The sequence below is a fragment of the Manis pentadactyla genome, chromosome 2 (genome assembly GCF_030020395.1).
Source record: "Manis pentadactyla isolate mManPen7 chromosome 2, mManPen7.hap1, whole genome shotgun sequence".
Taxonomy (NCBI): domain Eukaryota; kingdom Metazoa; phylum Chordata; class Mammalia; order Pholidota; family Manidae; genus Manis; species Manis pentadactyla.
In genome coordinates, this window is record NC_080020.1 from 147,221,563 (window position 1) to 147,365,741 (window position 144,179).

Here is a 144,179-nt window from a genome sequence, read left to right on the forward strand (position 1 = left end):
AGGGTGGTCTTTTACCATAAAATAGTCCATAGTAAAAATTGCATGTACCACCATTGGAAGGTATAATAAAGTGGGCACCTGTGTACTCACCTCCCAGTTTAAGGTAAAGCTGGCACCCTCTGCACCCACCTGGCACAGGCCCCTCTCCCATGTCCTACCAACATCTCTGTCACCCACTGGGTTCACTGTTGCACACAAAGCCCAAACTTACTTAAAAAAATAAAAAAGCCCTTCTGTCAGTGGTTCTTCATATCCTGGGGACCAATGCCTTTGGGCATTTTTAATGAGATGACCTATGCCCAGAAAGTGACATATACATAAAACTTTGGGCAGTATGTCAAGGTTTCATGGATTTCCTAAAGCTAGAGTGACCACAGGACTTATCATTTAGACCAGGACACTTTGGAGAGTAGAAGGGGGAACTATTTAGTAGTTGTACTGAGATAACAGGTGTAAGCTGGGGCTGTCCTGGGCAAATGGGTGGTTGAGTGCCTTACTCTGCCTTCATTCCTGGACTCCCATAGCTGTCCCGTCACCTGGACCCTTCTCACAAAGCCCACTCATTGTGCTTGTGATGATCCCATCTCGATGGCCAGCTGACTCCCCTTCCTGAATGTGATGAGGGGTCTAGGATGGTTGAGGAACCTAATATAAATGCTAATTAATCAATACTTATCTGTACATTAGGATTTGCCAGAAATTCCGCCTCCTCTGTCAAGTCTTCTAACTGTACCAAAGTGTATGCAGCTGGTGGTCTGAGGCTCACTGCTGTGCTCCTGCCCTGTCCTGTTCTGTCCCCTCAGCGACTTTGTCATTCAATTTTGAGGAAACCACCTGTTTTTACCTTTACGTACCTGGTGTTCTGTAGGGTTCAGAGCACACACTGCAGATTCCAGATTTCAACCTGGCTTGGCCACTCACTAGCTGTGTCACATGAGCAAGTTACTTAACCTCCCTGGACACTAATTTTTCTCAGTATGTACCTTATAAAGTTGCTGTGAGGATTAAATAAGTTCGTATTTGTAGAGTATTTAAAGTAGTATTTGGCACCGAGTAGGAGTTATAGGAGCCTTAGCTCTTACTGTTACCTCAAGGCGGTAACCTTGCCAAATTCTTGTTTAAAGAAATAGCTCCTATAAGCCCTTCAATGCTGTACACACAGTGGGTGTTCAGAAAATACTTCCCAGTAGGTACTGCCAACAAAGGGAGTTGAACAGGGCAACCAGCAGAGGCCAGAAGCTAAGCGCCTCCTGCTCCTGCTGGCAGAGGAGCCTGACTCCAGAGTGGCACCTGCTTCCAGCCTCTGGGCGCCCAGGTCTGCCCACCGCCTAGACGATCTGCCCAAAGGGCTGTGGTCTGGCGCAGGGAGGGCTGCCTGCCAGGTGGCAAAGCCTATCCCCCAGCCTGGGGGGTTCCTGCAGCTCCCCAGCCCTGGACCACGTGGGGCCTGCAACCAAGGCCTTGGTTCCCTGACTTCATGCCCAGTGGGTGGCGTCTGAGTTGAGCCTTAAGTCTTCTTTCTGTTGTGCACTCTGGATCCCAGCCACGCAACAGCCTCCAGCTGTGCACCCTGCCTCCATGGAGGGGGTTCCCAAACACCCAGACCAGAACCCTGTTGGCCCCACAGGGATCACTCTCCCCCTCCCCAACCTCCTCCACTGTGGCGGTCCCGCTCTGCCAGGTGCCTGCTGGGTCCGGGGCCAGCACCCGCCCATCAGCTCCCCAGTCAGCCCTGTGCTGCAAAGCTCCTGAGCCTGCCCTTCATCTGCTCCCCAAGCCCCACTGCCAGCCAGTCCCTAGGGTCACAGAGGCCTCCCTGCTCCAGGCGCCCCCACTCTCCCTCCACGGTAGAGCCTGGGCCCCTGAGTGCGGGTTCCAGTTCCCTGCCTCAGCCTCCTCCAGAAGCAGTGATCCTCCTCCTGACAAATCATTAGGTCAGTCACAGTGCCTGCATCCTTCACTGCACATCACCTGGTCATGTGATCATTTATCATCTCACATCACAAGGAGCGGGAGTGAGGCTCAATAAGGTATTTTGACAGGGACAGCGAGAGGGCGAGACCTCATTCACATAACTTCTCTACTGCACATTGTTACAACTGCTCTGTGTTGTTATTGTGATCTCTTGTGCCTAATGTGCAAGTTAAACTTCATCACAGGTGTGCAGGCACACGCAGGGTTCAGTACTGTGGGTGTGGTTTCAGGCATCCACTGGGGGCCCTGGGGCACCTCCCCTGTGGACAGGGAACTGCTATACCTGTGCATCACAAAGGATGCCCACCACTGAGTTAGAGAACATATCTGGCACCTCAGTAGTTAGTACCTTTTCCCCCTTTTGGTAAGAACACAAGATCCAGTCTCTCAGCAAACTTCAGTACACAATACAGTATCAGCAACGAGAGTCACCAGGCTGTACAGGAGATCCTCAGAACTAGTCCATCTTACAACTGAAAGTTTATACCCAACGTGGAGGGCATTATGCTAAGTAAAATAAGCCAGACAGAGGACAAATACTGCCTGGTATCACTTACATGTGGAACCTGAAAAAAGTGAAACTCAGAAACAGAGAGGCTGTGGGATGGGGAACCCGGCTTACTGTTTCAATCAGCTACTTAGACCCCAGCAGCTCAGGCCTCACCAGATCCCCAAGCTCCTGACAGACACTCACCTTCATTCAGTCTTCTGAACAAACACTCTATCTCTGAATTTTGGAAATTATGTTGTAATAGCTGCCCTATGGGAAAACAACAGATTCAGGAGAAGTAAGTTCAAGCGTAGCTCCAGCTTTAAATTAGCCATGTAGCTCTGGCAGATCACTTAATCTTGGGGCTGGGCCTTCTTGTCTGCAAAGTGAGGTCACTGGACTAGATGACGCTGAATGTTCCTTCAGATCTAACATTACAAGATTCTATGAATTATGCTAAGATTATCTTCTGGAAAAGTTTAAAAAATAAAGCAGCAGAATGAAGAATGAATAAAGCAGTTTTTAAAAAATGATGTTTATAGGTAATCTTTACAGAGTAGCACTTAAAAATAAACGTCACAACGCAAACGCAGGGCAGTGGTGCCCTCACACTGGCCAGTGAACACTCCCGGCGGCCACATGCCAGGCACGCACACAGTGTGTCGTCTCTGCTGCGGAGCAGTGCCTAGCGCTTCTTCCAGGTAAACTTCCTGCGGGCTCCCTCCTGGCCCGGCTTCTTCCGCTCCCTGATGCGGGGATCCGTGGTCAGGAGTCCAGCTGCAGCATAGAAAGGGAAGCTGTTAAGAGCCATGGACAGTGTGCTGCCCAGCAGGAAAGGGGATGAACGGCATGAGTTTTAAGTCACTTTTGTCAGATAAAAAAGAAAAATTAGAGGACAGCAACCAGCCCTGTAATAATTTATCAGCTAGTATAAATCTCATGACACTAAGCAGACTGCTTTCATTCTTTTAGGGTATTTTCCCAGCTCCTGAGACAAACACCAGTACATTATTTGAGTCTGCTTTCCTTATCCTGAGAGAGCTAGGATTGCTTTTTGGTTTTTAAACTTGTTCCCTTTACGATAAGGCTGCTCGTGGCTAGACAGTCACCACTCACTGCTATGGAGTTAACTCTGCGTGTTCAATATTACAGATGTGAAAATTTTAATGGAGACGAGGAGAAAAGAAAAACTTATTGTAAGGTCACGTATGAGGAAGGATACAGACATCAAATATTAATAGCATACATGAATACACACATACAAAATCAACATATTTGAGAAAATAACTATTATTCTAATCTGTGTAAGAATAGTGTCTCTTGGTATTTGTTTCAGAATCTAAAAAATAAGCTTTACAGTTGTATTCTCAGCATAAGCAGTTTTCTGTGTAAGAATAAAGTCAGTATGAACTGGAAGCTTCCACTCTTTTAATCATCAGGAGTAACTGTGATTCAGGCAATTGCAATTAATGAGTTGCTCTCAACATATGGCCCAAATGATGTCCCCCCACAGTGGCTAAAGCCAAAATATGTTGGTAAAGACCATGGATTTCAAGAATACCAGTGATGACAAAGCTCTTTAATTGCTTATAAGTAGGTAAACAGACCATAGTTTCTCACTGTCTTTTTTACTCTCCCAATACTAGCACTTCTTCTGATTGTATATAGGTATAGGGGTTTTATTGGAGTCTTTTAAATGGGCAAAGAGCAAAAGCAAACTTCAAACACTTAACAAATCCCTAAGTTTTTACATTTACTGGTCCTTAAAGGGCATGGGATAAAACAACAATATTTTGAAAAAAATGCAGACAAGACTTGTCTAACTTCCAATTTAAATTGTGATTAATAATGCCTTATTACTTTTCAACATGCCCAGTAACTCAACTTAGCTGAAATTTTAAGGTCCTACCAAATTATTTTAATGACTAGATATGAATTCTATAAGATGGTGAATTGTCTATAAGCAAGTAGATTTTTAAGAGGTTTAAAGCCGAAGCCACAGCTGCAGGATTACCTGCAGCATATTATCAGAACCCCAGGGGCTCTCACGGCAGGACAGGCATGCGGAGGCCATCTGCTTGCTGAAGAGGAGCTGGGGCCCAGAGGTGTAGAGCACCTCTGGTGTGGAGGACCCACAGTGCTTTCTTCCCTTCACAAATAGTTCTTATTTAATATAAATGCTAAAGCAGTGTCCTAACAAAGTGACTGCATATTCTTTCTTAAACTGTGAAGAGACTCTCATATTCACAATCAGGTGAGGAAGTCACACAGAGCGAATAAGACAACAAAGAATTAGAACTAACATCACAATGGAAAAATGGAAATCTCCAATAATTTTGGAAATAAATACCTTAAGGGCTTCATAATTAAATCAAATACATATTACAAATTTCTGTGACAACACCAAAACAACCAACTCATCTGTTAGACACGATTAAGCAGCACTTGTTAAACTGGGTAAACAGTTATGCCTTAAAGCCCAGAATAAACTTCCCTGATGCTGCGAGTGCCCCCTTTTCTTTTCTAATTTAAGTTCACTTCGTAGAAAAAAATCTGGAAAGTATTGTTATGGGTCTGAAGCATGAAAAGAGAAGTTAGCAAACTGCATAATGCACCAAGTGTCTTCTGATTTCAGGTGACTGTACAAGAATCCGATAAACACTTACAGATAATATGGGGACAACCGGGCCCCTCCCACCTCAACTCATACCTTGTCTCATCCATTCGACCTCTTCTTCAGTGACAAAAGTGCACAAGGCTCTGGCCATCGCCAAGCGTATTGCTCCGGCCTGTGCCGACCGCCCGCCCCCTGAGACTGTGCAGGTCACATCGTGCTTTCCAAGCCGGTCAAGGAAGTGAAAAGGGAACATCAACTGTTCTCTAGCACATGACAAGGAAATGCAGTTAATCACTGTAAAAACACAGGACTTCATAAACTCCACATTCTGGACAGTCTCCAAAACCAGATAAGGCACGCCAGCATCCATACTTCTCAATCAGCCCGTTACGGAGAAACACTGGTATATTTCTGATACTTAGAATGCTTTGCTGAGATTGAGGTGCATTTCTCTTTTTCTTGGATACAGCAATACACTCCATCTCACTTTGGATCTCGTTTATCTCACAATAACTTTCTGATGCTTGAAAATAACCTTGTAAAGAAGCCTCAGAGTTGGAAACTCCTTTCATCAACTGAATCTAACCTCTCTGAATTCAATGGTCAGATAAAATATTAAAAGGCCTTCTCAATAACTTATCAAATGCCAGTTAAGTTCACTAAACATAGTATGATGTGTTTGTGTAATGCTCATCCTGACATGGTTAGTTGTAAAAGTTACTAAACCCACACTTGACTTTTCTTCCCTCACTGAAATGTATATTCCTGTTCATGGGTCTCTAAGTTGCAGGGTCCTGCTACCTGCTTGGTGCCAAGCGACACACTGCACAGTGCTTCCCTCACAGCCAGTGAGCAGCCACACATTACCAGGAGGGCACTACATGATTAGAGTACGGAACACAGATCATGGCCCTGGGCCTTCTCTTGCTCGATGGAACAAGTATCTGTTAAGCACAATTTACGTGCCAGGTACAATGTTTACCATCACAGGTGCCAAGTACTTGGATTTTGCTATTTTGTCTTAATATCACTGCTGAGTTTTTATTTAGAAAAGTTGATTTATGTTGTCTGACAGTGTAGCTTTCTTGACTTAAAATAAAGCTTATTGTACAGTGAAGCTGTAAGATGGTTACAGACACAACATTCAAGTGTTACTCCTCAGGCATGCAGACAGATGGACAGAAAGGGACTTCAAAGAGCATAGTTTACTAGATGGAATTTGTGAGGGTACTGTTTCAACAGGGATGTTGTTTTGACAGGCATGAAATGACTCTGATAACAAAAAACAGTGGTATGAAACAACACAAATCTACAGACTGCCCTTTTGAACAAATGTTTCAAAGCAACCAAACCAAAAATAGGAATGTTATACAAAGAGCACTATTTTAAGTCACAGCCATATCATAATAACTAAAGAAAATGTAGAGACTGATTATCTACTTCCACCATTTCACTTTTCCAGCAAGGAAAGAGAGGTAAAAGAATCTATGGGATTGCCAAGGGCACATGTCACAGGAGGTCTCTGTATGACCTACCACAATTAAGTGGGTTAGTGACATAAATACCATTACTAAGGGATGCTCTGGTCACCCACTTGTTTGGGAGCTTAAATACTTATCTGTATTAATTTCTAATGTTTTAAGCTTCCTCAATTTATATAAAATGCTTATATAAATAAAGAAGCTTAGATGACAATTCAGAAAAAAATATATTTCATAATTTACTCAAGATATATCAGAATAATTGAGCCAGAGGATCCAAGGTAAGAAAGAACCGTTAAGAAAAGTCTGGACAGTTGGAAAGCTGGTGTTCACTTAGGTACAATACTAAGTTTACAGACAGATGAAGAAATACCCAAAGGGTAACTGACAACAGAAAATGACTATATAGCTATCAATTTTAATTAACCTGGACTGAAAACTAGAACATGCAAAACAATCACATGGCATGGAAATATTTCACATTTCATCTCTCCTCTCAAGGGCCTCAGATGAAATCCTGAGTTGAAAGAATCAAATTTACTTTGTTCTTTGTGATATAATCAAAGTTGTTTTGAAAAAAATAATTTCCTCATGTCTGTCTAGGCCTATGGCACCAACTCTATAGCAAGTAACTCAGTATGTGCATAATTGCATACCCTCTTTTATTTTTCTGTAATTGCTTACATTGCTAACCTTACATGGTTAGTGCTGAGAATGTATTTCATTTGTACAGATGATCAGCTACGAGTTACTCTGTGGACATACAGAGCAAAGGCCTTTTCTGAAATATTATTAATCTTTGTATACCACAGTACTGGGCACATAGTAATAAATGTTTGTTGTATAAGCGAATGAATGAATACAAATTTCTAGTGACACTGTGGAGGCAACACAGTCAATATTCCCAATGATCTGTTTGTTACGTTTGTGTAAAAACAGCCTAAAGAAAGGCCCTGGAAAGATGAGTAAGCAGTTCACCTGACTTTCAGGCAAACATCTTAGACATTCTCATATTTAATCAACTCCTTCCTACCAATTAGGGAAGTCACCTTTAAGCATCTTGGCTAAGGTCACAGAGCTTGGAAACAGAACTAGACTCAAGATCACTTGATTCTTGGTTCAGCCGTCTTCCTATTGGTCAATGGTCACCTCCCTGGTGAATTTGTAAACTCCTGAGCAGCTCCTGCAAGGCGAAAGGCCAGTCTACGGCTTGCATGGCTGTTCTACATCCCTACAATGACTTAAAGATGACGAGACAGTTTGGGGGCCCATTCCCACCAAGACTGGCTGCAGGCTTCCCAAACAGATAGGAAATTTCTTGACAGAAATCTTATCTTGAATTGCTCTGATGGTCTCATAATGCCCAGAACAGGACGATGCACATAGACAATCCTCAGTAAATGCCTGTTCACTTCAAATTGAAAAATAAGTTCTACAGATATAATTTAATTATGAGATCAAGCTATAATTAAGATTTGTTGTTAAAGCAGTAGGAGTTACATCTGAAAACAAATTAACAGTTTCCAAATAAAATAGTTTCCAATAGTATCTGATAAAAAAGGAGCTCCAATTATTGGTCAAATGCCATTCCTCTTAGCAGCCCCCAATGCTGAAGTTATGGGTTTCTCTTCGGCTGTTGTAAGGGAAATAAGAACTTCTTCCACCCATTTCTCTGTGAGAATGATTTGTTTAATTCCTATCAGATAGAGTCAGAGGGGGCTATCTCCTGCCACACATAACATAGACACACAAATAAAATAAACATACATTATCTGGGGTAATTATTCAGTCCAGAAGCTTCTACTGCATTAGCCGGGTCCTCTTTTCCTTACATAAGCATGGGCATCTTAAGAGCTTTACCTCTTTTGACCTTAAAGACCACTACACATTCGGGAAACAGAAGGACTAGGACAGGAGGAGCTAATCATGCAGAACTTGTGTTACTTGTGGATGACAGTTACTACTGGAAACACAATAACCACATCGAGAAGAGGCCTTTACATAGTGACTCACAGAGATATCTACATGAGTATACCTAGAGGATTTGAAGTGTAATACCTATTTATTATTAATGTCTATTTCTCAATAGGATACAAAGTTCAAAAAATGCCACTGCCACATTTAGCACTGGGACTAGAAAAGCTGGACAACTCTTATTTTAACACAGAAATGCCAAGTTTATTTGCTGGCTCAATACACACATAAAATCAATTTCCTATAAACAGGAGAAAGCTCCAGGGTGATAAAGCAGACTTGTTCTAATGCTATGATGGTGAGCACCAAGGCCTTTGTTGCTGTTTAGTTCTGTGCATGCCCACCCCCAAATTAGGGAAATGGAAGGTGGAAATCTCTTTCCTCACATTTGGCATAATCTGCATTTCACAATGCTAGAAGCATCTAAGATACTCAAGTTCCAATAGTATCTGATAAGAAAGGAGCTCCAATTAATGAGAAAGCCTAGAGATGCTTTTTACAAGTCTGAAAAACTACGTAAAAACAGTGACTGCTTCCCTCTAGCTGGTTTGCAAGTTATATTGGTGAAGAGAAGTAATCATTCAGACAAAGAGAATCAGCCTTCTTAATTGATCATGATGTATTACCAAATACATTTTCTTTAATAACAAAAAGCAAAAGCAAAACCAAGAGCTGACCTGTCCTGTAGCACCGGAAAGTAGAGCAAATAATCAAGTCCGTTTATCTGTATTCTCCCACTTCCACGCTCATAGACAATGGCTGTTGCTTTGGCACTCTTCCTTTTACCTTTAAAAATGTAACATTTCTACTAGTGAACATCTTCAAGACCAATACTTTGAGGTAGGCACAAATACACTGAAATTTTCCCCCAAATAACTATAACCCTCTATACGGGAAAGTTTAACTATTACAAGTCAAACAAAAACAAACAGATAAACTACATCATAATCAATGTAATAAAGCTTATGGGGTAATTTTGTTCTTCAATTCCATTTTAGGAACACAATGATTGTAAATTAGTTTCCATAAGCAACAAAATAATTCATGTTTATTCATGTTACTTTAAAAAACAATCAATTTACATAGTGTCCTCCTTTTATAGCCAGTAAGAAGGTATCTAATCACAAAATGTTTTTAATATATTAAAAGTATGATAAAATATAACTGGTAGAAATAAAAGGAATCCTCAGGAAAGGCTCTATTTCTCTGAAAAGATTCATTGAAAAAGACAAAGGAATGATGTTAAATTTTAAGAGTTGCAAACACACTGTTTAATAAGATCAGTTCCTGAAAGTCACAGCAGGACGTCTTTGTGTATCTACAAGGAAAATGTGAGCTGAGGACCTAAAGTTTTCACCTGTTTCACAGTTTCAGCATCTGAAATGCAGGTTCACCAAGTATTTTCATTTTATATAAGAAACCTTTATTATAAATATCTTAATGTTTCTACCAGTTGAAAATGGGAAAATAAAAAGGTTCACTATAAATCTATGAAAACAGAAAGTGTTCATGTGATTATGCAGGTATGTATCCATGTTTTTTCTTGGGATATTATAAGGCTCAGGTTTTTAAAACTTCAACAGAACCTTAAAAATGAGGAAATAGCAGTAGCCAAAAGAAACTGAATACCAGAGAGCAACAGCAAATAAAAATAATTATAGTTTCTCAGTCTTCACCAAATTCATTTTCTTTCAGCACATGCCATTACCTTCACTTGTGCTGAAGGCCATTCCTTGCTCATCATACTGCAAGGGCTCAATCAGCTGCTTTTTTGACTGAATAGTCACACTCCTACGAAACCTCTGCACGAACTCTTCCTCAGCGGCCCCACACTGCCATGCCAACAGCCTCTCTAGCAGCCGAATGAACTGTGTGTACTGCAGACAATAAAAATTCATTAGAAGATGCAAGTGTAATTGCATTTGCTAAATTTTTTCTATTTTTATACATTTGATCTTTCCAATGTCACTTTTCTTGATGAATTGTGACAGGATGACACTTCTGCACCTCCGTGATGCTTCTAAAACAGCACACAGATGCAGCACACTTTCCCTGTGTATCTTTAGTGTGCCATCTTTTCTTTTGAAAAACAAAAGAGATTTATCATTCAAAGAAAAATCAATTTCTCCGTGCCGTGATTACTTGAAATTGAGATCTAAATTCATTTCCAAAAAATATTTAGATGATCTTCAAGTGTGATTTCTACTCTTTTATTAGAACTGTTATCAAGAGGAGGTTCATAAATAATTTCCAGTAAGTATAGTAAAATGGGAAGAGTTTGATTTTGAGAAAATGTACCTCTTAAATTACATTTCATAATACATTTGGCAAATATATCTTTAGCTGTTCAAGCTGTGTTACTTTAATGTTTATGATTTCCTTTAAAACTGAACAATCAAGCTATTTAAAAATTCAAGAGATACTTGACTTAAAGGGCAACCTCTTGAAATAAATTATCCTTGCTACTCTGTGCATTTTTTTAAATAGTTCTTCAACATGTGATTAGAAAGTAAACAACTTGGTATTAACCCCTTAAAATTAGAAGCCAGGATAATCACTCTAAAGTGTTTATGCAGAAGGAAACAACTAATACTTGAGATCCTTAGTTAATATGGAACGTGAAACCCAATTTTTGATAACCTTATTTATGTGTCTGCCGACCCTAGAAATGATACTCATCTTTGTCCCTGACTTTACAGTGAAAATCTGAAATGAATAATTTGAAATATATAAAAATCTGCCCAGTAAGATTAAAAGGACTGCTTTCATTACTGCTTCCTGTGATGTTATAATGAAAGAGAAGGTAATTTTCTAAGTAAGGGTGAAATACTTGGCCACCTCTGATACCTGGCCTGATAAAAGCTCCCTTCTTCCTTCATTGGCAGGCCTGCGTCCTCTGTTCTCAGCTACTCTCTTAAGCCCATCTCACACACTGTGATGTGACTGGACCAACCAGGGGTGCCTACAGCTTTGCTCATGAACCAGGATAAGGTTTAAGAAGTCACTGCCTACCCTGCTGCCTCGTCTGGATGCCGTCCCCAGGATTGGGATTTCTCCTGCTATCCAGCATTCCAAAAGGACAAAATATGATCATAAATACACATACAGATGGTTGCTTTATCCTATAGCTGCACACCTGTAATAAAGTTCTTGGGATGCTTTCCAAATGAAAAGACTAAATAGAAGGACAAAAAGCCACATAAAACACCATACACCTGTATTATAAAAATCCAATCAGCCAGAAAACAGAGGAAACAATGAAATGCTGCATTCAATGAAGAAGCAAAGAGAGATTTTTTGGTTAGATCCGAGTGCAGCAACACTGGCTGAGCAGTCAGGACAGTGGAAGTAACTCCAGATCTACCCCTCACCAAATGCCTGACATCCCAGTTAAGCACATTGCTTAGCTTTTCCAAAATCATGACTTTCTCCAGTATGTTAAATGAGAAAAAAAGCAATTGATGTACATGACTTAAAATCTATATGGTGGCACATTAACCTGACAATGTTAGCCACTGCTATGCAAGGAGAAAACCCTTCTTGGAACAATTTGTGAAATTTCTCTACACTCAAATCTTCCAGAAATAATCTAAGTTCACAATATCAAAGTATTTATTAAAACAGTGAAATTTCCTCTGATAATACTGACATACACTGTTATGAATCTAATTAAGACCCAAAGCATGGGTAACCAACTTTACAGCATGTAACACTCACCTGGGGAACATGTTAGTATGGATTCTGGGTAACACCCCTAGAATTTCTATTCTGGTTCTGAATCTTAGGGAGTGGCACTTTATCACCAGCATTCCAAGTGATTCTGATATGGGAGGTTTTGTAGATTCTTAGGTGAAAAATGCTGGCCCTACAGAGCTGCACACAGGAAAGCCAGGAGGCAGCATGCTGCATGAGGGAAACCATGTGCTTCGTTCCTTCTGTACTCAACCTGTAATGGCTTCTTACACTTAAAATCAGCTTGTAAAGTTGGCTATCACTTTCCTGAAAGAGATGAAAAATGACATCTGCCACACGCCCCTAGAACTAGCAGAGGACACAGGGTGCGTACATAAGGAGGGTTTGGAGATCAGGCATGTCCCCTTCCTGACCACAGATGAGGCCGTGACACAGGAGAAATCAACTTATACAAATATGTTTTAAAAAGGAAAATTGTCTTAGGGGCACCAGCTTCTGAGAAGTGTGACTCTTGGGAGCCTAACTACTGTAATTATCTGCCTTCTTAGGGCACAGGTGCCCTTAAATCCAAGATGAACCACTCACATCTTGATCGGACAGTCTTTCCACTAACATTTCTTCTAGTTCTTCCTTGATCAGCCATCTGCTGCCAATCGGGTTTCTGTTAAAACATCACATACATTCTCTTTTAAATTAACCATGCAATTAGAATTATATCACAAAAGATCCCATGCGAGGTAGCGATTCCTGATTGAGAAACAAATTTCCATATTATACAACAGTAAAATTTCATCCAAGTTAACTATCTTTGAGAAATATTATTTCATTTCCTCATTTTACTTTAGAGAAGACATCCAATCTGGCAAATGTTTTGTTTGAAGAGTTAAACATGTCATTGTGTAGCTCATTTAATATTAAAAGCCACCAGATTTCCTTAAAAATTAAAATTGTGCTGGCTTTTCATAATTTACTTCAAAGGGGATGTTATGGACGCAGAGTTAATGGACCTGTTAATGGACTTAAGTAGTAATAAAGTCTAAATAAAGGGCTAGAGGTAGTATTTACAACCTAAACAAGGTGTGCTCAAAGACTTACATCTTTTGCATAGGAAGAAATATGTCAATAGCTAGGTCAAAATTTAAAACCGGTTGCTCAAGTTGAAAGATCTAATTAGTCCCTGTTTGCCAAATGGAAGCACAAACCTTGAAACACCAAAAACAAAACAAAAAAGACTAAAGCACGTAAATGTTAATACACAGCTATATACAAAAACATTTGGAGGACATCATATTCACATACAGTAACTAAGTGCCATTTAATATATAAATCTGGAATAAAATAGCGTAAGACTAAACTTATATTTACTTCCTCTCAAACAAAAAAACACCTATTATTTTGATCTCTAACATTAATAATTATTGCTGAAATATGCAACAGACTTTTAAGCTTTAGGGATCCTTAAAAAATACCAATGGTAAACATTGTGTTTCTAGTTTAAATCTGTCATACATTTTAATGCAAGAAAAGAACTTACATGGTTTTAGTTTTTTCTGAAAATAGATCTTTGGCTTGCAACTTATTTCGGTGTTTTTCTACATCTAGTAGCTTTCCATATGCTTCCTGTGGCAAATAAAACATACACGCTTTAGTGAGAGATATGGTACATTATCATTTCCCCTTTATTTTTTCCCTGTGAGTACCCCTCATTCTGAAAGTGACCTCCTCAAATAATCTAGCTGTACAGCAAATAATACTGAAACTACTTTTTAAAAACACTATTACTCATTCAAACTAAAGGATGGTAGAGTAATTTCAATGAGCACTTAGCATCCTACATAGTAGCCCACTTAACTGATTTTTAAATAATTCTATAAAAAATTTACTTCATAAAAAACTCCATAAAAAATACCCAGTGAGATTGGTAAAAAAAAAAACAAAACAAAGCTACAAACCATATTTTTCTTACAGTTCCATAAATAGGACCAACATTTTCCTTTAAAAAAATCACAACTTATATAGCACTATGCACTTCAAACTTGGAAAATTAACCAGTAAAGTTACTGTATTTACTGCGGAATTTATCTAATATTTAATATTTACATAATATTTAAGTCCTTACCATATAGTTTATATCTTAAAAAAGTTTTCTATTATATTTATTTTTCATTCTTTGATTTCCTTCTACTAATTTATTTTCTAAGAAAGTCTCTGGTGAGTGTATGTCACTTGTTAAATTGTAATATAAGTGGGGGAAATTTTGCCATTTTGTATAACTTGTAAAAAGCGGTAACTGGCAATAAAGGTTACCAATGAAATATATTTTCTGCGAATGAGTTTATAACAAGTAGACTAGTGCAATTGTCTCCCAGTGTTTTTGATTGAGCAAACTGAACTACTTGAGGATTCACATCCAGTATGTGTCTACTACTCATTTGTAACTTGCACATGAACAGTCATTTTCAAAGGGTGGGCTAGATTTGATATAAAGGAGATTTTTCTCTTGCTAATCATGGCATCTTCCAACATCCTCAGCTAATGTCAGAAGACATAACTTACTACTGATGGAGATGTCCCTCTATATCTCCAATAGTCTTAATTAATATTTTCATATTTGGGGGGCAATTTCTTGTGGGCTTAGACTGCTGTATTATATCACAATACATTGCTGATAAAGAGTTTGTTCTAAGAAAAAGAAGTGTTCCTTTTCCACTGTCTTCCTATTTAGAAGGGCTTACATTGACAGTGTGCATGATTCTCCAACTGGAAGTGAAATAACCCCTCAGTCAACAGTTCTAAAGGTAGGTTCCCAGGCAGCGGCAGCCCAGCCTAGAACTGGCTGCAAATGTAAATTCTCAGCCTGCCCCAGACTTTCTGAAGAAAGCCTCTGGGGTGGGGCCCAGTGATCTGTTCTAATGATGACCCTGAGTGATGCACAGCAAATATGAATGTAAACACTAGAACTAGGGAAGGTCTAGTTCAACACAACAGCCAAGGAACATACTAAGTCAGTTCAATCCTAGTGTCCATATTAAGTACAATTTCTACAACTACATCCTGAGTACAAGTTTATCATCAGCTGCAGCACAGGAATGTATGTGACAATTTAACAGCAAACAAGCGCTTACCCTGCAGAAAGCAAGAACTAACGGGAGCCATCCCCACACGGAGCATGTTCCTGCTTTACTGTTGCCAGGAACTCATCTGACAGGTTGTGGTTGGGTACTTCCAATTTATTTTTAAAGAATGAGATGCTGGACTGTGACCCAACTGCTGTACCAGAAAAATTTCTATGACCCTCTGTTTCTAGAAAATATTCCCAAGTACTCTGGACAGGTAAAATAAGGGGAAAAATCCACAGAACGAATCCCCTGTTGCATGTATGAAGCAGACAGACACAATGCAAAGAGCACCTCCCCGTGCACCCAGTGCCAGCCTGTCAGCAGGCCGGACCACAGCAGGACCACCACATCTGGGGGCTGGGGTAAAGGCCTGGTATCTCTCATCTCAGATGGTCTGCTTCAGTCTTGAGGTTCTGACACATTGTAGCTTTCAAACCCAGCTAAAAACCAAGAGAACACCAAGCACAGTAACAAACAGCCCTCATTGACTTGTAAGTCTGGTCATTTTCTGGGATGACCAAAACAACTAAAACAAAAATGACTGACCTGCCTTCTAGGGAAGTTTCAGGCCAAACTTTGGACTGCTGTCTTCACCACCACTTTCCAATGACTTCTGGGCAATTTTTACTTTAAATTCATATTTTTCTTAAAATATTCTTCACTATGCTATTACCTTCCAGTATTATATTTAGCTCCATAATAACTTATAAATAGTCCATGTAAAATAATCAGAAAAAATAATATGAGAAAACCCATGAAAAGTACTTGTCAAATTTCAAATAAGGTAAATTCTATTCACTCACAACAAATACTTAAACAAATATAGTTTTTAGTAAGCCAACCCATATACTTCTTTAAAAAGGGCAGTATAGGTAAGGTACTTAGCCCAGTGCCTAACCTATAGTAATAGTCCAGAAATGATAGCAAGGGTGAGGTATGTTATTCAAGAGCCAAATATTCAAAACAACTTTATTGGTGCACCATTCCTGGAAAGTAGATTCTATAGTTTCAAATCCCTAACTTACATAAAAAAATTGTTGAGGGTATAAAATATGCCAGGAACTGTCAACATCACAGATTATCACCAGTAGTTTATGGTATATTGTTCAGTTTCCACTTAATTTTTAAAGGACACCAGAGAATTAGTATGACCCCCACCTACGCTAAGTTTATATACTGTATTTAACAGTAGAATTTTCAAATATGACAGGAATAACCCAGATGTGAAATGCTGAATCATTAATCACAGCTATGATTAATATTTCATAAAATCAAAGCAAGCCTATCCACCCCTTGTGTCATCAGATTTCCATAATGTATGAGTCAAATTTAGAAGATGCCTAATTTGAAAATACCAGATGCTCAGGTTGCAGAAAAGAGACGCTTAAGCTAAAACCTTCCAAGAGCATGAGCAATATGATTTTTAGTACCCTTCTAAAATCTGTTTTGATTATCATGTAGAAATTCCAATTTTAGGAAGGATAAACAAATGATTTTTCTTGTGGGAGTGTGAACAGAAAAAGTCAACTGTATTTTGATACACAAAATATACAATGATAAACTAATTATCATGTGAGATACTACTTCAGTAACAGAAAAGTAACTAACTTGAAATACGTATTCAAAAATCACAGAAAATCAAATTTCTAAATAACAATCTTCTCAATTTTTTGGCTACTGGCATATATAAAATAAGGTGAAATAAATATAAGTCATTTATCATGGTTTCTGCTACTTACCTAAATTTCCAAGTAATGTACTTGTATCACCAAGTGACTGACCCTTGCTGTGACTTTGTAAATATAATATGCTTATGTATGGTTTATATAGTATGAAATAACATTATTCAACATAAAAAGGAAATAGCCTCATGTATAGGTGTTATAGAAAAGTACTCTGGGGAAGCACATAACCAGGAGTAATTACGTGAAAGTGCTCATAACTCAGATGCCATATACTTTTACTACTCAAATTAGAGCTCCACCATCTATTATAACAATCCATTTTCTTAAAACAATTTGATCAAATCAACAGAGACAGTAAGTCAAATCTGTTTTTAAAAATGAATTTTCCTAATTATTATAATTAAAACATACAAGATATACAGTGATAATCGTTTGAGTAAAAAGTAGTAAAGATACTTCTAGAACAGCAACTTGTTACTAAATTTATCACTGAATTAACTCCTGCTGTCAACAAAAGTTTTAGAACAGCATGTAGATGTAAGTCAGCACCAGTCTGTAGCTGTTCAAAAAAAAAACAAGCATTTTACATAGTTTCAAAGTAGTTACCTCACAGTACCTCACTGTAAGAAGAGTCACTATTTTAACTCCATTTTTAAAGATAAGGGTACTATTTTAAGAGTTTTAAATATTTACCATAGGTTATAAAGGAGAGAGAAACTAAATAAGAATTCCATAGTCCTAAATCCCCAGGACTTGTGCTTACTGAGTATGGAATCTTCTTGTAATGAAGCCACACGCTTCTCCTGGGGCTGTTGTTCTCATGTTTTATGAACATGGAAGGTTACTTCAGTCATTGAAAATAAATTGAAGGATTTCTAAATAAACCAGGAGCTTGTTTCAAAAGGCAAACAAATCCTGTTTATATATATGTTATCAGGATTAGATTTACTTGGTTTTCTTTATTTTAAACACTTTTCTAATTTAACAGAATAATTTAAATATACAATGATCTACTTATTCCTTAATTTTACACATTTTTTCAGTAAAAATTTCATCATTGGCTTGTAATGATGAAATTTCATCATTGGCTTGCTTCAGTTTACAGAAATATTTTGAAAAAACTCCATTGCTTTATGTAAAACAGTCCTAAAAATGTAAATGAGGTTTCTATAAGATGGGCTATTCCCAGCGCAGTTTGTAGAGATGCACAACCGTATCTTAAACGATTATAGAGTGGGTAGAGCTTATGTAAAAATTTTGATAAATGCTTAATTGTACTTGACAACTTAAGAGTATTTTCAATGCCACTGTAGCCTTTCCCAAGCACTGGTTTCAGGAGAAATTAAAAAGTTTTCTGGGTAGAAAGGGTTCCATGATCCAATGCTTAAGCAGCAGTGGGTTAATGCAACAGATTTCTTTACTGAAGAACTTCAACACAGCTTTTATCATGCTCTTAAGTATGTCTTCATTAGTTTCCTAGTACCCAATAAGCAATATTCCCAAATGAACTTAATTTCAGAGACTCTCTCTTGAAGAATATTTTACAACCTATGTTTCTCAGAAAATACTTTGGGAAAGGCTGCATTATAGACACGCCTTGACTTAATGGATCATATTTTACAAAAGGATTCCCATTTCAGAGTGAATTACTCCATAATTATAATGAGTTTTAAGTAATTTTCAATTCACTTTCAGTGAGTGAGTTTAAAAATTTTCAGAAACATGTATTAATGACTAAACATGAATTAACATTTTCCTTAAATTAAAAGACCCATATAGACTTAACCATGAACAACACAGATTACAAATGTCTTGTGGATACAGCCCACTCCTCCCTTCACCTCCAACTTGGTGGGCCTGGACAGGGTCCAGCTGCTGCGGGCACACTGCCTTCTGGGTTTCCAACCTCACCTAAACTTATGCTCCTCACAATTCAGCTGCCCTATGGTATTTTCTTTGTTGCACCGACACATATATTCTCTTTAAATATCCTTCCCTTTTGCTCAGGTGTTTCAGGGAACTTCTCTTATTCTTTCTGTATTTCTTCATTTCTGCTCCTAAAACCCTACACTGAAACTCTAAATCATGTCTGAAAAGTATACAAATCCTGCAGGTTAAGTGGCCGCAAAAGAAGGAAAGCCATCCATTTTGGGCGAAAGACAGATTGGACGGGTGCGATCACGCACAGAGCTCCCTTTTCAGTAACCAGTGATCCTCTGAGAAACTCCTTAGGTCTCCTATTTCTTCTTAAATTCCTTCTCACTGCTTAAGAGTACTTGTTAGTACTACTTTATGCCTTTTTGGTTACGTGTACAGCATATTCACCATACTGTACAATAAGCGGGTTTTAATGGCTTTCCCAGGAACCTGGAGACGAGTATTACTGTATCCATAGGAAAATGGGAATTCTAACTAACTTCTAATGAATCTTTACAATTAATGAAGTCTGATATCCCCCAGATTAGCAAATTTTTCATCACTTTACACTTTCTTATCATGCTTCATTTCTGGGCATAAACAATAAAATTGCTTCTTTCTTCTCATCTTCATCTTCCCTCATAAACCTCCCCATTTCTCCACAAAAACTACATGAACTAACCATAGGCCAACTGGAGGTAATGTTTACGAAAGCATTATACAATCCCCTTAACTGTGAGCTACATCGGGGCTACCTTATTGGCTGCTCTAACGGAATACGTGTGCTTATTACTATGCAAACAGAGACCAAATTCTATAAAGGAGATTTGGCACTATTACAGAAGATAAAAAGGTTAATCGACATCAGCAAGGTCTCCTGGCAGCACTGCACACATGCTCTAGACCTGTGATCTGTGTCAAAAAGCATGGCTGCTGACTGCCATGCCTCATACAATGACAGCTGGTCAATGACTTGGGAAAAACTGTTTGGCTTAGTGTCTTTTACCCTGTCACATGGGAGAAATTACAAGAAAAAGAAATGATAATAACAATGGTTCCTTTCCAAGTACTGAATGCCCACCCGGTCTTTGGGTCGACCCTTGTTGCAGTGGGATGGCAGTGGGGAATCACTGTCACACAGATGGAAAGGCATTTCCTCCCCCGACAAGAGAAGACAGAACAAAGGAGAACACCAACATGTGAAGCAGTTTCAAGTTGTACTGGATATGCAGCACCTTGACTCACCACGACGCCCCTTTTGTAAACTGAACAGTGACTCTCTGGTCACACAACATCTCAAAGTACCAGCAAACATCCAGGATGAAGTTTGTTGTGCCCTCTAGCAAAGGAGACAGGAAGGACTAGAGCTGTAATTTAGATTTGCCACACCCAATGCTGAAGTAACTGGCAAACTTTTAGGAAAACACTTATCCTTTTCTCCATAAATGTATTTACTTTAAAACTGTAGAAAAAGCATTTTTGAAAATACAAGGTTTTATTAACTACTGAAGCAAACCCTTAAGGTAAACCAAAATACCTGTAATTCATTCGTGTAAATTGTTCTGATGAACATTAAGACAAATGGTAAGACCCTACTGTTTGGGGAGTCAAAACATGCCACAAAATAAACTGACCTAAGTTACTGAATTTAACTAAAACATAAAAACCTAAAGAACTCCCCTCTATGTAATAGAAACTGTATTATTCAAAAAGAAGGAATGTTTATTAATCAAATATAACTTGACATTTTAGTCAGACAGTATTCTATGCACTGAGAATGGACCCCTTTTTGAGCAATACCTTTTAAAACACAGAAACAGACTAAAAATAAAGTTAGCTCTCTTATTCAATGTGTAATTTCTTCATTATGGTGGAATGCAACAAAATATCTTGCCCTTGGGTTGCTCAGTTTCAGCCCAAACAAATGCAAATGGCTTGTCAGATGACAGCTGGTTGATAAGGCTCCTCTACAAGACCTGCATGCTTTACTTTTTCCCGTGAAACTTGGGATGAAAGGCAGAAGGCAGGAAGAGAATTAATGTAGCATACAGTCTAAAGGCAATGCTACAACCGTGATTAAGTAGAAAAGTTAAAAGGCACAGATTTTCCACAGCTTCACTGCGTGCAACCCATCCGTGTAACAAGTTGACAGGCCTAGCGCGTCAGCTCCATCATCCCCTCCGACAGCTAAAACGCAGCACTGCATCCCTTTCCAGAGAAAATTTGCGTCTGCACCATGAAGCGTTGTACATTATTTCTTAGCACTGCAGGGGGCTCAAGTCCATATGGAACCTTCACAAATATTACTACCAATCACACCAGCGGCGTTCAGAGGCAGATTTGACATACCTATTTAAATGAACAGCAGGGGTCCCCGGGCAGCCTCGGGCTGTGCGGAGAACCTCTGCGGAGAGGCGAGCCACAGCTCCATTACTCAGCAAAGACACACTCTACATTTATCATTCATTTCATCGCTGCCAGGGCAAGAAGCTCATTTGCCCAAGGTCAACAGAAAGCGAAAAGAAGGTTTTCTTTTTTTTTTCCCTGAGAAATAAATGTACCTGACAAGTGGGGATTTTGTCCTTTGGGTTTGTGGAGCACAAATAAACACCAGATAGTTCTAAAAAGCAGGGTAAATGTATGCATGGGATTCAAGCAACCTGAAATCTGACTGTGGGTGGGGGAAGCCCAGTGAATATTTCTGTAACTTTAAAAAATCATATAATGAATAAAATGAAACTAGACATCATGTTCTTAAAATAAAATGGGTTCTGTTTAAAGCTGGGCAGCAGCATCCAGCCTTTTTTAAAATTTACTCTGGGGAACTCCCCAAATTTGTATGCTAACAAACACAGCTCTGAAACAAAATAAAAACTATTCCCAGCACTCAAATATATTGGTGGAAGTCCAAGTGAAATAAAATAATCTCCTGGGTCTTTTTGGGGGGCCCAAATTTGAGGCTCTGATACTACATTGTGCTATGAAAAGCACTGTACATGAAGAATAAAAAGTGCAGATAACTACTTGACTTTTTCCCAAGGTAAACAGCCCCTGACAGCATTAGACACGCAGTCCCCTCTCCCTTGCATGCACACACATGGACCACCTTTGGGTTGAACATAACCCAACAGGACTCTCAATCGGTATGTAAAAAGCACTTTAAGGACCAACTATTCTGATATAAATTCTATTACATTTACCTTTAATAAAATGAATTAATAAAACGTAAAGACTTTCGACAGACTGTCTACCTCTGGAAGTCTTATTTTTGTCCATTATGAAACGTACTTGGTAAATTCTGAAGCTGAGCAAAATCTCTGGTATAATTAGTTACTTAGCTTACATTTCATATTACTTGTCATGAAGGTAACATACTTACATGCATTAATGAATAATATGATTGTTTGCCGGTATAAAAGAGAAAATGAAATGGACGGCCATCTTCTCCCCACTGGATTGCTAATAAAAAGCCAGGTGAAAACAAATAAACAAAAATAAAAATATGCACAGAGAGAGACCAAACAGCTGCATTTAATTGCAGTTCTAAGACATGCTTATAATTCTAATTTTTAACGTAACAAAAAGAATTGATATTTAGAATTTTAATAGTTTAGCATGTTTAACATGTAAATATTTCATATATTTAATATCTCATACCTATTAACACAAAACAATTTGTATTTGATAAAATATCCCTAAATGTTTCCAGGAGAATTTCTATTATTTGTTTTAAATAAGACACACATGAAAGAGCCAAAATCATCTTGTCAGAACAAACAATTTAGGTTTGACTCTAACACAATGCACTCCTATCTCCTTAAAAAGGAAAAAGGATAGTCAATAATTTAGTAAGTACATTTAGGAAATATGAAACAGGAGTAATATAACAAAGAAAAAAAGCAAATGGATTTTCCATGCCACATAATTTGTTTCAACTCTGCAGTGACATACCTCTGAGAGTTTAAAACATCTAAAACAGTAGGCGCCCCCAAAAGGTGTTATATATAATTCCTTTTGAAATACAAATGGTCATTCACATCCAATAAACACCCAACAGATTCAGAAATGGAGTCACTGCAGTAAATAAACCAAACACTAATGTCACATCCTTCACCCATATTTCTACCAAGTTCTTTCTGTTACTGACTTGTACAGACTCCATTAAAAATTATACTCCTCTGTCCATTACATAAGTTGTAAACTCCTGTCTCCTAATCTGTCACTTGCCTCTTAGTTTTGTTTCTAGTATCTTCATAAATAAAGTTTAAAATATATGTACACAGTAGTACATATTCCTCAATGGTAGCATTTCTTACCCTGCTAAGGAGACTTTTGGCATTTTTCCCTAATTGCCTCCCTTGCCATGAACTTTTAATACCACAGACACACTGCCTATCTGTTAATGTGTAATGTGGCACTTTGGAGGGCCACAAACACTGTTAATAGCTAAGATTTTTTTCACCTCCTTTGAAACAATTTATACCCCCTCGGGGGCAAAACATCACTTCCATTGAGAAAGCATTCCTTAAGATTTAGGGCTTTCTAAAAACTATTTTCTTGTATTTTCTTCAGGATTTTTATTAGTTTTCATGCTCAGAATTATAATCTATATGGAATTTATGTTGCTGAGACAGAAATCCAAGTATCATTTTGCCTAACAGTCATTATCCCATTAAGTTTTCTGATACTACTTTCTTTTCTGCTGTACCTTTTGTACAGTATGTAGGTTATCCTCTTCTGAGGATAACTGGCATTACACATGGGCCACTTTAATTGAATGTTAAAACGAAGACCAAAATTACATAATAAATGGTGAAAGAGTCTTGACAGGAAGTTTAGTTTGAAAAATAAAACCAGATTCTTATTTGCTTATGGATGAATCATAACTTCATTAAGTCCTGCATATTTTCCTGTATTTATAACCGTATCATGTAATCGATTTTCAGTGTAAAGTAGCCAGTTAGAAAGTGGTTGCAGGTAAGAGTCTACTTACTGTAAAGCTTGAAGGGATTTTTGAACCAGGTTTTTCCACATGTGAGAGTGTGAGTGTGTGTGTGTATGTGTGTAAGTGACTTCACTCAATCTAAGATGTCACAGATTTTAAGATGTCTTATCATATATCTCATACAAAGACAGAAAAGGCTTTTGGAACATATCATAGTTTACATTAATTGTAAAGTGTTTCCTGTTGTCAAAGATGTTATAATCTGAAAACCTGTGTCTTAGGATTCACAAAATACGGCATTAAACAAACAGATATTAACGCTGAATATGCTAATCTGGTCAGTGGCCTGTCTATTCTGCACCACGACCACCGTTTAATTAAAATCAGCTTTTTGCTGCATTTTGATATTTGGTAGAATAAGCTTCATTATTCTTATTTCTTTCAAAAAACTTCTTGCTGCTTCTTTCACATTTACTCTGTTTCTCCCAAAAGTCCTACCAAGACTAACTGAAATAATTAATAATTTTTAAAGTAGCAACTTTCCTCTATCTTTCCTTACAGGAACATTGTTATTTTTTCAAGCTATTTATATTTTCACTTATGATCTTGAAGTTTTATAATTTGCTATATAAATCTTACATATTTTTCTAAGTTTTATTGTAGTTTACTTTTTGTTGCTCTTCATATTGCCCCCTCAGTTACCAGTTCTCTGTAAAATTAACTGCACAAGTTATTAGTCTTCTATTATTTTTTAATAGACTTTATTTTTTAGAATAGTTTAGGTTCACAGCGAAATTGAGAGGAAGGTACAGAGTCCCACACACCCCTGGCCCCATACACGCACAGCTTCTGCCATTACCAACACCCCCCACCAGCTGGGACATTTGTTACAATTGAGGAACCTACCCTGATAGGTCACTGTCACCAAAAGTCTATACTGTACATCACAGTCACTCTTGGTGCTATACAGTCTATCGGTTAGGACCAATTTATAATGACATATAGCTACCATAATAGTAACATATGGTGTAGTTTCACTGCCCTATTATCTGTGCTCTACCTTTTCATTCCTCCCTCTCCCCTTGCCCCTCATGACGACCAACCTTTTTACTGTCTGCAGAGTTTTGCTTTTTCCATAATGTCATATAGTTGTAATCACCCAGTGTGCAGCCTTTCAGATTGAAGTTTCCCCCATGTCTATTTATGGCTTGATAGCATCTTTCTTTTTGGTGCTGAATGATACTCATCACTGGCTGATGTACCAATTCATTATCCATTCACCAACTAAAGGACGTCTCGGTTGTTTCCAAGTTTTGGCAATTATGAATAAATCTATTTAAACATATGTATGCAAGTTTCTGTGTAGACGTTAAGGTTTCAACTCTTCTGGGTAAACAGCAAACACCAAGTGCGACTACTGGATCATGTGGAAGGAGTATATTCAATTTGTAAGGAACCGCCCACCTACCTACCAAAGTGGCAGCGTCCTGCTGCATCCCAGTGGCGATGAATGGGTTCCTGCTGCCTCACCTCGGCAGCATTTGGTTGTGTCAGTGTTCTGGATCTGTGCTGCTCTACAAGTGTGCAGTGGTATCTAATTGTTGCTGTAATTTGTATTTCCCTGATGTGGAGTACCTTTTCATATGCTTATTTGACATTTGTGTATCTTTTCTGGTGAGGTGTCTGTTAAAGTCTTTTGCCCATTTTTAAATCAGGTTGTTTTCCTCTTGTTGAGTTTTAAGAGTTCTTTGTATCTTTATATATTCTGGATAATGGTCCTTTAACAGATGGATCTTTTTCAAACATTTTCTGCCATCAATCTGCAGCTTGTCTTTTCATTCATTTCACAGTATATTTCTCAGAGCAGAAATTTTTACCTTTAATAAAATCCAGCTTATCAATTCTTTCTTTCATGTCTCATGCCTTTGGTGCTGTATCTCAAAAAGCCATGACTGAGCCCAACGTCATTTAGGTCATTCATTATTGATTCATTTTCTTAAATATATATATATAAGCCTACTCAGTCTACTACTTCTTGTGTAAGTGTGGGAGATTGTGTCCTTCAAGAAATGGGTCCATTTCATCAAGGCCATCAAATTTGTTGGCAAGGAGTTGTTCACAGTATTCTTTGATTATCCTTTTCTGTCCATGGGATCTGTAGTAGTGTCCCCTCTCCCATTTCTGATAGTAGTAATTTATAGTCCTCTCTCCTTTTCTTCAGTTAGCCTACCTAAAGGCTTACTGATTTTATTGATCTTTTCAAAGAATTAGCTTTTGGTATTATTGATTTTCTTCACTGATTTCCTGTTTTTGGCTTCATTGATTTCTGCTTGACTTTTATCCTTTTCTTCTGGTTACCTTGGATTTAATTAGCTTTCTCCTGAGATGAAAGCTTAGATAATTGATTTTAAATCTTTATTCTATAGTAAATCTTTCTAATATATGCATTATGCTGTAAGTTTCCCTCTAAGCATTGCTTCTGTTCACTCTTCTTATAAAGATTAAATATTAGAATTCCCTTGCCAGAGGCAAGGTTAAGTGTTTATTTTTTTTACACTTTTGGTGCATTTACACATGTATACCTACTGAAATAAAGAGGGTTACTTACATGTGTCTTAAAAGTACAAATGGTATTAAGTTGTATTTATACTATACACTTGCCACAGAATGAAGATCTGTGTCTCCCGCCCCCATAATTACATGTTGAAAGCGAATCCCCAGTGAGTTGGTATTTGGATGTGGTATCTTTGGGAGGAAAACAGGATTAATGCCCTCATAAAAGGAATCTCAGGAATATATCCTTGCTCCCTTCTATCACATGAAGACACAGGGGAAGGCAGCTAGCTATGAATGAGGCAGTGGGCCCTCACCCAACATTGAATCTGCCAGTGTCTTCACCTTGGACTTCCAGCCCCCAGAACTATGAGAAACAAACTTCTGTTGTTTTAAGCCACCCAGTCTGTGGTGACTTGATCAGACTAAGACTACCACAGCATTTTTACTTGGGTTTCTCACCCAACAATGTCTCATCTGTACCTATACAACTTGAGCTACTCCCTCTTTGATTGTCTACATATAACTAACTCCACATGAGATTCTCTGACAGCTGATGTAGCTACCCTACTGATGGTCATTTAGATTGTTTCTAATTTTTTGCTGACATGTAATACTTAAAATCTCCAATCTGATGAGTGACAGTGATCTCTTGTCACTGTTTTATAGAATATTATTTTCACTCTCGTCTTTTCCTGTTTACTGGGTTCTTTTTTTTCATTTATGAATTACCTTCATTCCCCCTTGCCTTTTTTTCTGTTAGGCTATTTCTCTTATCAATTTCAACAGTAATTTCTTCCAAATACCAGACCTCTGTTACGTTTCAAATTTTCTCCATTCTGTTTTGTAAATTTACAGTATCATTTTATCCAAAGAGAAGTTCTAAATTTTGAAATAGATTAATTTATCAATCTTTGCCTTTTACTTTTTTTTTGTAGCTTAAGGACAAATATTATCTGTTATTTAAAAGATATTGATAGTTATATACTCAACTAGCCACTTTATTTAATTCTATCCTAGAGTTCCAAAATCATAATGAACTTTTAAGTCTTGATGTAACTCCTGTCATCTTCTAGATATAATCTAATTTAAAAAATTTTTATTAAGTGAATCAACAAATAGATTTCTGTCCTCAGGAATGTTTTCATATACATATTTTTAAAAGGCTGCCACAAAAATAAAATAGAAAATGAGAATCATCTAAATGCTCAGCTGATGAAAATTCATCCTTACCAAAATCAATGTCAAAACTGATTTCAGAGGAACTGAAATGCAGCACTCTAAACTCAAATACCCCACAACAAGCATTTGGGTTTATTGGAAAACACTGTGAATCAAATATTTAAAAACTGAGAACATAATGAGCAAAAACCCAAAGAAATGAAACAATTTGACTAAACTCAGAATAAAAGAAAAAGTTAAAATCATCAGACGTGCAGATTTAACTTACAGGTCACCCAAAGAAGAATATATTAAAAACGTAATAAAGGACATTGGAAAAAAGTAGGAAAACCAACACAAAAAATGAAAATGAGATAAAGGAAGAAATAAAATGAATCAGACGGTGATTGATTTGGAAGACAACCAAAGAAGAAACATTTATATAACTGGAGTCCTAGACGAAAACAGAAAGTAGAACATAATTAATATTTATAACTATAAAAAAAAACTTACTGAAAGTAAAGGATTTGAATCTACATATTAAAAGGTCTTATCAGCACCACTATAAACTAACCCTTAGTAATCAACTCAATGTCAAATTTTCTTAAGCTACTAAACAAAGATAAAGACTGCTTAGGACAACCAGGGGAAAAGATTAAAAAATGTAAAAGGAAAGATAACTACACTGGATGAGACTTCTCAAAAACAACAAACAAAGCAAGGCAACAATGGAGCAACATTTTCAAGAAACTCAAAAACGAAAACATGAACCAATGATTTCTTCCTCCAGCCAAGCTGTCCTTCAAGTATCAAGGCTATAGAAAAACAATTTAAAATACACAGGAGCTTGGGGAATTTTGTATCCACAAGCCAGTTTTGAAAAATCTATTAGAAAATGAACTCAATTCAACCAAGAGATGAAACTTCAGCAAAAGGAGTTTTGAACAGCTCTTAATAATTTAATTGTAGATACAAGACAAGAACAAAGATGAGTAAGAAATAAAAAGAATAACATGTTGAAAAAGAATAGCAGATATACACATTAACACACAAAATACATAAAGGCAGAGAAAGATCACAATTTATTTGCCACCCATGAGATCACCATGCTACTTGTTGTATCATTACACCCCATTCCACACTGATTTGTGTGGATTTGGCCACCATGTTATCATCAGCTGGTAGGACACTTATACAATCTCTGCAGTTACCACATAACCCTTCACCTATACTATGTGGTGTGTTTTATAAAAAGCATCATTAAAAAAAAATCTCAGAACAGTTTATAGTTTCAATGTTTCCAATATTCAGATAACCAAATGATATTCTACCGTAATACAAATATAGTTTTTAGTTTATGGTTTTGTATTTTCTAAGAGGGAGGACAATTATGAATTATAACTGATTTCTGGTTTTTTTGCCTTTTTTATTCACACAGGTTATTTTTTTATTTTATAAAACAATACTGAATACCAGAGGCAAGTGTAGGCATACTTATCTTACTCCTGAACTTAATGTAAAGGAATTCAATGATGTTTTTTAATTTGATGGTGTCTGTTTCCCGTGATAGTCTTATTCAAACGAAGAAAGTTTATTTTTATATATAGTTTAAAAGTTTTTATTGAAAAAATGCTTAATTTGTTAAATAACTTTTTCTCATCTATGGAAATATATTTGCCCTGACTCCATTAACACAAAGAATTACATTAATAATTATTAATGTTAAAAACACCTTTTTATTGTTGGGGGGATAAAGATCCTTTGGCATAGTCTGTTAATATGAGGCTTTAGAATAAACTGTAGGTTTATTTTTTTATGCAATTCGTGTCCAGATGTGATAACTGTGTAAGCCTTTAAAGTGAGTTTGGAAGCTTTCATTTTTCTGCTCTGCAACAGTTTACATACTATAAAAGTTACAAGCTTTTTCAAGGTATGACAGACCCCGCTGACAAAACCTGGGCCTTGTGCCTGTTTAGTTAGACCTTTGATTACGCTTGACTTTGTCTCCTGCTTTTAACCTAACTAGCATTCTCTTGACTAAGACATTTGGGGAATTACAGTTTTATTTAAATGACCTGACAGTCAGTGCAGTGTGACAGTGTTTTGAGTCATGACTCTGGGGCCAACCTATATCTTGACCCAGCCACCTGCTAGCTGTGTGTCCTTGCTAATTAATCTCAGTGTGCTTTAATTCCCACATCTGTAAAATGGGAAGAATAGTATCTACTTAATAAAACTGTTATGAGGATAATGAATTAATACATGCAAACCACTTAAAACTGTGCCTAGTCCACTCTAAGTTTCAATAAATACTAGTTTATTTTTCAAATTAACTAGAATAAAGTTACCCATAACGATACCACCCTTTAAAGATATCTTCTGAATAGTATTATTTAAAATCATTAATATCGTCCTTTTACATCTTCGTACTTTTTCCTTGACCAGACTTGTCAGGAAGTTTATCAATTTCATTGGCTTTTTCAAAAGACTAGTTGCATTTATTTATCCTATCCCTTTTTTTAAATTTCTTTACTTCACTCATCTATTTAGTTCTTTTTCTTCTTTCCTGAACTGAACACTTAGCTCATTTACTCCTAGTCTGTTTATCTCTGCTAACGCACTGTCCCTATCCCATAGGGTCTGATAGGAACTGTTCTCACTGTCCTACATTTCTATATAGCTTATAATTTTGGTTTACTGTTTAATCCAATAGTTTAATGGTTCTATTGATTTTAAGACAGAAAACGTAACCTATATAATTTCTACTTTTTGGAATTTGTTAAGTTTTTCTCTATGACTGGTTATATCATGATTTTATTAATATTCCATTGGCATCTGCATTGAAAATGTATTCTTTGTACTTGTAGATATAAAGTCATGCTGTGTTATTCAAATTCTTCAGAGCCTTTGTTAACAGAGTTTGCTATACACATTTTAATGTTAAATGCTTGGTGTAAAAAGGTTCATGGTCATCAAATCCATTTAATGATATTTTATCAATATAAATTAATATTCTTGTCTAACTGAACCACTCCCCACTTCCTTGAATTCCATTTTGTCTACTACTAGGTGTTACTTACTCCTTGCTTCTGTCATTAATCCCATATATATTTTTGTTTTTCCCAATATTTTTATTACACACTTCAAAAAGAGAAGCAATTTTATGTTAACTCAATCTGGAAGCCTCCATCTTTTTATGAGGGAAGTGATGGCATATTACATGTGGCACAATGTATTCAAATCTAAAATTCACTGCTATTTAAATCAGTTTGTCCTATATTTACAAAGTGCAGCAAGATTGGTAGGTAGGTAGGTAATAAAAAATACTTTGCTAATTCTAAAGAAATATTGTTTAAATATAGTTAGCTGCAATGTAACAAATCCTACCAATACTCACTATACTTTGAAAACAACACATGGGCATTCTTCAGGGACACAAGGGCATTTTACAGGGACAAACAGATGTTTCAGGTGTTACTTTCCAGCTGTGGTGATAAGAAACTTCTACTGAGAAGCTGGTATGATTTAAAAGAAAGAACTAATCTCAGAGGTGCAGATGTATAAGAAGAGATACAACTAGGAGAGATATACCACGCAAAGAGAGGAAGAGACATAGCGAGGAGCCTGAGAGGCAGAGGAATCACTAAAAAAGGGGGGAGAATCACTCTCAGGATGTTTATAGAAAAGCCACTAAGTGTAAGTTACTACACCTGGTGCTCACAGTTTTATTTCTGTAAAACTGAGCTGTATCTTAAAATTATTGTGTACTTTTCTTTTGTTATCATTAATCTACAATTACATGAAGAACATTATGTTTACTAGGCTCCCCCCTTCACCAATTCCCCCCCACAAACCCCATTACAGTCACTGTCCATCAGTGAAAATTACTGTGTACTTTTAATATAGCCTTCATTATTTCCCCAAAAGCTATTAATTAAATTGTTGTTATAGTTTATAATCAACCATGTCTAAGACTTGAGGAAATATGAGAGAACATATTTATAGACTCCAAATAATTATAAAAAGATTCAAAATAAAATTTATCATTTCAGAGAGAAAAGTGGAGCAGCTGAACAATGAAATGCCCAGCTCTGAACACAGGTATGATATAGAAGAAAAATCAATGCAAAACAAATTTCTTATAGAAATACTCTCTCTTACCAACCTCTAATCAACTCTACACATGCTGACTAAAGCTGCCTGAGAACTGAGCATTTGTGGCTGCCAGGCTATTGTCTAGTTTACCCACACATTTTTGCTATTTAGTTACATGCTTGCTAAGAGTCAGTTTTTATTCCCAAACCTGTTTATTACAATTGTACTTAATTCTGTAATTACATGAACTAAATATTATATAAATAGATGAAATATGAGTGAAAACAGAAAAGACAGCTCCTGCTTCCATGAAAATTACGTTGAACACTTTAGAAAGACTCAAAGGCAAGTTACTAAAAAAAAGAAAGTTTCTTTAACATCAATGAGGTTAGGGAGAAAATCTATAGAAATACAGAAACATTCTGTACTCAGATTTCATAGGAAGTTTAAGTTCTCTCCTCCACTAAGGAAATCAAAGCAAAAAACTTGGTGACGCAGCAGTGACAGGTCATGCAGAAGAAATGAGGAGGAACAAAGGAAAAAACCTCTAGGGTTAGAGCAAAACACTGATGAATAAAAATAAATTTACATTTTGAGTGTTTTTAAGGAATGATCTCTAGTTTAATACTTTCTAATTTAACTGACAAATAGTCTAAAGTGGATGAGAGGCTTTTAATATAAATTAGAAAATAGTAAATACATTGTTTTCCGGCAACCTTAATGCATTTACATTTTCCTCAAGATATATTTTATACATTTAAAACATAAAGAGAAGAATCTTAAAAGAAGCCAGAAGAAAGGTGGGGGCAGGGGAATAAAGAATGATGGCTAAGTGTTCTAGAAATAGGGCAAAGTAAAAGCCACTGGAATCATGTCCATAAAGTGATGAAAGACCAAGAAAAGGTGAAAAATGTGTCCCCTGTGAAAATGTGCCTACAAAAGAAAAATCTTAAATTTTCATATAAAAAAAGTTTAATTGTTCTCCAACAGATCTGCAGTAAACTCCTCAAAAAGCTGTGTTAGAATGCAAATAAATTAGTGTGACATTAGAAAGATGGAAGTGTGAGAGGTGATACAGAGGCTTCCTCCTAAAACCATATACAATATGAAAATATAATTAATACAACTAATCCTAAAAGAGCAACAGGAAAGAGAACTGTGCCAGACTGCATACACCTGGAGAAAAGAGCAGACCACAGCTGGAGAAAAACATACCACAGCTGTGGTCCGGCCAGACCCAAACCCCGCCCCCAAGCTCACTGGTGGGAGGAAGAGAAACGGAGCAGGGAGGAAGTAGAGGCCTGGAACTGCTGAATATCTAACTCTGGAGATCTGCTCTAGGAGCACAAACCTACATTTCATGGTGCTTGCATGGTACTCTCATGATTAGGGGGTTGGAAAGCTAAAACAGGCAGAATTCCTGGAGAGACTGAGGGTCTAGCCACTTGTGGAAAGCAGGGATCCATATCCACCTGCTCTTGGACAAAAGAAAGGTGGGCAGTCTGTGAGACTTTTTAACAAGGAAGCCCTTACCAAGAGGGCTGCTAAGGGGCAAGAACTGCACAGAGTTCACTGCTCAGGGAAAAGGACAGGTAGACAAAATTGTCTGGGTGCACTCTGCCCAGCAGGTTGGGAGCTTTCACGATCTTCAGATGCTCCAGCTCCCTGGCTGGCTACACAGCTCCAAGGACCCCCTCCGTGATACAGAGCCTACTGTGCCTTTCTCCCAACCAGCCCCACCTGGCTCACAAACCTGCAAACCCTACTCTGGCATTAGGCCAGCCAGAGGGAAGATCTGTCTACAGCAACTACAAACGCAAAGCATAAAGGCTTATACCTGTGTGCTCGGCCCACTGGTTCAGGCATAGCAGCCGGAAGCAGGAAACAGCTCTTTCCTCCCCGCAGGCACCAATACCACTGCCTGTGACCCCCGACATTGCCTCAGGGGCTAAGCAGCTCCAGAGAATAGAGATTCTAGGTACTAGAGGGCACCGTATACATATATGAAATGCCAAAGGAACCTGGTTCAAAGTAAATTATTAATACAACTCCTGAGAAAGATTTTAAATGACATCGACCTCATGAATCTTCCTGAAAGGGAGTTCAAAATAAAAATCATTAACATATTCATGGAGGTATGGAAAGATATTCAAGAACTCAGGAAAGAATTCCGGTCGGAGATCCAATCACTGAAAAAGCAAAATGGAGGGTATTAAATGCAGATTAGATACAGTGGAGGAGATGATAAATGAAATAGAAACTAGAGAAGAGGAATACAAAGAAGCTGAGGCACAGAGAGAAAAAAGGATCTCTAAGAATGAAAGAATATTGAGAGAACTGTGTGACTCATCCAAACGGAACAATATTTGCATTATAGGGGTACCAGAAGAAGAAGAGAGAAAAAGGGATAGAAAGTGTCTTTGAGGAGGTAATAGCTGAAAACTTCCCCAGTCTGGGAAGGGAGAGAGTCTCTCAGGCCATGGAGGTACACAGATCTCCCAACACAAGGGACCCAAGGAAGACAACACCAAGACATACAGTAATTAAAATGGCAAAGATCAAGGATAAGGACAGACTATTAAAAGCAGCCAGAGACAGAAATAAGACCACATACAAAGGAAAGCCCATCAGGCTATCATCAGACTTCTCAGCAGAAACCTTACAGGCCAGAAGGGAGTGGTACGATGTATTTAATGCAATGAAGCAGAAGGGCCTCGAATCACGATTACTTTATCCAGTAAGATTATCATTTAAATTTGAAGGAGGGATTAAACAATTTCCAGATAAGCAAAAGCTGAGAGAATTTACCTCCCACAAACCATCTCTACAGTCTATTTTGGAGGGACTGCTATAGATGAAGTGTTCCTAAGGTTAAATAGCTGTCAACAGAGGTAATAAAAACACAGTAAATAAGTAGAACAGCTAATTACTAAGCAAATGCAAAATTAAATTAACTATCCCCAAAGTCAATCAAGGGATAGACTAAGAGTACAGAATATGATACCTTATAAAGAATGGAGGAGGAAGAAAAAGGAGGAGAAAAAAAAAAGAACCTTTAGATTATGTTTGTAACAGCATATTAAGTGAGTTAAGTTAGACTCTTAGATAGTAAAGAAGTTAACCTTGAACCTTTGGTAACCACAAATCTAAAGCCTGCAATGGCAATGAATACATACCTATAGATAATCACCCTAAATGTAAATGGACTGAACGCACCAATCAAAAGACATAGAGTCACTGAATGGATTAAAAACAGGACCCATCTATATGCTGCCTACAAGAGACTCACTTTAAACACAAAGACATACACAGACTAAAAGTGAAGGGATGGAAAAAGATATATCATGCAACTAATAGGGAGAAAAAAGCAGGAGTTGCAGTACTTGTATCAGACAAAATAGACTTCAAAACAAAGAAAGTCACAAGAGACAAAGAAGGACATTACATAATGATAAAAGGGTCAATCCAACAAGAAGACATAACCCTTGTAAATATCTATGCGTCCAACAAAGGAGCACCTACATAGGTGAAACAAATACTAACAGAATTAAAAGGGGAAATAGAATGTAATGCATTCATTCTAGGAGACTTCAACACTCCACTAACTCTGAAGGCCAGATCAACCAGACAGAAAATAAGTAAGGACACAGAGGCACTGAACAACACATTAGAACAGATGGACCTAACAGACATCTACAGAACCCTACACTCAAAAGCAGCAGAATACACATTCTTCTCAAGTGTACATGGAAAATTTTCAAGAACAGACCATATACTAGGCCACAAAAAGAGCCTGAGTAAATTCAAAAAGATTGGAATTGTACCAACCAGTTTCTCAGACCACAAAGGTATGAAACTAGAAATAAATTATGCAAAGAAAACGGAAAATTCCACAAACACATGGAGGCTTCACAACATGCTCCTAAATAACTAATGGATCAATGCGACCAAATAAAAACAGAGATCAAGCAACATATGGAGACAAATGACAACATTAATTCAACAACACAAAATCTGTGGGATGCAGCCAAGGCCATGCTAAGAGGAAAGTATACTGCAATACAGGCCTACCTCAGGAAAGAAGAACAATCCCATATGAGTAATGAAACTAGAAAAAGAAGAACAAATGAGGCAAAAAGTCAGCAGAAGGAGGGACATAATAAAGATTAAAGCAGAAATAAATGAAGTTGAGAAGACTAAAACAATAGAAAGAATCAATGAAAACAGGAGCTGGTTCTTCGAGAAAATAAACAAAATAGATAATCCCCTAGCCAGACTCACCAAGAAAAAAAGAAGAGTCTACTTACATAAACAAAATCAGAAATGAGAAAGGAAAAATCACTACAGACATCACAGAAATACAAAGAATTATTAGAGAATACAATGAAAAATTATATGCTAACAAACTGGATAACCTAGAAGAAATGGACAACTTTCTAGAAAAATACAAACTTCCAAGGCTGACCCAGAAAGAAACAGAAAACCTGAATAGACCAATTACCAGCAACGAAATCAAACTGGTAACAAAAACCTACCTAAGAACAAAATTCCTGGACCAGATGGCTTCACTGCTGAATATTATCAAACATTTAGTGAAGACCTAATACCCATGCTCCTTAAGTTTTCCAAAGAGTAGAAGAAGAGGGAATATTTCCAAACTCATTCTATAAGCCAGAATCACTCTAATACAAAAACCAGGCAAAAACACCACATAAAAAGAAAATTACAGACCAATATCCCTGATGAACATACATGCAAAAATACTCAACAAAATATTAGCAAACCAAATTCAAAAATACATCAAAAAGATCATCCATCATGATGAAGGAGGATTTATTACAAGGTTGCAAGGATGGTACAACAATCGAAAATCCATTAATATCATCCACCACATCAACAAAAAGGACAAAAACCACATGATCATCTCCATAGATGCTGAAAAAGCATTTGACAAAATTCAACATCCATTCATGATAAAAACTCTCAACAGAATGGGTATAGAGGGCAAGTACCTCAACATAATAAAGGCTCAAAATAGATCAAAGACCTGAATGAATATATGACAAACCCACAGCCAACTTTATACTTAATAGCGAGAAGCTGAAAGCTTTTCCTTTAAGATCGGGAACAAGACAAAGATGCCCACTCTCCCCACTTCTATTCAACATAGTACTGGAGGTCCTAGCCACAGCAATCAGATAACACAAATAATAAAAGGCATCCAGATTGGCAAGGAAGAAGTTAAACTGTCCCTGTTTGCAGATGACATGATATTGTACACAGAAAACCTAAAGAATCCACTCCAAAACTAGTAGATCTAATATCTGAATTCAGCAAAGTTGCAGGATACAAAATCAATACGCAGAAATCTGTGGCATTCCTATACACAAACAATGCAATGGCAGAGAGAGAAATCAGAAAAACAATTCCATTCACAGCTGCATCAAAAAGAATAAAATACCTAGGAATAAACCTAACCAAGGAAGTGAAAGACCTATACTCTGAAAATTACAAGACACTCATGAGAGAAATTAAAGAAAATACCAATAAATGGAAACACATCCTGTGCTCATGGATAGGAAGAATTAATATTGTCAAAATGGCCATCCTGCCTAAAGCAATCGACAGATTCAATGCAATTCCTATGAAAATATCAACAGCATTCTTCAATGAACTAGAGAAAATCATTCTAAAATTCATACGGAACCACAAAAGACCCCAAACAGCCAAAGCAATCCTGAGAAGGAAGAATAAAGCTGGGGGAATTATGCTCTCCAACTTCAAGCTCTACTACAAAGCCACAGTAATCAAGACAATTTGGTACTGGCACAAGAACAGACCCATAGAGCAATGGAACAGACTAGAGAGCCCTGATATAAACCCAACCATATATGGTAAATTAATATATGATAAAGGAGCCATGGACATACAATGGGGAAATGACAGCCTCTTCAACAGCTGGTGTTGGCAAACTGGACAGCTACAGGCAAGAGAATGAAACTGGATTACTGTTTAACCCCTTACACAAAAGTAAACTCGAAATGGACCAAAGACCTGAATGTAAGTCATGAAATCATAAAACTCTTAGTAGACAACATAGGCAAAAATCTGAATATAAGCATGAGCAACTTCTTGAACGCATCTCCCTGAAGACAGGAAGCAAAAGCAAAAATGAATTCATGGGACTACATCAAAATAAGGAGTTGCTGTATGGCAAAGGACACCATCAACAGAAAAGGCATCCTACAGTAATGGAGAATATATTTGTAAATGACATATCCGACAAGTGATTAACATCCAAAATATATAAAGAACTTACACGCCTCAACACCCAAAAAGCAAATAACTCGACTAACAAATGGGCAGAGGATATGAAGAGACCATTCTCCAAAGAAGAAATTCAGATGGCCAACAGACACATGAAAAGATGCTCAGTATCACTAAACATCAGGGAAATGCAAATTAAAACCACAATGAGATATCACCTCACACTAGTAAGGATGGCCAGTATTGAAAAGACTAAGAACAACAAATGCTGGCGAGGATGTGGAGAAAGGGGAACCCTCCTACACTGCTGGTGGGAATGTAAGCTAGTTCAACCATTGTGGAAAGCAATATAGAAGTTCCTCAAAAAACTAAAAATAGCAATACCATTTGACTCAGGAATCCCACTACTTGGAATTTACCCAAAGAATACAACTTCTTAGATTCAAAAGGACATACGCACCCCTATGTTTATCACAGCACTTTTTATAATCGCCAAGATATGGAAGCAACCTAAGTGTCTATCAGTAGATGAATGGATAAAGAAGATGTGGTACATATACACAATGGAATACTACTCAGCCATAAGAAAGAAACAAATCCTACCATTTGCAACAACATGGATGGGGCTGGAGGACATTATGCTCAGTGAAATAATCCAGGTGGAGAACGACAAGTGCCAAATGATTTCCCTCATTTCTGGAGTATACCAACCAAGCAAAATTGAAGGAACAAAATAGCAGCAGACTTACAGACTCCAAGAAGGGACTAGTGGTTACCAAAGGGGAGGGGTGTGGGAAGCGAGGGAGAAGGGGATGGAGGGGTCTTATGTTTAGTACACATGGTGTGGGGGATCACGGGGAAAACAGTGTAGCACAGAGAAGCCAAATAGTGAATCTGTGGCATCTTACTACACTGATGGACAGTGACTGCAATGGGGTATGGGAGGGGACTTGATAATATGGGTAAATGTAGTAACCACATTGTTTTTTCATGTGAAACCATAAGAGTGTATATCAATAATACCTTAATAAAAAATAGTGACATTAGTAGAGGCATATCTAACCTGATCCAAGGTTAACATTCGTTAATTTAAAAAAATGTGTGAGCTCCAGTTATGCACTATTAGCTACAAAATACTTCCCAACTACTGTGGTATAGGAGTATATCTCCACAATATATGAGTAACTGCTGATACCCAACAGAATACCCTGCTAAAGAACGAACTGTTTATTTCATTCTTGAAGAAACGTACCTCTTTGTTTTGGAAAAATCTGTTCAGGATGCTGTAAAATAAATTAAAAGTGCATTAGAAAATTACTGTAACATAAATCTAAGTGAAAAATTTAAAAATATTAATTAAGATAACTACCTTCATTATTGGCCTGGCTCGTTTCTCAAACAAACCACTTGGGAAAAGGTAAGCAATAGCTCTCTGAAAATATACAGAAAGGTTAATTAACAACTGTTATAAAAATAAGTTAATGTATGACTAATAGTTATTGAGTGCTTACTATGTGTGCCAGACACTGAGCTAAGGGTTTTATACATATACATTATATCACTTCATCATCTTTTAAATGGGATAAAATTACTACATATACGTTTCCCCAAAAGAATAATAATTTTTAATGATTAAGCTTGTTATTAGCAATTTCCAAGTGTCAGCTTCAAACATGAATGCGATACCTCAAACTCTTTTTAAAGAACTAGAGGTGCTCCTGTGGTAATGTGCTTGGGGCAGTACCTCTAACTCCCACTGGGAGCGCTACTATCTGACAGAGCAATGAAAAGCGCAGGTTCTAAGCGTCACCCACTGTTCAGTTCAGGATGCTCTTTAAACTTTTCCTAGAAGTTGTAGGAGGTTTTTAAACTACATTTTTCCAAACACATTCTCTTAAATGTCTCAGTGGGGATGCTGCTGGCATTTTGAATGTGACAAAATGTAGGCAACCTTCCCTTACATATATTGCAGGTTATTCAACATCCCTGGCCCTTTCCCCAGTGACTGTGACAAATCTCACCTCCAAGGTAGCAGTACTGCCACCAACGTGAGAACCACTGCTTAAGCCATTCTGGTGTCGTCTCCAATACCTCTCCCCACAATTACAAACCAGTGTGCTTTCCTTTCTGTTCACAGTGTCACACGGAGCCTGCAGCCTTCACTGTCAGTGCCCTACCTGAGCTCTAAGGAACCTGGTGGCTCCTGTAAATACAGAGCTGCTGCTCTTTTTAGGAAGTCTTTTCTCAGGACGGCCCTTCTCTGCCCAAGCACATAGTCAAAGTGCTTGATCGGATTCTGTCCCTGAAAGTAGGGACCTGTAATTTGGGGGGGGTATAAATTCAATTATTAACATAATTGAATAGGGAGCCCAGGTTTGTCTCTGGGTCAAGCTTCATTCTCTCATTCAGGCTTCTGACAATAAAATTGACACTAAAAAAAAAAAAAAATCAGAGTGCTAATTCTGTGAATTTTGTTCCTTTTAAAACCAGGGCTTCCGCTCCTTTCCTTCTCTGAGGAGAAAAGGTAGACTTTTTAATAAATGATGTTGAGACAACTGATTGCCATTTGGAAAAGAATACACTGGAACCAAACTTCACACCGTACACCAGGATAAACGTCAAATGAATCAGGGAACTAAACACAGAAAATGAAACCAAACAAGTACTAAAAGACAAATTGGGTGAATTCCTTTATAAACTCAGTATGGGGCAGTCTTCCTTAACTATAACTCAAAATTAAGACACACACACACAGATTGAACCAATTAAAATACATTTAAAAAAGGAAAAAATATGGCTCAAATGTACTCATAAGAAAACTGCAATCAAAATTACCGAGGTAACACTTTTCATCTAACAGGACTAAACAAAAATCCCAAAGCCTGACAGTACACTGTTAGCAAGGGGACACTTCTGGTCTTGCTGGTGGCAGTGCCATATGTACAGCTTCTGCAGCTAGAAGTCTGGCACTATCTTAACAAAAACTGCATACCCTACTTCTATGAATTTACCCAAATGATACACCCCACAAATACAAAACAATATAAGCATATGTTATTCACTGATTTATAAGAACAAAATATCATTGATTATAATAACAAAATAACTAAATCCCCACACAGAAGAGGTTGGTTAAGTAAATGATGGTACATCTATGCAATCAAGTCCTCTTTCTATATATATAGCTATAAAAAAAGATTGAGAAACAAAATTAAGAAAATACATGTAGAAATAGGGAAAAATATACATAGGTTTCTTTTTATAAACACAGTAAGGAAAAAGTAGAAACTAATAAAAGTCATCTGTTAAGGGATCAGTGGGAGCAAGGGAGGGACGAAGGGATAAGAGTAACTGCATATACTTTTCTATACAGTTGAACTTTGAAGCATGTAAATGTTTTGTATATTAATGACTAAAATTTTCAAAAGAAACTCTAATTAATAGAGACAGAAAGGAATAAACCTAATTTCTAATGACAAGAAATAATCGCAAAGAAATCTTCTTTACTTGGTAAGCTTATTAGTAGTAGTAATATCAGTATCATAATCCTGAAATATTTTGTTTATATTGCAGTATGAAGCAAATAAATTAACTAAAGCAGCATAAAGCAAGTATGTATATTAGTTTTGATACTGAAAATTTTATGGAAGAGATACAAATATAAAAGAATGCAAAGTTTAGTTTGAATTAGACTAATCAATATAAACTCATGATCTTTAAAAAATATTGTTTCCTGTATTATTCCTATAATATTTTAAAAATACCATTTTTTAGTTCTATCCCCTGAAAGAGCACAGAAGCAAAAGAACTCCAGGATGCTGGGTGGCCTCTAGCATCCAAATCTTGGTTTTGCAATACAATTTCCCAGCTTAAGGAAAATAGTATCTTGGAGAAATTGCTAATTCTAGGCCTAAGGCAGGGAAAGTACAAAATGAGCCTGAAACATTTTCTTGTGCCAGAAAACAGGAAGCAGCATCAAGGGGCTCACACTGGCCAAACTTGGGACAATCTGAATATTAAAAAGAACAATGACAATGCCTTATAATCCACTCAAGATATGGGCATATACATGTTTAAAAGTGTGCGTATACACACACACACACACACACACACACACACACACATGTGCATTCTTTCTCTCTCTCTCTCTCAAGGCTGGGAAGGGACAAGGGAAAAGGGAAAACGAAAGCCTCTGAATAAAACAATACCAGCTAACAAAAGCAGAAGGAATGACAGAAGCAGAAAATCATTTTACAACCTTCAAGGTATTATACTATACAGTTTCAGGCAAGGATTGTCAATAGATGCCAAAGTCACTGGCTAAAAGGTTACTGGGGAATAGAATATTCACATGGACTCAAAATATCACTCTCTAGCTTACTTACTCATTTCCAAGGAGAAAAGTTGCTTTCTCAATAAAGAGGACTCGTGGTCACCTCAACCAAGGGATCAGAGAATCACTTGTGGGACAAAATGACTATGTACCGCCTTGTGTTAGGCAACGAGAAGGATACAGTATACTTTTAAGTTTTATCAGTTAGCCATTCTAAATCTAACCATGAGCCAGAATGTGGAACAACAGTACAAGACAACTGGTCTGGATTCTGCAAAATAACTAGCAAGCTATGAAGACATCTGGGGGAAAACTGGAGAAACTTAATGTAGACTATGTAATACATGACAATATAATTATTGTAATTGTCTGAGATACAATAGTGGTATTGAGATAATAAAGGATGTTATTTAGGGGTTAAGTAAAGGCTGATATATCTATAAGTTTAGTGTTATGATATCTGCACTTTCAAAGGTTTGCAGGAAAAAACTTTACATATACAGGGAGATAAAGGAAATATGGCAAAATGCTAATCAGCAAATCTATATGAAGGGTATATGTGTGTGTGTGTGTGTGTGTGTGTGTGTGTGTATTCACTGAACATTCAGATTTTCTGAAAACTTGAAAACTTTCAAAACAAAAAGTTGGGAAAAGATAATAAATATTTTAAATTAAGTAGGTAAGTTCTTCCCAAAGCCAACCTGTCTCAGCAGGGCCACCAAGGGCCTACAGCATCTGTGCACTGTGGGCCGGCTGGCCTTCAGGTTTGGTTCTTGCAGTCACACAGCAGCCCCAAGGCCAGTCCAGAATCTTAGAGAAGGGGCTCTGAATCCAAGGCCTCAGTGAGAATATCTGAATATTGGAGAGCATGGAAGACAGGTACTACTCTTCAGCTTGAAGTGAATTCCCATAATTACAAGGGGGACAATCCAACCTACTTTCAAATCAGTTTTAAGCCACCACTGGCATCATTTTCAAATATGGAAATTATCACTAACTGAGCTAACTATCAAAGACAGTCCTAAAGGAAAATGAAAATGTAAAGAATTCTGCCGCACAGTTGGATTCATGAAAACTAAGACTTAGAAGTGTCACAGAAAAGTTAATTGGCAGAACCTGAAAATAAAACTTGCAAAGGATGTCTGTTTTACAGGTAATTAAAAAAAATGGAAACACGCTAATAAAAACTTGCTGCAAGTATTCTGCATCAGGAAAAGTGGCTTTGTTTAAAAAAACTCAGCTCAAAGTATATTAGCATATATCTGCTAATTCATAATTCCTCTTTATTTTTAAGTTGCAATAATAATATAACCAACTATACTACACTGCACCAAATCTATTATACTACACTATACAACACACTATACTAGTAATTACTAATACAATATATGCAATATACTATACTGTGTTACACTAACTGTATTATATATTTGTACCAACCTATATTAGGTTTTGTACCAAGTACTGTGAAGCCTGTTTACAGAGCAAGCTATCATGTCAGATAAACAGCAAAATTACAAATTCAGTAAAAAAAAAAAAAAAGAAAAAGGATGGAAAGAAAAAGGAACAAAAAAGGAACAGTAAATAACACAAACCAGTTATTTTCTAACCAAATAACAAAATATATCAAATAGAAAAGATTCCCAGCATGCTCTGTCATCTGTTCAGTATGCATGGAATAGTATGAACATGACTTAACCTGTCACTTCCATTTATTTCCTACCTGCATTATAAACAGGTTTCTTACAAACTTTGAAACAAAGGACTACTTGAATTTTATGAAAAAATAATTTTGTTGTTTTTTATGTCTGCTTAACTCCCAGTTAACATACACAGTTGTTAAAACTCAAGTAGGTGAATACTCTTTTGAAAAAAATAGTAAATATTATGGGAACAAGAGAATTTTGAGTGTTAATATTAAGTTGAACAGCTATCGATGTTTTGGGCAGAGCATTACATGCTACATAACCCTTATTCTCATTGCATTTCAGAATTCAGAAGAGAGGGAGCAATAAACATGAAGACAAACATCTAAGTAACATATAATTCTTACTGTATCTTCATAACCATAACAATAGTACTCATGTACCATCATTCCCTGTGATTCTGATTTGTATGGACATCAACTTTACCTAGTTGGTGTGAGGGTTAAAGAAGGTATTTTTAAAAGCATAGCACACAGCAATAAATGTCAGCTATACAGACACGTTACGTCTGTGAGAGGCACTTCCCTACCTCATTTTGAAGGCTTTTAAATAGTACGCATTCATTAGCTCTACTTTACAGACAAAGATGGAGCAGTTCAGCAGCTACCCCAAGATCACACTGAAAATAAACAGCAAAGCTAGAACCTGAACCTTCTGAACTTTAATTTCTAAATGTGTACTTCCTTGCCTAGACCAGAGAACCAACACAGGTGTCCTGGAAAACAAATTTACTTCTTCACTAATATCAGGGATATTCAGTTATTTGGTGGTAAAATTAGGAGAAAAACCCAAATGTGCTCAAAGGAAAAGAAACTGACCATTTACTTTGATAAATTTATCCAACAAACATTATCCCACCTAAGTTTAGGCTCTCTGCTAGTGTCGAAAGATAAGGCTCCTGATTTCATTCTGCCAGTGAAGACAGATGCTCCCAAAGTCTCAGAGGGGCTGTTGCAATATTATACATGAAATAATACAGAATAAAAATATACCCAGGACATGTAATGCAGCTGTTTATAGATTATACAGAGGGTACTAAGGAGGATGGTCAATTAATGTTCTCAGTAACTGTTCCTCTAGCTTTTCTTAGCAGTCACTTCTTTTCTGTCTTTCTAAAAAGTTTCTTTATAGACTGTCTTCTCTGTCTGGAATACCCCTATTCTATCTCTCCATTTAACAAGTTCCTATTTATATTCTGAGACCTACATCAAATGCAGCCTAGTCTGTGAAGGCTTCCCTGACTGCCCCGGGGCTCAGTTATTTCTCTTCTTTGTTTACTGCCCCACTAGAGTGCTCTTCAAGCCCTTCTACTGCCCTGCCACTTCCTCACCCAGGAGACAGATCATTCAGGACTTTCAGGCCCCACACGTGCTGAAGTGCCCATTCTCCCCCACCCTGGAATGCTTTAACTTCTGCATGTGCAGCAATCACAAAGGGCTGAGGCCTGCTTCTCCTTTACAGACCGACTGCTGTCATATTTGTGAGCAACACAATGCTCATGTGAAGGAGCCATCTAAACACAACTCCTGCTGTCATCCAGGCCAAAAACCACCCCAATTCTCAGTGCCATTCCTGTCTTAGAAGTGCACACTCACTTCCTGAAATTCCCTACAGACTTCAGTCTGGCCTCATTGCAGTTCTGACACTGCAATTGCTGTCAGGCTTACCAACGTTTCTTTGCAAATCTCATGACCTATTTTCAGGCCTCTTCCCTGTGAGGGTACTGTCTGCCCTCTCTCTCCACAGCCATGTTTCCCTCTTACCTCTCAGCAAGCTCCTTCGTGGTCTCCACTAAATACATCTCTGCTCCTCCCTTAAATGCTGGCTCCCTCAGAGTGACATCTTCGGTCCTCTTCCTTTCAAAAACATTAATGTAGAGACTAAATCTATTTCTCTAGCTCCAAACAATTCCCACCTGTCAATTGTCTTTAAGATTTTTTCCACTTACGTATCCTAATAGCACATCCAAAGCTTTTCCTCAAATAACTTTCTTCATTTTTTTTACCAGTTCTGTCTCTCACGCCATTACCAAATCTTTTCATTTTCCCTTGATCACGTCTAGAGGTGTGCCCTCAAAGGCAAAAGCAGCTTAGTGTTTTAGTCCCTGAGCTCCCACTCCCATCAGCAGGTACAGCAGTACCCCCCTTATCCACAGGGGAGACAGTCCAAGACCTCGAGTGGATGCTTGAAACCACAGATAGTACCAAACCCTATATATATACTGTTTTTCCTATACATACACACCTATGATAAAGTTTATAAAAAAGTTGTTAGTAAGAGACTAACAACAATAATAAAATGAAGCAATTATAACCATATACTGTAATAAAAGTTATATCAATGTGGTCTCTCTCTCAAAACATTGTACTGTATGCACACATCTTCTTGGTGTGATGATGTGAGATGATAAAATGCCTATGTGATGAGATGACGTGAGGTGAGTGATGCAGGCATTGTGATGCCATGTGAGGCTACTACTGACCTTCTGATGATACATCAGGAGGATCATCTGCTTCCGACTGTGGCTGACCGCAAGCAACTGAAGCCATGGGTAAGGGGTGGGACTACTGTACTCAAAGGATAGATTAAGAACCAAACTGACTGCAGAGTTCTTGAGTGAATCAGCTATAAATTATGACATTTTATAGACAACTGGGAAATTTAAATACAGATTAATATGTAACATTCTCACTCCCTGCTATAGACTATATCCAAATTAATTTTGTTAGCTGTGGTAATAGGATTGTGGGTTATATAGGAAAAGAATCACAGGATGTTTGTAATTTACTTTAAAATACAATGATTAAAAAAAATAAACAGTTGAAGCAAATATGCCAAAATGTTAAAAGTTATTTAAACTAGGTGATGGTCACATGGATATGCAGTATACAACTACTTTTCTGTATAATGGAAATTTTCATAAGGAAAATGATATAAATTAATTTTTACTGCTACTGCTATTAGCTTACAATATTTTGCTCTCTCAATTCTAGTTCCTATCCCCATGTAATATACCTATGTAAGTACACACACACACAGCATATATATACACACATACGAGTCATGAATCTTTTGCTATTCTACAATTTGAAATTGTTTTAGTAAACCTCTTTTTTCATTTGGATAAAAGCAGTAATTCTCTATACTTCTAAACTTCTATTTATTCTTTCATAGTATCTTTGAGCTGTTTTCAAAACCAGTTTCTTCAGAGATTTTTTAGATACTTTAGACAATAAAGGCGAAACTGCAGAATGATTATCACTTATACTTCCAAAGTGTGCTCTTCTTTTCAACAACATAAGGCAAAAAGAATACAAATCTCATTTAGGATGGCAATCCTCTAGCCAACACTGTCCAACAGACCCTCCTCCAATGACAGGAACATTCTATCATCTGTGCTGTCCAACAGGACAGCCAGCAGCCCATGTGACTATTGTGTACTTGATATGAGAATAGTATAGCTGTGAAAGTAAATTTTATTTCATACCAACTATAAAAAATCACACATTTGTGGCAACCGTGCATTCTGGACTGTTTTAACCTGTCTTCATGCAGTTTAGACAGCACAGCACTGACGTTATTGATGTGGGTCTTGGCAAGGTTTTTAAGCTTCATTAAACTGTTACAAAGTTACAAAGTCTGTAATCCAATTTTACTGGTCTAAATTAACAAACAAATGGCCACTGTCACTAGAAAGTATTAACAAGCAGATGGTTTTTGACTAGAGTTCTATGACAAAGCTGGTCATGATGACCACTCCAAATTTTCTTTTCTGTTGGGTGAGAGGATTGACAGAGCACTTTAATACCTCAGATCTATGACCTGAGTCCTAATGGGGAACTGAGTACTACAGAAACCACACGGAAAGGCGATTTTCCTGATGTCTTCTTGGAACTACTGAGGCCCTCTGCTACTAACCAGAAAGGCTTTACCTTAGCATGTCTAAGGCCAGAGAACTTGGTTATATGCTCTGTTTAGCTTGGATTTCAGTGTTGTGGGAGGAGGGGAAACATTTATATACAGCAAGTGGCAGTAAAACATAAGTGTATGTACCCACATAATGTGCACATGGAGTGACAATGAGAATATCAGAAGACTCCAGATTTCCAATTAGTCTTCTTACAGTTTTTATTAATTCAGGAGTCCTGCTGGCACAGCTCCAGTTGCACCCTACCCTTCTGTTGTTCTTTTCTAAAATCTTAGCTTGCTACTAGAAAGAAAATCATAAAAACATCAGCTTCCGACAAATACTGAAAACTGTTTATTTTGCAACTCCTTTCTCCTAGAAACAAAGTATAAGAATAAACCACCAAACATAACAATGACAAAAGTTCCAAGTGTCTGTTGAGGTCGGGGGACAGGGCCTTGTTTACCCCTTGCATCCAGGGAGCACTGCCCTGGCTCTCCAGGGCTTTCTGTCCAGGTGCAGAGTACCCCTCCCCACCACTCTCTTAAACGCAGGAATGCTGAGGGGAGGCAGGGTGAATCACTCTCTCCAAAGTCTGCAGCTAAGTAGTGATGTGGCCACTAGGAAATTCTATATGTCTGCAAGGCAAAGAAAAGCAGGCTGCAGTTGGCTGTCCTAGCACCGACCTCAGCAATTTGACCTTGCAGAAGCTGCTGCTGTCCCTTGCTACGGGAAGCCCCACATCAGCTATGAGGGTGCCAGCCCATGTTACCTACTCTCGTAGCACAACAGCTTGCTGCTTCAGACTGTCTTCCTAACCTGCAAGCCCCAATGTGAAGATATTATCTTCCTTGACTACGATTACCAGTTCCTAATACAAGGCCAGGTTAGGAGAAATAAACTCTATGGTATGCACATTCTACACCCCTAAGTTGATCAGTTGGAAAATGGTGATTTGATGTTATTTTAATAGAAAGGCATTTGCACAAGCCCTTCTACATACAATAGATTTAACTCATATTTAACTCTCCATCTCTTCTTTTACCCCCACTCATCTGCCCTACTGGCCTCTCAGTTTCTCTCAAAAGCCACAGTCTCAAAATACTTCCCCACGCCCTCACTGCAGAGAGCAGATAACTCTACCCTCACTCCTTACACTTGACAGCTCTGCCCCTCACTGGGAAAACAATTCATGGCAGATAAAGTCTTCCATGGCTGATCTCTTGAGCCCTTGGGCTTTCCCTGAATACCCAATAACTAAAGTGCAGTTTCCTAATTCAACATAAAACTAAGAAGGGAATTTCAAATAAGATAATAAAAAATAAGTAACAAGACAATTGGAGACAGGGGGCTATTTCACATAAAAATCTGAATTAAGGTAAAGATTTGGTTGGAAAAGATTCAGAAGCACAAGAAAAATGAGAAACATGAAAGCAAAGAAAGTGTTAAAATATCTCAAATTTTTTTAGCAGTTTTCCTAATATGCTATTCAGAAATATCTATATTAGCATGATAAAAATTGCAGAATTTAAATATTATGACAGGTGAAATTAAGTCAGCCAGCAAACCAGTGGAGGAAGGTGGTGAGGAAATACCTTACCCCCTGCTGATGTTAACCTGTCAGATGTCCTGTGGTCCCTGGCGTATGTATGGCACTTACCAGGCAACAGAGAAAAAATGCCAGCAGGAAATGGACAAGGCCCACAAATACCTTAAACTCAGGAAATCGGCATTTCACATCACACCTAAGCTGTGGTTTGGCCCACTTGGACCAAGCTTATCAATCATGAAAGAATTAACAGAAATTTTATAATTATATGAAATAGGCATTTTTTATTTCTAAATCCTCTAAAAACATGAAAAAAACTATTATTTAAACTAAGAAACACCCAACCCTTCCATAAAAACAGAAAACAAAAATATGTATCAATTGGGATTCAGTAATTCAAGAAGCCTAAAGAAAAATTACTAGCCCAAGATTTGTATTTGTCTTAGGCTTAGCGTTTGTTATAGAAGGCCTTTCCTCAGCCTAAGGACTTGACTTTGGATGTGGCTACAGCTAACATGGACGCTCAACCTTATCAGCACCCGGAGCACACCAGAAACAGCACCACCACTGCCACATGCTGACGTAAGGCTGTTGGTGCCTTCACCTGCCAGCCACAAATTCACCGGGACAAAAATATGAGCTGCAGGGATGAAAAACAAAGGGCATTTTCCTATATTAAGTTCTGGAACTTGTGAAGAATTCAACTTGATAAAGTTCTTAACATGCTTTATTTAAACTAATGTCACATTTGAAAAAATTGTTACATATATGGTATAGGTTCAATGGTTGGTGTCACAAAAAGAAAAAACAAAGAAAAAGACCTTGCTTCTTTTGGCAAAAAAGAAAGTGGAGTATACACTTAATGATAACTATAGACTCCTTTAGAAATTTATTGGAAAACAGCATGGCTTACCTGAGTCTAAAACAAAAAAAAAGGGCAGACAGAAATAGAGAATATAAATTAAAAAATTAATCCAAGTAATGGAGTAAGGTAATTCTCATTTGTAAACACATTTCTTGCTTTCTTAGATTTTACTAAAACATTGGTAATTCAAGGGTTCCTAAAATGAAGACAAAATATTTAACTATACTCTTTGGTGTAAGTCAAAGTATAAAGGGATTGCAGACTCAACCCAGAAGAAGCACTGGGTCAGGAATGCAATCTCTATTAATTAGGTATCCCAGCTGGGCAGTGGGTTTGCAGCTGTTAACTTGATCAATGACTTACCTAAATGTCATCTCTACTGATTCGCTTATAAATTACCAGCAAGTGAGACTAATGTACAGGTGCTAATTTATTTAAACTGTTCTCTACAGTTCTACCTAGCTTTATAAACTGCATCTGGCACCTAATGTTAGCTGTCAGTTGTACTTAGATATGCCTGTCCTAATGACTCTGTTCATTAGAAGTGAGCACAAATTATGAAATATTGTGAAAAATGATACATCAAATAGAATGGGCACAGCAAATCAATTAGAGAAACTTCATACAGCATATTCACACTTAGAAGAATAAAACATTCTGGTTTCAGAATGAGGTCTATAATACCAATTAAAAAGTAATTGGTAGACTTCAGCAGTGTTATAAATCAATTTGCTGGCATTTTTCCTGAAATTCTATAGTAATGTAGAACTGAACTTTTAATTCCCAAATAGAGACATTAGTAAATGCAAGTGCAACTCTGTATTCATAATATTTAATATAACTGAAATGTCTCCAACTTAAAATTTATAACTGATACTGCTTCACTCAAAAAGGAAAATGCAAATACCAGTGGTCCTTTATGTGTTTACAGCATGACTTAGGGGAAAAGAGTATTTGCTGGTATATGTGAAAGGATGAAAAGACCCAACAATACCAGAGATGAGCAAACCTCAGCTCAATGTCCTCTCTGGCATGACAATGCGTTACAATGTCACCTGGCCAGCCTTCAGTCTTGGGTCACTGAGGCAAACCCTTTCTGCCCCACCTCTGTTACACACTATGGGGCTTATTTCTTTCCAGTCTCCAGACACATGGAATCTTCTTTTCACCAAACTCTACTTTACACTGAATTATGAAACCCACTCAGCTCAGTGTTCAATCTATCAGATTAATCCTCACAGTAACATATATTGCCACAGCCCAAACCCAGCATTAAATTACATTTTCAAAATATTTAGCACACATTTAGGTACTTTCAGCATGACACCATATACGCTACTGCTTTGTCAGAGGGGGCCCATTTTTCCTCCTGTTAGCTCTGCTGAAGGTTTTCAGTGGCACCATAGTGGTTCAGTGGGGAAGGATAAGAGGTGGTTTCTTTCTTTTCAACAGAACTTCAGAAATTAAGCAAGAACCAAACTATCTTGAAATAGAGAAAACTAGCTGTCCATGACTAATTTATTTTTAGTTAACTTGCTATTTCACAAACTAAAAACAACCATATTTTTCATATAAATTTAATACCAAGATTGAGCATTAAATACAGCAATTTTGAAAAAAAAAATTCTAGCAGGTATACAATGCTGTAGCTTTAATAATAAAAAACTAATAAATAACATAACTTCAAATACCAACAGGGACAAGCAGAATTATTTTTATTCATAAAATTTTATCTGTCATATTTCCTTTTATTTTACCAACCCACACCTGTCTCAATAAAGCCTTATTAAGGAAACACTACCATATAAAATTAGGTAGGTATAATTTCCACACCTAAATTGGTGTGCTACACTCACTGAGGGCAGAGGCCAGATTTCTCTTCAAGTTCAACCTTCTTGAATAAAGATGTAAACCTAGGCACCAACAAAAAGCCTGGAAGAGCTGAACCACTGACATAAATCCATGAATGTACTTAGTAGGAAGGGCACACAGGTCCCCATGCCAAGACTAGTGGCACTTAGTCTCAATTCACATGCCTAACAAGGTTAGTAATGCCAGGAGGTTGGAAGGCAGGAGAGTAGCTGGAGGCAGACACACAGACATAGACAAGCTGACAGGAAGGGAGATGGCAGGAACCAGTAACACAGCAGCCAGGCCACTCAGTACAGGGATGAATGTGCACTATGGGCACAGGCAGGGAACCACAGTTTAACAAACCCACTGAAAAAGGCAAAACCTGAGGCACTCTAAGATTAAATGATACTCACTATACTCTGCTAAATAAGGTAGGAGAGACCACAGTTTATTTTGGGAAATGTTACCAAAATAATTCATCTTTGCAAGTGTGGAAAAAACAGACTTTGGATGCACAAAAAAGCCTTGTACAGCCTCAGATTCCTTCACAAAAAAGACGTACCTTAGAATGTTTTCGTAAAGATTAACTGCGGTAATGTGTATTAGGTGCCCAGAGAGCATCTTGAACATATATAATATAGGAGATTTTTAGTAAGTGGAGGCATTTTTCATTACAAATAACAATTAAAAATCGGTTTCCTTTATTCAGAAAATTCACTTTTATGGAATATCTAATTTCCTGGTCATATAAGAGAAAAAGTACTGTACCTAGTATTAATTTATATATTAAAAGCCAAACACATTATAAAAAGCATTATAACTTCTAAATATTTAACAGCAATTACAGTATTCTTCCAAAGATTATCTGGAAGCTTAAACATTTTCCTGATTTTTGGATATCAAATTATTTTTGTCTTTACAAACAACAGCATTTTGTCAGTTTGGAACTGTTAAGTAAGGCTCATCAGCTATACTCTCTTCACATTATATACACAGCTGAATGTTTAATAAAAATAATGGTTTCAAAACCATAAATGAAAACTGGAACTATAATTAGTATATAATTTTAATGTTTTCGTAACAGTTGGTCGTTATTGTCCTCTTTTGCTTTTACATCTACTTAGATGCCTCAGAGAGTTCACTAAATTAACTGATGTAAAATGAGACTCAGTGAAGCATCAGTCACTTGCAGGAAAGGACAGCACGGCAGAACTTTGTCACCAGCACCAAGGAAAATGGCTAACACTCACTTCCATGCAGACTTAGTGTGCTGCTGAAGCAAAACACCAACCTATGCATAGTGTGCAACCTCCAGCTTACATCACTCAGTGACACTTCAGTGTGCTCCACAGCATTTCAGATAATTTCCCCCAATATTCAGGCTCAGGTGGCAAGGAAGATTTGTGTGACAAAGGCAATTAAAGAATGAGTGAATGATTCAAATTATGGTAGATTTTATTTATTATACTCAGTAGTAATGAAACAATAGGCATTGCATTAATCTCATGCTCCTTAAATAGGGAGGTAGGTAAACAGTATTATTTTAGAGATGAGAAAAAGCCAGTGACAGAGTGCTGTGACTCACTAAACATTAGTGACACTACAAAGAATCGCCTAATCTCAGGTTCTGCATCTTTCTACATCACTTCAACTATAATGCAGATTTATGCTTTTTAAGAAAAGATCCATTTAACAACAAAGTTCTACATTTCTGCATCCATACGTAATTCTTATAACACAAGAAACTCAGCTTCTCTTTAGAGGATTCTTACATATTTTAAGAAGCAATGATATTTTTTCATATTAATTCGTGATTTTGTTACTTTATTGGCTAAATCTAAGGGTATTTTTATTATACCCTATTAGCACAATGACAAAAAATAACATCAAATTATTTTCACCATATCTACACAAATGCAGTTTTACAAGTACAGAAAAGCTGTTACCTCTCACATTTACATACTGATGAAAAACATCTCTGCTTTGGAAAACAATTCTATATTTTTAGAACCAGAACTAAACATTGTTTCTTCCTGACTGAATGATGGAATATTTTTAGACTTCTCTAAATACTGTAATAAGGACATTCTAGATGGAGCCACCAAATGTTTGTTGTAAACAGCTTTAATAATTTTTTTTAGTTATTTTAATATATGAAAAAAGGCATTTTATATTGAATATTTTTGCTTAAATATATTACATAGATGGTTTCAGCTACCACTCTTTTAGCAACTGAATAAGCTGTATGAAAAAACCAATTTCCAAAATATATAAAGTAACAAATGATTTACTGTGAATTCAGTGGCACCAAATTTATCTATATGAATATTATACAGTGCGCCTAGATTTTTAACTAAGTGACCGAATTATAGGCCATCTACTTTATATAAATTAAATCCTCATGAAAATAATTTTGATGTCCTAAACTAATATTCTGATTAGATATCCAAACAATGAACTAACCACTCCAAACAACATAATTATTAATACTTATGTTGTGAAAATGTTTATACCTTCATACACAATCATAAAACTGTTCAGTGATTTTATTTCTCTCAATAAGCTAAATATGCCCCTGGTACACCCAAAAAGATAGTAAAGAGATGCTAAAATGTCTCAGTGATAAATGCAGTTGGGTAGTGGGATCCTCTTGCTCAGAACAGTTACTCAGGGATACACAGGTCACAGGGAGAGAGCAGAGGACCATTCCAAGCAAAGAGTAATAACAGACAAAAAAAACTACCAACAAACAAAGTCCAGACCCCAATGGCTTTACTGATAAATTCAACCAAACATTTAAAGAAGAATACCAATTCTTCAAACTCTCCAAAATAGAAGAGAACACTTCCCAGCTTATCCTATGAGGCCAGTATCACCTTGATATGAAAAAGATATTATAAGAAAACTACAGATCAATATCAACTAGACACAAACCCTCAACAAAATGCTAGCAACCAAATCCAGAAGCACATAATCAAGATTATTCACAATGACAAAGTGAGGATCTATTCCAGGAACACAAGGCTGGCTTAATATCCAAATCAATCCACGTAAAAACAAACAAACAAACAATCTGTATCTCTTAAAGTATTAACTAACTTTGATACAGGATAAAATCTCTGATTTTTGTGAGTCTTAACTGGCATCTAATACTTTATGTCAGCTCAAGGTAACAGTAAAGGCTTTACTATTAATAAGTAATGTTTCATTGAACAACGTTAAAAAACAAAATCTGCATTTGCTTCTATCACTCTCAGAACAAATCTCTAAATAAAATGAGACTGCCCTTTATGATTGATTTTATATCATATCTGTTTAAATTTTTTGCTTGTGTTTGTCTCTTTAGTCCTACAACAACATGCAAGTAGTTGTTACTATTTTAATTTAATAAAGATAAAGAAAACAAAAAATTAACATATACCATACCAGTAAAAGACATGACTTCATAATTTTTCAAAAAAAGGCATCTGATAATATCCAACACCTCTTTATGATAGAAACACTGAACAAACTAGGTATGAGAAGGAACTTCCTAAACCTAAAGAACATCTACAAAAACACCCATGGTTGAATCATATTTATAGATAAAGACTGAATGATTTCCCCTAAGATCAGGAACAAGATGAGGATATTCACCCTCACCATTTCTGCTGGAGGTTCCAGCCAGGGCAATGAGGCAAAAAAAGGATTAAGAGGCAGCCAGACTGAAAAGAAAGAAGTAAAACAATTTCTATTTGCAGGTGAAAATATTCTGCCCACAGAAAATCCTAAGGAAATCACTACAAAACTAAAAGAATTAATAAATGAGTTCAGCGAGACTGTAGGATTCAAGATCAAAAATACATGAAAACTAATTGTATTTTTATCATTTGCGATGAAGAATCCAAAAATTAAGAAAAGAATTCTATTTACAGAATAAAGAAAGAAACTAATGCTTAGGAATAAACTTAAATGCCAAACTTAACCTCTGAAAACTAAAAACATTACTGAAAGAAATTTTTAAAAATCTAAATAAATAAAAAGACATTTCATATTCACAGATCAGAAGACTTAACATTAAGATGGCAATATTCTCAAAACTGATCTAGAGACTCAACACAATCCCTATCAAAATCCTAGCTGATGACACAAAAATTGACAAGTTCATCCTTAAATTCATATGAAATTCAAGGGGCCCAGAACAGCCAAAGTGATCTTGAAAAAGAACCAAGTAGGAGTACCAGCACTTTCCAACTGCAAAATTCACTACAAAGCTAGAGTAATCAAGATGGGGTCATCCTGGCATAAAGATAAATATACAGACCAATGGAATATAACTGACATTTCAGAAAAAATCCTCATGTTTATAGCTTGTTGATTTCTGGTAAGGGTGACAAAACAGTTCAGTGGGGAAACAAGTCTTTTCAACAAATGGTGCTAGGACAACTGGATAAAAAATGTAAAAGAAAGAAGCTGGACCCCTATCTCACACTACATACAAAATTTACCTCAGAATGGATCAAGGATCCAAAAATGTCAAAACTAAAATTATAAAACTCTTAGAGGAAAACTTAATGGTACATCTTCACGATTTTGGATTAGCAATGGTTTCTTAGTTATATACCAAGAGAAGTAGAAACATATGACCACACAAAAACTTTTACATGTACACTCATAGCAGCTTTATTTGTATCAGCCAAGAATGGAAACAATCCAAATGCCTATAAATTGATGAATGAATCAAAAAGAAATATGATATATCCACACAATGGAAAATCATTTTACAACAAAAAGGAATGAACTACTCATATATGTTACAGTATGGATGAATCTTGCAAACAATATGCTAAATACGAGAAGCCAGTCACAAATCACCACATATGGTATGATTCTGTTTATATGAAATGTCCAGACCAGGCACATCATTATAGAGAGAAAGTAGAAAACAGTTGCCTACAGCTGGGAGGGATGGGGGAAGTGAAGAGTGACTGATAATTCAAGTTGTGTAATGGGATGAAGACAATGTTCTAAAATTAGATGATGATGGAGGCTGCATACAACTCTGTGAATAGACTAAAATCCAGTAAACTGTGCTCCTTAGATGGTATGTGAATTATGTCTCAATAAAAAAGCTACCAAAGTAGCAACCTAAGTGTCCATCAGTAGATAAATGGATAAAAAAGCTGTGGTATATATACACAATGGAATATTATTGAGCCATAAGAAAAAAACAAATCCTACCATTTGCAACAACATGCATGGAGCTAGAGGGTATTATGTTCAGTGAAATAAATCAGTCAGAGAAAGACAAATGCCAAATGATTTCCCTCATTTGTGGAGTATAACAATGAAGCAAAACTGAAGGAACAAAATAGCAGCAGACTCACAGACTCCAAGAAGGGACTGGTGGTTACTAAAGGGGGGGAGAAGTGGGGGAGGGCGGGTGGGAAAGGAGGGAGAAGGGGACTGTGGGGCAGCATGATTGGTGCACATGATGTATGTGGGTTCATGGAGAAGACAGCGTAATTCAGAGAAGGCAAACAGGGACTCTGTGGCATCTTACCACACTGATGGACAGTGACTGCAGTGGGGTATGGTGGGGGGGGACTTGATAATAAGAGTGAATGTAATAACCACATTGTTTTTCTTGTGAAAATTTCACAAAAGTGTATATCAATGATACCTTAAAAAAAAAAAAACACCTACCAAAGGAGAAAAAAAAAAAGAAACAGTAAAGTAGTCTCAAGAGAGTTAGGGGAGCAGAGATTATGTTCCTATTTGGAAAAGAAAAATCTGTATTATGACTATATGTGTCAAGATGCTCATTATTCCCCTATCTTTTATTTTATTGTTTATTTAATTTATTAAAGTATTATTGATATACACTTTTATGAGTGTTCCACGTTCCTTCACCCATATTATCAAGTCCCCCCATACCCCACTGCAGTCACTGTCCATCAGTGTAGTAAGATGCCACAGATTCGCTATTTGCCTTCTCTGTGCTACACAGTCTTCCCCGTGACCCGCTACATCATGTGTATTAAACATAACACCCCTCAATCCCTTTACCCTATCTTTTAAAAGGATACATGTTATAAGATGGAAAGGATAAGATCTTATTTTGGTTTTGGTTCCCTTCTTCACTTCTTTAAAAAATCTTAACTTTTTGAATATGTAAACACTAGTTACTTTTTGTCCTTTTCTTTAATTCTTCTTGAAAGATTATAATCTTTTTGAGTATGCAGCTATCAAGCTAAAAATTCTGTAATACATTCTGGATACTGTCAGGCATCTATTATCTATGAAATGAGGCAGATATAAAGAAAGAACACTAAGTTCAAAATGTAAAATCTCAGAGCACTTCCCTTTTGTCACACTTACATATTTAAACATGATGTTTATCCTTTCAGTGCCTCAGTCTCCTCTAAAATGAATACCTAGGCTACCTGTGATAAAAATTAGTGTTATACAAATAGAGTTTCCTCCATATTCCCAAATACTGTTCAGGTCACTGTAAGATTCAAACACAGGATGGCAGCTATGAGGTCCATAACTCCAAATCACCTACGCTTAGAAGGGCTATAAGAAATCCTTCTAGTTGACTCAAAAATGTTTGTCTAGGGCCTTAAAGAATACTGAAGTTTCATGTACAAATAACTGGGAAAGGTACACAAAAATATGGGAATTAAACTAAAATGCACAAAAATCATAAAGTGATTAAAGTAATGTATTTAAAGTCATATAAAATGTTAATCTACACAAAGATGTTATTCTTTGGTTAAATATGGGACATGGCATAGTATGAGTTACTTTTAAAAAATCAGAACAAGCTTCAAAGTTGTTAAATTAAGTTCCTTTGCTTAAAATGATTGTGAGATGGCTAATCAAAGTATTACTGATTGGTACTTTTATCAGGATTATAATAATTCAAGAGTGGAACAGGAACAGAGCTCTAATCCTAATTCTCAAATCACTTAGAACACATCCTTACTGAAAATTCAAATAGATAGTTAAGTTGATAAAAACACTGGATTTAGGTTTACTTGTGAGAGTTCCTATAAACTTGACTATATTTCTATTACCACTTGTTTTAATCATTTTGTAAGAAAGCTGAGTTTAAGACTACACAAGACAAATGGTTCCAAATTATATTTAAGCATTCATAGTAGCTCCTATGACCTTGAATCAAGGAAAGATATTATCCATTTCTAGTTAAAACCTAAAACTCACTTTATAATGCATCAAATGCAGAGTAGCATCTGTCTTTGAAATCACAGTTCCAGCTTGCAATGATATTGGCATTTTTCCCTATTCTGACAGTTTGATTAAAATTTACACAGAGTTAATGGGCTCAGGATGAAAATAATGCTTTCAATTTCCCAAACCCTACAGCAATTACTTTTCCAACAGAGTTGCTGTACTTACGTCAATATCCTCTTCAGTAAAAGTTTCTGGATCTTCTCCCATCATGTTGGCTAAATGTCTCTTTCCTATGTTGAACTCTTCAATCTGCTTTTTAATAAAATCCACTGTGTAAGTTCCACGTCTTAAGGCTGCAATATTTTTCTTTGTTGTTACACCCGTGGTGTGTCTTAGCCTTAATATCTAGCAGAAAATAGAAATGGAAAGAAAAGAGTTTAAATTAATGTTCTTGTAAGCCACTGTTTCTAAATAAACAGAATATTCAAACAGCTGTTTTTTTTTATTATGGTACTCAGTTGACAGAGTCTGGAAACCAGGTAAAAGGCCTGCTAAAGCCATTAGAAATTGTCCCCTGTCCAAAAGCTTGCTTTTAAAAGCCGTGCTTACAAAGTAAACTAATAGCATTTCAACACACTGAAAATAAAAATACCTGTACATGATATGCTACTTCCTTATCTACTACAAATATCCACATTTGATACTGATGGGTCAATGTCAGCGAGTTGTGATTTTCTGACAAACAGGGGATTAAGAGTAAAATGCCACTCCCTTAAAAAGAGGGAAATGCACCTGCAGACAGAAACTAGCAAGCAGAAGACACAGTAGTGCAGGGACATGTACCTGGGAACACTTAGGCCATAGGAACTCACCTTGTTCGAAGGCACAGAACAGCCTATCTTTACGTGCCTTAATACAGTAGTTTGGCTTAGCTTGTGACTAGTCTATGGTCCTCATTTTAAGCTGACACAGTGAAGAAAGTTCACTGAACATCGAGATACCATACTAATTTGGTTCAACATGCTAATTATACAAATAAGGGCTTTCATATCCTTTTAAACTATTAGTACTGGATGATGAATGATCCTTTCATACTGTAGGCCCAAGGCATTAATATTTCACCTGTAATGAAGGGTTCTAAAAATCAGAAAAATTCTCAAATCATCAGTCAGCTGCACCCAGTAACTGGATGTAACTATATCCGATCTTTCTGGTTCTGGCTTGTCTCAAAATCTTAAATCTAAAGCTCTCAACCTTCATCCCAGCCTAAACAATTTTAAACACTCTTAAAGCAATATTCAGACTTTAAAGCTGCGCTTCCTAGAAACTCATTCCCCTTTCCATAAACATAAAAATGTCTCACACACCCACCACCACCAGCACCATCCCTCCTTCATCCATCCCCCACCCTTTTGAGAACCAGAAAGCCAAGCAATTCAAATATGTTACTACAGTTACAAGAGAAAGTAGAACAGATACAATACAAATATTACAATATCCAATTAATAGTAAGAATTATGTTCTTAATTAAAACCTATACATGCTTATGTTACTCTACAAGAAGATAGGTCAAAGAAATAACCAATCTTCCCATGTTTTCTTCTGTCTGCTACTTCTATACCTTTTCTTCTTCCTTCCTAATTACAACCCTTTAGTAGAATTTGTGCCTCATATCGAAAATTATCGAGTATCATAATTCTTCCAAGTGGTAAAGATACCTCAAGACAAATGCTGGGCATAGAAGCCACAGGGCATAAATCTGCAAAGAAGTAAAAAGCTAACCTTTTCAAAGAATATTGCTTCTCTCTCACTTAACAACTTTACATTTCCCTGTATGGCCCTGGAAGATGACTGAATAGCCAGAGACGGGTAAGATTCCTCAAGGGAGGAACGACCTAAGACAGGCACAGTCGCAGGGGGGCCATCAGGTGAGAAACTGGGGATCAACAGAGGTGAGGTTTAGAACCTCATCCCCCGTTTTGAAAAAATCTGTGGATGTTTTGTTTCCCTTGCCTAGCTTGGATTAATACTTAGTCTACAGGTACAGATCTGATCATCTACATTTGCCCTCTTACAGCACTAAATTATGTTTTCTACCTTTATCTTGCATCTACCTACCACTTCAGCATTTTATTTAAAAAAATAATAATAATAAGGGAGAAATGTGGGATTCATCAAATGAATAATCATATCTGACTTGATTGTTTATAGTTCATGATGTGTGATCAAAACCTAAAGTTTCTGTGATATGACTGCCGCTTGCACTGTTCACCATGTAAGAACTTATTTACTATGTAAGAACTTGTTCGTTACGCTTCAGAAGATTGGAGACTGTTAAGAATTAGGCTTGGGGTTGATGAATGATTGTGCATTGAGTCCCCTATACAGAATTTTATTGTTAACAACCATTTGATCAATAAATATGAGAGATGCCCTCTCAAAAAAAAAGAATTATGTTCTTAAACTCTTAACAAATTAAAATGGTGATTGGACAGTTTCTTGTGACTCTAATAAGGAAGAAAGAGCAATTAAAAATTCCAAGAAACTCAGACACTGAGAAGGATTGGTGGTTACCATAGAAAAGGGGTGAGGGTGGATGGGTGAAAATAGGCGAAGGGGATAAAGAGGCACAAAATCTCAATCATAATATAAATCAGTCACAGGGATGAAAATAGAGCATAGAGAATATAGTCAATGGTTCTGTAACATCTTTCTAGGTTGACAACTACAATAGTTGGGGTGAGCATTTAACAATGTGGTAACCGTTGAATCACTGTTGTATACTTGAAATCAATGTAATATTGTGTACATCAACTATAATAAAATACAGTAGTAACTAAAAAGTAATAATAAAGAAAGAAAAAGAAAAAAGGTAGTGTTCTATTTTATACATACCACAGGCATTTTCACAAAGTCAAGGTGATTTAAATTGTAGTTATTACAACAAAGGCAAATAGGAACTATTATATAGAATGCATTAACTCAATTAATAACTTTAAAACACCTCCACTCCTGTAGATATTTAGGCCATTCCAAATACTGCAAAATCAGTACCTCTTAATTTCTTAAGGAACAATTTGAGAATACAGAGAAAGCTGTGAACTTTGTCCTCAGAACAATTCTTGATGAACCAAATTTTCCCATATGATTTTGGTGGGCCTACCCAGCATTCGGTAAAGTTTCAGTGGACATTACATTAAGTAACTCTCTTCTAAACATATTTGACATTAAACATTTATTGTATGACTATATGACAGGCAATGCAGGGGGGTAGGGATGTCTCCCCCACAGGAGTAAAACTTTGTTTTCAGGAGATTAAAAAATCTCATTTTACCGTACAACGAGAGATAAATGTATGTATCTTAGCTAACATACAAAACATATATGGTATTATAATTTCATAGTGGAGAGTCAATTAGATAAATAAAACAATGTGAAGTGTCTCCTTAGGGGTTGATGTAATTCCACTGGAAATGGAAGGGCTGAGAGAGAAATACTGGTCATGAGAGGTTTGACTTCAGGACTTCTAAGTAAAGTATACATTGTAACCCACCATGCTTTCAATTTAACTCTCCTTTTAAGCATCTCTGCATACATGTTATTAATCAAGCCAAAATATAAGTATACACAATTCTTGGAGGCATAACTGTGGTTGTAAGAGTTAAAAAAATAATAAAACAAAATTCCATGAAATTTTATAGTTTATTTCTCCTCAGGAGTGCAAAGAAGTTTATCTCTTTATATTCTTAAAGGACAATTACATTTCCTTAAGAGGTTTTCTAAAGATACTGCGTTTCAAGTAAGAACAGGCCCACATCTAGTCATCTTGGTTAGCCTGCCCTTTTATGGCCAGTTTGTACAGCCCGTGGCTCTCCCCGGAGCCAAGGGCCACCAGCACCAACGCCCCATCTCCGCAGTTGTACAATCTTAGGTTTATTTTCTCCAGGGTTTTGTTTTATTTTATGATTCCCTATCTTCCTTGAAGAATGGAGAATGCTTCTTTCATATTCGAAGTGAGGAGAAATGTGTTCTGCTCTAACAATAATGGCAAAGGTATGATTTGGGGGAGAAAAGTAGCATCACAAAGTAGAGTTTACTCTCCCAAATGTCCCATTGCCGAAAGAATGACGACACTGCAGGTTTCGCACATCAAATGACAAAGTGCTTGTGCCCACAGCTAAAACAACCCATTCATAGTAGAGGTGAGCCCACCACACCTCAAACCAGTCACCAGCCACAGCCTCAAGAGAAATGGGTCTTCCAGTGAAAATGGGAGACTTCCCCTCACTGAAGTAACAAATTCTAGAGAAAGAGCAAGACAAGGAAGGAAAGTGGAGTTTAACTGGGAGCATGACAAATTGAGCTGCTTAATGGGGGTCTCCAGAGAGAATGGTGTCCAGAAGCGGCTGGCTCTGGAGGTGTGTACACAGGAGTGAGCAGCATGGGACACGATGTTTACGCCTTCAGAGTAGGGGAAATGACAGGTATTTGTTAGAATGAGCAACATCTCTTCCACTATGCAAACAAAAGTTTGTGAGGTAAAGCAGACAGAAAAGTAAGGTTACTTAGGTCTAAGGCCACCACTTCTGTGTCAAAAAGGACATAACGCAGTCTACAGGGTAAGGGTTGATAGGCTGATGCACTGAATACTTCATATTTGAAGAGCAACGATACAGTGGTTGTAAAAGGCAGACAGAAAATCAAAGGAAAAAATTAGAAGACAAAAGCTTAAGTATCCATTTATACTGGATGTGAGCCAGAAGATTAATACTAAAGAATCAGGTAGGAATCTACATCTATACCATATCTGTAACATTTCCCTTGTATCTTTTCACTTCCTATATATTTCCTGTGTATGTTTCACTGGTATATGCAAAGCACTGTTAGTGCAGGAGAGTCCCATGTTAGGGCAGACTGCATGCAATATTTTCATCTTGAGTTCAATTGTTAGATTGTAATACTACAACTTTCAAACTCCTATTTGCATTTCCCTGGAATATCACTGTTCACATCTTTTATTTTAATTTTGAGTCATTTTAGGTTTTGTTTTTTCTACCCAATCTGAGTTTTTAAATTCATAAGACTATCCCATTTAAATGGATTTTGATAGATATTCAGTCTTATTTTTTATCTTATATTTTCTATGCTTTTGTTCTTGATTTTTTTCTTTTGCTATATGGTCTGCAGTTAAAACGTTTGTCTTTTGATCTGGCAGTTTGGACAATATACAGCCTGCTTTTATTTTACTAGTGATTATCTGTATATCGCTGAATAAAATGCTTAAGTGTATTTCCATCAACTTCAGATAAAACAAATAAGCAAATTCAACAAATTCTTCTTCAATCACAGTAATTATGTTATTCTGTCCTCCATGTCTATCAGTTTCTTAGTCTTATTTCATGTCCTTTCTTGCATTCTATGCGATTTTTTCCTCCCCACCCCATTTCCCTATTTTTGGGCACTGCAGTTACTTCTGTAACCACTCTGAATTTTTAGCTCCTTATATCATTAGTTTATCTTCAAAATTCTTTCCTTAACAGTTTCTTTTAATCATATCTGCTTGTTTTATCCTGTTTTATATAACTCCTTTCCTCACCTAAAGACTTTTTAAATGGTCTTGACAGTGCTAGTGACAGTAAAATACTTCTTCCACTTTGTTGAGTAAGTATGCCTTTATCTTCTTCATCTCTCTCTCCCACATTGTTCCTTTAATACTTTTGTTCCTACAACATTTTAGCAGTCTCAAAAGCAAGAATTGATTATTGGCTCAAAGACTCATTTCTTCCCTTCATTTAAAATTATCTTGTCTCATCAAGCAAAATTATCTTGTCTCTGTTTATATTCTCTGGAGTTTGTGACACGAAGTGGCAGTTTCTAAGTTGTAACACAAATGAAGCTTAAAAAATACTTGTAAAAATTCTTATTGTTCACTTAGAAATTTTAAGGGTCTCTAAGATATTTTCAAAGACATATGTATATACTGCCTAAAGCTATGACATTCTGGAAATTCATATTTAAGTTACAAAACATCACAGCATTAGTACCAAAATACCACCCGAATTGAATACATTTTTTTAAAGTTCTGAAGTATTCCAGCAATGAATTCACACAAAAATATTTACATTCAAATGAGTCCATTATTCTTTAATGCAATCCATTAAGTGAGATGAGGCCTAGTGTGAATGACCAGACCTTTAGCTAAGAACACTAAGAATTCCTGAAAAGAATGTGCTTTGCCACAGATAAATACAATTCCCCAAAAAATTTTCTACAGCTTCTATTTCCAACTAAAAAGCTATGAAAGAGAATTTTCCTCAGACATTGTTTTTATGGAATAGTGTAGATACAACTTGACAGATTTGTTTCTTTTTAAAGATAATCAGTGGGTCAGACAACTATAATTTCAATCAAGCAGGTTGCCAAAGAAGCAGACACATCCTGACAGAGAAGTGAAGTCCCAAATCTGGCCAAATGCCAGTGTTACACACTACTTCAATGGTATTACAAGGGTATTAAGGAGTCTCCTTTTTGTTCAATTGGATAAAAATGGAACAAAGAAAAATCTGCTGCTAATCTGAATAGAAAAGGCAAAAAAAAAATACTGTGAGGAATAGAAGGTAAAGACTAAAGTCAGATTAGAGAAATGTGGATAGAAAGAAACAATGTAAGAACTCCAAGACAGAGATCATAGTAACCCTTTTGAATACGTTTATATTTTTATCAACTAGAGGTCTCTGGATGCAAGCTAAAGAAACTGACTTTGCTTTACTTAAATTTCTTGGAAGGCTAACATGGCCCACAAACCTATACTTGAAACAAACAGGGTCCAAAGCATCTTTGGTAAGCTAAAAAGTAGAAACTTCAACAATACACAGCATTCAATGAAGTCAGAATATAGCCATTAAGATAAAATGGTATTCCAACAGCCTGGTCTCTCTGCTTAGATCTCCAGGGAGGGAATAATCTTAATGGACTGCCTTGGTTCAGATGTCCCAGAGTACAGTTCTTCTGGACTATAAGCAACGGGAAGAACTCATTCCTCCTAAGAAAACTAGGGTGCCATTATGAAAGGGAAATGGACACTGGGTTAAACAAACAGGAAAATTTACTATAATACATAAGCAAAATTCACCATTCATATTCATTCTACAAACTGTTGTAAATTAAGAGACTTAACATACTTGCCTAGCAAATAAGATATACAGACCTTATTTGAATACTGATTTAAACAAACCAACTATAAAAAAATCATTGTTGGGTCAATCAGGGAAATTTGGACATGAAATGGATAACAGACAGTATCAAGAACTTGTTCATTCTGTTAGATAGTTCATGGTGTCATTGAAACTACATTTAAAAATATTTTTTTTAACCTGCTAGAGATGTACATGCAACTATCTGTAAGTAAAGAACAGAAAGTCTGATACTTACTTAAAAAAAGGGGAGACATCAAACAAGTTTGGCAAAACATTAATAACTGCTGAAACCAGTTGACATATGTGGGGTTCATCATGTTATTCCATTTTTTAATATGCTTGAACGTGCTTTATTTCTCATGATAATATTCTAAAAAGTGAACTATTTTACAAGTTCATTTAACAAATATGAGCAACAACGATAGGCAAGGCTATGTACTGAAGTTTAACAGAAATAGCTGTAAAGCAGAATTCAGTGTTAAAATGAGAAGGTTGCTATACTGAAATAAGGAAGTATGAAGCACAGTAAAGACTCAGTTTTCTTATAAGTCACTAATCCTATTGGGTAAAAAAAATGTAGCAGGGAAGAGGCTTAATGATGGAGGCATGAGAGGTGAGACAGAAACCTCTTCCCAAAACCACATATAATTTGAAAATATAGCAAATACAACAGCAAACAAGGCTGCAGCAGACTGCCTACACCTGGGGAAAAGAGCAGATATCATGGAATAGGGTAACATACCAAAGCAGTGATCCGGAGGGACCCAAGCCTTCACCTACCCCAGCTCAAAGGAAGGAGGAAGAGAAAGGGAGCAGGGAGTGGGTGGAAACCTAGGACTGCTGAACACCCACCCTGGAAATTTGCTCTGGAGGCATAAACCTGTATTACATGGTGCTCTGGAGATTAGTGGGGTTGGGAGGCTAAGACAGGTTGAATACTTGGAGAGACTGAGATTCCAGTCACTTGTGGAAAACACGTGTTCACAACTGGTCGCTCTGGGACAGAAGAAATGCAGGCAGTCTGAGAGACTTCCTAACAGGGAGAGGGTTGCTAAAGGGGCAAGGATTGCACTGAGCTTGTGGCTCAGGAGAAAGGATAGGTGGACAAAATTGTCTGGGTGCACTCTGCCCAGCAGGTTGGGAACTTTCAGGAGCTTCAGGCACACCAACCCCCTGGCTGGCTATGCAGCTAGGAGGTCCCCCACCATGATATGAAGCCTGCTGAACATTCCTTCCACAGGCACCAGTTCACAAACTGGCCGCCCCCGCCACTGCACCCAGGCCAGCCCCGCCGATGGCAGCTACAAGTACAAAGCATAGAGGCTTCTCCCTGCACACTGGGCCCACTGGCCCTGGCAGTGGAGACAGGCACTGTAACCAGGAAGCAGGAAAGAGATCCTTCGTCCCAATAGGCACCAGCGCTGCTCGCCTGCAAACCGTACCACAGCACCAGGGACTGAGGAGCTCCAGAGAGTAGGGCTTCTGGGCACTACAGGGTGCCACCTACAAATACAAAATGTCAAAGGAACCTGGTTCAAACCAAATCATACAAACACCAGAAAGGGCCAAGTGAAACGGAACTCATCAATCTTCCTGAAAGAGATTTCAAAATAAAAATCATAAACATGCTCACGGCACTACAGAAAAATATTCAAGAACTCAGGGAGGAATTCAGGAATGAAATACACATGTTGAAGAATTCAGTATCTGAAATGAAACATATAATAGAGGGATATAAAAGCAGATTAGACGAGGTAGAGGAGATGGTAAATGAAATAGAAATTAGAGAACAGGAATAAAAAGAAGCTGAGGAACAGAGAGAAAAAAGGATCACTAGGAATGAAAGAAAATTATTAAGAAAATTGTGTGACCAATCCAAATGGAACAATATTTGCATTATGGGGTACCAGAAGAAGAGGAGAGAGAAAGGGATAGAAACTGTCTTTGAGGAGGTAATTGCTGAAAACTTCCCCAATCTGGGGAAGGAGATAGTCTCTCAGGCCATGGAGGTGCACAGATCGGTCAGTCCAACAAGAGCTATAATCATTACAAATATCTATGCAGCCAACATAGGAGCACATATGTGAAACAAATACTAACAGAATTAAAGGAGGAAATAGAATGCAATGCATTCATTTTAGGAGACATCAAAACACCACTCACTCCAAAGGACAGATCAACCAGACAGAAAATAAATAAGGAGACAGAGGCATTGATGGACCTAACAGACATCTACACAACACTTCACCCAAAAGCAGCAGGATACACATTCTTCTCAAGTGCACATGAACATTTACAAGAATAGATCATATGCTAGGCCACAAAGAGAGCCTCAGTAAATTAAAAAAGATTGAAATTGTACCAACCAGTTTCTCAGATCACAAAGGTATGAAACCAGAAATAAATTACAGAAAGAAAATGAAAAAGCCCACATATACATGGAGGCTTAATAACATGCTGCTAAATAATCAATGGATCAATGACCAAATAAAAACAGAGATCAAGCAATATATGGAGACAAATGACAACAATAATTCAACACCGCAAACTCTGTGGGACGCAGCAAAGGCTGTGCTAAGAGGGAAGTAAACTGCAATACAGGCTTACCTTAGGAAAGAAGAACAATCCCATATGAACAGTGTAAACTAACAATTAATGAAACTAGAAAAAGAAGAACAAATGAGGCAAAAAGTCAGCAGAAGGAGGGACATAATAAAGATTAAAGCAGAAATAAATGAAGTTGAGAAGACTAAAACAATAGAAAGAATCAATGAAAACAGGAGCTGGTTCTTCGAGAAAATAAACAAAATAGATAATCCCCTAGCCAGACTTATCAAGAAAAAAAGAGAGTCTACACACATAAACAGAATCAGAAATGAGAAAGGAAAAATCACTACGGACACCACAGAAATACAGAGAATTATGAAGGAACACTATGAAAAATTATATGGTAACAAACTGGATAACCTAGAAAAAAAGGACAACTTTCTAGAAAAATACAACCTTCCAAGGCTGACCCAGAAAGAAACAGAAAATCTGAACAGACCAATCACCAGCAACAAAATTGAACTGGTAATAAAAAAACTACCTAAGAACAAAACGTCTGGTCCAGATGGCTTCACTGCTGAATCTTATCAAACATTTAGTGAAGACCTAATATCCATCCTCCTTAGTTTTCCAAAACATAGAAGAGGGAATATTTCCAAACTCATTCTATAAGGTCAGCATCACTCTAATACCAAAACCAAAGACAACAGAAAAAAAAGAAAATTACAGACCAACATCCCTGATTAACAAAGATGCAAAAATACTCCACAAAATATTAGATAATTGAATTCAAAACTACATCAAAAAGATCACACATCATGATCAAGCAGGATTTATTCCAGGGATGCAAAGATGCTACAATATTCAAAAGTCCATCAACATCATACACCACATCAACAAAAAGGACAAAAACCACATGAACATCTCCATAGACGCTGAAAAAGCATTCAACAAAATTCAATATCCATTCATGATAAAAACTCTCAACAAAGTGGGTACAGAAGGCAAGCATCTCCACATAATAAAGGCCATATATGACAAACCCACAGCCAACATCATACTTAACAGTGAGAAGCTGAAAGCTTTTCCTTTAAGATCGGGAACAAGACAAGGATACCTGCTCTCCCCACTTTTTTCCAACATAGTTCTGGAGGTCCTAGCCATGGCAATCATGGCAATCAGACAACACAAAGAAATAAAAGGCATCCACATTGTTAAGGAAGAAGTTAAACAGTCACTATTTGCAGATGACATGATATTGTTCATAAAAAACCCTAAAGAATCCACCCCAAAACTACTAGAATTAATAAGTGAATTCAAGAAAGCTGCAGGATACAAAATCAATACACAGAAATCTGTGGCATTCCTATACACTAATGATGAACTAGCAGAAAGGGAAATCAGGAAAACAATTCCATTCACAATTGCATCAAAAAGAATAAAATACCTAGGAATAAACCTAAGCAAGGATGTGAAAGAGCTATACCCTGAGTACTATAAGACAGTCTTGAGAAAAATTAAAGACACCAATAAATGGAAACACATCCCATGCTCATGGATAGGAAGAATTAATATTGTCAAAATGGCCATTCTGCCTAAAGCAATCTACAGATTCAATGCAATCCTTATCAAAATACCAATGGCATTCTTCAATGAAGTAGAGCAAATAATTCTAAAATTCATATGGAGCCACAAAAGACTCCGAATAGCCAAAGCAATCCTGAGAAGGAAGAACAAAGCAGGGGGGAATCTCGCTCCCCAACTTCAAGCTCTACTACAAAGCCACAGTAATCAAGACAATTTGGTACTGGCACAAGAACAGACCCATAGACAGAATAGAGAGGCCAGATAGAAACCCAATCATATATGGTCAATTAATATGTGAAAAAGGAGCCATGGATGTACAATGGGGAAATGAAAACCTTTTCAACAACTGGTGTTGGCAAAACTGGACAGCTACATATAAGAGAATGAATGTGGATTATTGTCTAACTCCATACACAAAAGTAAACTTGAACTGTATCAAAGACTGGAATGTAAGTCATGAAACCATAAAACTCTTGAAAGAAAACATAGGCAAAAATCTCTTGAATATAAACATGAGCAACTTTTTTCTGAACACATCTGCTCAGGCAAGGGAAGCAAAAGCAAAAATGAACAAATAGGACTACATTCAACTAAAAAGCTTCTGTACAGCAAAAGACACCATCAGTAGAACAAAAAGGCATCTTAGAGTATGGAAGAGAAGAATATATTTATAAATGACATATCGACAAGGGGTTATCATCCAAAATATATAAAGAACTCACATGGCTCAACACCCAAAAGGCAAATAACCCTATTTAAAAATGGGCAGAGGATATGCACAGACACTTCTCCAAAGACAAAATTCAGATGGCCAACAGGCACATGAAATGATGCTCCACATCACTCATTACCAGGGAAATGCAAATTAAAGCCACAATGAGATTATCACCCCACACAAGTTAGGATGGCCAACATCAAAAAGACTAGGAACAAATGCTGGTGGGAATATAAATTAGTTCAACCATTGTGGAAAGCAATATGGAAGTTCCTCAAAAAACTAAAAATAGAAATACCATTTGACCCAGGAATTCCACTCCTCGGAATTTACCCAAAGAAAACAAGATCTCAGATTCAAAGCAATATATGCACCTCTATGTTTATTGCAGCACTACTTACAGTAGCCAAGATATGGAAGCAACTTAAGTGTCTATCAGTAGATGAATGGATAAAGAAAATGTAGTACATATACACAATGGAATATTATTCAGCCATGAGAAGAAAACAAATCCTACCAATTGCAACAACACTGATGGAGCTAGGGTATTATTCTCAGTGAAATAGGCCAGGCGGAGAAAGACAAGTACAAAATGATTTCCCCCATTTGTGGAGTATAACAATCAAGCAAAACTGAAGGAACAAAAGCAGCAGATTCACAGACTCCAAGAAGGGACTAGTGGTTACCAAAGAGGATGGGTGGGGGAGACTGGGTGGGGAGGGAGGGAGAAGGGGATTAAGGGGTATTATGATTGGTACACATGGTGTGTGTGGGGGTCACAGGGAAGACAGTGTAGTACAGAGAAGACAAGTAGTGACTCTGTGGCATCTTACTACACTGATGGACAGTGACTGCAATGGGGTATGCGGGGGGACTTGATAATATGGGTGAATGTAGTAACCACAATGTTTTTCATGTGAAACCTTCATAAGAGTATATATCAATGATACCTTAATAATAATAAAAAAGAAATGTAGGTGTTCACAAATGTAGCAGGTGTTCACACATGTACACAAATGTGTATGCACACACATGAGCCCACACAGAACTCTTCACATGTTTAATTCAATAAATAATCAGTGAGTATCTACAATGTATCTGTAGGCACTGTGCTAGGCATCAGAGTGGGGACACAAAGGTTCTGTTATTTTTCTCAAGAAGTCTGCGAACGAACTACAGAGGAAAGACATAACTACATGAGACACTTAGGTAATAAAAAAGTGTACATGGTTCTTTTACAATTGTCGGTAGCTTCCAACTTGCTTCCAGGGATTCTGCCACCTGGTATTCATGCCTGCCTTGTGCAACCCCCTCCCTCTTTGAGATCCGGCTTCTGCTACTTGCTTAACTTGGTCCTGATGAATAGAATACTGTTAAAGTAACAGAATGTCAGTTCTGAGATTAAGTTACAAAGAGTCTTGTCTTCCCTCTTTTTCAGCCTCTCTTGATCAACCTGAAGAAGTCAGATGTGGTGAGATGCCCTACATACCCAGGGGGCAAGAACTGAGGGTGCCCAACAACCAGCACAACAGTCTACAAGGATACAAATGCTGTGAACACCCACACTGGAAACAGATGTCCACCCTCTAGCCTGATATGACTGCAGCCACAGACAACACCAGGATGATGCCTAACAGGAGACCCTGAGCAGAAGACCGAGTCAAGCTGTGCCTGAAATCCTGGTCCACAAAAAATAATATGTAATGAATGTCTGTTGTTTTAAGCTGCTAAATTTTGGAGTAACTTGTTACACAGCAATAAATAAATAATCCATCATCCTAACTACAACAATGAAGCATAGTATAAGAAAGCTTATTTATCTTGTTTTTAAGGAAAAGGAGGAGAGAATGATTGTAGCATCTATTATTAAGCTCTCTTTAAATAAGAAACTTGTAAACTGCTATGTAAGGAAAACGCAAACTTTGACATCCCAGTATTTTCTATAATTAAAGCAATGGAGAATACACTAAATCTATCTCTAAAAAGACAGGATGAGATCTCAAAGGGAAAAATGTTTTCCACCAAAGAGATTTTCTTTTCCATTGCTAATAAACTGAGATTTTTTTTTAAAAACCTCAAAAATTGCCAGGTGGGGGAAACATAACTAATTTACAGAGCTACAAAAAACATTTGATACAAATGGGGGTCAATTTTTAAATCTGTTTTTTAAAGAGTTTTTTTTAGCAACTTACTAATAAAGTTTTTTAGTAAGACCATACTGGGGTACCAACTGGGTACTGTGATAAATACAGGACACTATAACCTTCAGGAGCCCAGAAGATGAGAGATGAAAAGAACAGGTACTTAAGACAAAGAAGGCAATACTTTCACAATAAAGCCAAAATATATAAGGTCTAAGCCACCAAATGCTACCCACCGTCTCTGGCAGATGGTCCATTTCAGCAAGGGCATACTCACTTAGTAAAAACTAAAATTAAGTTCTTAGTACTTTGTAGAAAACAAAATTAAGAGGACTATCATCAGTATTTTGTAGTAATATCTTTCAAAATAGAAACCAATCCTCTGCTTTTTCTTATTATAAAGTTCATAAATATTACAGAAAGCTAAATTAGCATTTCTACATTAAATTATATTGATGGAGGATTCAAGAATTCTACCTTTAAAAAGGGTAACCTTGTAGTGTATCGCAACAGTCAACTGCTTCTAATAATGCCAATGCTTTCACTTGTGACAGGTCAAAAAACTCAAATACCTCTGGACAGCAAAACAGACCATAATCTGGACTCTGCCAGACTACCCTGTCTCTCACCAACGATTATACCAATATAGCTGCTCTCACCAATCACTTGTTGTTACCAGAAAGTCCTGACTGGACACCTCCATTCCTTGTGTACCTATGACATCTTCCAGAACAAACACCTTTCTTTCCTCACATAACTCCTAATTAAAGACACCACTATCACCTCCTGAGAAGCTGCCCACCTCCTTCCCCATGACGACTCATCTGAATTAGGCATTGCCATTCTGCATTTTTCTGGATTTATCTCTGTGAAATTCGTGGTATACTGTACATAGATCCCTGATTATCATGGGCTCATCTGAGAAATCTGGCCAATCATGAGTAAGATTCCCTCCTCCACGTCAAATCTGGGATACTGAGATATCTGCAGCTGTACCGAGGAATTAATATGAAACATGTATACCACAAGGCTGGTATGCAGAAGGGCATCTGCTAGGGACAGGCCTGGGAGCAGCCTGGAATCACAGCTTAACAGAAGTTGTTGCTTTTTCCTTTCTGCTTCAGTGTTTCTCAAACTTTTTTGACTGTGATCTACAGTAACACCTATTATTTCTATCAACACCTAGTATACACTTATACATATTAAAAAAATACAAAAATATTTACCCTGTAAGAGATGCACGGATTGCTATTTTTCTATTCTTCCCAGTTCCTTCTTTGTCTGTAGCCAATGAAGAAGAAATTACATAACAAAAGGGTTATGACCCAAATTAAAAAAACAAAAAACAGGCAGAGTATTTTAGCCATTCATGGAGTGATTAAAAATGTTGTTTTATGAAACACAGCCATTAAGAGATACAGACTATTAATGTTGTAGATGGAAGTGGAGAACTATTAATCTTTCCGAAAGACAAGCTCTGTGCCATACAAAAGGCTTTATGGAATATACATGGAATCATTAAGTCTGATGAGGGTCAGTGAAGTCTTTCAGTTACACCTGAGTTGTACTGCATGTGGTGAAACATATGCTGGGGTGAGATTCAGGAGTCTGGGGATTCAGCTGTCTCAGAACCATCCCTTGAGAGTGCTAAGGGTCAATGCTGTCTGACCCTTAGGTTAATTTGTTTACTATAATTTGTTTACCGAACAGTGTCAGGCTCAAGTAAAGTGCTCACTGAACATTTGCCATATGAAAATGAAAGGTTTATTTCAAACTTGATCAGGGAGGTGAAAACTGAAGTAACAGGGAGAAATAATTTTACACCCATCTTATTGGAAAAAACAAACACGCAAACCTAATGCAGGTACAGAAAGGGGCACTCTAATGCATCAATGACAGAACGTTAATTGCTACAGCCTTTTTGGAAGCTTTGTGGAAATATTTAAGATGTACACATCCTTTGAAGCAATAATCTCATGACTGGCACTGTCTCTTACAAAAATAAAAGCATTTAAGAATTGTATGAAGGTGTTTACTGAACATTTTATTAGTGGAAAGAAAATGGAAACAAAGCTAATGCCCATCAACTGTTAAATTAATTTGATATATTCATCACACAGAATGTCATGCATCAGTTAGGTATTTAATAGGTGATTTGGAGGGATTTCTTCTAAGTATGTAAGTTAGAGAAGCAAAAAGTAGAATGGGCACCATTTTTTGTAAAGTATGCATATGCCTGCTTGTGTATAATTAAAAAGAACATAAAGAAAAAAAGGATACACAGGATCTGGAGTTTGAGGGAGGAAAGTGACTCCCCTTACCCCCAACACATACACACATTAAGTGTCACCAATAAAAACTTTCTATATGCTGTAGTCCCTTTTATAGATAACTATATGTATAGAGACTCAAAAGAGATGTATGAAAATATAAAAACTTTCAGCACATTTTCCAATAAAAAAATAAAACAAATGTTTGATGGCTAATTGAATGGATGGATTGGTGCATTTAGGTTAAAATATAAAAGAAAGGAGAAAAGGTATCATTCCTTTAATCAATAGTGTTTTTAGATCATAGTACTTGACTTCTTTACAGTACTTGGTACTGCTTATCATTCTCCCTAACTGAAACACTCCGTTTTCCAAGACACCACACAGTCTTGCCTGTCCACTGTTTTTGGCAGCATTAAAATCTTTTGGTGGCTTTTCTTTCTCGACTGTTGTCCTTCAGGGCCCAGTATCTCTGTTTATTCCTATTCAGTACACTCTCCCTAGGTGTTTGAATTCATTTCCAAGGCGTCAGGTACAGTCCACAGAGTAACAGAGAACTTGTAAATCGGTTTTCTCCTTGAACTATATAAACCTGCCCATTTATGGGCCTAGTGAAAATCTCCATTTGGAGTTCCCAACAATAATTGCATAATAAATACAATTTCATCCAAAACTAAACTCATTTTCTTCCCTCTCAAATCTTGTTCGTCCTCCTGAGATACCATGTCAGAACGGTATCATCTATCCAGATGTGAGGCTAGTCACTTCCCTCAGGATTAAGTAAAATGCACAAGTTCTAGTCTCTATTTGTAAAGTGTCGGGCAAATTAAGAAAACAGAAACCGCACAGACGCAAGGCACTTTTAAAAGTCACGATTCTCTCCGTGTGACTTCCTCCGTCAAGTCTCTCGTTCACCTCCTCCGGCGCGGCCCCCCTCCCTCTGGACCGCGGGGTCCGCGGGGAGGCCCCGAGCCAGCACCACACCTGGGCGCGGGCTCCCGTCGGCTTGGCAGCCACGTCACGCAGGGGGCGGTCGCTCTAGTTCCGTCCCCCCAGAACTCCCTCCCCTCACTGCACCCCGAGAAAACCAGAGACAATCTCGAGGGGCCGCCGCAGGCCAGCACCCATTCCTCCTCTCTAACCTCAGGCCCGTACTTAACAATTAAGACCCTAGGTCCCCGTCTGCGCACGCGAGACGCAGGAGGAAGGTGGCGTCGCCGGCTCCACATCTTCGAGCTACAGGGCCAGCGCTTCCACTTCTCCTAGGCCTTACCTGGGATCCGGTACCTATCTGAAACTCAGCAGCCGCGGCTTTCCAGAGGTTTTGTTCCCGGACGAGGCTAATCCTACTCCCGAGAAAGAGCCGGTAGGAAACTGCGGCGCCGCAGAACACACAGGGAGCCGCCATGTTAGTTGTGGAAGACCCGAGCTGGAGGGCAAAGGGGTCGGGGCCTGCGAACTGCGCAGGCGCAACGGCAGCCAGTTCCCTTGTATAGATTGCCTGGCGTTGGGAGCACGGGGCGTGCCCTGAGGCCCGTCGCTGACTGGGTGCATGAGTCAGCGGGGCGTGTCCGACTACACCTCCTGGTTCTCATTAAACTGAACTCCAGGGTATGGGTCAGGTGTCTGGGCTTCTTGTCCCTTTTGCATCTGTTGCATTCAGACGCTCTCCAGGTCTCCTTGGTACGACCTCCCCGTGGCTCTTTAAGCAACCCTTACCACCACTGCCCCTCGAGCAGCGGACCCCGCGCAGCCCGCCCCAGAGCCCTTTCCGTTCTGTCTTCACCGCCCTCCAACGCGTGAGCTCCTCTCGCTCACGCAGGAGTGGACGCCAAGCCTTGGCTCCTATAAGACTGCCTTTCTAGCGCAGTTCCCTTCCTCTCTACCTTTACACATTTTTCAGGGTCCAGGGTCTCCATCTCCGTCCAGCAACCGCCAGACCACTCTCTGTACCCTGGCGCTCCTGCTAAAGCGTACATCCGTGAGGACCAAATGCTGTCTTACTCGTCTTGGCACATCACTCTCCATAGCGTTAGTTCCAAGTCTGAAACCCAATCAGAACGAGATATTCATAGTTGTTGGAGAGATGCATACACCTTGCCTCCGGAGACTTGGGTGCTCCTGAGAGTAACTCCCTGGGTGCTTTCTACAAAATACATACTAAATGATAAAGAAGTCTCTCTGAAAGTGTTTCCAAATGTTTAGATTTGACGGATCAAGTTTAAGTAAAATTGAAATTAAGTAAAATTAAAACAAACATATACACACGCACAGAAAATCTGAAGCCAACGTTGTAAAGCAAATAAATGCCATCTACTATCACCATGTCTTAAAACACAGAGCAGTGTAACACTTGAGAGGTAGAAACGACATAATCTCAGAATGAAGAGCGTTCTTTTAAATAAAATGCATGGTATCGTTGTTCCCTTGTTAAGTTATGAAAAGCTTAATCTGTTGTGCTTTTTCTTAGTACTTTAGGCTAGTGAAACTTTCGTCAGAAACTGGAAGAGGTCTGTGAACTATCATTTGGGAACCAAGACTTTATAACTCATTAAAATAGATGTCTAAGCAGCAGTTGTTACACATTGTAAGAACATAACAATTAATTGTAGAAATTTAACCAAGTAGGAAATAAATAAGTATGTAAAAAGAGAATTTATACATTTTTTAAAATGACATGTTGGAGCATATGAAAATTAAGTTCTGAAATTAAGGTTAGGAATTGTGGAGGTTTTTTCTTCTTTTTTTTCCCTCAAAAATTCATTTTAGAATCTTCTACTAGATTACAGTAAAGCAAATGTAATATATTTCCACCTTTAGGGGAAACACTTGGACTGCTGCATTACATGTCCTGTGCCTCTGAGTTTGGAACAAATATACCACTATACAGTGACACTGTGTACATAATTTGAGACAGAAGGAAAGATTGGTTAAGAGGAATGTGCTGATAAACATCTGGAATAAGTAAAAAATTTTACCAAACAACTAAAGCTTAGATTCATTTAATTTTTTCCTCATTTACTGAGCACCTATTATGTTGGAGGCATCAGGCATTCTAGATATGAGGATTACAAAGTCTCAAAAATCCAACATGGTGGAGTCACGTCCAATGTGAGGTCTAAAGTCAGATCTAAAGATAAACATTTAGGAGGGTCAAAATGTTGGGCTAATGTGTTGCTGAGATGTGAGATAACATAACTATTAGATACTGCTGATAGGAGAGTGAACTGATACAGCCTCCTGAAATCAACCAGCTAATCAATGATCTAAAGTTAAAATAAGCACACCCCACAATCCATCAGTTACATTCCTAAATACACACACTGCAGAAATTCTTGCACAATGTACCAGGAGACATGTATAAGAATGTTCATAGCATTACTATTCTTTAGGTTATTTTAAGAAAAATAACCTGTCTAGCTTACCAAGAGGATGGATGGATAAGAGAGCACCACACAACAATGACAGTGGATTAATCACAACTACACATATGAATGTGAACGAGTTTCTCCAGGTAGAGGGAAAAATAAAAATTTACATATGCATACCTAGTATGGTTCAATTTACATTAATTCAAAAACAAGCAACACTAACTAAGATATTAAGACTCTATGTAGTAAGACCATAAATAAAAGCAAGAGAATGATAAACACAAACCAGCATAGTAAATACTCTGGGGAGGAGGGGAGGCTGCCATGAGCAGGGTGCACAGGACGTCAATTCCCCTGCCAATGTTCTTTATGTTTAGACGACTGGTGGACACACAGGTGTTCATTTTATTATTTTTTTTCAATTTTTGAAAATATGTAATAGGTACATATAACAGGAAGAGTTGATTTTCGTCTCTCTTTCTACCCTCACACTGAAAGATGTGGCAGGCTATGGCAAGCGTGTAAATTGGTACCATTGTTATTTCTTTTTCCTATATTCCTCATATCTCATTTCCTTTCTCCTCTCTCCTTTGCTATCTCCTCTTCATCCCCTACTCTGTCTCTTCTCCTACCTAGTGTATTCAGCTTAAATACTGAATTATGTAGTCCCAGAAAATGTATACACACACACACACACACACACATGTATACACCCCAGTAAAGGATTCCTAGAAAGCATCCTTAGAACTGTGGAACTTTGTGGATCACTATGAAAAACCTTAGCCTAGAAAAAGCACAAAGGCTTAATGGGTTGCACAGATAACAGATCTTCAGAGAACTCTGGGTCAAAGATAACTAAACACTATATGGTTCATGGAAAGTCCATTAAATATGGATTGAGAAATCAGAGTTTCCATCTGAGCCGTGTCACATACTCCCTTTGTGACACTTGGTAGTTCATGGTTTTATGGAAAACCTACATTTCTCATCTAGACAACCAGGAGGTAGATTAGACCAGTGGTTCTCAACAGTGTGGTCTCCTGAGCAGGAGCATCAGCATTGGCTGAGTGGATTGTGGGTTGAATTGTGTTGTCCAAAAGTTGTTGAAATCCTAACCTCAGTACCTCATAGTGTGACCTTATTTGGAAATAGGGCCTTTACAGAGGTAATCAGATGAAAACAATGGAGTAGGGTGGGTCCTAATTCAATATGACACTTACTATAAAATTTTATTTATGAAAGGGAAATTTTGATGTAGGGACAGATGTGTACAGAGAGGAAACAATGTGAAGAAACAGGGAAAAGATAGCCATCTCCAGGCCATGGAACACCTGAGGCTACCAGACAAAAGGAGAGAGATCCTCCCTCAGGCCTCCGAAGAAACCAGCCCTTCTGACACCTTGATCTTGGACTTGCAGCCCCAGTGTTGTGTACAATACTTTTCTATTGTTTCAGCTGCCCAGTTGATGGTACTTCCTTGTAGCAGTCCCAGGAATACACCCAGCATGTTAGTTTTTGAAATGTTCACAATGTTTGTATACTCCTCCCTTTAAGAGGTGGAGCCTGCCCCTGTAAGTATGGGCTGCATTTAATGACCTACCTCTGAAAAACAGGTGCTAATCACAAAAGGTGCTGCGGCTTCCTGCTTTCTCTCTCTTTCTCAGCACCCACTCTGGGGGAACTCAGATGCCATGTCCTGAGAACTACAGCATTGCTAAGAGCCGTGGGGGGAGCCAGCCTGGAGGTGGGCCTCCCAGTCAAGTCTCCGTGTGACTGTGGCTCCATCAACAGCATGGTTCTGCATTAGCATCAGACATCCTGAGCCAGAGCCACTGAGTTCAGACTTCTGGAACTCAGAGATTATGAGATAATAACTGTGTGTTGTTTTAAGCCACTAAAATGTGGGGTGATATGCTATGCAACAATAGAAAACTAACACGCCTGGGAATTTGTTAGAAATGCAAATTCTTGGTTCTCAATCTAGAGCTATTATATCTTGAAGTGAGGGCCAAAAAGAAGCCCTCAAAACAATTCAGGGTTCTTGTTCTTTATCTCTTGCATTGACAATCTGTTACTGAGTAGTAAGTCACATTCCACTACATTAGATCCAGTATTAATGCCCTTTTTCATCTTGATCATCTGGCAGACTCCTAAATGACTTCTGCATGTGTGTGGTTAAAAAATACATAATGTAAGATTTACCATTTTAATCATAATATGGTTCCTATATTCACATTGTGGTGTGACCACCACCACCACCATCCATCTCCAGATCTTGTTTGTCATCCCAAACTGAAACTCTGTCCCCATTAAATAATAACTCCCATTTCCTCTCCCCAGCTTCTTGTAACCACCACTCTACATAAATGGTCTTTATGGATTTGACTATTATAACTACCATATGAAGGTGGAATCACACAAATACTTGTCTGTTTGGGCCTGGTTTATTTTACCTAGCATAATGTTTTCAGGGTTCATCCATGTTGTAGCATGTTTCAGAATTTCATTCCTTTTTAAGGCTAAATAATATTCCACTGTATGGGTAGACCACATTTTGGTTCTCCATCCATCCATCAAGGGACACTTGAGTTGTTTACACCTTCTGATGACTGAATAATGCTGCTAAGAACAGGGGTGTATGTTTGAGTCACTGATTAATTCTTCTGGGCATATATCTACAAGTGGCATTGCAGGATTCTTGTTTTTAATGTGGCCAGATTTTTAACTTAATCTACATAGGCAGGTGCCTACCAAAGATAACTTGAGTGGAATTTAAATCTATAGCTTGAGAAACCTGTAACTATCTAGATCACTCCCAGCTACAGAAACAGTATACATGGGGTAAGCAAATGCATACTGTAAATTTCATGGAAGTCTGAAAATATTTATGAGAGATAATTTTAGTACATAGTTTGCTATATATCAAGGTTCTGTAACAGTGGAAAACTGAATCTGTCTCAGCCTAAATATAAATTTATTCTCCCAAGACACATGCATTTTACCATATTAATTGAATTTTAATTAATAAATAGAACAAATATCTTTGTTTTTTTTCCCCACTGTGTTCAATGTGGGCCCAATGCATCTACATAGGCTCTTAACCCACAAGCTGTCAGTTATGTTTGCTATAAAAGAGACAGTACTTAAGGGGCTGTCAGTCAATGCTGTTATGATGCTTCAAGAATCATCTCTCCAGGCTTCATTATCAAATATAAATTTACATGGAGCATAAAGGTGGATCAATCACACCATTTGCTGTGCACTGAAAATGCCTTCAAGCTATATACAAGTTTGGAGCAGTGTACTCAAGGCCAGTGACTTTTTGGCCATATTTGTAATGACTTTGCATAGATTAAGTCAGTTTTTTAAGTGCCTGTGGACAGTGAAAGTGGTCATTCTGATAGGGTGGTAGGATTATAAGGGCTCCTCCATGTGAAATCATAGCATGTAGGGAATGTTCAAAGACATTAAGGGTATTTCTTTCACTCATGCGCTGAGCATGGATTTGGAGTCAAGACAGGATTTCCTGTGGTGAATGCTGAGGGGAGGCAAAGAAGCTCTAGAAAAAGGGAACTAAATAGCCAAGATGATAAACTGGATATAGTCAGGATACTAGGACTTTGAAAATTAAAGCAAAGAATGTTAAGAAGGGATACAATTGAAATCATTAAAAATCACTAAAGGCCTGGCTAATATAAATACAGACTTGATAATGAAATTCCAGAAAACTAGAACGTGAACTACTTGAGGCATAAGAGAGACTATTTTAGGAGAGATGGAGGGAATATCATTTTACACTGCAGGGAGGCAACTGAAAAAGTGCATTGCTCCTAAGATGGTGATGTAGCCTGAAAATGTAAATAAGAAGGTAGTGATCCAGACCTGGAAAACAAGAAGTGTTCTCCAGTGTTAGTTTCATTCTTACTCTTTTGAAGAAGCAAAGGTAAGAGAAACTTATCTCTGGTGTTTCTATCAGAGAAAATGTATGAATTTAGATGGATCATGGGATACAATTCTAAGAAATGTAAAAGAGAATAAACAATTACATGTGCATATACCTGAACACACACATGCACATAAAACATCATAAAATTTAAAGGGCATTATAAATATTATATGGCATTACTTGAGCACTGTTCTAAGTTTCATCTCATTTAACCATAGCTATGTCCCTATGAGGGAAAAACTCTTATTATTCTCATATGAGACATAAGGAAGCTGAGCCATAGGGATGTTATATAACTTGCCTGATGTCCCACAGTTAGGAGGGGATGGAGCCAGGCAACGTGGCACTAGAGGATGCACGCCTAACCACTGCCCTGTTACGCCCAGTCCTAGCAGAACTATGAGTTAGCAAGGGTGTTGTTAGGGCACTTGCTCTTGCCTTTACCTATTGCATCTGCTCCTGTTACCATTCTCTTCAGGGACCCAGTTCATCTGTCCTTTGGCTTTGACCCCAACCCCAGTCACCTCTGTCCGCTGGGCTCAACCTATCTCCTGTGTGAGGATATGAGACTACATCTGTCCAGGCTGCTGTTCAGAGGTCAAAAACTGGCTGCCTTTCAGGTGTATTTTCTTTGGCCTGCACTGCGGCGTGTGTATGTGGTTGGTCACACATCCTCCACTTGCCGTGTCCCCACTATTCTTGGTGTCCTTCGGGCTGTTCCCACATTCATGTTATGTGCCTGATTTTTTCAGTGCCCACCACGAGTGATATTCATATGCACTTGATAAATGCTTCCTGATAAAAACATGAACCCCAGAACTATTCAGGTTTTGCTGACTTAAAGATAGGTAGGAATGCTGGGCCCCACACCCAAAGGATTCTTCCAAAAAGGCCAACAGGGGACTGGATGTGCCCTGATTTGAAGACGTGGATAAACCTGCTCAGCATCTCTGCTGAATTTTTGGTCCAGCTGGAAAGTGGAATCTTGGTAGTTTAGGAACCAAAGTAAGAATTTAATACATACAAAGACTATTTTATCTTTATCGCCCAATATTTATTGATACATTCTTTGCAAGGCTTAGTGATAGGAACCATCTGGGTATTAACATAGTGTCTGTCTTTCAGGAGCTTATAAACTTATAGGGAGAAAAAGATATGTACACAAATATGATCATTCTAGGAAGACTGGGTATAGTCATGAAAGAATTGCAAAGTAATTTGGGAGTTTGAGAAGGAAAACATTACTCCTTGCCAAATGGATCAAGATGGTTTTATTTCCTAAACGTTTTATAGAGCTGCAAATCAAAATAAGGAAACCATCTAACTCATTTTTTAACCATTATGCAGAACCACTTCTAAATTCTCTCTTGAAAGCAATTAACCTACCCTATTTTATACTATCTACAACATAGAAATTTTTATCTCAATTTATCAAATCAGGTGATTAAAAATTATTCTTCAGTATCCTTAAACTACTCCTGGCCCATTTTCCAAGAGTTTTTCAAAATCAAGTATCATACCTGAAATCTGAAATTGTGTCCAATTTCAATGAGTGTATCACAGCCTCATGTGTGATTATACTATCTTATCTCTTTATGAATAAAGTTCGCTGTGATTAGATTGTAAACACCTGCAGGGTGTTATTTCTACTTTAGACTCAAAGGAACATTGAGTTCCTGGAAAATACAGATTCCTGAAATAAACATATCGGTTTTCAAACCAAGCTATCAGAGTTACATTCTTAATGAGCTTTGAAGCTTAGAAATATTTATGCTTTTATGGTAAATCCATGATTTCCTGTCATTTATGTGTTCTGCATTTTTTAGATATAGGTTGCTGATCTGAGGGCATGCATTTGTCATGCATAACTTCTACTCAATCAGAGCAATGTGTTTCTTTATGTAGTCAGAATCAAGAGTTCAATTTAAGAATTCAATAACTAATGCAGTTTATAGCAGGGGAGATGAAGTTTGTAGTATGGGTTAGCTTGACTTGCTTTTTTTTTTTTTTTTTTTTTTGGTATATTTGGCCTATTGAGAAGGGCGAATGTTGAGAAAAGAAGTGGGGTTTTAGTTTCCATCTTTTGACTTTTGTATGTACATCATCAGTAATGTAGAATCACATCTTCCTAGCAGCAGGGATGGATACTTGCTAAACAATTGGAACAAGCATTCTCTTAATAACATTGTACCAGTTGTGTTCACTTGAAGGCAATATAATCAGTTCTAACTGGTCTCAAAAGAAAGGGAATTATTACCAGGTATTAACTAATGTACAAAATAATTGAATGGAAGGTGGGTCAAGCTGTAGCTGAACTTTGAGGACCATCTCCCACAGAACCACCCAGCCACTGCTGCAAGGTACCCCAGCCAAATGGAGATCCCTCATGTCCTGCTCATTTATTCTTCTTAGCCAGTTAATTTCCAGTCTCACATGGATGCTATGATTGGCAGAAGCTAAATCATATCTGGAACTCAAGCTGCAAGAGAGTCTAATTTCCCAGCTTTAGCAGTACAGGAAGGAAGCAATTTTTTAAATTGCTTTTTGCTCACTACTCTATTCCTAGCAGTTCTCTAAACAGTACGCAGTGCCTGGGACACTCACGTTTGTTGAAGGAAATTGGAAGGGTTGCTAAGTAAGTCAATCCACAATTTTTGCAACAACCACTTAATGGGGATATTGCAAAGGGGGCCTAAACATCTACTAGATGCTTACATAGGATGAATCTGAAGTCCTTTTCAAATTCTTTGAGGGTAGGTTCCATGTCTGTTTTGTTCGTAGTGCATTCCCAGCTTGACTGTGCCTGGCACAATTGTAGGCAATCAGTAAGTGCTTCTTGGTTGAATAAATGACTACAAAAAGCATATGTTGTATTTCACTCCTATTTTTCTCAAGGTTCATTTTTTGACTATCCTCCGATTTTTATTTTGATGTCATACAGATATTTTGGGTAATTCTCTCATTTTATTTTATTTTCCTAATTAAGGATGTATACAGACTAAGAATTTCTGATTATATTTATGTGCACCTTCTATTTATACTGGTAAGTTTTTTTTAACTTTTAAAAATACATATATATTTTTTTATATTGGTATCATTAATGAATAATTACATGAACAACATTATGGTTACTAGACTCTGCCCATTATCAAGTCCCCACCACATACCCCATTCAGTCACTGTCCATCACCATAGTAAGTTGCCATAGAGTCACTACTTGTCTTCTCTCTGTTACACTGCATTTCCTGAGCAACCCCCAACTACATTGTGTGTGCTAATCGTAATGCCACTTTTTATCCCTTCCCACCTCCCTTCCCACCCATCCTCCCCAATCCCTTTCCCTTTGGTAACTGTTAGTCCATTCTTGGGTTCTGTGAGTCTGCTGCTGTTTTGCTCCTTCAGATTTTTCTTTGCTCTTACACTCCACAGATGAGTGAAATCATTTGGTACTTGTCTTTCTCCACCTGGGTTATTTCATTGAGCATAATACCCTTAACCTCCATCCATGTTGTTCCAAATGGTAGGATTTGTTTTTTCCTATGGCTGAGTAATATTCCATTGTGTATATGTACCACATCTTCTTTATCCATTCATCTACTTATGGACACTTAGGTTGCTTCCATTTCTTGGCTATTGTGAATAGTGCTGTGATAAACACAGGGATGCATATCTCTTTTTCAAACTGGGCTTCTGCATTCTTGTGGTAAATTCCTAGGAGTGAAATTCCTGGATCACATGGTATTTCTATTTTTAGTTTTTTGAGGAACCTCCATACTGCTTTCCACAATGGTTGAACTACTTTACATTCCCACCAGCAGTGTAGGAGCATTCCCCTTTCTCCGCATCCTCGCCATCATTTGTTGTTCCTAGTCTTTTCCATGTTGGTGATCCTAACTGGTGTGAGGTGATATCACATTTTGGTTTTAATTTGCATTTCCCTGATGATTAGCGATGTGGAGCATCTTTTCATGTGCCTGTTGGCCATTTGAATTTCTTCTTTGGAAAAGTGTCTGTTCAGCTCCTCTGCCCATTTTTTAATTGGACTATTGCTTTTCATTTGTTGAGGTGTGTGAGCTCTTTATGTATTTTGGGTGTCAACCCCTTATCAGATCTGTCATTTATGAATATATTCTCCAGTACTGTAGGAAGCCTTTTTGTTCTATTGGTGGTGTCCTTTGCTGTACAGAAGCTTTTTAGTTTGATATAGTCCCACTTGTTCATTTTTGCTTTTGCTTCCATTTCCCGGGGAGATATGTTCATGAAGAAGTTGCTCATGTTTATGTCCAAGAGATTTTGCCTATGTTTTTTTCTAAGAGTTTTATGGTTTCATGACTTACATTCAGGTCTTTGATCCATTTCGAGTTTACTTTCGTGTGTGGGGCTAAACAATAATCCAGTTGCATTCTCTTACATGTAGCTGTCTAGTTTTGCCAACACCAGCTGTTGAAGAGGCTGTCGTTTCCCCATTGTATATACATGGCAACTTTATCATATATTAATTGAACATATATATTTGGATTAATATCTGGATTCTCTATTCTGTTCCACTGGTCTATGGATCTGTTCTTGTGCCAGTACCAAATTGTCTTGATTACTGTGACTTTGTAGTAGAGCTTGAAGTTGGGAAGTGAGATCCCCCCTGCTTTATTCTACCTTCTCAGGATTGCTTTGGCTATTAAAGGTCTTTTGTGGTTCTATATGAATTGTAGAACTATTTTTCCAGTTCATTGAAGAATACTGTTGGTATTTTTATAGGGATTGCATTGAATGTATAGATTGCTTTAGGCAGGATGGGTATTTTGACAATATTAATTCTTCCTACCCAAGAGCATGGGATGAATTTCCATTTATTAGTGTTCTCTTTAATTTCTCTTAAGAGTGTCTTGTACTTTTCAAGGTATAGGTCTTTCACTTCCTTGTTTAGGTTTATTCCCAGATAATTCATTCTTTTTGATGCAGTTGTGAACTGAATTGTTTTCCTGATTTCTCTTTCTGCTAGTTCATCATTAGTGTATAGGAATGCAACAGATTTCTGTGTATTAATTTTGTAACCTGCAACTTTGCTGAATTCCGATATTAGCTCTAGTAGTTTCGGAGTGGAGTCTTTAGGGTTTTTTATGTACAGTATCATGTCATCTGCAAATAGTGACAGTTTAACTTCTTCTTTACCAATCTGGATTCCTTGTATTTCTTTGTTTTGTCTAATTGCCATGGCTAGGACTTCCAGTACTATGTTGAATAACAGTGGGGAGAGTGGGCATCCTTGTCTTGTTCCCAATCTTAGGTGAAAAGCTTTCAGCTTCTCGCTGTTAAGTATAATGTTGGCTGTGGGTTTGTCATATATGGCCTTTATTATGTTGAGGTACTTGCCCTCTATACGCATTTTCTTGAGAGTTTTATCATGAATGGATGTTGAATTTTGTTGAATGCTTTTTCAGCATCTATAGAGATGATCATGTGGTTTCTGTCCTTCTTTTTCTTGATGTGGTGTATGGTGTTAATGGATTTTCGAATGCTGTACCATCCCTGCATTCCTCAGATGAATCCCACTTGATCATGGTGTATGATCCTCTTGATGTATTTTTGAATTCAGTTTACTAATATTTTGTTAAGTATTTTTGCATCTATATTCATCAGGGATATTTTTCTGTAATTTTCTTATTTTGTGGGGTCTTTGCCTGGTTTTGGTGTTAGAGTGATGCTGGTCTCATAGAATGAGTTCGAAAGTATTCCCTCCTCTTCTATTTTTTGGAAAACTCTAAGAAGAATGGGTATTATGTCTTCTCTAAATGTCTGATAAAATTCAGCGGGGAATCTATCTGGTCCTGGAATTTGTCCTTCGGTAGTTCTTTGATTACCAATTCAATTTTGTTGCTGGTAATTGGTCTGTTTAGATTTTCTGTTTCTTCCTTGGTCAGTCTTGGAAGGTTGTATTTTTCTAGAAAGTGGTCCATTTTTTCTAGGTTATCCAGTTTGTTAGCGTGTAGATTTTCATAGTATTCTCTAATAATTTTTTTGTATTTCTGTGGTGTCCACCGTGATTTTTCCTTTCTCATTTCTGATTCTGTTGATGTGTGTAGATTCTCTTTTTCTCTTAATAAGTCTGGCTAGGGGTTTATCTATTTTGTTTATTTTCTCTAAGAACCAGCTCTTAGTTTCATTGATTTTTTTCTATTGTTTAATTCTTCTCAATTTTATTTATTTCTTCTCTGATCTTTATTATGTCCCTCCTTCTGCTCACTTTGGGCCTCATTTGTTCTTCTTTTTCCAGTTTCAATAATTGTGAATTTAGACTATTCATTTGGGATTGATCTTCCTTCTTTAAATGGGCCTGGATTGCTTTATACTTTCCTTAGAACTGCCTTTGCTGCATCCCACAGAAGCTGGGGCATTGTGCTGTCGTTTTCATTTGTGTCCATATATTGCTTGATCTCTGTTTTAATTTGGTCATTGATCTATTGATTATTTAGGAGCATGTTGTTAAGCCTCCATGTGTTTGTGAGCCTTTTTGTTTTCTTTGTACAATTTCTAGTTTTATGCCTTTGTGATCTGAGAAGTTGGTTGGTAGAATTTCAATCTTTTTTAATTTACTGAGGCTCTTTTTGAGGCCTAGTTTGTGGTCTATTCTGGAAAATGTTCCATGTGCACTTGAGAAGAATGTGTATCCTGCTGCTTTTGGGTCTAGAGTTCTGTAGATGTCTGTTAGGTCCATCTGTTCTAGTGTGTTGTTCAGTGCCTCTGCGTCCTTACTTATTTTGTGTCTGGTTGATCTGTCCTTTGGAGTGAGTGGTGTGTTAAAGTCTCCTAAAATGAATGCATTGCATTCTATTTCCTCCTTTAATTCTGTTAGTATTTGTTTCACCTATGTAGGTGCTCCTGTGTTGGGTGCATAGATATTTATAATGGTTATATCCTCTTGTTGGACTGACCCCTTTATCATTACATAATGTCCTTCTTTGTCTCTTGTTACTTTCTTTGTTTTGCAGTCTATTTTGTCTGATACAAGTACTGCAACAGCTGCTTTTTTCTCCCTATTGTTTGCATGAAATATCTTTTTCCATCCCTTCACTTTTAGTCTGTGTGTGTCTTTGGTTTTGAGGTGAGTCTCTTGTAAGCAGCATACAGATGGGTCTTGCTTTTTTATCCATTCTATTATTCTGTGTCTTTTGATTGGTGCATTCATTTCATTTACATTTAGAGTGATTATCAATAGGTATGTACTTATTGCCATTGCAGGCTTTGGATTTATAATTACCAAAGGCTCAAGGGTAGCTTCTTTACTGTCTAGTTGTATAACTTAACTCACCTGTTACACTATTATAAACACAGTCTGATCATTCTTCATTTCTCTCCCTTCTTATTCTTCCTTGTCCACTCTTTCTTTGTTAGGTGTTTTATTCTATACTCTTTTGTGTTTCTCTTGACTGGTTTTGTGGAAAGCTGATTTTATTTTGCATTTAGTTGGTATTTGTTTGGTCTACTTTCTTTGCTGTTGTTTTATTTTCTCTGGTGACATCTATTTAGCCTTAAGAGCACTTCCATCTAGAGCAGTCCCTTTAAAATACACTGTAGAGATAGTATGTGGGAGAAAAATTCCCTCAACTTTTGCTTATCTGGAAATTGTTTAATCCCTCCTTCAAATTTAAATGATAATCTTGCTGGAGACAGTATTCTTGGTTCAATGCCCTTCTTTTTCATTGCATTGAATATATCATGCCATTCTCTCCTGGCCTGTAAGGTTTCTGCTGAGATGTCTGATGATGGCCTGATGGGTTTTCCTTTGTCGGTGATCTTTTTTCTCTCTCTGACTGATTTTAATACTCTGTCCTTGTCTTTGATTTTTGCCATTTTAATTATTATATGTCTTGGTGCTGTCCTCCTTGGGTCCATTGTGTTGGAAGATTTGTAGACTTACATGGTCTGAGAGACTATTTTCTTCTCCAGACTGGGGAAATTTTCAGCAATTATTTCCTCCAAGACACTTTCTATCCTTTTGCCTCTCTCTTCTTATTCTGGCATCCCTATAATGTGAATATTGTTCCATTTGGATTGATCACACAGTTCTCTTAATATTCTTTCATTCCTAGAGATTCTTTTATCTCTCTCTGCCTCATCTTTTCTGTATTCCTGTTCTCTTATTTGTATTCCATTAACAGTCTCTTGTACCTCATCCAGTCTGCTCTTAGATCCTTCCATTGTTTGTTTCATTTCTGTTATCTCCCTCCAGCTTCATCCCTTAGCTCTTGCACATTTCTCTGTAGCCTCATCAGCATCCTTATGACATTTATTTTGCATTCTTTTTCAGTAAAATTGGTGATTTTGGTCTCTCTCTCTGGTGTTTGAAGGATTCTGGACTGAACAAGGTTCTTCTCCCTTTTCGTGATGATGGAAGTGATTGCCGGGGAGTGGCACATGTGTCAGCTGGGAGAACAAAGTCCCTTCCTTCTTGCTGGTCACCTTGCCCATCTCTGCTGCCTGTGACAGTCAGCCACACACAAGTGCAGTCTCTGGGTTAATCCTTTGAGCTGCTGTGGGCTTGGTAGTCCTTGGGATGGCCTAGGGCACTGGCAGTGGTTGTAGGCAAGCAGCATGTGTTCGCCATGAAAACAGAGCCCCTACGTGCTTCCCGGACTCTGTGCCAGTTTTCTCTGCATGTGCCATTCAAGCAGGTACAGGTGCAGCCTCTGGGTTAATCCCCTGAGCTGCCATGGGTGGGGCCGCCCTTGGCATAGCCTAGGACACAGGCGAGGTTTGCAGGTGAGCAGCATGTGTTTGCCACAAGAATAAAGCCCCTTTTTGTCTTCCAGACTCTGCACCAGACTCTGCTGTCTGTGCCAGTCAACTATAGCCAGGGGGCAGCCTCTGGGTTTGACCCAATTAGCTGCATACTGGGAGAAGCCTCTGGGTGGTTGCTGTGGGTGGGGCTGCTCCCTGGCCACTCCGCAGCAATGGCGGGTCAGCCTTTAACTTGCAGCGCCGGCAGGGGGTAATGAATGACAGGCTGCTTATCACCGTGAGGGGCTTTGGAGCTGTGTTGCCACCTAGGGGGTTAGGGCGCCTGAAGTTCCTTAAAGTTTCTAGCCTGCTGGGCTGAGTGTGCCAGGATGGTTTTGTCCACCTGTTAAACCCTTGTCCCTTGAAGACTTTTAAAGAATCTGCTTTTCTTTTGTCCCAGGGCAGCTGGCTATGGGAACTTGTTCGCAATCTTAATCTTGGATTTTGGTTTTCCATTCCTCTGATATTCAGTATACCATGCAATGTGTGTCTGTGCTCCCAGTGCAGATTACTAGGGCTGGTTATTTAGCAGTCCTGTCCTTCCACTCCCTCCCCACTCTGATTCTTTTCCTCCCACCAGTGAACTGGTGTTGGGGGAGTTCTCAGGTCCCTCCAGGTCACGGCTTTGTGTCTACCCCTTTTGTGAGATGTCGAGTTCTCACCGATGTAGATGTATCCTGGCTGATGTACTGTATCTTCTGGTAACTCTTTTAGGAGTAGTTGTATTTGGTGTATTTTCAAAATATGTATGGTTTTGGGAGGAGATTTCCACCACCCTACTCATGCCACCATCTTGAGAAATGTCCTCTATAATATATTTTTATAATTGAAGTATAGTCGATATACAATACTATATTGGTTTCAAGTGTACAACATAGTGATTTGACACTTATATACATTATTAAATTCTCCCCCAACTAGTGTAGTTACTATCTGTCAACATAGAATGTTACAGAACTATTGACTATATTCTCTACATTGTGCTTTTATCCTGTGACAATATTATGATTAAGATTTTGTGTCTCTTAATCCCCTTCACCTATTTCAGCCCCCCAACCCCTCCTTCAGTGTCTATGAATCTATTTCATTTTGTTTCATTTTGTTTTGTTTCTAGATTCTGCAAGTAAGTGAAATCACATGATATTTGTCTGACTTGCCTGGCTTATTTCACTTAGTGTAATACCCTGTAAGTCCATCCACATTGTCACAAATGGCTGGATTTCTTTCTCTTTTATGGCTGAGTAATATTCCATTGAATATATGTACCACCTGTTCTTTATCCTTTCGTCTATTGACAGACACTTTGGTTGCTTCTGTATCTTGGATATTGTAAATAATGCAGCAATAAACATAAGGGTGCATATACCTTTTCAAATCAGAAATTTTGTTTTCCTCAGGTAAATTCCTAGGAGAGGAATTACTGGGTCATATGGTATTTCTATTTTTAGTTTATGAGGAATCTCCATACTTCTTTACATAATGGCTGCAGCAATTTACATTCCCACCAACAGTGTAGTAGGGCTCCATTTTCTCCATATCCTCACTAACATTTGTTACTTCTTGTCTTTTGAATAGTGGTCATTCTGACTGGTGTGAGATGATACCTCATTGTGGTTCTGATTTGTATCCCTAATGATCATCTTTTTCATGTGCCTTTTGACCACCTGTATTACTTATTTGGAAAAATATTCAGGTCCTCTGCCCATTTTTTAATCGGGTTATTTTGTGGGGTTTTTTGGTGTTCAGTCATATGAGCTCTTTCTATATTTTAGATGTAAACCCCTTATCAGACATGTCATTTATGAATGTATTTTCCCATACTGTAGGTTGCCTTTTTGTTTTATTGATGGTTTTTATTGCTGTACCGAAATTTTTTAGTTTGATGTAGTCTCACTTGTTCATTTTTCTTTTGTTTCCCTTGCCTAGAGAAATGTATCCAGAAAAAAATTGCTCATAGTCATATTCAATAAATTTTTGCTTATGTTTTCTGCTAAGAGTTTTATGGTTTCATGTCTTGTATCTAGGCCTTTAATCCACTTTGAGTTTACTTTTGTGTATGGCGTTATACAGTAATCCAGTTTCATTCTCTTGCATGTAGCTATTCCATTTTCCCAACACCATTTACTGAAGAGACTGTCTTCTACATTGGATATTCTTGTGTCCTTTGTCACATATTAATTGACTATATAAGCATGGGTTTATTTCTGGGCTCTTTATTCTGTTCCATTGATCTATGTGTCTGTTCTTGTCTGGTATCTAAATTTTGATGCTTAGTTAACTCAGGATAAGACTGGCCATTACAATAACAACGTGGTTGTCTAATGGGTCTATTTCTATTCTATTTGCAGAAAAGTATTATTGAAGATTTTTATCCCCTCAGAAAATGCCTCCCTTTTAATCTTAGAAAATGTCATCTTAGCTTTTGAAGCAAAGCAAATGTAACATAGTTAATCAGAAAATACTGGTCATCAAATTGGTTTTCCAAACAGCATGGCTTTGACATGGCTTTGTTTCTTTTGTAGATAACAAGGAAACTTGACAGTTGTTTGGCTAGTGCCATTCTCCCTTGCCATATTCATAATAGGGGTTTTTCTACTTTTTTACATTTATTTTTAAAACCCTGATTTTTCTTTTCTAAAAAAATAGCTGTTGTTTCATTTTCTGTTCATATATATGTAGAAACTTGCACCTTACTTTGTGTGTAGACCCAGCATCTACATATTTCTATAAATGAATTATTGTAATGATTGTTTAATTGAAGTAACCAAAGTTTAGCACCTTTAAGAGTTAAAGTGAATTTATTGCACATTATACACAACTGCATGTATTATTTTACAAATTTCCCCTTTGTGAAACTTTTTTCCAAATTTTATTTATAACCATATCTAGAACAAAACATATACCTTAAATCTACTAGTAATTTATGGTTTAAAGAATTTTACATATTTTACCTCATTTGATTCTCACAACAACCTAATTAGATTTAAGCATACCAGAAACAGTGTCAAGTTTGGATACATTGGTTTTCATATTTTAAGTGCTATAAATACATATTAATAATGGAAGAATGTTATTTTATTTTTAGAAGGAAGAACAACTAGCTGTTAATACCATGAAAATAACACACTTAAAAGGGAAAATAAAACAGTATGTAGGTAGATTGGTTGTGAAAACAAAACTACCTCTTAATTTTCTTAGCTGTTTTTAATTTCTTCACACACACAGAGTAAATAAAAACTACCCTGAATAATATTTAAAAATCCTTGAGTGATTTTGAAATAAGTATTTGCCCTTGATATTGGTATCCAGGTTTCTGAAATGTTCCTTTGGCCAGGGGTTCAAGCTTATTCTCTAAATTCAAAGTAAGAGTTGAGTAAATAAGGATTTAGAAGAACAACTGGCTGAGATATTTCCAATAGATACAGATATATCCCAATGGATAGAAATATATGGAAATCTACAGCTAGAGATATCTATCACTTCCTTGCTACTTACCTTTATTGACTTAAAATCCTTTCCATATAAACATTTTCTCTCTTAGCTTGGTATTGATGTCTATTTTTTTCTTATTGTGTTAAAATACACGCCACATAAAATTTACTCTCTGAACTACTTTAACTGTACAGTTCGGTGGCATTGAGTACATTTATATTCTTGTACAACCATCACTACCACCAGAACCTCAAAACAAGAACTGTCCATTCCCCATTGCTCATAACCCCTACAACCACCATTCCATTTTCTTTCCTTATGAATTTGACTACTTAAGGAAACTTATATAAGTGAACTCTTACAGGATATGTCTTTTGTACTGGTGTATCTCACTTAGCATAATGTGGCTTATCTCAGCATAATGTCCTCATGGTTAATACATGTTGTGAAATACATCAGAATTTCCTTCCTTTTAAAAATTGAATAATATTCCACTTTATGAATATACCACATTTTGCTTATCCATTTATCTGTCAATGGGCATCTGGGTTACTTCCACATTTTAGGTATTCTGCATAATGCTGCTATGTAGTTGCTGTTTACATGGAATATCCTTTTCTGTAGTTTCACTTTCAGTGTATTGTGTCACTTGTCAAAAAGCAAGTTTCTTTTGGACAGCATATATTTGGGTCATGTTTTTAAATCCATTCTGCCAGTCTCTGTCTTTTGACCAGATAGTTTAATACATTTACAGTTAATATAACTTATGATAAGGAGGGACTTAATCTGTCATTTTGCTATTCATTTTATACCCCTTTTTAGTCCTTCATTTCCCATATGACTGTCTTTTTTGTGTTTAGTTGATTTTTTACAGTGAAATGTTTAATTCCTTTCCCATTTCCTTTTATGTATATTCTATAGGTATTTTCCTTCTGATTATCATGGGTATTAGATTTATCATCCTAATGTTTTAACATTCTAATTAGAATTTATACCAGCTTAACTTCAGTAACATATAAAAACTGTTCCTATACAGCTCCATTCCAACACCCTTCCAGTTAGCAGTGTCATAAAATTATGTCTTTAAACATCATGTGTCCCAAAACATAAACCAATATTTGTATTTTAAACATTAGTATCTTAAATTATATAAAAACTATAATACATTCAACTACTTAATTTAAGGAACACATTTCAGATTGATTTAGGCTCCCTGGAATGTATGTCTGGGAACTTGACTTTAGCGAAGATAAGGCTCTCAAAATTTCAAGGTGATACTTATTTTCCACATGAAATCTACATGAAGAGGGCTATTATTTCACACTTCATTTCTTACTTTGGTTTGAATTCTCTGAAATTAAAGTTTTTTAAATTCTCACTATACTATAATATTGCTGACTAGACTTGACTCTAATTGTATGACCCCTATTGTGGAATAAAGTTGGTTTTCTCTGCATTAAAAAAAAAACTATAATACAGAGTTATGAACAAAGGTTAAAGGAATTCTAGCTTTTAAACGAATACTTTTAAATGTGTTTGTCCCTTAAATCATGTAGAAAACAAAAAGTGGAGCTACAAACTGTAGTTACAATAATACCAAATGTTATAATAGCCCACGTATTGAGTTTACTGAGATCTGTATTTCTTCATATGGCTTTGACTTACTGTGTAGTGCACATTCATTTCAACTTGCAAGACTCCTTTTAGCATTTCTTGCAGGGAAGTTCTAGTGGTAACAAACTCCCTCAGCTTTTGTTTATCTAAGAATGTCTTCATTTCTCCTCACAGTTGAAAGACAGTTTTGCTGACTATAAGATTCTTGATTGAAATTTTTTTCTTTCAGCACTTTGAATATATCAGCCCACTGCCTTGTGGCTCCCAAGTTTCTGATGACTAATCTGATCATTTTACTGAGGACCCATGTGTATGAAGAGTCACTTCTCTCTTAGTGCTTTCAAGAGTCTCTCTTTGTCTGGCTTTCAGCAGCTTGATTATAGTGTATCTTGGTGTGGTACTCTCTGAGTTCACTGAGTTTCTTGGATGTTTATACTCATGTATTTCATCAAATTTTGGAGTGTGGGGCCATCATTTCACCAAATGATCTTCTGCCCCTTCCTCTCTCACTCCTTTTCTGGGACTTCCACAATGTATATATTGCTTTGCCTGATGGCATTCCACCTGTTCACTTTTCTCCAATCTTTTCCTTTCTTCAGACTTAATATTTTCAATGATCCCATATTTAAGTTCTGTTTCTTTCTTCCACCTGCTCAAATCAGCCTTTGAACTCCTCTAGTAATTTTTTAAATTTCAGTTATTGTACTTTTCAGCTCCATAATTTCTTTTTTTTTCTTTTTAGTTTTTATCTCTATTTTTATTTTCATTTTGTTTATATATTATTTTCTTGATTTTCTCCATGTCTCCTTTTGTTCTTTGAGCATCTTTAAAACAGTTGTCTTAAAGTCCTTGTCTAGTAGGTCTACCATAGAGTCCTTCTCAGGCACAGTTTTTGTTATTGTTTGTTCCCCTTTGAATGGCCCATGCTTTTCTGTTTCATTGTATGCTTGTGACTTTTTTTCTTGAAAACTGGACATTTGAATCTAATAATGTGGTAACTGTGATAATTAGATTCTCCCTTTTCCCCAGGGTTTTCTGATTTTTGTTTTTGTTTTTTTTGTAGGGTGTCTTTGTGCTGGGGATCAGCCTGAGGTGTAAACTTAAGGTCTTCTCAGGTCTTTTCTGAGCCTGAGCCTTCCCTGGGCATGCACAATGACTTTCTAAATTACCCTGCATATACAATTGGTTTTGAATGTCTTAGACCTTAAATATCTGGCTCCCAAAAGAGGAAAATGAGGAGGAAGGGAAACAAAAGAAAAGTTTAAAAGACACTGATCCTTAGTCCTCTGACAGTCATGTCAACTTAAAGAGGAGAGACTTTTAACAGTAAGGGAGAGTGTATGATGGTGACTGTCTGTGTCTATGTTCTGTGCTTGTATTTCTGTGATCAGAAGCAGCAACCAGCAATAAGCACAGATCCCTGATATTTGGAGGTATTGCCCTTATTATCTACCTTGGCTCCTGCCAGCTGCTTGTAAGTCGCTCCTGAAACATGTTCACAGCTGCCTGTTGAGGGGCCAGGGGATGGAAGATGGGTAGTGGCTACAGTGAAATTGACTGAAATTAAGTACAATTTGCCATATATTGTCCCTGTATCAGTTAAACAATTTAAAAATAAGTACTAAATAATATATTAAAGCAGAAAAAGGCTGATGTTTGTGCCAAAAGCAAGACATTTTCCCACTAACATGTTTTTGTATTGGAGCAGAATGTTTTGTTTTACAGATAATGAACAAAACCCATTTTAAGAAAGGCAATTGTATGCTTTTGCAAATCCCATCAATATTGAAACCATACACTTTGCCAGAGGTTCTTAAAATTGGCTACATGTTGAAAAAACACTGTTATTTCATCCCAGGCCCAGAGATTCTGATTGAATGGTCTGGTATACAACCTGGCCTTTGGAATTTCTAGAAGCTCTCCAGTTGATTCTAGGGAGCATGGGAGTCCCTGATCTATGCTTTCTTTAAGGGCAAAGAACATGCTACTCAAAATATGACTGTTCAGACATTTTTATATTCTACTAAGACAGACCTCATGACTTCTGAATGAACATTTATCCTCACTTTACATTTCCAGGTATATTGTCTAATGTTCCTACATGTATTGGACACTGTTAGAGCTTCGCAAGGTTCAACCGGGCCTCTTTTATTCTTATGCTCCTCTCTTCTGGCTTTGGTATGCTTTTGCTTCTAACTGTCCACACCTGTTTCTTTTGTTGGAGGTCTGCCCAAGGTCTGCTGAAGCCACTTTGGGCACAGGCACAGAAAGCAAGAAATCCCTGTGAGTTCATGTGTCCTCAGGGCAGCCCTTAGCCAATGGCTGACTGACATACCCAATGAAATCCCAGCTCTCTTGCCTCCAGTTGGGATAAATTGAGGCAAAAACTTATAATTCAGTTCCCCTGCCAGATCAGGCTGGTTCTTCTCTCCAGTGAACTTGCTTGTCTTTTCCCCTTCCCTGTCTGCCTTCCCTGTCCTTTATTATTTCTCCTGGGAGCACATTTATCCTTGTCCAGGATCTGCCTCTGGGAACCCAAACTGGGCCATGGCTCCAAGAAAATAAGAGAGTGAAACATTAATTGGAAACAAACAAACACACCCATTAAGCAATGCTTGAGGAAATCTAGAGCCAACAAAAAGGACTTCCTATTTTTAATCTTCATTTGAAAATTAAAGATTATTTTGTGTGTTTTTAAAAACTTCACAGGGATATCATGCCATGACTACTAATGTTTCCATTTATCAGGATGGAAACAGTACCAATAGCAAAATGTTTTCACATATTTGATCATTAACATCAAATTTTCAGAGACACTATGTATATTTGGCCAGCATGACTTAATCATGGAGACTTTTGCAAGTTTACACACCTTATTCTTTGGTTAGTTGCATGAGACAAAGTATGGTATACTCATGTAAGGGCATGGTTACCTGAAAAGTCAGAGCGGACAGGGTTTTTATTCTATTCTTGCAAAGAAAATATTGAGTTACTTTTAAGAAGGTGATGGTAATTCAAGAATCATTTTTGTACTACTTACATATGGAAAGACATAGTGGGTTCAACCTAACTTCTGACATGTGAGGATCTGGAAGGCACTGCTACATGGATGCTCATTTTTACATATAAGGCTGCAAACTTATCAAGAAGCAAATGCTAGATCCAGGTTAAACTTGACCCAAGCCTTCTCTTAAGAAGTTGTCTCTTCAGTGCAGAATTGAGGCCAATTGCAGCACAGAGGCAGTTCTTTTCTGAACACAAAGACTGAATAAAAGCTTCATTTTCCAGGGCTGTCAGTCTGATGCCTTTCTTGACAATTAGATTTACTAAAGAATTTTATGGCAGGAAAAAGAAAGAAATTAAGCAGAATGTCCAGATGTCATCTGTTAAAAATGCTTTATCGAGACAATAAACAAATAACATCAACATGTACTAAAATTGTAATTAAAATATGATTTACAATGTTGCTATACACCACTGGGAGCATTCTTATTGGTGGGAAGTAAGATTTCACTGCTTGTATCCTTAGGACACTCCAGCATTCCATTTGATTTTTTGGGTCTCCTCCCCAAAGTATGCTCTCATAATGTCTTTTTCCATGCCCATGAGCATGAACATTTTCTTCAGTGCTTTAAACCACAATGGAGTATCAATCGTTCCCTTTCATTGCTGGCTACATCACTAAATAGATGTATATTATGTTCTCTTGCCTTCTGCTCAGAAAAATCTAACTATTGCATTTCTGTCAATTCACTGATTGAAGAGCTTCTCCCTCAGAATGTTGACAGCTGTTTCAAACATTTGTAAGATAACTTGGATAACAGCTGCAAACAGAATGGCTAAAGAAGATTTGGAACCCTGTCATTAGCATTCATCAAATGCACACATTTCCACTGAAAAACCTCTTCAACCCAAAAGTTGACTACCAAGAAGCTGATGATTCTTGTGAAGTCTCAGAACAGAACTTGTCATTGCTTAACTATACATTAGCTGATTTAAAATGGAGCATGTTAGTATAGTTACTATTGAATAAGTTATGAGCAAATGCTATGTTATCTAATACTGCTTTAATTTTTGTCTTTTATTCATAAGGCAAGCATGTATGTGAGAGTGGTATGATGTCTTTTGATGATATAATGACCTGATAAGTCCCTTGTACCTGAGCAGATGTAATTTTCAATTATAAAGTGAAAATAAACCCAGTCACCTAATTGATCACATTTATGGACATAAAAATATTCTTTGCAAAAAACAATGATGTCTATGCACTGTAGTCACCACCATGTTAAGCAGTGCATTAAAATCCTTGAAGTGGAGAGATTTCTCAAGATGGCAGCATGAGTAGGGCAACAGAAATCTCCTCCCAAAACCGTGTATGTATGGAAAATACAGCAAATACAACATTCCTAAAAGAGAGACCAGAAGATACAGTACAAAAGCCAGGCTACATCTACATCTGCGAGAACTCAGCATCTCACGAACAGGGTAAGATACAAAGCCATGGCCTGGTGGGACCCAAGCAGGAGGAAAAGAATCAGAGTGGGGAGGGAGTGGAAGCACAGGACTGCTAAATAACCAGCCTTAGTAATCTGCAGTGGGAGCACAGACACACATTGCATGGTGTACTGGATATTGGAGAAATGGAAGAGTAAATCCAAGATGGAGACTGCAAGCGGGTCCCCACAGCTAGCTGCCCTGGGCAAAAGAAAAGCAGGTGCTTTAAAAGTCTTAAAGGAACAAGGGCTTAACAGGTGGACAAAATCATCCTGGCACACTCAGCCCAGCAGGCTGGGAATTTTAAGGAACTTCAGGTGCCCTAAACCCCCAGGTGGCAACACAGCTCCAAAGCCCCTCATTGCAATAAGCAGTCTGCTGTTCATTCCACTCCCCACTGGCACTGCAAGCAAACTGGCAGACCCGACATTGCTGCGGACCACCCAGGGAGCAGTCCTACCCACAGCAATCACACAGAATCTTCTCCTAGTGTGCAGCTAACCAGGCCAGACGCAGAGGCTGCCCCCAGTGCGCACCTGCCTGGCACAGGCAGAGGAAGCTGGCGCAAAGTCTGGAAGGCATGAAGGGGTGTTGTTCTCACAGGAGAACACATGCTGCTCATCTGTGACCTCTGCCAGTGCCCTAGGCTATTCTGAGGGCCACCCTGCCCAGCCTATGGCAGCTCAGGGGATTAATCCAGAGACTGCTCCCTGTGTGCAGTTAACTAGAAAAAGCAGCAGAGAAGGGCAAGGCGACCAGCAAGAAGGAAGGGACTTTGTTCTCCCAGCTGACACACACACCACTCACTGGCAATCACTTCTATTGCCATGAAAAGGCAGCAGGAACTCGTCCAGGACAAAATCACTCAAATGCCAGAGAGAGGGCCTGGTGAGATTACCCCCTGCCGGCGCTGCAAGTTAAAGGCTGACCCGCCATTGCTGCGGAGTGGCCAGGGAGCAGCCCCACCCACAGCAACCACCCAGAGGCTTCTCCCAGTATGCAGCTAATTGGGTCAAACCCAGAGGCTGCCCCCTGGCTATAGTTGACTGGCACAGACAGCAGAGTCTGGTGCAGAGTCTGGAAGACAAAAAGGGGCTTTATTCTTGTGGCAAACACATGCTGCTCACCTGCAAACCTCGCCTGTGTCCTAGGCTATGCCAAGGGCGGCCCCACCCATGGCAGCTCAGGGGATTAACCCAGAGGCTGCACCTGTACCTGCTTGAATGGCACATGCAGAGAAAACTGGCACAGAGTCCGGGAAGCACGTAGGGGCTCTGTTTTCATGGCGAACACATGCTGCTTGCCTACAACCACTGCCAGTGCCCTAGGCCATCCCAAGGACTACCAAGCCCACAGCAGCTCAAAGGATTAACCCAGAGACTGCACTTGTGTGTGGCTGACTGTCACAGGCAGCAGAGATGGGCAAGGTGACCAGCAAGAAGGAAGGGACTTTGTTCTCCCAGCTGACACATGTGCCACTCCCCGGCAATCACTTCCATCATCACGAAAAGGGAGAAGAACCTTGTTCAGTCCAGAATCCTTCAAACACCAGAGAGAGAGACCAAAATCACCAATTTTACTGAAAAAGAATGCAAAATAAATGTCATAAGGATGCTGATGAGGCTACAGAGAAATGTGCAAGAGCTAAGGGATGAAGCTGGAGGGAGATAACAGAAATGAAACAAACAATGGAAGGATCTAAGAGCAGACTGGATGAGGTACAAGAGACTGTTAATGGAATACAAATAAGAGAACAGGAATACAGAAAAGATGAGGCAGAGAGAGATAAAAGAATCTCTAGGAATGAAAGAATATTAAGAGAACTGTGTGATCAATCCAAATGGAACAATATTCACATTATAGGGATGCCAGAATAAGAAGAGAGAGGCAAAAGGATAGAAAGTGTCTTGGAGGAAATAATTGCTGAAAATTTCCCCAGTCTGGAGAAGAAAATAGTCTCTCAGACCATGTAAGTCTACAAATCTTCCAACACAATGGACCCAAGGAGGACAGCACCAAGACATATAATAATTAAAATGGCAAAAATCAAAGACAAGGACAGAGTATTAAAATCAGTCAGAGAGAGAAAAAAGATCACCGACAAAGGAAAACCCATCAGGCCATCATCAGACATCTCAGCAGAAACCTTACAGGCCAGGAGAGAATGGCATGATATATTCAATGCAATGAAAAAGAAGGGCATTGAACCAAGAATACTGTCTCCAGCAAGATTATCATTTAAATTTGAAGGAGGGATTAAACAATTTCCAGATAAGCAAAAGTTGAGGGAATTTTTCTCCCACATACTATCTCTACAGTGTATTTTAAAGGGACTGCTCTAGATGGAAGTGCTCTTAAGGCTAAATAGATGTCACCAGAGAAAATAAAACAACAGCAAAGAAAGTAGACCAAACAAATACCAACTAAATGCAAAATAAAATCAGCTTTCCACAAAACCAGTCAAGAGAAACACAAAAGAGTATAGAATAAAACACCTAACAAAGAAAGAGTGGACAAGGAAGAATAAGAAGGGAGAGAAATGAAGAATGATCAGACTGTGTTTATAATAGTGTAACAGGTGAGTTAAGTTATACAACTAGACAGTAAAGAAGCTACCCTTGAGCCTTTGGTAATTATAAATCCAAAGCCTGCAATGGCAATAAGTACATACCTATTGATAATCACTCTAAATGTAAATGAAATGAATGCACCAATCAAAAGACACAGAATAATAGAATGGATAAAAAAGCAAGACCCATCTGTATGCTGCTTACAAGAGACTCACCTCAAAACCAAAGACACACACAGACTAAAAGTGAAGGGATGGAAAAAGATATTTCATGCAAACAATAGGGAGAAAAAAGCAGCTGTTGCAGTACTTGTATCAGACAAAATAGACTGCAAAACAAAGAAAGTAACAAGAGACAAAGAAGGACATTATGTAATGATAAAGGGGTCAGTCCAACAAGAGGATATAACCATTATAAATATCTATGCACCCAACACAGGAGCACCTACATAGGTGAAACAAATACTAACAGAATTAAAGGAGGAAATAGAATGCAATGCATTCATTTTAGGAGACTTTAACACACCACTCACTCCAAAGGACAGATCAACCAGACACAAAATAAGTAAGGACGCAGAGGCACTGAACAACACACTAGAACAGATGGACCTAACAGACATCTACAGAACTCTAGACCCAAAAGCAGCAGGATACACATTCTTCTCAAGTGCACATGGAACATTTTCCAGAATAGACCACAAACTAGGCCTCAAAAAGAGCCTCAGTAAATTAAAAAAGATTGAAATTCTACCAACCAACTTCTCAGATCACAAAGGCATAAAACTAGAAATTGTACAAAGAAAACAAAAAGGCTCACAAACACATGGAGGCTTAACAACATGCTCCTAAATAATCAATAGATCAATGACCAAATTAAAACAGAGATCAAGCAATATATGGACACAAATGAAAACGACAGCACAATGCCCCAGCTTCTGTGGGATGCAGCAAAGGCAGTTCTAAGGAAAGTATAAAGCAATCCAGGCCCATTTAAAGAAGGAAGATCAATCCCAAATGAATAGTCTAAATTCACAATTATTGAAACTGGAAAAAGAAGAACAAATGAGGCCCAAAGTGAGCAGAAGGAGGGACATAATAAAGATCAGAGAAGAAATAAATAAAATTGAGAAGAATTAAACAATAGAAAAAAATCAATGAAACTAAGAGCTGGTTCTTAGAGAAAATAAACAAAATAGATAAACCCCTAGCCAGACTTATTAAGAGAAAAAGAGAATCTACACACATCAACAGAATCAGAAATGAGAAAGGAAAAATCACGGTGGACACCACAGAAATACAAAAAAATTATTAGAGAATACTATGAAAATCTACACGCTAACAAACTGGATAACCTAGAAAAAATGGACCACTTTCTAGAAAAATACAACCTTCCAAGACTGACCAAGGAAGAAACAGAAAATCTAAACAGACCAATTACCAGCAACAAAATTGAATTGGTAATCAAAGAACTACCGAAGGACAAATTCCAGGACCAGATAGATTCCCCGCTGAATTTTATCAGACATTTAGAGAAGACATAATACCCATTCTTCTTAGAGTTTTCCAAAAAATAGAAGAGGAGGGAATACTTTCGAACTCATTCTATGAGACCAGCATCACTCTAATACCAAAACCAGGCAAAGACCCCACAAAATAAGAAAATTACAGAAAAATATCCCTGATGAATATAGATGCAAAAATACTTAACAAAATATTAGTAAACTGAATTCAAAAATACATCAAGAGGATCATACACCATGATCAAGTGGGATTCATCTGAGGAATGCAGGGATGGTACAGCATTCGAAAATCCATTAACACCATACACCACATCAAGAAAAAGAAGGACAGAAACCACATGATCATCTCTATAGATGCTGAAAAAGCATTCAACAAAATTCAACATCCATTCATGATAAAACTCTCAAGAAAATGCGTATAGAGGGCAAGTACCTCAACATAATAAAGGCCATATATGACAAACCCACAGCCAACATTATACTTAACAGCGAGAAGCTGAAAGCTTTTCACCTAAGATTGGGAACAAGACAAGGATGCCCACTCTCCCCACTGTTATTCAACATAGTACTGGAAGTCCTAGCCATGGCAATTAGACAAAACAAAGAAATACAAGGAATCCAGATTGGTAAAGAAGAAGTTAAACTGTCACTATTTGCAGATGACATGATATTGTACATAAAAAACCCTAAAGACTCCACTCCGAAACTACTAGAGCTAATATCGGAATTCAGCAAAGTTGCAGGATACAAAATTAACACACAGAAATCTGTGGCTTTCTTATACCCAAACAATAAACTAAAAGAAAGAGAAATCAGGAAGATAATTCCATTCACAATAGCATGAAAAGGAATAACATACCTAGGAATAAACCTAAGCAAGGAAGTGAAAGACCTATCCTCTGAAAACTATAAGACACTCTTAAGAGAAATTAAAGAGGTCACTAACAAATGGAAACTCATCCCATGCTCCTGGCTAGGAAGAATTAATATAATCAAAATGGCCATCCTGCCCAAAGCAATATACAGACTCGATGCAATCCCTATCAAATTACCAACAGCATTCTTCAATGAACTGGAACAAATAGTTCAAAAATTCATATGGAAACACCAAAGACCCCGAATAGCTAAAGCAATCCTTAGAAGGAAAAATAATTTGGTACTGGCACAAGAACAGAGCCACAGACCAATGGAACAGAATAGAGACTCCAAACATTAACCCAAACATATATGGTCAACTAATATTCGATAAAGGGGCCATGGACATACAATGGGGAAATGACAGTCTCTTCAACGGATGGTGCTGGCAAAACTGGACACCTACATGTAAGAGAATGAAACTGGATCACTGTCTAACCCCATACACAAAAGTAAATTTGAAATGGATCAAAGACTTGAATGTAAGTCAGGAAACCATAAAACTCTTAGAAAAACACATAGGCAAAAATCCCTTAGACATAAACATGAGTGACCTCTTCTTGAACATATATCCCTGGGCAAGGGAAACAAAAGCAAAAATGAACAAATGGGACTATATCAAGCTGAAAAGCTTCTGTACAGCAAAGGACACCATCAATAGAACAAAAAGGTATCCCACAGTATGGGAGAATATATTCATAAATGACAGATCTGACAAAGGGTTGACATCCAGAATATATAAAGAATGTACACACCTTAACAAACAAAAAGCAAATAATCCAATTAAAAAATGGGCAGAGGAGCTGAATAGACAGTTCTCTAATGAAGAAATTCAGATGGCCAACAGACACATGAAAAGATGCTCCACATCGCTTGTCATCAGAGAAATGCAAATTAAAACCACAATGAGATATCATCTCACACCAATAAGGATGGCTACCATCCAAAAGACAAACAACAACAAATGTTGGCGAGGTTGTGGAGAAAGAGGAACCCTCCTACACTGCTGGTGGGAATGTAAATTAGTTCAACCATTGTGGAAAGCAGTATGGAGGTTCCTTAAAATGCTCAAAATAGAAATACCATTTGACCCTGGAATTCCACTTCTAGGAATTTACCCTAAGAATGCAGCACTCCAGTTTGAGAAAGACAGATGCACCCCTATGTTTATCGCTCCACTATTTACAATAGCCAAGATATGGAAGCAACCTAAATGTCCGTCAGTAGATGAATGGATAAAGAAGATGTGGTACATATACACAATGGAATATTACTCAGCGATAAGAAAAAAACAGATCCTACCTTTTGCAACAACATGGATAGAGCTAGAGGGTATTATGCTCAGTGAAATAAGCCAGGCAGAGAAAGACAAGTACCAAAAGATTTCACTCATATGTGGAATATAAGAACAAAAGAAAACTGAAGGAACAAAACAGCAGCAGAAACACAGAACCCAAGAATGGATTAACAGTTACCAAAGGGAAAGGGACTGGGGAGGATGGGTGGGAAGGGAGGGATAAGGGCAGGAAAAAAGAAAGGGGGCATTACGATTAACATGTGTAGTGAGGGAGGGGGCATGGGGAGGGCTGTGCAACACAGAGAAGACAAGTAGTGATTTTACAGCATCTTACTATGTTGATGGACAGTGACTGTGAACGAGTATGTCGGGGGGACTTGGTGAGGGGGGGAGCCTAGTGAACATAATGTCCTTCTTGTAATTGTAGATTAATGATAACAAAATAAAATTAAAAGAAAAATTATCATTTAAATATGAAGGACAGATTGATTAAACAATTCCCAGACAAGCAAAATTTTCACCTAAGATTAGGAACAAGACAGGGATGCCCACTCTCCCCGCTTTTATTCAACATAGTACTGGAAGTCCTAGCCATGGCAATCAGAGAAAACAAAGAAAAAAAAGGCATCCAGATTGGTAATGAAGAAGTCAAACTGTCACTGTTTGGATATGACATGATATTGTACATAAAAAACCCTAAAGAATCCACTCCAAAACTACTAGAACTATCTGAATTCAGCAAAGTTGCAGGATACAAAATTAGTACACAGAAATCTGTTGCATTCCTATACACTAACGATGAACTAGCATAAAGAGAAATCAGGAAAACAATTCCATTCACAATTGCATCAAATAGAATAAAATACCTAGGAATAAACATAACCAAGGAATTGAAAGAGCTATACCTTGGAAAGTACAAGACACTCTTAAGAGAAATTAAAGAGGACACTAATAAATGAAAATTCATCCCATACTGTTGAGTAGGAAGAATTAATATTGTCAAAAAGGCCATCTTGCCTAAAGCAATCTACACATTCAATGCAATCCCTATCAAAATACCAACAGCATTCTTCAGCAAAGTGGAAAAAATAATCCTACAACTCATATGGAACCATAAAAGAAGCTGAATAGCGAAAGCAATCCTGAGAAGGAAGAATAAAACAGGGGGGATCTCACTTCCCAACTTCAAGCTCTACTACAAAGTCACAGTAATCAAGACAATTTGGTATTGGCACAGACCCACAGACCAGTGGAACAGAATAGAGACCCCAGATATTAACCCAAACATATATGGTCTATTAATATACGATAAAGGTGCCATGTATATACAATGGGGAAATGACAGCCTCTTCAACAGCTGGTGTTGGCAAAACTGGACAGCTACATGTAAGAGAATGAAACTGGATTATTGTCTAACTCCATACACAAAAGTAAACTCGAAATGGATCAAAGACCTGAATGTAAGTCATGAAACCATAAAAGTCTTAGAAAAAAACAGACAAAAATCTCTTGAACATAAACATGAGCAACTTCTTCATGATCATACTCCACAGGCAAGGGAAACAAAAGCAAAAATGAACAAGTGGGACTATATCAAGCTGAAAAGCTTCTGTACAGCAAAGGACACCACCAATAGAACAAAAAGGCATCCTACAGTACTGGAGAATATATTCATAAATGACATATCTGATAAGGGGTTGACATTCAAAATATATAAAGAGCTCACACACCTCAACAAATGAAAAGCAATAGTCCAATTAAAAAATGGGCAGAGGAGCTGAACAGACACTTTTCCAAAGAAGAAATTCAGATGGCCAACAGGCACATGAAAAGATGCTCCACATCGCTAATCATCAGGGAAATGCAAATTAAAGCCACAATGAGATATCACCTCACACCAGTTAGGATCACTAACATGGAAAAGACTAGGAACAACAAATGCTGGTGAGGATGCAGAGAAAGGGGAACCGTCTTACACTGCTGGTGGGAATCTAAACTAGTTCAACCATTGTGGAAAGCAGTATGGAGGTTCCTCAAAAAACTAAAAATAGAAATACCATTTGACTCAGGAATTCCACTCCTAGGAATTTACCACAAGAATGCAGAAGCCCAGTTTGAAAAAGACATATGCACCCCTGTATTTATCATAGCACTATTTACAATAGCCAAGAAATGGAAGCAACCTAAGTGTCCATCAGTAGATGAATGGATAAAGAAGATGTGGTACATATACACAATGGAATATTAGTCAGCCATAAGAAGAAAACAAATCATACCATTTGCAACAACATGGATGGAGCTAGAGGGTATTATGCTCAGTAAAATAAGCCAGGCAGAGAAAGACAAGTATCAAATGATTTCATTCATCTGTGGAGAATAAGAACAAAGAAAAAACTGAAAGAGCAAAACAGCAGCAGACTCAAAGAACCCAAGAATGGATTAACAGTTCCCAAAGGGAAGGGGACTGGGGAGGATGGGTGGGAAGGCAGGGATAAGGGGAATAAGGGCCATTACGATTAGCTCACATAATGTAGTAGTGGGGGAGGGGGTGTACCGGAAAGGCCATATAGCACAGAGAAGACAAGTAGTGATTCTATAGCATCTTACTATGCGGATGAACCGTGAGTGTAATGGGGTATGTGGTGGGAACTTGATAATGGGGGGGGAGTCTAGTATCCATAATGTTGCTCATGTAATTATACATTTATGATACCAAAAAAAAAATCCCTGAAGTGAACACCAGGATGTTAATAGTGGATGTTTAGTCTGGCATGACTGAGGGAGATCATTCCTTCTCTTGTATTTTGTGAATATGTTCTTTGAAGATGTAATTCTTATGTAATTGAAAAAATAAACTTTATAGTAAAATACTTTGAGTACTTAAAGGAAGCTATAAATATACTTTCAGAGCCAAGCAGACCAAAAGTCTTTCTTAACTGTCTTGAAAGACTTTCAGTTTAAAAAGAATGTCCCGAGGGACTAGGTTCTGTGGGTATACGAATAGATAACTGAATGCAGTGTTTGCAATGTAAACATTGTGGTACCTATAAAAGGACTAGTGTCCTGCAAAGCATGAGGACTCCAACGTAGGCTCACATTAAAGTACTATTATATTTGTTTAGTAATATGACTACAGAACTGAATATCCATAGAGCAAAAGTTAAGCTACCCAGAGGATGGGACACAGCTGTTCAGCTCCACCCTGAAGCATGTGCTCATTGGGATGTTTGTTCAAATAGTTTAGTCCCTATGTATCACCCCTTCTTTTCTGTTCTATTTGAAATTTTCAGGTTTCATATGAATGTTGCATCTTTCGTGGGCTCTTCTGTCATTCCCAGGCTAGGTGTATATTCTTGTCCTCGACCCTTCCTCCTCTTTGAACTTCTCTAACACACTGATTTGACTCTGGCTTCATCTCGCCCTGTAGACCATGAAGAGCTCTCTCACCATGACCCTGTCCTCAGAGGGTGGGGACTTTTTACAGGCAGAAGTAGTCTCATCATCATCAACCATAATCAGCTATAGTCTTTTTTATTTTTGTGTGTGATGCCTGTTTTTTTTTTACCTGATATTAGTGACTTATAATTTTCTTATTTTTTTACAGCTTCACTGAATTATAATTGACATACATAAACTAGACCTCTTTAAAGTGTGTAGTTTGATAAATTTTGGCACATATACACATCTGTGAAACCATCACCACCATCATGATAATAGACCCATCATGCCCCCAAGGTTCCTTGTGCCCCTTTATTATCCCTCTGTCCATCCCTGGCCTCAGTCAACTGCTGAGCTGTTTTCTGTCTCCATGGATGAGTTTGAATTTTCCAGAGTGTTGTAAAAATGGAATTATGCAGTATGTACTCTTTTTGGGGGGCAGAGCTCTGGTTGTTTCAAATCAGACAACTATTTTAAAATTCTCCCATATATTTTTACATTAATAGTTCATTTGTTTTTATATCTGAATAATATTCCTTGGGACAGATTAATCATAACTGGGTTTATCCATTCACTAGGTAATGGGCCCTTGGGCTGTTCCCAGTTTGGGGTTATAAATAAGGCTACTATGAATATGTGCAAATTCTTCTGCAGACATGGGCTTTCATCTCCCCTGATTAGGTAAATTCCTAAGATTGGAACAGCTGGGTCATATGATAGATGTATGTTTCACTTTTTAGGAAACTGTCAAACTGTCTTCTGCAATAATTGTGGAATACTCTCTACCAGCAGTGTGCCAGACTGACTTTGGGTCCTTGCTAACATTTAGTACAGTCAGTCATTTTATGTTTACCCATTCTAGTGGGTGTGAAGGTATGTCTCCTGGTTTTAATTTGCGATTCCCTAATGACTAATGATGCTGACCCCCTTTTCATGTGCTTATTTGCCATCTGTATATTTTATTTGGCTAAATATCAAACTTTTGCCCATTTAAACAATTGGTTTGTCTTATTCTTGAGTTGTAAGAGTTCTTTGTATATTATACATATATGTCTTTTGTAGGATGTATGTTTTGTAAATAATTTCTTCTAGTATGTGGCTTGCCTCTTCATTTTCTTAACTTTGTCTTTTGAAGAATAGAAAGTTTTCAGTTTTGATGAAGTCCAATTGTTTAATTTTCCTTTTTATAGTCCATACCTTTAGTATCATGTTGAAGAACTCATTGTTGTCTCCAAGGTCATTAAGTTTTCTCTTATTTTTTTATTCTGCATACTTTTTAGTTTTTGCTCTTATGTGAAGATACATGATCCACATTGAGTTAATTTTTTATATGGTGTGAACTAAAGGTTTAGGTTTTCTTTTGCATATGGCTATCCAATTATTCTAGAACTATTTGGTGAAAATACTATCCTTTCCCTAATGAATTGCCTTGGCACTAATGCTGAAAATAAAATTTCTGTATGTGTGTAAAACTGTTTCTAGAATCTCTATTGTATTGAGCTATTTGTCTAACACCATTACCACACTCTCTTGACTACTATGGCTTTGCTATAAAGATTGAAAAACAGATAGTATAAGTCCTTCATTTTTGTTCTTCTTTCTCAATAACATTTTGTTTATTATATGTCCAATGAATTTTAGAACACTTACCTGAGCTTCAGTATCTAAAGTCTATATAAGGTCTTCCTTATGTAGGCATGATTGATTGATTGCCCATGTGGTTGATCTCAGTCTTCAGGTCAGCTGATACTGTGGGACCACAGTCCAGAAGGAAGGAGGTAAAGATTTGAGAAGGGGGTGTGGACAAAAGGGATGCTGTTTAGATGGTGGAAATCGGAACACTACTTGGAATATAGAGACTGATTCAAACCGGGAATGGCAGAGTGGTCAAAAACTACTTCTAATATAGGAATGGTTAACAAGCAATTTAATAATTATGCTATGTAATACATGTAGTGACCCCTTCCTTCCTATAACTGCAAGACATTACAAAAGTTTATATTCTCATAAATAGGGGCAGAATTGTGTTATTCCCAATTCATATGGGGGGTGGGCATTGAAATCCAAACCTTCCATTTTCTCAGAATGTGATTGCATTTGTAGATGGCGTCTTTAAAAGGTAATTAAGTTAAAATGGGGTCATGAGGGTGGGCTGTAATCCAATATGAATGGTGTCCTTGTAAGGAGAGGAGATGAGGATACAGACATATACCGAAGGAAGGCCATATGAAGACACAGGAAGGAGAAGAAGCCAACCCTGCCAGCACCTTGATGTTGGGCTTCCAACCTCCAGAATTTTAAGAAAATAAGTTTCACTGCCTAAGCCCCCCAGTCTGCGGTACTTTGTTACAGCAGCCCTAGCAGACTGACACATCCACCAAAATATAGTGTGAATGATTTAGTTTGTACATAAATCAGTGAATGGCTTGTATGCATAAGTCGGGGCACACGAGATACAGAACAGAGGCAACCAATGCAAAAGCAGAAGTCTAGAGCTAGAATTCACCCTGAGAAATCCTGAGATCTGTAAAAACTCTGGGGAAGGATTGGACGGCCATGGGAAGATCACACCAATGTTATCCACATCCAGCCTTCCCCAGGCCTTTCCTATATTGAATATCCTAGGGGACTGGTATTCATTTTGGTAAGTGCTTATTTAGAGCAAACTGAGGCCTGTGGGCCAAATCCTTCTCACTGCCTGTTTTTGAAAATCAAATGTTCCTGGAACACAGCCATAACTATTTGTTTACATATTGTCTATAGCTGCTTTCACACAAAACGGCAGAATTGAAAAGTTGCCATCAAGGCCATATGGTCTGTAAAATCCAAAATAGTTAACGAACTTTACAGAAAAAGTTTGAAAAGTTTGAAATGAAGTGACTATTATAACAAAGTACCCCTTCTTTCCAAACACAGGAAGAATTTGCAGTTGTTCCCAGTCATGGAGTTCAGGGGACTTCATGTACAGCTAACATGAAGCTATGTGAGCAGAGGTTTCTGAGGCAACATGAGAAGAGATGTACTCGGGGAGCTGCTGGAAAATGTGGGGTTTTGACAAAAGGAGGGGAACAAAGGTGTGCAAATGAGGATGAAAGTGAGTGCAAGGCAGCTAAGAACTGAGAATTCAGGAAAACATTTTTCAGGGGATTCATTCAGAAATAACCCAAGACACAGAAGCCTCCTCCGTGGAGCAAGCCATGCTGTTCTGGAAGTGGAGGAATCACACAACCCAGATGTCAGCTGGAATGAAGTCTCCTAGGCCCTGGCTCTACAGATGAGGTGGCTCAAAACTCTGTGGAATCTTGCCCTCTCACCTTCCAAGATTTCTATAAATTCCTGCCTATGTCCTTTCAGTCACCTTCATCTCCAAGCTCCTCATTTTAGTGAGGCTGTCTTATCCATTACACACCAATCCAGATATTACATTCATCCTCTGCTATGAATCAGTTTTATGCGCGCGCACACACACACACACACACACACACACACACACATACACACACACACACACACACAGAAAAGCATTCAGGAGATTTTTCTGAGTAAGTTTCTGAAGCAATTGGAAGCATGGGATAGTAGTTTCCATAGAACAATGTAAACCTCCTTACGTTGCATCTTGGACACTGTTGTCCTCAAATGTTCTTTGGCTACTCCACCTACTGAGCAGTGTCTTCCAGCTGCCTCTCCCCATATCTTCAGCCTCAGAGCCTGTCACTCTCCACCACTACCTTCTCTCTCCACATTTTTCCTCTTCTCTTCCTGCCTCTCAGAAGCAAAAAGCACTTCCTTCCCATATTGTATGGACTCACTTAGCTATCCTCTTTGGGTCTCTTTAGAGTCTCATGATATTGTTGACATGGCTGACATATGTGATGTGTTTTTCCCCTCTGCACGTTTTAAGAATTTTCAGTAATTACAAATATTTTCAAATGCTTCCTCCCCTCTACTGGTTTCCCCTCTCCTTTTGGCATTGCTGCTATCAGCACATTGACCATTTATGACTCCTTCATGCTTTCTGGGAGGATTTCTTGGCTTAATCTTCTGCACATGAAGTCCTGTTTTTCTGGAATCCATTCTGATGTTCATACCATCCACCCAGTTCTTAATTTCAGCAATTGTAATTTCCCATCATTATTTCCACTTGGTTACTTTTTTAAAATAGCTGTTTGTTGTTAAATGGAATTTAATATTCCATTCTCTAGAATGAAAGAAAGGTGAATGATCTCACGTTGAAAGAGTTCACAGGATAGGTAATCAATCCTATATCTAAGAACACGGTAGTAAAACTGAAGAACCTCAAAGACAAGGAGAAAATTTGCATGCCGATTCTACTGTACTCATTTTAAATTCTCAAAGTCTATACATCAATGGTTAGAGTTGTTTAGTGTATTTTCTTTGTTTTGCTGTCAAATGGAAGTACATAATCTGTAGATTACAGCCATCTTTGACCTATTCTTTAATGACAATTTCTTGGGTAATTTCTAAAAGCATGATTTTGACTATTGTTTTAAGTTAGACATTCTTCATCATGTCCAGGAGATAGCATTCTGTTTTTGGTTTTCTAAGAGTTTTAATTTTTCCATTATAATTAGGTGGTAATTGTAAATCATATACTTTCTAAAGCATATGAAACCTGCATTTAATACTTTTTGTAAGTACTGTGGATACCGATTGCTTGCTACAAGCAGCTTTTATTCACATTCTTCAATTTACTGGTAAATCAATGTCTTGAATTCTCTTGTAGGAAAATGCCAAGACTCATATTTAGTCTGCCTTTTTCCTTTAAGCCTAACTGAAATTTGATAGTTCCCACATTCATTTCTTAAAGGCAATGCAAATCTAAGATTATTCCCACCCAAGTAACCTTGGTCTAACCCAATATTTTAAGCAGCCTATTCAGACTCTCCGTTTGTCTGGTGTGGGTGAAAAGCCTTCTGCCTTCCCGGCTGGGAGCTCTTCCTTGCTGCTCCTTAGGAATGCTGCCGTGGGATCACCTATCCACTTCTTTACCTTTGCCCTGTACTCTGACTCCCATCCTTCCCTGGGTGCCAATGGCCTGAAGGAGAGAGTTCTCCCAGGGCCTCCCCGCCTCCCCGGCTCTGTGCCCAGGAAAGGGCTCCTATGACTTTGGACTGTATGTGGGGTGCTGAGTTCAATGTGTACACATTAATTCAGCTTTACTAGTTGTATCACTCATTTAAAATGTTTTCTTTACATTATGAAATACAGAATACATATTCACTTTATGCTTCATGTCTTTTGACCTCTCTCTCGTACTTCCCCTCTACCTCATGAAGAAGTCTCTATGCTTCATCCTGTGCTATTTCTTTGCTTCTCTCTTTCAGGTTAGTCATTCTTTCTTCAGCTACATCCATCTGGACTGTTGCTAAATGGATTTTAAATTCAAGTTTGATTTTTCACTTCCCAAAGTTCTGCTTGGTTTTATTTAAAATTGCTTGCTCTTCTGTCATGTTATCAAGACTCTCTGGAGAAACATATCAATATATTTACACTGTATATTGGGTTTTTAAATTTAGTACTTAAAAGGATGGTTCCTAAACTTGAGTATTCATTGGAATTACACAAAAACTTGTTAAAACACAGGAGGCTGTGTCTCACCCCTAGAGTTTCTGGTTCAGTAGGTCTGAAGTGCAGCCCAGGAATTTGTATTTCCAGTGAGTTTCCCAAGTGAATGCTAAATGCTGCTTGTTTAGGACCAGATTTTGAGGATATTGATCTAAAGTGCTTAGAGGTCCACTTTTTCTTGCCGTTACTGGTGCTCTCTGTCACTCTTGGTGCTTGTGTTTTGTTGTTTTGTTTTGTTCTGACTGAAAGCTGCTCATTTTCCTTGGATATTTATTTTCCTTTTTGGAGGAGGAAGGGAAATGCTTGGGACCTGGGATTAAAGAGCATTCTTAAGGAATGATTTGTGGGTTGCTTTTGCCAAATTTCTGGGGACACTACCAGCCCAGCACCATTCTAGATTAAATTTTTGGCTTGAGTTTTTTGAAACCCCTAGTAAGATGAATTTGGGCTGTGTGGCCACATGAAGATTAGGTTATAATTATTCTACTTAACAACTAGTTGGGAGATTGACAATGTCTTTACAGTCCACTGTGGCAGGGGCATAATTTCATAGTTTCCCTTTATAATGAGAGTGTAACCCTTTGATGTTCCCAGTTCAGGGGGTGGGGAAGAGGGTCCTACATAGCTCCCACTTTGGGCCTTTTCTTCTCCTCCTACTTTGCTGAGCTGCTGAAATCTGTTGATGAGGTTCACCAGGTACAGTAAACACCATCATGTTGAAAGCAGGTTGCAGTGCCCTGCTGACCCCTTTGTGTTCTCTGGTTTGCAAACATTCTCTCCTATCATCTACCTTTTAACTCTGTCTATGGTAGTTTTCCAACAAAGAAAAAGTCAAAATGTTTAGTAATCAAATCTAGGAATTATGTCCAATTTTCTTTGGCTTCTGGACTTTACATAGAAGGTCATTCTCCAATAAAGGTCTTTTTAAAAGTTCCTCAAAACTTTTCCCTAATAGTTTTATAAACTATGACTGCTTTATATTTATACATATTTCAGAAGGCAGGACTCTAACTTTAATTAACTCAATACGGATACTCAGTTTTTCCATATCCATATATTGACTAATCCATGGTTTACTTACTGATTTAAAATGTTATATTTTCCATGTATTAAATGCATATCTATATCTGGAATATATTCTGTTATAATGCACTATTTGTCTATCCTGATATGGTAACATGCTACTTTAATTGAAATAGTTTTTAAGGGCATTTTACTATCTGATAAGACACCCCTCATTATTCTGTTTTTCAAACATTTCTTGGCCAATTGTTATATAATTATAGTTCCAGATGAAATTTAGAATCAATATATTAAGTTCCTTCAAAACTCCTTTGATATTCTGATTGAAAAACATCATGCTTATATATTACTTTTGGAAAACTGACATCTTTACACTGTTTGAATCTTCCTATATAGGAGCACAGTACGCTTTCCTATTAAACGGAGATTCATTTAATGTTTGCCAGTACATTTGCATAGTTTCCTTTACATGTTTATTTTCTTTTCTTGTTGAATGTTTTTAGTTGTCCTTTTTCTGAAAGGGACTTTATTTTTTATTTCACTTCTAACTAGTTATGGCTAATTGGAAGATAAGATATTAACTTTTTAAAAAGTTAATTATTTCTCAACTTTTTTGTTGAGATATGATGGACATTTTATATTAATTTCAGGTTATTTTTAAAGTTATATCTCTTGCTTTTTTCTACATATACAATTATATCTTATGTAAATATTACCTCTTCCTCAATTTTTCCCTCATTTTGTTTTCTAGATTTATTCTGTTAACTAGACTGTCCAAACTTGTTTGAATAATAGAGTCAACGTACTTGTCTTCTTCCTGACGTTAGTCAGGATGCCTTTCAGTTTTCGGAGTTGCTTACTATTGATTTCTGATAAAGACCATTTAAAATATGTAAGAGGAATTCTTTTATTTTATTATACTTTTCTTAGCAGATACAGAATTTTATTAAATATTTTGTATCTTAAAAAAATCAAATCACCACCAGTTATTTGGTTTTTGTTTTAATTAATTAATTATTAGGTCTTAATTTTTAGTGCTGAAGCATTGTATCAATCCAAAAATAAATCCTATTTAGTCATTCTGTATCATTTTAAAATGTACTGCTTGCCCATAATATTTTTTTTAGAGTTTTTTAGAGCTAACATTTTTCTTAGAGCTCCGGTTATTCTCATGGTATTGTTTTCTCATACAGGGCATGGTTTGTATCTGCATGTAATTGATTTCAAGTTCATTTTTGGATTGTTGCTCCCCTCTGAATGAGATAAACTCTTTGCAAGCCAGCTGTCTACGGGAGTGCCTGTCAGAGAGCAGGAAGAGTCATGCTCCAGGCTGGCAGGGATTCCTGTGACAGGCCCTGTGTGAGTGTGCTCTTGGTTGTGACCTTCCCCTGGATGTGCATAAGGCCGAGATTTCTTAACCAAGATGCCTCCTCCTGCAGTTGGGATCTATGTGATGGTTTATCCAGAATCACCCTCCTGCTTCTGGAAGCTTCACCTCATGCCAAGGCCAGGGACTTTCTGTCACCAGCCCTCAGGGTGATTCATTTTGCTCCTTGATGTGTATGTCTGAGGATGGTGATTCTATGTCTATTAGCTGGGAAAAACAGAACAGCACCAGTTGTCCGAGTTGAGGGCATTTAATGGGAGAGCTGGATTAAACAGAAATGGAAGGTAGGACATGTGGAGTGGGACCACTGACTTCCCACAGACACAGTCACAGCAGGAGGTGACTCCTGCCCTAGTCCTGGAGGAATAAAGGAAATGACGTCAACCTGGAAGTTTGGTGGGTGTGAGACATGACTTCAGAGCCAGGTGCTTGCTGATATTTCAGAGAAGATAGGATGAGGCTGATGTCCTGGGACTGAAGAAAAAACCAGAAACTGGAATCCCCTGTTTCTGGAACCAACTGCCTCTGCTGGGGTGAACTGCAGCCCTGGACATTTTCCTCTTCTTTCCTTCTGGTCTCCCTCTAGCTCCCTTTACTGGCAGAATCTAGCAGCACAAAGCTCAGAGGAGGCAGCTGAGCTTGAGGCTGAGAGGCTTCAGAACCTGTGTTCTGTGATTGGGGCACCCCTTCTCAGCACCCCTTCTCAGCTCCCTTCTCACAGCTCCACCCTTCTGATTGACCTTCCCTGTTGTTACCAGCCCTTCCTCATAGGTTGTGGTTTAGGAAACAGATGTCTTCTAGTTTCATTGCAAATAGGTTTTGCTTCTGTTTCTTATTTTTTAAATACTCTTTCATGTACTTACTTCTTTTTGTATATGAGGGTGGTTTTTCAGGAGGGGAAGGGCAATCTCCTCCTTTACTTCACCATTTAAGCACTTGAAATTATAAATGTGTTGCTGGCTGTACAGTTCCCCTGAACACTCTCAGCTCTCTCAGCTTTCTTCCTATCTTGATATAGCCTATTATTATGACTTTCTTTTTTCTTGTGTCATTGAGAACGTGATTTTTTTTCACCCTAATCAGGATGCCTAATTGTTACTTAACTTTCTTCTGATTTCTGTAGTCATTTTCCGAAACAGATTTGCCTTCTAAATTTTTCAGATGATGCTTGGTATCCCCTGATGAACAACAAAAATGTGCACACACACACACACTCTTCCTTCTAGAATGAGAAAGAATCCAGCCAAGAGTTAGTTTAATTAATAAGGTGTGCAGATTTCCCTAGACCCCAAAATCAATCATTTTCATTTTGCTAGATTCTCATTCTCACATATATTCAAGAATTCAGATTGAAATTCATTGCACAGCCTGATTCTGGGTGTTCAGCATCTGTCAGTTAATGTTACTATGCGGCCTTGACATGGCAGCAGGAGAGTTGTGCGGCCTTTCCTCTTTCTTCCTTCAGGGATCCCGAGGTTCTCACTCATCACTGAAAGCCCTTCCAATGCCGACCCAGGAATCTGTTAGGAGGATACCTACATGTGATCCAGGATGAATGAGAACTCAGCCTTGGTCCAGGCACCAGCCTAGCATCGTGCCTCTGCATTGAGATCGCTTACGGAGTTATGAGTAACTGAAGAATGGGAGCCGCACGGCCTGGATGGAGGCTTCTGCAGCCCAGGCGTGCTCAGCCTCAGCTCCGTGACCCATCCTGAAGGAAACGTGTGTCTGGGAGGCAGGAGCCCTCATCTTTGCTCCTCCTGTGTGAGCTGTGCTGCCTGTCCTCTATCCTTTCTTTGTTTTCTTTTTAAAATTTTTAAATTTTGAAATAATTATTCATTCACAGAAAGTCGACAAAGATGTGGTTGGAGGCCCCATATACCTTCTTACAGTATCTCTCAGTGGTAACATCTTGCATAACTACAGTCCAAGGTCACACCAGGAAATCGACAGTCCACAGAGCTTATTCAGCTTCTACCTGTTCTACGAGCACTTGAGTGTGTGTGTGTGTGTGTGTGTGTGTGTGTGTGTAGTAATATCCAGTTGATCCTGTGTACATTCAGGCATCCATCGCAGCAGAACAGGTCCACGATCACAGGCTACCTCTTCTCAGCCCAGCCCCCCTCCTAGTTACCAACCCAACCTCTAGCAGTCACCAATGCATTCTTTCTGTAAGTTTGTTATTTTAAGAATGTTAAATTAATGCAATGATGCAATATGTAACATTTAAATCAATGGAATGATGCAGTATGTAACATTTTGAGATTTAAAAAAAATCAGCGTAATTTCCTGGAGATTTGTGGCTGAGTGGGTCCATTTTTGTTGCTGTTCTTGCTAAGAAGAACCCTTCAGTGTAGGGGTGTCCACAGATTGTTTACCATCCACCCCTGAAGGTCATCTGGGTAGTTTCTAGTGTCCAGCTGTTCATGAGTAGAACTACTACAGACATTTGCCTACAGGTTTTTATATGGATATAAATTCTTATTTCTCTGGGATAAATGCTCAGGAGTGGGCCTGTTGGTTGTATGATAGCTGTAGGTGTAGTTTTATAAGGAACTGCTGAACTGTTTTCCAGGGCAGCCACACCATTTTGCAATCTCACCAGCAATGTATGAGAGACCCAGGTTCTTTACATACTCACCAGCATTTGCTATTAATGCTATTTTTCAATATTAGCCATTCGAAGAGGTGTGTAGTGGCATGTTGTTGTGATTTTCATTTTCATTTCCCAGATTAATGAAATTGAACTGCTTTCTCTGTGCTTATTTGTCCTCTGTATTTCCTCTTCAGTGGGATGTTTGCTCATGTATTTCCTCTTTTTCTAAAAGGAGTTTTTAAATGATGAGCTTTGAGACTTCTTTATACATTCTGACATTCAGTGTGGACAGAGGAAGCATATGTAGAGTGATTACCATCTCCCATCCATGCTTTTTTGAAATTATTTTGTTGCCACAAATTCACTGTGCTTGAGTCAAGAAGATATTTGGGTTTGTTCTGACCTTGCATCCACAGGCAAGTGATATTCTGAAAAGACAAGTTCCAAAATGTACTGAAATTGTCTTAGTCTAATTTTCATGAAGGTTCAATGCAAAACAATAAATAATGACAAATATTTCAGCTTATTAGCCTAACTATTTAGGGCTATTTATTTTGAAATGTTTTCAAGGTTTCAGTGACATAAACACATCAGCTGGAAATAATACATTTCTGCCCATTTCCATCCACCCACTTGGAGGGAAAAACCAGTGTATTTTTATAACTTAAAAAATCAGTTATTTTCCCAGGCAAATGTGTGGGTGGAATTTTCAAGGCATTTTCCAGCATTACACCTGCATACTGGAAAACAGAATAAGCTTCTTTGTATCTCAGAAAGGGGGAAAACACTAACCACTGAATACCTCTTGGCTTTTGTACAATGACACTATTTAGTATGATGTGTTTTTAAATTATAGATGCGAACTGGCATGTAGGCATGTAGCCAATATATAATCACTGACATTGTTGCTGAAATAGCAATATAATGTGGTGTAATATGAAGATGGAAACTTGACCCATTCTATCTATATTTTGGTACTATACTCTGCTGAATATAATCCATGCTGGTTTCTCTGGGTAGATGACAGAATTGTGCAAATTGTTAAAAGATACAGCAAGGGTCCACTTTGTTCTTTTGGCTACAGTGTAGTAACACTTCACAGTGATCTTGGAGGGGAACTGTTCAAATCCCTACAGTCTTGCCAGCTGAGGTTATTAAGTAATTGAACATCTCCTTTTGTCTACCACGGTTTTTTGGGCTTCTCTGGGGTGTCTTACATTCTCCAGAAGGAAACAAAAATGCATTCAACACTACAGACCTTTATCCGTTTTCTTTTAAGCAACATTAAATTCTTTGGATGTACAATTCTCCTTTTTCCCAGGAAACTTTTTCTAAGTAATGAACACAGATGACTATTTTCTGTTGTTTTTTTTTTGGTAAGGTATCAAAGTGCAAAGAAAAACACACAGGCTTTGCTGTCAGAAACCAAGAATTTGGTTCAGAATTCACTATGGTCTTTTTCTTGCTGTTTAGAACTCCTTAAAGCCCAGTCTCTGTGTCTGGATAATTAGGATGTGAGCCTGAATGTGGGGCATGAGACTTGTAAATGTACAGGATGTTTCCCCCAACTGCTTTAGTACCAAGAACACTCGGAGACAATATCTGAATGAAGGGATTGCTGAATGAAAGCATGCATTTCCTTTGACTGAGGTGATAGCCCTTCCTCAAGCAAATGAGGGGTAAGTATGTAACTCTGCTCTTGCAAACATTTCCAATGCTAAAAAAAATTTTAGTCAAAATCTCTAGAATGATTATTGCTGTAAACATAACCAACATATTGTGTTACAGCTTGAGATGTCAAGTAAACATTATTTTCATCAGAAAGAAAGGTGGTTATTTGTGTTAAGCCTTGCTCACCTAGATGTTGGGTTATTAAAGGAGCTCATGCAAGATGTCTGTAGACCTTGAAAGGCAAGATAAATCTTATTTTGAGTCCATGGCTTGATTATGTCAATTTGTTACCCTTGTACTTTTATTATTCACTGAACGAAAAATGAGCTGAAATACTTTTTTTTTTGACAATAATTCCTTGCATTTAGGAAATTTTTTAATCTAATGAGAAATGTGTCTTGACTTTTCAAAGCTCTCCATGAGTATAGAATTCTTAATTTTATGTTAACTTGAGTTCAGAACGGAATTTCAGTGTTGTTATTAGGGTTGGAAGCAATGTGTTCTGGTGGCTTTGTTTTGTTCTGTTTCCCTTTTTGCCTTTGCCAATAACTTGCTCTGAAAATTCAAGGAATCTCGTCATTTTTCTGGTTGCAGGCTGCAAAATAGGAAGAAGAAAAATGACTGCTCTTTTTTAAGAATGTTGTCATGTTTCATAAACTAATGTTGGGAAAGGTAAAAATGCCTTAAAATCTGGGGAAGAAATGTACGCTGGCATGTAAAGTGCTATTATGTATTCAGCATATAAATGGGGTGGGAGTTTTTAGTAGTAATAGCTTGAACACTGTGATTAAAGACTTCAGGAGCCACTCCACAGTGTGACATCCTTGTCCACATTGAAGCCTAGATCCACCTCTCTTATTTGTACAGTCTAAAAACTTTGCTATACAAATGCGAGATACTACCTTATTCTTAAATTATTCCTTTTACTTTAGAAGAACTCCTTGATGGGTCTAATGTACCTGAAAACCTGAGAAGCATATGTTTTCTAACATATTAATCTGTAGTTGAGAGGATCAAGGGTTTTAATGAATCCATTGGTCTAAATTTTGTGACAGTATTTTTAACTGTGAAATTTATGCATATGTAAGATGTTATTATAATACAATGGTATTTCTTTTCCCATATTTTACACAGGGACCCCCACGCTGGGGACTTGCCCAGGATTCTAGCTGACAAGTTAAAGTTATAGGGATTCCTAATTAGAACTTTTGACTCCTTTCCCATTTTGTCCCCATTACTCACTAGAGGGATGGTTCAGGTGCCTAGCAGTGGGGCATATTTACAGTTTATATTGTCCCACTGTTTATTTTTCCTATCAGAAGTTAAATATTTTGAGAGAAGAAACATGGCAGAATTAGCATTCACTCATGGGTGTTCTTGAAAAACTACCTCTTCAAACCCTTCAAGAGAAATGAATATAGATCTTACCAAACAAATGGGCAATTTCCAACTAAAATGTTTTAAAGCACCTTGTGATTGTGCATGTTAATAGAAAACATGATTATACTGTAAGATCTCTGACACCATGTATCTGCAAATCCCCCATTGCTTGGCAAATAACAGGTCTCAATCACCATTTTTGGAAGTACAAGTGAAGATCTACAGGCCTTCCTGTATGTGATATTAGCACAAATATGTCTTTTCAATTCATTGGCCTGTATCGTTAGTTCCCTTAGCACATGTGTGTGACTTGTTGTCCTTTCTTGAGGGCAGGAACACTGTCCTGATCTCTGTCCTGCAGTGCGACACCCCCTTCCACATCCCCAGCCTTCAGTGGAGAATATCACATGAAATTGCTCTGGGTGGTGAAGGAGGAAGGGGCTGAGACCAGGGGTAGTTTCTGAGTGAGTTCCTGAGCCACAAAGCGTGAGAGAGCGGGCAGGCTGGAGAGCTGAATGAAGGCAGGATTTGGAGGCCTTCCTCCCCAACTCAGAGTCCTGGGGTTGTGGGGACAGCACTGGGTGTCCCATAATCAGGTGATGGAGGCTCTGGTCGTTTCATCTGCATTTTGAAGGACAGTGACCCCTGAGGGCTGGACAGCTTCACTCCGTTTGGGTCCCCTATTGATTTCTGCCTACTTTGGAAGATGACCTTTTTACAGACAGAGTCTGACCTGTGTGACAGCACCACGTGAGCCGGGCCTCTCCTACCTCTGCATGTGTCAGACACCTGCTGTCTGACTTGGTGCTGAGTGATTCTGCTTGTTTGCAGGGAAATATGTCCTTCCCCAAGGAGGCAAATCGAAATGACACTCCAGGGTAGAGGAAGCATCGTTTTGCTCTATGTTTGACTTGAACAACAGTGTCTGTGGTGGCCATGGTGGGTGTTTATTGTGGCCCCAGGGGAACACTTAGGTGGTCTGGCCTTACCCTAAAGGGTCAGCTTCAAATCAATGCCTAGACATCCTAAAAGCCAAAATTTTGGGTCTCATTATCCTGATATATTGTCAAAATAAGTAGAAAATTAAGTCATCAGTAAAGAAAGCATAGTGACAAAAGTATTTTAAATGACTTCTTAAAATTGAGTACCTTGGCTGAATCAACCAGAGGTGTCTGAACAGTGGAGACGTGTTTTATATTTGACACCAGCAGGCTATTTTCTCCAACCACATTCTTTCTCTCATTCTTACTTCTTATTACTTACTCTGCTTTTCTCTTTCTCATTTACTGAGTAATAAGAAATAAACTGATGTCGATAACATTTGCCTCTTATCTCATATGCTTGATCCGTATGTGCTCTTTCCTGATGAGTGAGTCTTGTGGGTTTTTAGCTGTAAAAAGCCCTTTCTGGTCAGTTTGTTCTGAAATGCTTCATTTTCCTGTGCTTCGGCCAAGATATGGATATTAGTTAAGTTTATATAGGCTGAAAAGTACTTACTGCCTCAATCTGACAGTAAAACAGTTGATTACTTCTTGAAGTGCTTCTTCAAATCAAGAATCCTCCTAATAAAAAAGCTTTAAAATAATCCTTTCAAATTGTGCAATGTGGAATTAAGCAGCCTCCGTGTACCACTCATGCCTCTCCTGGGCTCAGTTCTGAAATGCCCCCTTTTTCCTCCCTGAACACCATGGACCTGGGGTACACAGGTGTGGTGAATAATCACCAAGGTGTTTACTTAAAGGTGAGAAACTTTGGGTCCTGCTTCCAATGCAGAGCATAACCAGACGGCCTAGGAAGGAACACTGTTTTTTTTCTTTGCTCATGCTTCCTGCAAAGAGCTCAAAACAGCATAAAGAGAGCCAAAAGCTTAGAAAGATCTTAGGACAATTTCATCCCAGTGGATTGGGAGAGTGCAAATAACAAAGAGTTTAGTCCATATGTCTTAGTAATTGAAATGTCACCTTGTTAAATGAACTTATGGAAGTGCCCCATATGATTGACCCATTTGCATTATGTTTCTCTGCTTTAAGCATTTCAGCTTAAGAAAGTCATACCACTTGCCTTTGGTCAGAGTGAAAACTGCCAGGCCTTTTTGGCTTTGCTGCCCCAAGCAGGCCCATCTGACAGTGGTTTAATGGTGGCGTATCCCATTTCAGCCTAATGAAGCCTGCCCTGTCTTGGCTGCATTTAGGATCCTGAACCACAGTCATCACCCTGGCTGGTTCCTCACTGAGGGGCTTGTTCATGTCACTGAGGGCCCCGGCTTGCATGCCCTCAGATATCACAATCGGCACATCAAGGGGAACACGCCTGATTCTTGCTGAGGTGGTACCACTCGTTAAGTATTAGTTAACATTGAAGTGTTACTTCTGCTTCAGCTATTCATGTTTAAAACCTTAAACTCATGTACCTTAAACATGTTTTTTTGGAGGTAGAATCATCCTGTCACCTACTCACAGGACAAGAGGAATTGTTAAGGTAAGAAAGGCTCCCATGGGTGTATGGTATGGTATTGTTTTCTTTATGTGTATGCATACAAATGTAACCCTTCCTTATCTAGTGTAAAATACTCTCTACAGCATCTGTTAATTAGAATATTTGAAAATAAGAAGTGAAATATTCATGACATAATGCATACAGACCTTAATTTAAGATATCTTGGCATATTCTAGGGAATTTTAGCAATGAGATAAATTCCTGGCTGAAAATCAGAATTTCCATTTCATCAAGTATTTGGGGAAGGGAAGCTCCTCCCCTCATCTCATCTCCACTGGACTGTACCCTGCATGCAGCAGCAGCCAGGTCTGCTAAGTTTTCTAGAACTGTGCCTGGTATTTCGAATGTGTGAACCCAGACTCCACCTTGAAGTGGTTAAGCTTTTCTCAGTGCAGGGACAAAATCCCCATCCTATGGCCAGCATCAAGCTGACTGGGATCAGACACCACCTATATCACAAATGTAATGGGAAGTAAAGTTTTTCATGACTCCAAGAGGATGCTCTGGAGATTGAAAAAGCAACAGAACTTAAAATAAAAACATTGATTTATAGAAACTAGTGTTGGAGGAAGCCCAGCTAAAGGACAAACTGTCTGTTAGGGATTCTCCCAGTGGGGTTCTAGGGTGGAAGCAGAAAAGTGAGCTGTTGATTTGGCAGATCACCTTAACAAATTTTTCAGTGTGGAAAAGCAGGTCTGGTGCTTAGTTTAGGGTCCACTTAAGCGCAAAGCTTACATGAGGCAGATGATAAATTATTATGACTTTGGATGTGAGCAGCCAGCAGTTAGTGAGGAAAGGAAAGATATCAGGGATGCCTGAGAGAGAAAGTGGATTGAAAAGATACCAACAAGCAGGGCTTGAGGAATAAACTTGGCCTTTTCCCTGTCAGGGGATGGCCGTAGCTTTTTTGAGCAACTCTTGAGTATCAGGTCCTATGTTGGCACCAGGAGTACAAAAGTTAATTAAAAAAAAAAAAGGCAGGATCCTTACCTTCCTGGGTTATTTTCCAGTGAGGAACAGGATATTAATTAGACAAATGCACTTAGATTAGGGTTATGATTAGGGTCAAGAAGAAGATGAACAATATGGGGACCTTCTCTAAATTGGGGAGATGGGTGGGGACAAGGAAAGCTTTTCTGAGGAAGTGACTTCTGAGCTCAGCGATGAAGGATGAGTAGGAGTTATATGTGCAAGACATTGAAGAAAGAATATTTCAGGAAGACGGGAATAGGAAAGAGCAACAGGCACAAGCCAGAGCAGAGTGAGCAAGCGGAAGGACACTGAATCAAGTTGTCAGGTTAGTTGGAGATGCAATCATGCAGGGCCTTGTGAGTGCTGCTAATATTTTTTTATTTTATCTAAGGGAAAGGAAAACTTTTGAAGGCTTTTATTAATTTTTTAAATTAAAAAATAGTTGATATACAATATTATATAGGTTTCAGGTGTATAATGTAATGATTTGACTTTTATATACATTGCTAAATGTTTGCCATGGTAAGTACAGTTACCATCTGTCAATGTACAAAGATATTACAATATTATTTACTATATGTATTCCCTATGCTGTACTTTCATTCCTGTGTTTAACTCATTTTTTTTTTGCTAGCTATTTGCTTTTATTCTAGTGTTTCTGAAGTACAATCAGAATTTTAAGACACAGGTGTGATCCAATTGAGGGACAAGCCTGTGTCATCTCTTTTTTTTTTTTTTTTTTTTAGATAATTATTTTTTATTGAAGGGTAGTTGACGCACAGTATTACATTACATTGGTTTCAAATGTACAACACAGTGATAAAACATTTATATACATAATTCTAGGTTCCAGCTATCACCCTACCAAGCTGTTACAATATCTTGACTATATTCCTTATGCTATACATTACATCCCGGTTACTTATTTATTTTACCATTGGAAGTCTGTCCTTTTTTTTTTTTTTTTTGTGAGGGCATCTCTAATATTTATTGATCAAATGGTTGTTAACGACAATAAAATTCTGTATAGGGGAGTCAATGCTCAATGCACAATCATTAATCCACCCCAAGCCTAATTTTCGTCAGTCTCCAATCTTCTGAGGCATAACAAACAAGTTCTTACATGGAGAACAAATTCTTACATAATGAATAAGTTACATAGTGAACAGTACAAGGCAGTCATCACAGAAACTTTCGGTTTTGCTCATGCATTATGAACTATAAACAGTTCAAATATGAATACTCATTTGGTTTTTATACTTGATTTATATGTGGATACCACATTTCTCTCTTTATTATTATTATTTTTAATAAAATGCTGAAGTGGTAGGTAGATACAAGATAAAGGTAGAAAACATAGTTTAGTGTTGTAAGAGAGCAATTGTAGATGATCAGGTGTGTGCCTGTAGACTATGTGTTAATCCAAGCTAGACAAGGGCAATAATACATCCGCGTATGCAGAAGATTTCTCTCAGAACGGGGGGGTGAGGTTCTAAGCCTCACCTCTGTTGATCCCCAATTTCTCACCTGATGACCCCCCTGCGACTGTGCCTGTCTTAGGTTGTTCCTCCCTTGAGGAATCTTACCTGTCTCTGGCTAACCAGTCATCTTCCGGGGCCATACAGGGAAATGTAAAGTTGGTAAGTGAGAGAGAAGCCTTATTGTTTGAAATGGTTAGCTTTTTATTTCTTTGCATATTTATGCCCTGTGGCTTCTATGCCCAGCATTTGTCTTGAGGTATCTTTACCACTTGGAAGAATTATGATACTCGGTAAATTTGATATGAGGCACGAATTCTATTTAAGGGTTGTAATTAGGAAGGAAGAAGAAAAGCTATAGAAGTAGCAGGCGGAAGAAAACATGGGAAGATTGATTATTTCTTTGACATATCTTCTTGTAGAGTAACTTCAGCATGTATAGGTTTTAAGCTACTACTTAAATTGCGCACACACATTAACATAATAGGAGTATAGTTACATAACCAAAGCATACCTGTAATTACCAGCCATCTCCAGTGAAACCAAGAAAACCAGTTAGGCACCTTAGGAATTTGTGAAAACTTATCTATGATATGGTGGATATTGTCCAACTGAACTTGAACAGTCTGAGAGAAATCAGACAAATTAAAACAACCCATTCCTGGGGAATGTTCACATCCCTTATGTTCTTTTAACAGTAAATAGTCTGTAGTTGTAAGATTTTGGAGCCCTACAATTTGCACTTCTCCTAATTCTTGATTGAGTTCCAAAAGTATAGATCCAGTCAAATTTGTTGTTTTACTGTATGCACAGGCCAGCTTAGATATTTCCTTCATTCCCATGGCAAGTCCAGGAGCTGGTGGGATGAGTACATCTACAGCTGTAGCAGTGCGTGGATCTTTGTTGGGGTTTTTTGATGATCATCTTCTGGCATGAGTCTTCCAGAGAGTGCTGATGTTGGAAGTTCTTTTTCATATCGTATCTTAGTTCATTTTTGGGGTAGCCCAATTAGGCTTTGATCCTCTGTATAAACACAAACAGACCCTTTGCCTACACTTTTATATGCCCTTTATACTCTTGTGTAGAACTCTTTGGAGGTTACCACACAGGAACTGCCTGTTTTTTTTTTTTTTGGTATCACTAATCTACACTTACATGACGAATATTATGTTTACTAGGCTCTCTCCTATACCAGGTCTCCCCTATAAACCCCTTTACAGTCACTGTCCATCAGCATAGCAAAATGTTGTAGAATCACTACTTGCCTTCTCTGTGTTGTACAGCCCTCCCTTTTCTCCTACCCCCCCATGCATGTTAATCTTAATACCCCCCTACTTATCCCCCCCTTATCCCTCCCTACCCACCCATCCTCCCCAGTCCCTTTCCCTTTGGTACCTGTTAGTCCATTGTTGAGTTCTGTGATTCTGGTGCTGTTTTGTTCCTTCAGTTTTTCCTTTGTTCTTATATTCCACAGATAAGTGAAATCATTTGGTATTTCTCTTTCTCCGCTTGGCTTGTTTCACTGAGCATAATACCCTCCAGCTCCATCCATGTTGCTGCAAATGATTGGATTTGCCCTTTTCTTATGGCTGAGTAGTATTCCATTGTGTATATGTACCACATCTTCTTTATCCATTCATCTATCGATGGACATTTAGGTTGCTTCCAATTCTTGGCTTTTGTAAATAGTGCTGCGATAAACATAGGGGTGCACTGATCTTTCTCATACCTGATTGCTGCATTCTTAGGGTAAATTCCTAGGAGTGCAATTCCTGGGTCAAATGGTAAGTCTGTTTTGAGCATTTTGATGTACCTCCATACTGCTTTCCACAATGGTTGAACTAACTTACATTCCCACCAGCAGTGTAGGAGGGTTCCCCTTTCTCCACAGCCTTGCCAACATTTGTTGTTGTTTGTCTTTTGGATGGCAGCCATCCTTACTGGTGTGAGGTGATACCTCATTGTAGTTTTAATTTGCATTTCTCTGATAATTAGCGATGTGGAGCATCTTTTCATGTGTCTGTTGGCCATCTGTATTTCTTTTTTGGAGAACTGTCTGTTCAGTTCCTCTGCCCATTTTTTAATTGGGTTATTTGTTTTTTGTTTGTTGAGGCGTGTGAGCTCTTTATATATTCTGGACGTCAAGCCTTTATCGGATGTGTCATTTTCAAATATATTCTCCCATACTGTAGGGTTCCTTTTTGTTCTATTGATGGTGTCTTTTGCTGTACAGAAGCTTTTCAGCTTAATATAGTCCCACTTACTCATTTTTGCTGTTGTTTTCCTTGCCCGGGGAGATATGTTCAAGAAGAGGTCACTCATGTTTATGTCTAAGAGGTTTTTGCCTATGTTTTCTTCCAAGAGTTTAATGGTTTTATGACTTACATTCAGGTCTTTGATCCATTTTGAGTTTACTTTTGTATATGGGGTTAGACAATGGTCCAGTTTCATTCTCCTACATGTAGCTGTCCAGTTTTGCCAGCACCACCTGTTGAAGAGACTGTCATTTTGCCATTGTATGTCCATGGCTCCTTTATCAAATATTAATTGACCATATATGTCTGGGTTAATGTCTGGATTCTCTAGTCTGTTCCATTGGTCTGTGGCTCTGCTCTTGTGCCAGTACCAAATTGTCTTGATTACTATGGCTATATAGTAGAGCTTGAAGTTGGGGAGTGAGATCCCCCCTACTTTATTCTTCTTTCTCAGGATTGCTTTGGCTATTCGGGATCTTTGGTGTTTCCATATGAATTTTTGAATTATTTGTTCCAGTTCATTGAGAATGTTGCTGGTAGTTTCATAGGGATTGCATCAAATCTGTATATTGCTTTGGGCAGGATGGCCATTTTGACTATATTAATTCTTCCTAGCCACGAGCATGGGATGAGTTTCCATCTGTTAGTGTCCCCTTTAATTTCTCTTAAGAGTGACTTATAGTTTTCAGAGTATAAGTCTTTCACTTCTTTGGTTAGGTTTATTCCTAGGTATTTTATTTTTTTTGATGCAATTGTGAATGGAGTTGTTTTCCTGATTTCTCTTTCTGTTGGTTCATTGTTAGTGTATAGGAAAGCCGCAGATTTCTGTGTGTTGATTTTGTATCCTGCAACTTTGCTGTATTCCGATATCAGTTCTAGTAGTTTTGGGGTGTAGTCTTTAGGGTTTTTTATGTACAGTATCATGTCATCTGCAAATAGTGACAGTTTAACTTCTTCTTTACCAATCTGGATCCCCTGTATTTTTTTGTTCTGTCTGATTGCCATGGCTAGGACCTCCAGTACTATGTTAAATAACAGTGGGGAGAGTGGGCATCCCTGTCTAGTTCCTGATCTCAGAGGAAAAGCTTTCAGCTTCTCGCTGTTCAATATAATGTTGGCTGTTTGTTTTTCATAGATGGCCTTTATTATGTTGAGGTACTTGCCCTCTATTCCCATTTTGCTGAGAGTTTTTATCATGAATGGATGTTGAGCTTTGTCAAATGCTTTTTCAGCATCTATGGAGATGATCATGTGGTTTTTGTCTTTCTTTTTGTTGATGTGGTGGATGATGTTGATGGACTTTCGAATGTTGTGTCATCCTTGAATCCCTGGGATGAATCCCACTTGGTCATGGTGTACGATCGTTTTGATGTATTTTTGAATTCGGTTTGCTAAAATTTTGTTGAGTATTTTTGCATCTACGTTCATCAGGGATATTGGTCTGTAGTTTTCTTTTTTGGTGGTGTCTTTGCCTGGTTTTGGTATTAGGGTGATGTTAGCTTCATAGAATGAGTTTGGGAGTATCCCCTCCTCCTCTATTTTTTGGAAAACTTTAAGGAGAATGGGTATTATGTCTTCCCTGTATGTCTGATAAAATTCCGAGGTAAATCCATCTGGCCCGGGGGTTTTGTTCTTTGGTAGATTTTTGATTACCGCTTCAATTTCGTTGCTAGTAATTGGTCTGTTTAGATTTTCTGTTTCTTTCTGGGTCAATCTTAGAAATTTGTATTTTTCTAGGAAGTTGTCCATTTCTCCTAGGTTTCCCAGCTTGTTAGCATATAGGTTTTCATAGTATTCTCTAATAATTCTTTGTATTTCTGTGGGGACCGTCGTGATTTTTCCTTTCTCGTTTCTGATACTGTTGATTTGTGTTGAGTCTCTTTTCTTCTTAATAAGTCTGGCTAGAGGCTTATCTATTTTGTTTATTTTCTTGAAGAACCAGCTCTTGGTTTCATTGATTTTTGCTATTGTTTTATTCTTCTCAATTTTATTTATTTCTTCTCTGATCTTTATTATGTCCCTCCTGCTGACCTTAGGCCTCATCTGTTCTTCTTTTTCCAATTTCGATAATTGTGACATTAGACCATTCATTTGGGATTGCTCTTCCTTTTTTAAATATGCTTGGATTGCTATATACTTTCCTCTTAAGACTGCTTTTGCTGTGTCCCACAGAAGTTGGGGCTTAGTGTTGTTGTTGTCATTTGTTTCCATGTATTGCTGGATCTCCATTTTGATTTGGTCATTGATCCATTGATTATTTAGGAGCGTGTTGTTAAGCCTCCATGTGTTTGTGAGCCTCTTTGCTTTCTTTGTACAGTTTATTTCTAGTTTTATGCCTTTGTGGTCTGAAAAGTTGGTTGGTAGGATTTTAATCTTTTGGAATTTTCTGAGGCTCTTTTTGTGGCCTAGTATGTGGTCTATTCTGGAGAATGTTCCATGTGCACTTGAGAAGAATGTATATTCTGTTCCTTTTGGATGTTGAGTTCTATAGATGTCTATTAGGTCCATCTGCTCTACTGTGTTGTTCAGTGCTTCTGTGTCCTTACTTATTTTCTGCCCAGTGGATCTATCCTTTGGGGTGAGTGGTGTGTTGAAGTCTCCTAGAATGAATGCATTGCAGTCTATATCCCCCTTTAGTTCTGTTAGTATTTGTTTCACATATGCTGGTGCTCCTGTGTTGGGTGCATATATATTTAGAATGTTTATATCCTCTTGTTTGACTGAGCCCTTTATCATTATGTAGTGTCCTTCTTAATCTCTCATTACTTTCTTTGTTTTGAAGTCTATTTTGTCTGATATTAGTACTGCAACCCCTGCTTTCTTCTCGCTGTTGTTTGCTTGAAACATGTTTTTCCATCCCTTGACTTTTAGTCTGTACATGTCTTTAGGTTTGAGGCGAGTTTCTTGTAAGCAGCATATAGATGGGTCTTGCTTTTTTATCCATTCTGTTACTCTGTGTCTTTTGATTGGTGCATTCAACCCATTAACATTTAGGGTGACTATTGAAAGATATGTACTTATTGCCATGGCAGGCTTTAAATTCATGGTTACCAAAGGTTCAAGGTTAGCCTCTTTAGTATCTTACTGCCTAACTTAGCTCACTTATTGAGCTGTTATATACACTGTCTGGAGATTCTTTTCTTCTCTCCCTTCTTATTCCTCCTCCTCGATTCTTCATATGTTGGGTGTTTTGTGCTGTGCTCTTTCTAGGAGTGCTCCCATCTAGAGCAGTCCCTGTAAGATGTTCTGTAGAGGTGGTTTGTGGGAAGCAAATTCCCTCAGCTTTTGTTTGTCTGGGAATTGTTTAATCCCACTATCATATTTAAATGATAGTCGTGCTGGATACAGTATCCTTGGTTCAAGGCCCTTCTGTTTCATTGTATTAAATATATCATGCCATTCTGTTCTGGCCTGTAGGGTTTCTGTTGAGAAATCTGATGTTAGCCTGATGGGTTTCCCTTTATAGGTGACCTTTTTCTCTCTAGCTGCCTTTAACACTCTTTCCTTGTCCTTGATCTTTGCCATTTTAATTATTATGTGTCTTGGTGTTGTCCTTCTTGGATCCTTTCTGTTGGGGGTTCTGTGTATTTCCGTGGTCTGTTCGATTATTTCCTCCCCCAGTTTGGCGAAGTTTTCAGCAATTATTTCTTCTAAGATACTTTCCATCTCTTTTCCTCTCTCTTCTTCTTCTGGGACCCCTATAATACGGATATTGTTCCTTTTGGATTGGTCACACAGTTCTCTTAATATTGTTTCATTCCTGGAGATCCTTTTGTCTCTCTCTATGTCAGCTTCTATGCGTTCCTGTTCTCTGATTTCAATTCCATCAATGGCCTCTTGCATTCTATCCATTCTGCTTATAAACCCTTCCAGAGTTTGTTTCATTTCTGCGATCTCCTTTCTGGCATCTGTGATCTCCCTCCGGACTTCATCCCATTTCTCTTGCGTATTTCTCTGCATCTCTGTCAGCATGTTTATGATTCTTATTTTGAATTCTTTTTCAGGAAGACTGGTTAGGTCTGTCTCCTTCTCTGGTGTTGTCTCTGTGATCTTTGTCTGCCTGTAGCTTTGCCTTTTCATGGTGATAGGAATAGTCTGCAGAACTGGGATGAGTGATGGCTGGAAGGACTTTCTTTCTTGTTGGTTTGTGGCCCTCCTCTCCTGGGAGAACAGCGACCTCTAGTGGCTTGTGCTGGCAGCTGCGCGCAGACAGGGTTTCTGCTTCCTGCCCGGCTGCTATGGAGTTAATCTCCGCTGTTGCCGTGGGCGTGTCCTGGCTCGGGCAGCTACTCCAAAATGGTGGAGTCGCGTTGGAGCAGGAGCGGCTGGGAGGCTATTTATCTCCGTAAGGGGCCTCCCTGCTCCCTGCAGCCCAGGGTTTAGGGTGCCCAGAGATCCCCAGATTCCCTACCTCTGGATTAAGTGTACTTCCCTGCCCCTTTAAGACTTCCAAAAAGCACCCGCCAAAACAAAACAACGACCACCGAAAAAAAAAAAAAAAGAAAAGAAAAAAATTTTTAAATTAAAAAAAAATTTTTTTAATTAAAAAAAAAAAAGGTGGTCGCTTATTTTTCTTTATTCTCCGGTGCCAGCCTCAGGCCTCTGCTCACCGGTCTTGCTGCCCTGTTTCCCTAGTATTGGGGTCCTTATCCCTTTAAGACTTCCAAAAAGCGCTCGCCAAAATAGAACAGCAAAAAAGCAAAAAAAAAAAAACGGTCGCGCTCTTTTCTTATGTCCTCCGGCACCCGGCCTCCAGTGCCCGCTCACTGTTCTTGCTGCCCTGTTTTCCCAGTATCGAGGGCCCTGCACTCTGGCCCGGATGGCTGGGGCTGGGTGTTCGGCAGTCCTGGGCTCCGTCTCCCTCCCGCTCTGCCTGCTCTTCTCCCGCCGGGAGTTGGGGGGAGGGGCGCTCGGCTCCCACGGGGCCAGGGCTTGTATCTTACCCCCTTCGCGAGGCGCTGGGTTCTCTCAGGTGCGGATGTGGTCTGGATATTGTCCTGTGTCCTCTGTTCTTTATTCTAGGAAGGGTTGTCTTTATTATATTTTCATAGATATATGTTGTTTTGGGAGATTTCCGCTGCTCTACTCACGCCGCCATCTTCCCCTGTGTCATCTCCTGTTTAACTCATTTTATAAATGGAAGTTTGTCCCTCTTTGTCCCTTTCACCTACTTCACCCATCCCTCCACTGCCTTCCCCTCTGGCAACCACCAAGTCTGTTTTCTGTGTCTATGAATCTATGTGCTGTATTTGTTTGTTTGTTTTGTTTTTTAGATTCCACATATAAGTGAGGTCATTTGGCATTTGTCTTTCTCTGGCTGACTTATTTGACTTTTATAATGCCCTCTAGGTCCATCCAGGTTGTCACAAATAGCCAAATTTCATTCTCTTTTATGGCTGAGTAATATTCCATTGTATATATGTACATCTTCTTTTCCATTCATCTATTGATGGAAGCTTTTAAATAAGAGAGGGGTGTGATCCAATTTGAGTTTCTAAAAGCTTATTCTGACTGCTTTATGGAGAATAATCAGAAGGGGACAAGAAGAGAATGATGATGCAATAGGCAAGAATGATGACCCTGAACTGGGGTGGCGCAGCCACAGAAACACCGATGGAGCATGTGTATGTTCCCCGCACGACTGACTGCGGCACAGCAGAAGAGCCATCCTGTACATCATAACTTCTTGCAGCATTTCCCTATGTGAGCCGAGGAGGTATTCACACACCCATCACCAACATGCTGATCACATGTTGATGATGTGGAGGATAGACAACAGGCCTCAGTCTAGTTACTGGAATGGTGAGTGAGTAAATAGCTTCCTTCCTTGTTGATGACCCATTGCCAAGGTGTCACTGCCCTCAGGCCCATGTTTCTTTTAGGACAGATGCACACTGAGAATGCCTTTGGCTGTTTGATCCACTGCTACGTGGCACTGTTTGAGCTGCTCTGCTGGCCCACCCCTTTTACTCAGCACCTTTTCAGGAACCACCCGCCTCTTACCACCAGGCTGGCATGTGTGTGTGTGTGTGTGTGTGTGTGGCTTCCCACAGCCCACAGTTTGCCTCCCTTTCCATCATGATTCAGGGTTCTCTTATGATGACAACCCAGAGGAGTCTAAAAAACTCCACAGTAAGAATCTGGAGTTGAAGGTAGGGAAAAGACAGAGCAAGGCTGTGAAAATACCCTGCTAATAGTAGGAGAGATGTAAATGAAAAACACTTACCAAGAGATGCCTTTTATAGCATCTACATTATTATACGAACAGAAGTAAATTGTATTTTGATTGTGGCCGGTTGAAAACCACATCCTACATGTATGAGGTATATAATCAGCTTAATCAGTTGCTGATCCCAAGACAATTTCATCCTAGTGTATTGGGAGAGCGCAAATAACATAGAGTTTATTCCATTCTTCTTAGTAATTTAAATGTCACTTTGTTAAATGAACTTGAAGACAGATTTGCATTACTTGAATGCAGGGTTTCCAATAATAACGTAACACTTTTTTTCCCCTTCCAGTACCAAGGCAAAGGCTTAATATAAAAAGCAAGTGGTTAAATTCAAAACATTTCCCCAATGAGTGTTTTTTAGTGCTATGATTTTTTTTTTTTTTGGTTTCTGGTGTTCAACTTAATTTTCAACGTCTCACTAAATGTGCCAGTTATTGAGCTATTGGCTCTCAACCCACTGCCCTCAAACCCACTTGCATATTATTTTACGATTCAGGGTGGGCCCTGCCAACTGCATTTTTGCTCGACAGCGGTTTCCCTGATAGGCTTTGCCAACAAGGGATGCTGGAGGGAGGGGGTGAGCTTTGGAGGTGGAAGCCGGAGCTGGTTCCTACCTGATTGCTTGCTGTTCAGGTACTGTCACTGCCCCCTCATCTCCTGACTTACACAGCAGCCATTCATTCAAGCGGTAGCAGTTGACTCTAGTTGGTAGTTCTTCCAACACTCACAGAACCAGCTTCACGTCACCCAGTTACTGATGCCAGTACCAGCCAGCTGGTGCACCTGCCTGGAAAGTCTGGGTCCCAGTTCTGTGGGGTCTCTCCTTCAAACTCCTACACCTCAATCTTCTCAGCCCCCAGCCCTAGGGGAGGGAGCTGCTTCCTGCAGGTGCCACCTCCATGATAGCTTAGTGTTCCTTTCTGACTTTTCAGGCCCTCAGTATCTAGTTAAAGGTTCCTCAAGTTAAATGACTTCTGCCAAACAGTGGATGTGGCTTCAGTCTTCTGGCTGGACACTGAGTGATACGTAAGGTAGAGCAAAAACACCAAGAGTGCCTCATACTGGTGTGGCTTGGTGATTTCAGCCTCTTTCTCACTTCTGAGACTGCGTTGATCCGGACTTGGTGTCACTAAGATGTAAACTCCCACAGCTTCGCGATGATGAAGACACCCTGCAGCCTAGTACAGCTGGCACTGGCTGAAACCTCTGGCTCTGCCAAACGTGGCTTTCTACTGAACAGGCTGAAAAGTCCGTGCAATAGAAGCACTGTAGAAATGGTAGAAATGGAAGCCATAGAAGTAGCATTTGCCAATTTTTCCAGCTGGATGCTGCTGAGAATTCTTAAGTAGGATTAATAGAAAGATTTCTTTTCTTAAAGGGAGTTAATAACATACAAGAATATAAAGCTCTAGGTTTGCATGACTAGCTCAAAGCCCTAGGTTATCTTTTAGACTGTTATCGTACTTTTTTGGCCAGAGTTACCCCCACAGAACTCAGGACACCACAGGCAGCTGTAGAATCCTTTTCTTCATTGGCAAACACTCTTCCCAGCAACATGTGGAAGAGGAGCTGTCAATGCTCGGAGGTGGGTTAGAAAGCCAAAGTTTCCATTCCTGGTTCCAGTATTTGTGAGTTGAGTGATCTTGGGGGAGCTATGTTCCAGTTTCTTCATCTCAAAAACACACAGTGATTCCTGCCGTGGATGGCTGTTCTGAGAATCAAACGAGACAGTGTTTGTGAAGAAGGAGGTCAGGGCTTGGCGCCCCATAAACATGCAGGAATGTTGGAAGCCTTACTTCTTCCCCAGCCTTGGTCCCCCTACCCAAGTTCCAATTTGAACCTTGAGTCCTGAATGGGCAGACCCTCCTCAAGGGGAAAATCGGCCAGCTTGGTGTGACAATGAGGTGCAGACTCTTGCCGTAAGGTAGGACTCACAATTGTTTTTAGCTTAGACCCCCCACCTCCCATAGTTACCATGTCCACACTGTCCTGCAGCAAAGCAAAATAAGACCCCCATTTTACATTTATGAAGCTAGTTCACATCCTACTTTGTTTCCAACTGTTATCCATTTCTTTGTTCCCTCTGGGACATAAGGAAGTTGCAGGGCGATGTGGCAGAGAGAATGAAATCCTGCTGAAGCTTCTCTCCCCACGCAGCCCCAGCTGCCCTGTGCCTGTGGGCTGAGACTTTCTGCTTGGGGGCCACAAGGCTTCTAGCCCTGAACCATCTCTAGGTACTTAGAGGTCTCCGAGCTTCCCCATATCTCCTTGATGTCACCCAGAATGGGGACAGGTCATTCCTTCCTTATCTAGTCCACTTAGAACTGACACACATTTTAAATACAACTCAAGACAATTCTGCGCCCTGCTTAAAAGCCTTCAATGACATCCCATTGTCTATAGGGTAATGTCTAGACTACCATCAGATGTTCAGAGATGCCCCACCACTGGCCACACCATGGCCTGTGCCATCTCTCTGGCACTGCATCTAGGCTGGCAGCAAGCCAGTTCATAAGAAACCTTGCAGCTCCCATCCCGTCCTCTTGGAGCACCCACTCTGGAGGAAGAAAGCCACCACCTACCCTGACACCGCCTCCTGCAAGGAAGGCAAAGTAGCCCCTGACCTACACGGTGAGGGAGAGAGGCCGGCCACCCCAGTCACAGCCAAGCCTTCAGATGACTCCAGGCCCAGCCACACACTGACCACAAGCATGTGGGAAACCCCAGTGAGGCCAAGAGAGCTCCTGGGGGACCCAGGCAGGCAGTGGCTGCGGCTGTCACAGTGAGGGGCAAGGCAGTGGGTGACCGGTCAGCAACTCTCCCTCTCTCTTGCATGAAGTCTGAGGGCTACAGCTTATGTCTTCTCCGGGTGGGCTACTTTGGGCTTCCTCCAGACATGGCGTCTGCTTCCCAGAGCAAGTGACAAGAAGTGGAAGCTACCAGTTCCCTAAGGCTTAGAAACTGGCAGTGTCACTTCTGCCATATTCTGTATCAGTCAAGCAGTCACAGAGCCCAGGTTCAAGGGCAGGGGACACACATCTCCTCTCTCAATAGGAAAAGTCTCAAAGAATTTAGGGGTCATGTTTACAAACTGCCACAGTCTGATCTCTGGCCACAAATTTCTATTTCTCTTATGTGCAAATTACATTTCCCCTTGCCTCTCCTGTACACATTCCTGCTATCACAGGCATCACACTGTTTTTGATGAATTGTTTACATGTTTCCCTGTCCTCTGAACTTCCATCAATGGAGACAGGGTGTCTAATTCACTTTGGATTCCTTATGGCTGATATGCTTATTAGCCCGCATATAATATACAGCCAGGAAAGGTTGAACCACCATAAATTACACTGTACACACATACAGTAAGTGGATTGTAATCAACATAAATTGAGAAAGAAGAATATCAACTAATGGTTACATCAAATACTGTCTTTAATTACGTAGTTCCCAAATAGATAGCTCCCTCTTTTCAACTCATTATGATCATCTTGAAAATTAAAAATAAATTTGAAAAAATTTGGAAGTAGAAATGGAACCAGCAGAAGGCTGTTCTAGAGTCTTGCTAGGGAAGCAAATAATTATATTAATATTCAGTAGCTGCTCATATTTTAACTTTATTTTTGCCTTTCTTTCCTACCAAGCAGGGTCAGGGTGAAAGCAGAAGTGGAAAGGTCCAGCCGCCTGGTAACTTACCGGCTCCTTCATCCTTATTTATTGCTCATCAAAAGCACTTTGGTCTACACTGTAAGATGATGAAGTACAGGTAAAGCAGCAGGCCAGGCCTGGCCTTGAGCCACAGCCGACAGGGCAAGGGAGGGACTGTGAGGAGTACAGAGAGGGGAAGCGCTGTTGCAGAGTTTTAAGAACTAACCAAACGAAACCCAGGAGACATCCCCATCGGCACTGGATCTTTTCTGACTTGCCAGCAAAGGGGACTTGGAGAAATCTGCAACTCCAAATGTTGAGCTATCAGCCTGACATCTGCGGTCAGAAGGGGATCTGTCCCTGCCTTAATTGGTTGACACAGAACCCGGTACAGGACCGAGTTTCCTGGAAGGGGGTAACGGTTTGGTGATGAGGACCTAGGGATACCCAAGAGGAGAGCACCATATTCATTCACTGATTCTCTCACAAACACATGTGTATGTAGAGCCTACTCTGTGCCAGGCACTGATCCAGGCACTAGGAATAGGATGGAGCCCATGACGTCAGGGTTTCCACCTTTGGGGAACTTTCCAGTGAGGGAGACAAAAGACAAGTATTAAGTTAAAGGTCCTTACACCACTTGTGTTGCAGTGAGTTCTATAAAGGCAATCAACAAGGAGATGTTAGGAAAGTAATGGAAGAAGCAGTATTTTAGGCAAGGTAGTCAGGGGGAGCCCTTTTGAGGAGGAAGCAGTTCAGCTGACGCATGGGGGTGAGAAGGCGTCAGCTATGCAGCCCCTGGGCCCTGAAGCTAGAAAGAGTCCCATGGGTTTTAGGAGCTGATGGAGCTTGTAAGCCAGGTTAGAGCGTGAGTTTTATTTCAAGCACAATGGGAAATCATTAAAGGATTTTAAGCCAGAGACTACAATTATTCTTTAAAACATCAGCCTTAGATGCCATAAGGAGAATAGAATAGAACTAGTAGACCAGCTGTCAGATTCATCCAGTGGTCCAGACAAGACAGAAAGTGGCTTAGACTCAGAGGGATGGAGAGAAAGCAGACGGACTTACGGTGTGTTTGACTGTAGAACCAATAGGCCCTGCAGGTAGACTGGATGGGAGTAGGGAGGGTGGGAGACTCCTTCAGACTGTGTGGTCCTTTATTGAGAGCAGTTTGGGAAGGATAATCTTCAAATGCTTGCAGACATCCACATGGCAAGGTCAGGCCAACAGCTGAGCACAGGAGCCTGGAGCACGCAGCAGAGTTCTGGAGATGCCAGCACAGAGATTTAAACGCATGGGTTCAGGTATGTTTATCAATGAGACCACATGACAGGGAATAGCAGAGAGCTCAGGGCCAAGGCCTGAGGGCCTCTGATGTCTGGAGATGATACAGAAGAGAGAGGTAGGGGTGGACTGGCTGAGGCAAATCTTTATACCTTTGTTCGTGCTAATCCTTGGTCTGGAAGGCTCTTTTCTCCTGTTCTTTGCCTGGTAAAATCCTGCACAGACCCAAGTTAAACATCACCACTTCCGAGAGCCGTTCTCACTCCGCGGCACCCCCTCCGCCACAGCCGACTCAGCTCCTCCTCCCTTTTCCATCCCCCCCTTGCTCTTTGTCCACAGGTTCCCTGCATCCTGGCAACACTGGGCTCCAGGCAGCGTTGCTGGCTTTTCCATTTTCCAGGCAGAGCTCTTTCAGGCAGGTCCCATGGCCTTATTATTCTTACAAATAAGGAGAGTTCTGGTACCTAGCAAACCATAAATATTTGTTGACTGAGTGAATGACTGGAAGAACAGTCTACACAGTATAAATGAAAATGATCCCTGCCATCACCTGGTGGATTTGGACTACCTGCAGAGATGTACTTAACTTAGGTTAGGACAAGTAGACTGGAACCTTTTGATCAGACCTTTGACAACTAAGGTGCCTGCAGAGCCATCTGCAAGACACTGCTTATAAGGAGGCTCAGGGATTATTGCTGATGAGTCACTGGTCTCATCTAAGAGCTGAGAGCCACTGGAGAGGCACTGGAGAGTCCTGAGCATGCAGGAGTCAGGGTGTGCTGACCTTCAGCAGAAATCCAGATTCTCAAATGGAAAGATGGAGAAGCTCACAAGAAGATGGGTTCTTTTCTGGCCTCCATGTGCTCCGCACTGAGCTGACTTCCTAGTGCAGGTGATAGCTGGCAGCAGGGAATCCCCCTTCCAGGAGGAGGTAGAAGAGCTTTGCCAAGAGGAGCTCAGACAGGTCACATAAAAGC

General features: G+C 38.4%; 1 protein-coding gene across 1 annotated transcript; it reads right to left on the bottom strand.

The window, feature by feature from the left end:
* Positions 1–2,969: 2,969 nt before the first annotated feature.
* On the bottom strand, positions 2,970–77,268 carry MRPS9 (mitochondrial ribosomal protein S9). The gene is made up of 11 exons (XM_036921495.2): positions 77,094–77,268; positions 59,590–59,769; positions 39,341–39,403; positions 39,224–39,254; positions 22,330–22,409; positions 13,764–13,849; positions 12,815–12,890; positions 10,245–10,413; positions 9,214–9,322; positions 5,175–5,344; positions 2,970–3,241 (listed from the first exon to the last, which is right to left on the bottom strand). The coding sequence occupies exons 1-11, from the start codon at positions 77,226–77,228 to the stop codon at positions 3,150–3,152; spliced, it is 1,191 nt and encodes a 396-aa protein (XP_036777390.1). The 5' UTR covers positions 77,229–77,268; the 3' UTR covers positions 2,970–3,149.
* Between the last annotated feature and the right edge of the window lie 66,911 nt (positions 77,269–144,179).

Bases quoted from the DNA above. Each gene is read 5' to 3' on its own strand.
- MRPS9 (XM_036921495.2), bottom strand. From the start codon at position 77,228: ATGGCGGCTCCCTGTGTGTTCTGCGGCGCCGCAGTTTCCTACCGGCTC. The intron at 22,410-39,223 runs GTACGTTTCTTC...GCTTTTTATTAG, and splicing joins GATTTTTCCAAAACAAAGAG to CAATCCAGTGGGGAGAAGAT. The intron at 3,242-5,174 runs GTATGAGTTGAG...TCTATGCTGCAG, and splicing joins GGTCGAATGGATGAGACAAG to CTGGACTCCTGACCACGGAT.